This window comes from Adiantum capillus-veneris, chromosome 27, assembly GCF_014529385.1.
Source record: "Adiantum capillus-veneris isolate H3 chromosome 27, ASM1452938v2, whole genome shotgun sequence".
In the NCBI taxonomy this organism is placed as follows: domain Eukaryota; kingdom Viridiplantae; phylum Streptophyta; class Polypodiopsida; order Polypodiales; family Pteridaceae; genus Adiantum; species Adiantum capillus-veneris.
In genome coordinates, this window is record NC_140957.1 from 87,780,651 (window position 1) to 87,924,829 (window position 144,179).

The following is a 144,179-nucleotide window of genomic DNA, read 5'->3' on the forward strand; positions in this document are numbered from 1 at the left end:
TTGGGTGGGGAGAGAGGTTCTAGACTCCCTTTGAACTCATAGTACGGAGGATATCAGTGATAATGATTCTACCAAGGACTCAACGGAGTCAGCCGGTGTAGCACAAACTAACCGCCACATACTTTGCCTCTGTGGTGGAAGATGATATATAGTTGTGGAGACATGATCTCCGTGACACCAATGCTCCAACAAATAGAAAAACATATCCAGATGTGGATCTCCAACTATTTACACAAGCCACATAATCCTCATCCGTGTAACCCACAATGGATGCATCACTATTCTCAAAACATACGCACTTGTCTTTCGTAACTTTCAAACATCTCAAGATGTACTTCACTGCTTCCTAGTGCTATTTGCCATGAATTTGCTAACCACTCCCACTGCAAAAGCAATGTCCGATCTCGTGGCTACTATTGCGTACATTAGATACCAACTGCAAAGAATATGGCAACTTGGCCATTTCTACTTTCTTAGCGTCAAACTTGGGAGCATCATTCTTGCTAAATTTTGCATATACCTACATTGGGGTACTCAATGTAGCCTTCCCCCCTACATATGAATACCTTGCAAGACCTTGTGGATATACATGTCCTGAGATAAGTCCAGTATTCCACGTTTTCTATCCCTCTTGATACACGTACCAAGAAAACGACTTGCATTTCCCAAATCCTTCATAGCAAACTATATGCTAAGTTACTTCTTCAAGATGACAATCTCATCTTTAGACTTCCCAGCAACGAGCATATCATCAATATAAAGCATCAATATCATAAGTGGCATGAGCGTAATTGGTCTCTAATGAGAGAACTCTTCACATAGTGCTTGCTTGGTTAGCAACTTGAGGAGGCCTTCTTTCCAAGAGGAGGGTAATTGATGCTGCTTCCAGGCCGTATTCATCATCATCAACATTGGCAACTTTGAGTCATCCCAGAAAGACAAGAAGAACTCCAAAGTAAGACCATCCCAACCAGGATACCAGTAGTCTAGTCAAGCACGATATGTAGATCGAGCATTATGTTGAAATGTGAAGCCCGGATCATCCACATGCAAAAGAGGCCACAAATCCAATGCTTGACAATCGAGCATAAAGTGGTCCCGTGATTGACGTTCCACAGGAAGCATGTGAGAGTGACCAATAGTGTTATTCGCAGACTTGGCACATTATTAAAATCCCCACAAAGAAATGTATTGGAATGCCGACAATATGAGGAAAGAGCATTTCAGAGCCGTGCCCTATCAGCAGAAGCCGTGAAAGCATACATGCCGCCAAATTCAAAGACTTCCCCATTAACAATACATTGAACAACCATCCATCTTCCATCTAGGTCATTGAAAGCCAAAATCAGGAGTAGCTCATGTCTAACAAGCATAAACACTCCAGCGAAACCTGCAGACCTTGCGTAGGCAATCCAATAACCTTTTCATAAAAAAAGTTTTTGAATCCAAGTTTTCTAGCTCAAGTTATGAGTAAAAAAATGATATACTATCAACCTGTCCTAAACTGAGCAACTTGCCTCTCTGGCTTGTGGTGCTCAACCCCTTGCCACCTTGATACGTGAGCTCTATGTGCCAATCTCACAATGCCTCCATAGCCATGGAAGCTACGAGCTTCGATTCATTGCCGAGGTAGCCGATGTGAAGCTTGTTGGGAAGAAGAAAACTCTGGGAGAGAAGTAGCACCACAACTTTTGGCTCTGTTACCACTTGAAGAGTGCGTGGTGTATGCGGAGTGAGAGAGAGAATAACAAACATAGAATGTTGGGGGAGCTCTTAGTGAGGATTGGAATACCTCACTACTCCTTATTGTTCTATATGATCAAACGAATAGATAAGGTTAGTATGATCAGTATGATGAGTGTCCGACCACAGTTGCGGTGAACCCTAACATTTGTGAATTTAAACAAGGGTGCATAAGGGTTAGGACAACAAAGGGCCATACGCTACATGGGATGTTGATATAAATAGAGTCATGAAATGACTATAGGACATTGAAGATTTTATCTTAAGCAAGATTCCACCATATCTAGAGAAAAGTTTTCCACACATCAGACCACATTTCTAAAATAAAAAAACATTGTTGTAGGTTGCATGTTGGGACTTGAAATTTTTATTCGGACACCCTTTTCCCCTTAGTAACTTACATTGATATTATTTTGATATAGGTATTGTTATTATTTAATCACTTCAGGATTCCACTATGATGTAGATACCAAAAAATGGTCCCCTTGCCTATTGGAATGGAGAGTTCTTTGTGCTTCTGTCGTGCAAGGCACATATCAAAGATAGAGGGAGGAAGAAAGCTCTTTTCTTGAGAAATGATTCTCCTATTAGATGAAAGGATTGGTCAAACACTAGTCCCCTCTTGCAATAATGACTTACAAAGGGGTACTATGTGTGGAAGGCCTTGTTAAATTTTCACTTGTTCAAGGCTTCTAGGGTTTTTAAAGATTTTTGCACAAAAAGCTAGGTGTTAGCTCACTATGTTTTAGGCACACAAGCAAAAGATCATATAATTGATATGACGGCCACTACAATAGGATGTTTATAATAAGTCAAAAAACAGAAACTCAGAAAACAAATCTCTTAGGGATGGTGCTTGGTAAGCTTCCTCAAACATCCGACAACTCCTTTTCTTCCAAACAACCAAGTAAAATCAGCCCTAACCTTATTCCAAGCCTCAATGAGGACACCTATGTGGTCACCTAGCAAGAAGTATTTCCAGGAGAGAGGCTTGTTAACTACATGCAGGAGTGGGGCTAGGATGGGCTTTTAAGAGGACAATTTATAAACAGGTGGGGGAGAGTCACCACATCTCTATTGCATATGGAGGAAATTCCTGAAGAGAGATTGGCTTTGGTGAGTTTGTCTCATGTTTATACAGCTTTAGGTAAAATGAGCCACCACAACACAGATTTCTTTGGGGGGATCATAGGGCTCCGTACCTGTTTCAAATTTAAACATCCATTGCTTCTTACCACTTTTTGTTGAGCTTCACATGAAAAGGGGGGTGGTGGAGCTTGAGTCCACACTCAGAAATGAAGGCAAAACTGAATAGACCACTAGCACCTTCCTTGTTTTAATCAATTCATTTCAAGATTCCCTCGGTTCATTGCCAACCCTTGTATGGACGACATCCAAAAACCACCAAGTTGGATCTGAACTCGAATAGAGGCACTCAAAACTCATCCTGGTACATTGACCATCTCACCAATTGAGTTTGGCTACCCTAGAATCGCCCGCATATAATAAAAAAAGATAGTCTTTCCCAGCTCCCCCTTCTAGAGCAGCTATGTGCACGGCCCTTAATCCCTGCCCAAGTTATCTCCTCTGTCCACGATCCTTAACACTTGCTCGAGCCCCGACACCTTGCGTCCCTTCCTCACCTAATGCCTTTACCTTCATTCGCATCAAGTGAGATTCTCATTTTTTTCTGACTTTTTTGCAGCCGGTACCCCCTAGCCCCCTTTAATATTCTCTCTCCCCAAATGTCCATGTGTGCTCCCCTCTACTGGCGCAGCTCCCTCGCCTCGCGCCTCCTAGCCAGCCTCGCTGTGTGACTGCCTCCCCCCTTTCCAGGTCGACCTCTGAGCCCTCCCCAGTCCAGACAGAGACCTGCAAAGAAACCCTTACATGCCTCCCCCCTTCACCTGCAGCGCTAGCCACCTGCAACTCCAGCGCTGAGGCTGAGAGAGAGAGAGAGAGAGAGAGAGAGAGAGAGAGAGAGAGAGAGAGAGAGAGAGAGAGAGAGAGGTTCGCTTGAGCTGACCCTATTCGATACTCATCTGTCGACCACACATACACACACACACACACACACACACACACACACACACACACACACACACACACACACACACACACACACACACACACACACAACCCGCCTTGGCTTGTGCCCCTCAACTGCAGACCATCGCCCATTCGTGGCTTAAAAACCTTGGAGAGCTGCCGCCCACCGCCCTTCAGAGGTTTCGACAGGCTTCCACATAGAGAGAGAGAGAGAGAGAGAGAGAGAGAGAGAGAGAGAGAGAGAGAGAGAGAGAGAGAGAGAGAGAGAGAGAGAGAGAGAGAGAGAGAGAGAGAGAGAGAGAGAGAGAGAGAGAGAGAGAGAGAGAGAGAGAGAGCACCATCCAATGCCTTTCTAAAAGGCTTCTCGAAGAGCAGCTAGGCATCTCAAAAAGATTCTCCATTTGCAATTTTTCATAACGACCAGACATATCCCCTACTGGTTCCACTACTGAGATTGATGCACTAGTGCCTAATGGCAGCTTGGTACTTTTATTCATTTGTTCAACAGATGTCCCCGAATCTCATCCCGGGGTCACATCTCTGGAATTGAGTTCCTCCACCCTCTAAAGGCAATAGGAGAAATTGAACACAGACAAACACGACGACAATTGCCGTTGATCTTCCCTCGTAACCAAAACACCAAGCATGCGACCTTAAGTTAATAAGGAAAAAGTTTTTAAATCTCTACGTGCCATCTGCTCTTGTGTCCGTCGCCCTGTAAAAAGCAGCCGATGCATCTGCTTTTTCATACGTTGCTGCCACGTCAACATTTTGCAATTTGCATCGCTTTTCCCAAGCAGTCCGTACGACAGTGCCACGTCATCATTTCAACGCAAAACCCGGCGACTGCTGCCACATCAGCCTTTCATGGGACGGGAGTGTGTGTGTGTACATTGGACAACCAAGTGTGTACAGTGGGCCACGTCACCAATTTGTGACATCTGACACCAAAAGTTTGATGGAAATCAACGGTTTGATGGTCAATGTTTCGATCTTTGGTAAGAACACATACAAAGTATCCTTTTCTTAAAGGATTGTGAAAATGCATTGGAAGAGAATAAGCCGCAAGATTTGTTTGACTTGGAGTGGGCCAGGCTGAATAACAAGGCCATGGCCTACATCAAAATCGCTATCAATGATGACATTTTGATGGACATCAAGCATTTGGACACTGCTTATGCTATATGGCAAAAGCTAAAGTCCAATTATGAGAACACCACGCCTGTGAACCAGGTGCATTTGATATCAGTTGGTGAATATGCAACTTGATGACTCAAAGTCAGCTTCTGAGCATTTGAGTGCTTGTGCATGCGCCTGTTGCGTCGTCAACGCTTGCTTATTCTCTTTTGGGATCTCATTTGATTCTCCTTATTTTTTGATTTTTATACCTGGGTATCCCCTATAGTGGTTCTATTAAAGCCTACTGGGTACCCCCTATAGTGGTTCCTTCCTACTACTACTACTCGCTCTACTTTAAAAAAAATTCAAATTCTCATAAGATTCCCCTCCCACACCATTACGTGCCCCCTAACCTGCACAACGCTCTCCCGCCTTCCTTCTACGCTCTCCTCCTAATCTCCACCCTGACGACGGCCCTCTCCATCTTCTCCCCTACACTATGGCTATGGAGCATTTCACAGAGCGAAAGAGATTAGAGAGAACCTCCTCTTCTTGTGTGGTTCACTGCCTACACGTGACTCCTTCATCTTAATTGTCTACGGTTATGGGTGTTATGGTGCAGCTCGCACACACGTGCGCTCGGGCGTGCACGCGCGCACACACACAGAGAGAGAGAGAGAGAGAGAGAGAGAGAGAGAGAGGGGGAGAGTACCTCCTCTCCCCTGTGCATATGAGAAAGGCCTTCCCTTTCTATTCGTTGGCACGTGTGCTGTCGCCATGCATGTGAGAGAGAGAGAGACTCGAGTTCGACGCACCGTCGCCCTTCTCTTCCACTCTCTTAAGCATCTCATTTGATTCACCCCCCTTTTCAATTAAAAAGTGCTCTCCGGTTCAACTGTATTGAAGGTCCCAAAACCAAACAGACATTTTGGCATGAGCTTCCCGCGTTCTCGCATTGCTACGCGCGTCCTTCGAGCCCTGCTTTCAGACAAAGATTCTGCATGCTATCAGGTAACGCGTTCATTGCCCACCTATCAAATCACGAGACTTCATTGATGATTGATAGACACCTCAACTTTGATTTACATGGGTCACCATTGCAGATTATACGAGCAAGTTGTGCAGAGAGTCCTGCACGGAAGCGTCTTTTCTCGTATTGGCGACTTCTTCCATCCGCCCAGGTACTCCGTGCATTTATTATCTTCAAGAAGACAGCATATTTTTCACCTCCGTTTGTAGTCCATAGTTGGTCACAGGTTATTCCTCCCCTAATCCTGCACACAAACAAGTCACACGCTAAAACAAAATAAGGGATAGACCTCTTACGCACCTGGCCACGAGAGAACCTAACTTGCTCACCCTAGTGCACACAAGACATTTTACAAGCCAAATGTGCATATGAGGCAAGTAGATCCTGATACTCAAGGTCTAGATCTTTGTGTATTTGTAACAGGCTTGGACACTCCAGGTGAGAAATCAATAGCAACACAAACAAAAACATTAAAATCACTGAACTTTACACACACACACACCCAGAGAGAGAGAGAGAGAGAGAGAGAGAGAGAGAGAGAGAGAGGGACGCGGCTGAGTTCCGCTCCCAAAAGCACTGGCCCCAAAGATTGGCGTCCCTTTCGGTATTTCTTTATTCATTGATCACAACAAGGTGCAACTCTCGATGGTCCTCTGCTCTCAGACTCTGCGTCCAGATGCTCTGCACAGTGAGCCCCAAGGGCTCTTATAAACTTTACAAGGGATGCCCAAAAGCAGAGCCCCAACAGTATTAGGTTCAAAAACACTTTTACCCAAAAGCTGTGGTCTCTCATGCTAGCACCAAAAGCTGCCAACATAAATCGCGGGAATCCGTACACGCTTGCCACATCAACATGTCAATGTGATTTATGAAAATCTCTTCCAAAGGTTAAGCTTTTGTCTTTTAGGGTTTCAGACCCTTGGCCGGTGCTTTATAAGTTCTCTTAGTTGATCAATTTAGTTTCTCTTGTCTACTTGGCCATCCTCTTCCAGTTGGTCAGCCACATCATCACTTTATGACATTTCCCCCTCTTGAAAGAATTGTAATCGCCCTCGATTACACTTGCAAAAATAGCCAAAGGACATTTTTTTTTTTTCCTTTAGACACTGACTCTATATACTCATGCACCAAACTCGACCAATCTAGCATGTCTACAAAGACATCAACCATTGATCAATCTATTTTTGTCAAGGGTCTTAGATACTAATCTTGATCATTGTAACCATTTAGCAATCACATCTAGACCACATTGATCTTTTAATGGATGTCCTTCATCTACTAAATCGGGTTACTATCATATTCATATCTTTTCATTTCACATTTCAATCAAGCAAACTATGCCCATGACCATCCGGGATCCTCAAGACAGTACATCCATATAGAATGCAATTCACAAATCACACATTCAAATCATGTTCACTACTTCCATCGAGATATTGGATCACAATCAATCAACGTGTTTAGCAATCACATCTAGATCTATGTGAAATCTCCATAGATGTCTTGATTGACTAATTCTTATTACTATCATGTCCATCTCATCTCTGTGGAATCACAAGACTGAAATGCTGTAGCCATTTCATCTTTCAAACATGCACTCAAACACTACTTACATGAGAGAGCACAAGTATATCAAATTCATTTCGGGAATTCCTAGTTCGAAGTACTTATTTCATAAAATCATCCAACAGAATATTGTCAGCCCCATCAATATCCTTGAAATTAAAAGAAAGTCCGTGACTTTATTCCATCTAGGTAATCTGTGACAAAGGAGCGGAGTAACTCCTCTCTTGTCCAATCCAGTCTGCACCAGATTCAACCCGCTGATCTTTGGGAACTCTTGGAATAGTCGAAGCTAGACAAAAAGCTTCAAGGTAAAGTTCCAAATATGAGGAGTATCTGCTAGAATCTCCTCCTCACCCACTTCGCATCCAATGCCGGATAGTTCTTAACTAAGAACCACCGTTCACTTTACCTTTCTCTTTCCTTTCCATGTGAGCCACGTAGGCTCGGGGGACGGGAAGCTATTGGAACATTCTAGATTATGGAAGCGTAGACCTTAAAAGTTCCCTTCAAAAGTGTGTGGAGGCGAGGGGAGGTGGCCCATATCGCACCATCTTCCAAGGAGTGCCCATGTCGCCGCACCAGCATTGCAGCCTGCCCACTCACAACTCACTGTCAAAGCTTCCTCCTGGAATACCCGTCAGCCCTGAGTGGCACGTACTGAATGGCAATTACTACGCGCAAAACTATAGAATAGGAAGGCGAGTTTGTACCGTCATCATCTTGACGAGAGAGAGAGAGAGAGAGAGAGAGAGAGAGAGAGAGAGAGAGAGAGAGAGAGAGAGAGAGAGAGAGAGAGAGAGAGAGAGAGAGATTTGACGGCTTCCAAGGGGAGGTAGGGATGCTATTCACAGAAGATTTCACAAATTAAATGAAATTTGTGTTCCTGAAATCCCCAAGATATCATCTACTAGGTTTTGTCTCCTTTTAAAGGCTCCTTTAAAATTAGTGAAGAAGCACAAGCAATAGATCCGGAGATGGCAAGCAAGCAAGCAAACAATCAAGGATGCAGACCCTTTCTGCATGTTTCATGTATCCAGAAGAAGAAAGGGCAGCTATCATTGGGTTAATTTTAAGATAGGAGATGTTGTGTGGGCTAAATGTACTAGAGTGTCCAAAGATTTTTTTGGCCCACAAAGGTTGTGGATCCCACGAAGGATGTTCTAAAGTCACAACACAGAGTGGGCATGTTTTCCTTAAAGCTGAGCTAATCTTCTTGCTTGCTTGAGGACACAAAATGCATCCAAGGCAACGAGGTCCAGCAAGACTTGCAGAATCTTCATCAAAATCACCTCTTTTAAAGAAGGATCTATAACCTTGAACTCACAATTTGTGATTGCCTCGACCAAGCAATCTGCAGCATGTATAGTTTTAGCATCAAACACCTCAAAGCTCCTTTTTGGTTGTGGTTTTTGTTTACGAAAGGGAAGAGGAGCAGGTAGGGCATTCAGGATGCTTGCTAACGCTAGGTCCCCTGTTCTGTAGAGCATGCTTCTTATTGTTGGCATGGCGGAATTACAATGTATCCCTCCCTGACATTCATCCTCCCATCATGCGCATCTGCCTCAAGTGACACCATTCAACAGAGGAGTTGGCAGAACATCCTCATGGCACTACATGTCCTCAAGGCCTCCATGTTCTTGATCATCAAATGCCTGCAAATCTTGCCTTGGAGTACATGGAGCACACCTAGCGGTATGAGTGCAATAAAGATGTGACTTGGTGTGGAAGCCGAGTTAGCACTTACAATCTTGGTGCTGAGCTCATATGGAGTCACTCAATGAAACCATAGGACATCAATGATGTTTGTACCAATTTCTTTGCACTTTAACTTCTTTACACTATTGCCACTAGTGCAAATGTGCACCTTGCGTGTTGCAACAATGTGGAACTCTCCTCTGCATCTGACCACGTGGTCAACTTTTACATGAATCTCACATACTTTATAAAGAGAGTTTGTTTAGCCGAAGTACGACACTGCCTTCACTTATTACTTCTCTTTCCTCCATGTGGTGAGATGGCATGCCTATAGAGTTCTTATCAATGAGCCTACCTTGGATGAACATAAATTTGAGGATGTGCTAAGTAGGTGCTTTCTCGATCATGGCATACAATAATAAATATGATGTCATCATCTTTTGTCATCCCCTTTAATGATCTTGACATCTCTAAAGATTTAAGTTGGTCTTCTTCCAAATTGTCTCAAACAGGCTCCTCTCGACTTTGTGAAGATGCCTTCACAAGTATTGTGCAATTATTTGCTCGAAAATTGGCTTCGCTCGGTTTTCTTTGCTCATTGATTGGAAATCCTCCTGAGTGCCTGCCAGTTTTCTTTTATATTAACTTAGCAAATTTGCCCTACCCAGTTTCCCAACAAAGTCACTTAATAATAATAAGTGAAAAATGGATATATAGGGGAAATGGGTGTAAAATGCTCATGATGGTTACTGAATGTCATTCTGATGATCATGCTGTGTGTAACCAGAGGATATGCAACTACTCTGAGTGCCTGGACATGCACGGCTTGCGCACAGGCTCACAAAGGTGCCAGAACACTTCCTAAGCTGACCTGAACCCTGGACCTGAAGCAACTTGTCTACATGCACATAGGGTTATATGTGCACGTGACATCCTCTCTCCTGAAAGGTGTTATCTTTGTCAGATTCTCTGCGAGTATGTAATCTAGGGTTCTTTATGGCTTATGTCCTCCAAGATAGAGTGATAGAGACGGGAGCGCGCCTGTTGCGCGATGGATGAAGGGAGGGAGTGCCTAATAAGTCCGGGGTCGGGGCACAAAGATTCTTTCACAATAACCTGCGTGTGCTTCAAAAAGGATCGGATCCTCCGTAGAAGAAGAATCTTTTTGAGCTCTGATGCCACTGTAACAGGCTTGGACCCTCCAAGCGAGAAATCAATAGCAACACAAACAAGAGAGTCGACATGGCATGGCTGAGTTCCTTGCCCAGAAGCATTGGCCCAAAAGACTGGCGTCCCGTTGATATTTCTTTATTTATTGATCACAACAAGCCTACAAGGTACAACTCCAGATGGTCCTCTGCTCTCAAACTGTGTCTAGATGCTCTGCAGAGTGAGGCCCCAAGGGCTCTTATAAACTTTACAAGGGATGCTCAAAAGCAGAGCACCAAAATAATTAGGTTCAAAAGCACTTTCACCCAAAAGCTCTAGTCTCTCATGCTAGCGCCAAAAGTTGCCAGTGTAAATCGCAGAGATCCATATAGGCCTGCCACATCAGCATCCGTACGATCTGCCACGTCAGCATGTCAACCCGATTTACGAAAATCCCTTCCAAAGTTGAAGCTTCTATCTTTTAAGGTTTGGAGCCCTCGGCCGGTGCTTCACAAGTTCTCTTAGTTGATCGGTTCAGTTTCTCTTGTCCACTCGGCCATTCTCTTCCAGTTGGTCATGCCACGTCATCACTTTGTGACAGTATCCGACACAGATCTTCGTTCATCAAAATAGAGAGAAGAAATTCAGAGAGATTCAATGGGTTCTCGATTCTTCTCTTCCCTTGAGTTCGTGAAGCCCTGTCACGTGACACATCCAACCCTATGTGTTTGTGGACAAGCTACAACACGACCAGGGTTCAGTCAGTCCAGTCAGTCTAGATTAGAGGTGATCTGGCACTTTTGTGAGTCTATTCGTAGACCGTGCATGCCCAGTCACTTAGTATCGATGCATATCCTCTGGTTGCACACAGCATGATCATCAGTATTTCCATCAGAATCCATTAGAATTAGTTAGGAGATTTTTCTAGTGCGTTTAGCCTATTTTTCCTATTTTTGACATTTTTCACTTATTAATTTAAGTGACTTTCCATCAAAAGTGGGTAGGGCAATTTGGGTAAGAAAATATATAAGCAAACCAAAGTTAGCACTAAATGGCAGAAGAGGCAACAGGAGCCAAGCTCAGCAGGCAACTTTTCACAAGAACCTTGGTGGACTTTCCCCTCCAAGCAGCAGATTCCCTCACCTAGCGTTTTTGCACAGCATCCCCAGCCTGGTGTTTTTGCATCAGATCTGCATCGCCAACAGTACCCTGCACCTAGCATTTTTGCAAGGCAGCACCTAGCGTTTTTGCAAGGACCAACCACTGCTAGCGTTTTTGATCATCAGATCCCCTAGCGTTTTTGGATTTCAGCAGCAGATTAAGACCGGCAATATTCACCCAAAGTGTAGCAGATTCAGCCCGGTATAGACCTCAGTTTTTAGCCTTGAAGATCCTCAGTTTTCAGCCCTAAACCTGCAGATTTTCAGCGTCAAAGACCCACCGAAAACAGCCCCCAAATCAGTGTTTTTGGCTCAGTCGCAGATTTCAGCCCATAGCGTTTTTGGACAGCAGTAGAAAGATTGCAGATTTCAGCCCTTAGGTCGGTTTCGTCATCACCATCATCATCGTCGACATAGCCTACACTTGCATCAGTCTCATGCATTCCATTTGTACTAGATTGTGCAATCATAAGTAGACCACTCTCGCCGACGAGAGTGGGGCCTTCGAAGGAGGGTTTTACAACGTCTCTGGTGTCGTATTCTCTTGTCTATCTATCTCTCAGTCTCATACACTTGCACACACAGTGTCCATTCACTTTGTTTGTGATCATAGCATTCTCTCATTAAGAACGGAAGGCTCTACCTTCCATAAGAACAAAAGGGAACCTTGAGCACAGTTCGGAGCACTTATCTTGAGCAAAGCGCAAACATTCATTCCGTTGCACCTAACATTGGTATCAGAGCTTTGGTAGTGTTCTGTATCACTCAAGGAAAGAACCAAAAGAACGACATAAATTTTTTTGCTTGTTGAAATCACACAAACCCAAGTTCGCTTGGGCGTGTCGATTCCTAATCGTGTTTTTTGAAGAGTGACAGGAATCCCAAGAAAGAAGGGCTTGTCCAGCCTCCCCTTGTGTCTCTTTTCACTTATTGAGAGCGGACCGTGCACTTAGCGGCCGGCCAATCGATGTGAGGTGGGAAAAAGAAACCTTGGCGTGAGCGCAAGGCTGCCAAGGGGTGCGCCCGCAGAAAGGAGTAGAACTCGAATGAAGAGAAGATCCTTCTCAAACACGGTTTGCGAAAGAAAACCTCAAGAACCTCAAGAACCCAAGAACCACGACCCCCAAGAACCCAAGTTCCTTGTGAACTTAAGAACCCAAGACCCACACGAAACCACAAGAACCCACGACTTCAGTGGATGGTCATCTTGAGCAAAGCACAAACATTCATTCCGCTGCACACATCCAACCCTATGTGTCCGTGGACAAGCTACAACACGACCAGGGTTCAGTTAGTCCAGTCAGTCTAGATTAGAAGTGATCTAGCACTTTTGTGAGTCTATTCGTAGACCGTGCATGCCCAGTCACTTAGTATAGATGCATATCCTCTGGTTGCACATATCATGATCATCAGTATTTCCATCAGAATCCATTAGAATTAGTTAGTAGATTTTTCCAGTGCATTTAGCCTATTTTCCCTATTTTTGACATATTTCACTTATTAATTTAAGTGACTTTCCAACAAAAGTAGGTAGGGCAATTTGGGTAAGAAAATATATAAGCAAACCAAAGTTAGCACTAAATGGCAGAAGAGGCAACAGGACCCAAGCTTAGCAGGCAACTTTTCACAAGAACCTTGGTGGACTTTCCCCTCCAAGCAGCAGATTCCCTCACCTAGCGTTTTTGCACAGCATCCCTAGCCTGGCGTTTTTGCATCAGATCTGCATCGCCAACAGTATCCCGCACCTAGCGTTTTTGCAAGGATCAACAACTGCTAGCGTTTTTGATCATCAGATCCCCTGGCGTTTTTGGATTTCAGCAGCAGATTAAGACCGGCAATATTCACCTAAAGTGTAGCAGATTCAGCCCGGTAAAGACCTCAGTTTTCAGCCTTGAAGATCCTCAGTTTTTAGCCCTAAACCTGCAAATTTTCAGCGTCAAAGACCCACCGAAAACAGCCCCCAAATCATCGTTTTTGGCTCAGTCGCAGATTTCAGCCCATAGCGTTTTTGGACAGCAGTAGAAAGATTGCAGATTTCAGCCCTTAGGTCGGTTTTGTCATCACCGTCGTCATCGCCGACATAGCCTAGACTTGCATCAGTCCCATGCATTCCATTTGTACCAGATTGTGCAATCATAAGTAGACCACTCTTGCCGACGAGAGTGGGGCCTTCGGAGGAGAGTTTTACGTCTCTGGTGTCGTATTCTCTTCTCTATCTATCTCTCAGTCTCATACACTTACATGCACAGTGTCCATTCACTTTGTTTGTGATCATAGCATTCTCTCATTAAGAACGGAAGGCTCTACCTTCCATAATAACAAAAAGGAACCTTGAGCACAGTTCGGAGCACTCATCTTGAGCAAAGCGCAAACATTCATTCCGTTGCACCTAACAAGCCGAAGCATGTTGAGAGCTTTGCTACCAATGTTAGGTGCAGTGGAATTGTTTTAAGAACTCAAAATTAGTACTTTGCACAAACACATGGTTCCATTACTTCACTCAAGAGAAATTGAACACAATGTGAGAGAGAGAGAGAGAGAGAGAGAGAGAGAGAGAGAGAGAGAGAGAGAACACTAACTCTGGACGGGGGCCCAAATCCCCTTCCAATGGCCCCCCTCTCTATCTCTAGAGAGGTATTTGCTTTAGATTGCACAAATGCTGATACAATAGATCTAGATGCTGAAGGGATCTTGCTATTGATGCTTGGATCTGGGAGGCTACGGGGCTGAAAATGCAAAACGCTAGGAAATTGGTACGGGATCTGCTAAGTGACAAGGCTATGGGCTGATCTGCTATTGCTGATGTTGAGGGTGCTGATGATGGCAACAATGATGGTGCTGAAATCTGAATATGCTGGCTGATGTGCAAGATTCGGGCTGAATCTGAAAACGCTAGGCTGATCTGCTGACTATGCTGGAACTTGTTGTCGCTAGGGTTGATTTGGTAATGGGTGGCTGGGAATTGCAAAAACGCTAGGCTGATCTGGGGATCTGGAAATGCCAGAGGCTGAATGTGCAAAAACGCCATGGATGCTGATGGTAATGATGGGCTGGCTGCCCATAGGGTGTTGTGACTTCTGATGCTCCAAGGGTGACCCCTAGGGTCACTTATATATGTGACTAATGCTGGGTTGGACAAAGCTTCAGAAAAAGCCCACGAATTGGTAAATTAATGCTTCGCATGCAGTGAACTACCTAGGCCAAGTACTAATGCTACTGTATGGGAACACTCCTCGGACCCCAATGCCTACACCTAGCAGACATAGCTGTGCTCTTGTGCAATCAGAGGGTATGAAGCTATTGTGCCTGGGCATGCATGTCGGTCCTGCTTACAGGCTCACAAGGTGCAGGAGCACTTCCTAGGCTGCTCTAAACCCTATAAATAGGAGTCAGCTTGTCCACATGCACAAAGGGAATCTGCAAGGCAAGGGCTGAAAAAGTTGGTGGAGGCCAAAACACTAGAGATTGGTGCTGGCTGCCCATGCGAGGGGTACTAGGTTCTGATGATGCAAGGGAGAGCCCCAAGCTCAGATGTATGCTTCTAAAGTGAGGTCGAGCATTGCAACAGCTCCCATGATTTCACTTATTAAAGGATTCACTTATTCTTAAATGACCGAAGTGCTTGTTGACATGCCTAAGTGGCTTTATGAATGCTTCATCCAAGATGGTATGTGTCACAAGTTAGTTACGTGGCATACACAATAGACAAAAGGGGGTTAGGGTTTTTTTGTCACAACCAGTGACGTGGCATGCCCGGATACACCCACATTGGCTGGTAGCAAGCCCGTGAAACGCGGAAACAATGCTGACGTGGCAGTCCCGGATTTTCCGACGCAAAACGCAGAGACAGGGTGGCGTGGCATAGCGTACGGATTCCCTGTTTTTGCGCAGCTGATGACGTGGCAAAGCGTACGGAAAAGCTGATTTCACGTTGGCTGAGTTTACTGGCAGCTTTTGGCTTAGTTGCTTCATTTTCAAGAGCTTTTAAAAGAGATTGCTTTTGGGGCTTTGCTTTTGGGCATCCCTTGTAACTTATAAATAAGTGGACAGGGCCCTCACTTCTCAGAGCATTTGGACGCAGAGTCTGAGAGTGAGAACCCTCCCACTCGCTTGTACTTTGAACACAGATTAATGCAAAAAGAAATACCGAAAGGGGCGCCAGTCTTTGGGGCCAATATCTCTAGGCACGGAACTCCATCGGGCTGTGTCGAATCATGTGTGAATTGTGAACTATTTTGAAGTGAATCTCTGTTGTGTCGCGGTAGAATCTTGACTTGGAGTGTCCAAGTTTGTTATAGTGGTATTAGAGTGCGACCGATTTCTCTTCTATTGGGAAATCCGATCCTTTTCTCGCGACACTTATGGATTCCAACAAAGAACAATTGACTTCCTTTGCATCTGGGGATGCAGGAAGAGATCACGAAGAAGATTCGCATGAAGAGTACGACCCACCTCGGCCTACTCAGGCAGAGATTGAAGAGATGGAACGTCGACAATTGGTTGATGATGCGACATAGATGATGATCAACATTGCAAAGGATCCGAAATCTGCAAAATTTTTGACCCAGACATCCTTCGACGAGCTGCACACCCAGTGGCAGAAGGCCACAGAGCCACCCCTCAAACCGGCACTCAAGAAACCTCCTACTCCGAGGATGTTTATAGAGCAAGAGTTGGAAGAGGTGGTTGATACACGGATTACTCAGCTTTTTGACGCGAACAACAAAGCCAAAAAGCACGACAAAAAGCAGAAGAAAGGAACTGACTTCTCGGGTTATTTGGGTTTTCTATCTACTTTTGCCTCGGCAAGAAAGCAGAAGAAGCCTGTGCGATTTGAAGGAGTATCCAGTTCTTTTTCTTCTTCTTCTTCTTTTGACAGTTCTTCTAGCTCTTCTGACTCGAGCGAAGAAGACAGGAAAGGGAAAAAGCGAAGCAAAAAGCGAAGCTTCGAAAAGGGCAAGAAAAAGGCAAAGAAGCCTAAGTTTCGCCCAGTTTCTAACAGTTCTACAGAGGACTTGTCTTCAGATAGTTCGGACTTCGACGATCACAAATTTTACGCAAAGAACAAGCATTTCTATAAAGCCAACCAGTATGACTTCCTCGAAGATAAAAGCAAAGAAAGTTCGAGAATTTAAAGAAGGTGGACAGCGAATTAAGTTTGACACTTTTTCTGGATTCCGAGATGCTTCGAGGGCTTTGGCCTTCATACAACAGTTTGATATAGCTTTCTCTGGAGGGCATTACTCAGAGCACTCCAAGATTTGGAGGGCTACCTCTTTCTTCAAGGGAAATGCTCGAACATGGTGGTCCACCCTGCTATTGAACAAGGAAGCGCCAGTTAAATGGCTGAAATTTAAAAGGCTTTTTATTTCTTCTTGGTTGACTCGGGAGTACGAACGAGATATACGAATTGCTTGGAATCATCTTCGGATGACCAAGAGAGATTCGTTGGACGCATATTGCGAGAGATTTTGGAGCTCTTTTGTACGAGCTTCCTCATTAAGAACTCGTTTAAAGAACAGATTGAGCGGATTTGCTGTGGACTTCCTACAGAGATCTGAGATCACTGCTTAGAACAAAAGTCAGATTCTATTCAAGAATTGATGGGTCATGCGAAACGGGGTTTTGCCATACATTTAGGCAATCTGACTTACCCCATAGATGAGATCATGACTCAGAGAACGGAACAGATTTCTTATAATGAAAGTAGAAAGACGAAGAGCTCCCAAGAAAAGAAAGATAAGGATTCACGACCCCGGCTCACTCTTCGGGTGTCACGTGACACATCCCAACCCTATGTGTCCGTGGACAAGCTACACCACAGCAGGGTTCTCGTCAGTCAAGTCAATTTAGATTATCAGTGATCTGGCACTTTTGTGAGTCTATTCGTAGACCGTGCATGCCCAGTCACTTAGCATAGATGCATATCCTCCGGTTGCACACAATATCATCATCAGTATTCCCTTCAGGATCCATCAGATTCAGTCAGGGGAATTTTCCAATGCATTTAGCCTATTTTCATATTATTGGTTATTTTCACTTATTGTTTTTAAGTGACTTTCCAACAAAAGTAGGTAGGGCAATTTTGCTAAGTTAATATATAAGCAAACCCAAGTTAGCACTTTCTGGCAGAAGAGGCAGCAGGAGCTTCCCGCTCAATAGGCAACTTCTCAGCAGTACCCCCCCTCATGACCCCCTAGCGCCAACCTTCCCCCATCCCTGGCGTTTGTGCATCTTCACCTCAGCCCCTGGCATTCTCACTCACAGTAGATCCTCGCCATCAAGCACCCTTCCTTAGCGTTTTGCTCACCAACGATCTTCCCCAAATCAGCGTTTTTACTAACGCTAGGAATTGCAGCAGATCAGCGTTTTTTTGGAGCATATAGCCCAGCGTTTTTGGCAAGGAAAGGACAGCATCAGGGTTTTTGATATTCAGCCCAAACCAGCAGCAGAGACTCGCAGTTTTCAGCCTATGACACCGTAGTAGATCACCCCCAAGTTGGTTGCGCCATAAAAACGCAGCCAAAACAGTCATTTTCAGCCACCGTAACAGTCCCGAAAATCAGCAGTCAGAAGACCACAGATTTCAGCCATCAAGTCGTCGTCATCATCACCGTCGTCGTCATCGGCATAGCCCCATTGCATCAGTCCATTGCATTCGCACTGTACACCTTTGTGCAATCAAAGTAGATCACTCTCGCCGACGAGAGTGGGGCCTTCAGAGGAAGGTTTTACAACCTCTCGGGTGTCGTATCTCTTCTCTCTCCTTCTCTCAGTCTCATTCACTTGCACGCACAATATCCACTCACTTTGTTCGTGATCATAGCACTCTCCATAAGACGGAAAGCTCTCTTTCCCTAAGAACTAAAAGGAACCTTGAGAAATAAAGATCACTAATCTTGAGAAAATACAACATTCATTCCGCTGCACCTAACATTGGTATCAGAGCTTTGGAAGTGTTCTGCATTACTCAAGGAAAGAACCACAAGAACCACAATATTTTTTTTTGCTTGTTGCGATCGCACGAACCCAAGTTTACTTGGGCGTGGCGATTCCTAATCGTGTTTTGTTGAAGAGTGACAGGAATCCCAAGAAAGAAGGGCTTGTCCAGCCTCCCCTTGTGTCTCTTTTCACTCATTGAGAGCGGACCGTGCACTTAGCGGCCGGCCAATCGACGTGAGGTGGGAAAAAGCAACCTTGGTGTGAGCGCAAGGCCGCCAAGGGGTGTGCCCGCAGAAAAGGGTAGAACTCGGGTGAAGAGAAGATCCTTCTCAACGCGATTTGTAAGGGAAAGAAAACCTCAAGAACCCCACGAACCCAAGACCCTCAAGACTCAAGAACCTCAAGAACCCAAGATTCTCACGAATCAGGGACCTCAAGAACCTCAAGAACCCAAGTTCCTTGCGAGCTTAAGACCCCAAGATCATAGTGCATGGTCGTCACCCGAAGCGGAATGGATACTTGGCATACAGGTGATGAGCATGAGAGAGGCGTCGAAGACTCATCCCCACCCGGAGATGATTTCTTCAACCCTCCCCCTTCGCCATCTACGCCACTAAGTGCACCAGACCCTATGGAGGCAATGATGAAGCAGATGATGGCCATGATGGATAGACATGAAGACAAGCGCCTTGCTTTAGAACGCGAGCGCGATGCAAGAAAAGAAAGAAAAGAATTAAGGAAGGAGGAAGCGGCAGCAAGAAACGCGACATTGGAGGCCGATCGTGCCGCTCATAGATTGGCTTTGGAGACCGAGTGTGAAGCTCGACGAGAGCTACGCACTCAAGAATTGCTTGCCCAAGTCCTAGCCTCGAAGACTGAACCACCCAAAGATCGTGGGAGTTCGTCAAGTGGCGCAAGCCACGATGCGGATTCACACAATCCTGTCACAAAAAAGTTGAGTTTTAGTAAGTACGACGGTAAGATGGATACTACTGTTATGCATTCTTGCTTGCATCAATTTAATGCTTATTTTGCGACAACTAAGAAAACAGGCACTAGCAAAGTTTTGACGGCAGCTATGTACCTTGCCGGTGATGCCATTAATTGGTACCAGGCATGGCAAGAGGCACAGCTAGCTGCACACGTAGAGGCAGCCGACGATTTTACGCCCCTCTTTTAGTTGGGCTGATTTCCAAGACAAGCTCAAGGCGCGGTTTATGCCACCTGAGTACCTTGCACGATTGAAGGACGATTGGCGAGCTCTCAAGCGAAACGGTATGCCGGTTATGTATTTCTCTAATCGTGTTTTGCAGCTCGGCACTCAATTACGCAAATCGGATGCGAAGCGCAAGGAGGCATTTCTTTACGGATTGGACGAGTATATCAAGTATGATGTCGAGTTACTCGATCCAATCGATCTCAACAAAGCGGTAGCAATTGCTCTCGCCCACGAGATGAAGCACAACAAAGGAAAGCCTAAGGAGAACAAGACTTCCACAAGTACCTCACAGACTTCTCAGAACCCTTAGAACGGTAAGAACGGTAAGAATGATAACTCTTCTAACCAATCTTCCAACAGTATCTCATCAAAGAATTCTTCCAATGAATCTAAGGGTAAGGCTAACACAACTGTTAAACCTAAGCTTACTCCAGATGAAAAGGTGGCACAAGGAATTGTAGGAGGATACATCACGTCGGAAGAACAAAGCACTTATTCTAAGAAAGGTCGTTGTTTTCATTGTCACATTAAGGGTCACATAAAAAGAACATGTCCTAAGCTTGAATCGAATGAATCTAAAGAACCCACAGCACCCACTACATCTGTCAATGCAATGAATGATAACACGATTGTGCCCAAAGTTTTTCAAGACCCTCCCATTGATGATTCTCTCATTAAATGTTATGGTCGTACGTTGGGGCACCGTTTTGTCATATTGTTTGACCCAGGTAGTATGCATGATGTGATCAGTTCCTCTCTTGTTGAGAGAGCCCGCCTCGAGGTTAGTCCGAGATCTCCTATCGAGGTCTCTGGCTTTCGTCTCGGTATGGATGCTCTCATCACAGAGGAATGCCTTGATGTGTTGTTTGCAATTCAACAGACTGCTTTCACTAGAAGATTTGTTGTTTCTCCTCTATTAGGATGTGATATGATTTTAGGCATTCGATGGTTTCGTGATAATGATGCTCTCATGAAATTTTCGGCTAACACTATAACCCTCAATGCCGACAGTGATTCTCCTATTGTCATTCATGGAGAGGACATTGCTCTTTCTCCATCTCTCATTGCTACTATGCAGAACAAGGTTGAAAGGATTCGGAATAAGGAATCTCTTTTTCTCCACAGCATGACACACAGGATTTGCATGATCATGAGAAGCATGATGATTTGAAGGATAATGATTTGCATGATGATTTGGATGAAAATGACAAGCATGATGAATTGCATGAAGAAGACGTGATTGTTAACAAGGATGATGTGTTAGTTGATGCTTTTTCTAGCGAAGCTAACCTCGTTGTAGATTCGATCAATCACCAAGAATTGATCTTGGCTTTCGAGTCGAGGTCCACAGATCTCCCACAAGAAGATTCAATAGATCCCGAAGAAGTGATCTTGGCTCTCGAGCCTTGGTCCACAGAACCCTCACAGGAAGTATTATGTGTTCGTATGATTGATACGCACGCATTATTCGAGTGTTTCATTCGTGACGGTTTCCTGTATTTTAGTCAACATCGTTATGTGATCCCTTTTACTAGGCATGACATATTGTATGTTGAGCACGTTTCTATCATGGATGAGCACGAATGTATGTGGATTGTTCATGAAAAGCTGAAAAGTTTGTATGTAAGGAGGTCACATTCCATGTCTCTTTCTTGGCATGACACAGTTTCTGAAAGATCACATGATAGTATGAGCACCAAGCATGGGCATTTTCATTGTGATTTGCCACAGTTGATTGATTTTGATCATACAGAAAAGATTCGATCGCTTTGTTTGCATGTGTTTGATGAATGGGTTGTCACTCCGTCTCTATGTTCATCTACATTGCATACACAGTCTTTAGAGAAGACAAGATTTTTTTCCTTCACTTTCCATGGAATGGGTATGTTCATGGTTTTGTGTTGGAGATGGTTTCAGGAATTTTCAGCCATGGAGCAGGTCTCTAGACGAAGTTGAAGCAAGAAAGGAGCCACAGAAGATTTAGTGTTTGCTTTCGGCGCGGCCCAAAGAAGCAAGCTTTGCAGACCTTTATGAAGTTCAAGTACCGCACGACCCACACATCAGAGTGGGCCGACGAAGAGTCCCTTCCAGGATTCCGGATGCTGTTGGCGATCTCCCTCGACGCCATTTAGTTCGGTACTAGTACCTCACTTTGAAAAGGAGGGGATGTCACGTGACACATCCCAACCCTATGTGTCCGTGGACAAGCTACACCACAGCAGGGTTCCCGTCAGTCAAGTCAGTTTAGATTAGCAGTGATCTGGCACTTTTGTGAGTCTATTCGTAGACCGTGCATGCCCAGTCACTTAGCATAGATACATATCCTCCGGTTGCACATAGCATGATCATCAGTATTCCCTTCAGGATCCATCAAATTTAGTCAGGGGAATTTTCCAATGCATTTAGCCTATTTTCATATTTTTGGTTATTTTCACTTATTATTTTTAAGTGACTTTCCAACAAAAGTAGGTAGGGCAATTTTGCTAAGTTAATATATAAGCAAACCCAAGTTAGCACTTTCTGGCAGAAGAGGCAGCAGGAGCTTCCCGCTCAATAGGCAACTTCTCAGCAGTACCCCCCCTCATGACCCCCTAGCGCCAACCTTCCCCCATCCCTTGCGTTTGTGCATCTTCACCTTAGCCCCTGGCGTTCTCACTCACAACAGATCCTCGCCATCAAGCACCCTTCCTTAGCGTTTTGCTCACCAAAGATCTTCCCCAAATCAGCGTTTTTACTAACGCTAGGAATTGCAGCAGATCAGCGTTTTTTTGGAGCATATAGCCCAGCGTTTTTGGCAAGGAAAAGACAGCATCAGGGTTTTTGATATGCAGCCCAAACCAGCAGCAGAGACTCGCAGTTTTCAGCCTATTACACCGCAGTAGATCACCCCCAAGTTGGTTGCAGATGTTCCCCCATTTTTAGCCATAAAAACGCAGCCAAAACAGTCATTTTCAGCCACCGTAACAGTCCCGAAAATCAGCAGTCAGAAGACCACAGATTTCAGCCATCAAGTCGTCGTCGTCATCATCGTCGTCGTCATCGGCATAGCCCCATTGCATCAGTCCATTGCATTCGCACTGTACACCTTTGTGCAATCAAAGTAGACCACTCTCGCCGACGAGAGTGGGGCCTTCAGAGGAGGGTTTTACAACCTCTCGGGTGTCGTATCTCTTCTCTCTCCTTCTCTCAGTCTCATTCACTTGCACGCACAATATCCACTCACTTTGTTCGTGATCATAGCACTCTCCATAAGACGGAAAGCTCTCTCTTTCCCTAAGAACTAAAAGGAACCTTGAGAAATAAAGATCACTAATCTTGAGAAAATACAACATTCATTCCGCTGCACCTAACATTGGTATCAGAGCTTTTGAAGTGTTCTGCATTACTCAAGGAAAGAACCACAAGAACCACAAGATTTTTTTTTGCTTGTTGCGATCGCACGAACCCAAGTTTACTTGGGCGTGGCGATTCCTAATCGTGTTTTGTTGAAGAGTGACAGGAATCCCAAGAAAGAAGGGCTTGTCCAGCCTCCCCTTGTGTCTCTTTTCACTCATTGAGAGCGGACCGTGCACTTAGCGGCCGGCCAATCGACGTGAGGTGGGAAAAAGCAACCTTGGTGTGAGCGCAAGGCCGCCAAGGGGTGTGCTCGTAGAAAAGGGTAGAACTCGGGTGAAGAGAAGATCCTTCTCAACGCGATTTGTAAGGGAAAGAAAACCTCAAGAACCTCAAGAACCCTACGAACCCAAGACCCTCAAGACTCAAGAACCTCAAGAACCCAAGATTCTCACGAATCAGGGACCTCAAGAACCTCAAGACCCTCAAGAACCCAAGTTCCTCGCGAGCTTAAGACCCCAAGATCATAGTGCATGGTCGTCACCCGAAGAGGAATGGATACTTGGCATACAGGTGATGAGCATGAGAGAGGCGTCGAAGACTCGTCCCCACCCGGTGATGATTTCTTCAACCCTCCCCCTTCGCAATCTACGCCACCAAGTGCACCAGACCCTATGGAGGCAATGATGAAGCAGATGATGGCCATGATGGATAGACAGGAAGACAAGCACCTTGCTTTAGAACGCGAGCGCGACGCAAGAAAAGAAAGAAAAGAACTAAGGAAGGAGGAAGCGGCAGCAAGAAACGCGGCATTGGAGGCCGATCGTGCCGCTCATAGATTGGCTTTCTCCACACTCATGCCGATTGGTTTTCTGAGGGCCTGCTAGGCGAGCTGCCACCAGCTCGTCTTGAGGATCATACCATTGATCTGATACCTGGAAGCACTCCACTGAACCGGCCACCTTACCGTGTGAGCCAAGCCCCAAATGAAGAGATTATGAACCGAGTGAAAGACCTCTTGGAAAAGGGTCTTATTGTAAGGTGCAACGGAAGTGAATCTTGAACTTTGCTCAAGATGAGTGCTCCGAACTGTGCTCAAGGTTCCTTTTACTTACGGAAGGGAGAGCCTTCCATTCCTTTAGTGAGAGTGCAATGGACACAAACAAAGTGAATGGACACTGTGAATGGAAGTGTATGAGACTGAGAGATAGAGAGGAGAATACGACACCAGAGACGTAAAACCCTCCTCCGAAGTCCCCACTCTCTATGGCGAGAGTGGTCTACTTATGATTGCACAAATCTCTACAATGCTTGGACTTGCCGATGATGTCGACGACGAGACGGGCTGAAATCTGCAAATCTTTATCTGCTTAATTCTGACTTATGTCGCTGACGATGTCGACGACGACGACGCGCTGAAAACGCAGATGTTGCAATCTGCGTTTTCTGGGCTGGAACTGTAAACCTCGCGGAAACTGACCGTGCGGCGAGGAACTGCTGCGGTAAGGTGAGATCTGCGAGGTTCAGGACTTGATCTGCGGTGTCTAAGGGCTGAAAACTGAAAACGCTGATGGGTTTTGAGGTTCCGTCGCGGAGAATCTGCAAAACGTTGGGTATAATGCAGATGCAAAAACGCTAGGGCTGAAAATTTGCTGCTTGCCGGTTGTTCTGCAAATGCAAAACGCTAGGCTGATCTGCTGTGTCTTGACGACGCCGGGGCTGATCTGCTATGCACAAATCGGCAAGGCTGATCTGATGCAAAAACGCTAGGTCTTGTGTCTAGAAAACGCCAGAGTAGTCGCGGAGGTTGGTCTTGCTGAGAAGTTGCCTGATGAGCAAGGTGCTCTTGCTGCCTCTTCTGCCAATTAGTGCTAGCCTAGGTTTGCTTATATACAAACTTACTCAATTTGCCCTACCCACTTTCCAACAAAAGTCACTTAAAAATAATAAGTGAAAAATGTCAAAAATAGGCTAAATGCACTGGAAAAATGCTACTGATGGGATCTAAACCGAATCTGATGGTCATGCTGTGTGCAACCAGAGGATATGCATCTAATCTAAGTGTCTGGACATGCACGGTCTGCGAACACTCACAAAAGTGCTAGATCACTTCCTATTCTAGACTGACTAGACTGAACTGAACCCTGATCATGTTGTAGCTTGTCCACGGACACATAGGGTTGGATGTGTCACGTGACATCCCCTCCTTTTCAAAGTGAGGTACTAGTACCGAACTGTATGGTGTCGAGGGAGATCGCCAGTAGCATCCGGAATCTTGGAAGGGACTCTTCGCCGGCCCACTCTGATGTGTGGGTCGTGCGGTACTTGAACTTCATAAAGGTCTGCAATGCTTGCTTCTTTGGGCCGCGCCGAGAGCGACACAAAGTCTTCTGTGGCTCCTTCGATGCTTCAACTTTGTCTAGAGTCGTGCTTCTTCCTTCTTCAAGAATCTCAATGGCTGAAAATTCTTGAAACCATTTCCAACACAAAACCATGAACATACCTATTCCATGTAAAGTGAGTGAAAAATTTTTTGTCTTCCTAAAAGACTGTCCATGCAATGTAGATGAACCAATAGACGGAGTGCCAAACCGTTCACCACACACACGCAAACAATGAGATCGAATCTTTCTCTTATGATCTAGAGCAATCAACTATGGCAATTCACAACAGAAATGCCCATGCTTGGTGCTCATACTTTCATGTGCTCTTTCTCCAACTGTGTCGTGCCAAGGGAGAGACATGGAATGTGACTTCCTTGAATGCATACTTTTCAGCTTTTCATGAACAATCCGCATACATTCGTGCTCATTCATGAGTGAAACGTGCGCAATGTACAATATGTCATGCCTAGGAAAAGGGATCACATAAAGACGCTGACTAAAATATAGGAAACGACTACCAATGAAACACTCGAACAATGCGTGCGTATGAGTCATGCGAACACATAATACTTCCTGTGAGGGTTCTTTGGACCTAGGCTCGAGAGCCAAGATCGGTTCTTCTTGAAGAGGTTCTTGGGACCTAGGCTCGAGAGCCAAGATCGATCCTTGGTGATTGATTGAATGTGCAACGAGGTTAGCTTCGCTAGAAAAAGCATCCACTAACACATCATCTTTGTGAACAATCATGTCATCTTCATGCAAATCATCATGCTTGTGAGAAATAACATCTTGATCATGCGAATCATCATGCTCGTGAGAAATCACATCTTGATCATGCAAATCATCATTCTTATCATTGTCATCCAAATCATCATGCTTATCATTATCATTCAAATCATCATGCAAATCCTGTGTGTCTTGCTTGGGAGAAGAAGGAAGTGAGAGAGGCTCCTTTTTCTGATTCTGTGTAAAGTACGCCTGCACTTGAGAAAAAAGTTGCCACAACTCTTGCATGTGTCGCGCTTGCTCATGCTCACGCTCTATGGTTGCCTTTCTTTCCGCTTTTCTTTCTGCGTGTCTGCGATCAAATCCTGCCATTCTTTCTACTCTTCTTGCTTCGCGTTCTAACTTCCTGTCCATAAACATCTGCTCCAACTCCTCCATAGGAGTTAGTGCAATCCTTGGCGTAGATGGAGAAGAGGGAGGGTCGGAAAAACCTCCTGGTGGGGAAAATTCTTCTTCACCTCTCATGCTTATCACCTCCAAGCGAAGTATCCATTCCACTTCGAGTGATGACCATCCACTGAAGTCTTGGGTTCCTGTGGGTTCTTAAGTTCTTGAGGGTCTTGAGATTCTTGAGGGTTTTCTTTCGCTTGCAATCTGTGTTTGAGAAGGATCTTCTCTTCACCCGAGTTCTACTCTTTTCTGCGGGCGCACCCCTTGGCGGCCTTGCGCTCAGTTGCTTTTTCCCACCTCACGTCGATTGGCCGGCCGTTAAGTGCACGGTCCGCTCTCAATGAGTGAAGAGAGGCACAAGGGGAGGCTGGACAAGCCCTTCTTTCTTGGGATTCCTGCCACTCTTCCAAAACACGATTAGGAATCGACACGCCCAAGCGAACTTGGGTTCGTGCGACGGCAAAAATTAAAAAAAATTATTGTGATTCTTGTGGTTCTTTCCTTGAGTGATACAGAACACTGCCAAAGCTCTGATACCAATGTAAGGTGTAGCAGAAGTGAATGTTGAACTTTGCTCAAGATGAGTGCTCCGAACTGTGCTCAAGGTTTCTTTTACTTCCGGAAGGGAGAGCCTTCCGTTCCTTTAGTGAGAGAGTGCAATGGACACAAACAAAGTAATGGACACTGTGAATGGAAGTGCATGAGACTGAGAGATAGAGAAGAGAATACGACACCAAAGACGTTGTAAAACCCTCCTCCGAAGGCCCCACTCTCTATGGGGAGAGTGGTCTACTTATGATTGCACAAATCTCTACAATGCTTGGACTTGTCGACGATGTCGACGAGATGAGGACAACGACGAGACGGGTTGAAATCTGAAAACGACAAGGGCTGAAATCTGCAAATCTTTATTTGCTGAATTTTGACTCTATGTCGGTGACGATGTCGACGACGACGGTACGACGACGACGCGCTGAAAACGCAGATGCTGAAATCTGCGTTTTCCGGGCTGAAACTGTAAACCTTGCGGAAACTAACCGTGCGGCGAGGAACTGCTGCGAGAAGGTGAGATCTGCGAGGTTCGGGACTTGATCTGCGGTGTCTAGGTGTCACCAGCGTGTGACTACTATCTATCCTTTTTGTTGATTTCTTTCTTATTATTTATTTACTTTCACTTTTTGGAAACACCCCTCGGGAAATCTAACTGCCCTGCATTGCATAGCTAGTGTGGAACTGTTCAGAGGGAGTCCAGTCCTGAGGGCAAGAGAGCACTAAGGTTGGACAAGGACTATTGTAACAAACTTGGACACTCCAAGTCAAGAATCAACCGCGACAGCACCAAATAACCACTTCAAAACAATTCACAGATCACAATAGATTTGCACTGGCCCGGCGGAGTTCCGTGCCTAGAGATATTGGCCCCAAAGACTGGCGCCCCTTTCGGTATTTCTTTTTGTATTAATCAATCATCAAAGTACAAGAGAGCGGTTAGGGTTTCACTCTCAGACTCTGCGTCCAGATGCTCTGAGAAGTGAGGCCCTCACCACTAATTTAAAGGTTACAAGGGATGCCCAAAAGCAGAGCCCCAAAAGCTTTTAAAATCAAAAGCATCAGTTCTCTCTCTCTCTTAGAGAGTCTTTTCTCTTTTTTTTTTTATAAAAAAAAGCAAAAGCAAAATTCGCGTCGCTCATCATTTTTCAAAAAATAATCCGCCTCCGCGATTTCCGGAATTTAGGGTTTTTGGCAAAAATTAGGGTTTGCAGGAATTTTAGGGTTTCTGCTGTCCGCCACGTCATCACTTTGTGACATACCCCCCTCTTGAAAGCATTGTAATCGACCGCGATTACGCCTGCAAAACCGACAAAAGCCATAAACCGTCTTAGCAGACACTGACTGTTAGTACCTACGTACTAGGAACACACATCTAGCACATGTACAAAATCGACAGTCACATCACACGACATCACAGGACATCACCAGACATCACAGGACATCACATGACATTCAACATTCATTCGGATCTTAGACCATGATTTATCGGCAATGTAGCTAGCAATCACATCTAGGTCCAATCGGGACCTCATCGATGTCCGATTGACTAACCCCTATTGCAACCATGTCTATTCGAGATCAATCAGACCAAAATGCTGCAGTCATTTCGGCTATCAGTTCCTGCACTCACAAGAAGTCAAGAACAAATCAGTATCATAATCAGGAATTCCATTTCATAAAGTCATCCAGTAGAATACTGTCAGCTCTCAGTATCCCTGAAGCTCAAAGAGACATCAGTGACTTTAGTATCAAAATCGAGGCATCTGTTGACAAAGGAGTGGAACGACTCCCCTCTTGTGCATCCCACTGCACCAGATCTTCGGCCAAGCTGAATTCTGGGTTCCATTTGGAGTAGACTATGCTAAACCAAAAGCATCGAGGTAAAGTTTCACAATCTGAGGAGTATCTGCTAGGTCCTCCTCCTCCATCCACTTCGCATCAAGTGCAGGATAATTCTTGAACTTAACCAAGAACCGCCTTCGGACTTTACCCTTATTCTTCGTATCGTTATGTGCCAAAATCTGTTCAGGAACAAGGATCTCCTCGTTTTCTTCCACTTCGGGTTGCTCATCAGGCTCCCCATCATCAGGCACATCACCCTTAACAGGGTTCAAGAGACTCACATGCAATGCATTATGAATCCTCCAAGTATCTGGCAGTTCCAATCGGAAGGAGACATCATTTATCTTGTCAGTAATCTGGAAAGGTCCGTAGTATCACATACTAAGCTTTGGAAAAAGCCTCTCCTTTCCCTTTTTCTTTCTTAGGCGTGCCTTCTCAAAAGTAAGAGCACCCAATCATCCTCCTTCAGTTTCCAGTCGCGACGATGGCGATCCGCTGCCTTTTTCTGTCGTTCTTGAGACTTCTGTAAAGTCTCGCGAACCTGGGCAAAAGCCGTATCCAAATCTCGCGAATATTCATCCGCTTCAAATTTCTAATCTTTCGTGCTCAGGAAGGATGGAACCTTCACAGCAGTTTTAACAATCTCTCATGGCGTCTTCCCCGTCGAAGAGTGTATCGTGTTATTGTAGGCAAATTCCACCAAAGGTAAGTTCTTTTCCCATTGAGTCTTCTGATGCGAGATACAAGACTTCAATAAATCTAAAATCACTGAATTGGCAATCTCAAATTGCCCGTCAGTCTGCAAGTGGAACGATGATGAGAACTGCAACTACGTGCCAATGTTCTCCCAAATTGCCTTCCAAAACCAACTCATAAATCTGGGGTCTATGTCGGAGAGAATCGTCTCAGACGTGCCATGTAATCAGAAAATCATCGTGATCATTCTGTATTCTCGGGAGATAAAAAAAAATGAAATCCATTTCAATATTTTGCCAGGGGCGGGTGGGTATGGGTAAAGGCTGTAACAATCCCTGTGCCTTATGCCTGTCAAACTTGACCTTCTAGCATACCAAGCAACTGCGCACAAACTCTTCCACATCCTTCTTCAGTCTCCGCCAAAAGAAATCTCTCTCTACCCCTTTCATGGTGGTAGCAATGCTGCGGTGACCCGTAAAAGGTGGACAGTGGCAATCAGTCATAACCTTTTCCCTCAACGGCTGTGTAACGCACAACATAGTCTTTTTCATCAAGTAGCCTTCCCGAAGGGAGTATCCAGCTACTGTCTCCCCATCCCGTATCGGTGTGAAAATATCTGCAAAATCTGTATCTGTGGCACACTGATCGACCATATCCTCGAAGCTCCTATGATGTATCGCGGAAATAGCCAGAACCAACGGTTTCCGAGACAAAGCATCTGCCACCACATTCTTCTGACCCTGCACATGGACAATCTGGAAGTGAAACTGTGACAAGATGTTCGCCCACCGCATCTGCTTTTCCGAAAGCTGCTTCTGTGACAAGAAGTAGCGCAAATTCTGATGGTCTGTAAAGACAATGAAATCCGCTCCGAGTAGGTAATGCCGCCACTGAGTAAGAGCGTGGATAACCGCCAAAAGCTCTTTCCCATAGATCTGTGCTCTCATCTCCGGCCTAGAGAACAAACGGCTCTCGTAAGCTATGACATGGCCTTCTTGCATCAAGACCGCACCCAGACTACGACCACAAGCATCACAATATACTTCGAATGACTTCTCTGTGGGTCCCCACGAAAAAGGTACTCCTTTCTGTGTCAAGATATGCAAAGGGGAAGCAACCTCTGCAAACTTTCGTATGAACCGCCTGTAGTATGAACATAGTCCCAAGAAGCTTCTAACTTCATGGACATTCCTCAAATCGGGCCAATCACGGATAGTCTCTATCTTGGCCGGGTCCATTTGCACTCCTGTTGTGTTGCTGACACAATGTGTCCCAAAAAGTGTATCCATGGTAGGAAAAAATTCACTTTTCTTTGCATTAATCACTAGCGTGTGATCTCGTAATGCCTAAAAGACTTGAAGCAGATGATCTCTGTGTTCTGCCTCATTCTTCGAGAAAACAATGATGTCGTCAAAGAAAGTGCCAACAAATAGCCTGTACTCTTGAAAAATCTTGTCCATCATCCGGTTAAATGTCGCAGGAGCATTGGTTAAGCCAAAAGGCATCACCAAAAACTCAAATAACCCAAAAGTCGTCCGAAAAGCTGTCTTGTAGACATCTCCTGGCGCTATCCTGATCTGATGATATCCACTCTTCAAGTCAATCCTGCTAAAGCACGAGGATCCCTGTAACCTGTCGAGTATATCATCGATCCTAGGAATCGGAAATCTGTTCTTGATGGTGATTTCGTTGAGAGTGCTATAATCGATGCACATTCTCCAAGATCTGTCTTTCTTCAAAATCAACAACACTGGAGAGCAATACGGTGAAGTACTAAGCTGGACAAGACCCTTTTCCAAGAGGTCTTTCACTGAGTTCATAATCTTTTCATTCTGTACTCGGCTCACACAATAAGGTGGCCGATTCGGTGGTGTGCTTCCAGATATCAGATCAATGGTATGATCTTCAGGCCCTCTCAAAAGCAATCGGCATGAGCGTGGAGAAAAAAATCTTGGCGTTCTTTTCTTCAGGTCAAAACATATTCAACTTTTATCCATGGTTCAGTTCTCCCAAAAGAATGAGTAAGAAAACTGAAGTTCATCAAGTACAATCTCTAAGCCCTTCATTTATCAAAGTCGCTTTCTCGGCCCGGTAGTCAACCACGGCGTAGTTCTTGTGGTACCAAGGGATCCCGAGTAGAACGTCACTCACGTGCCCTGAACACCCCTGTCATTGCAAACGAAGTTTGCCAATGCTCGGTGTAATGGCAACATCCCATCCGGGTGCCAGTCGAACTACCTCCGCCAGTGGCGTCAGTCTGTTGGGCGCAGTTCCAAATCGAGCCGCCAATTCCAAGTGAAAAGAAGTTGGCCTTGGCTCCTTCAAAAGAGCTTCTTGATCCTTCACTTTGCCCCAAAAAGAAACGGCAAAGTTTGTACTTTCATTCATTTGATTCGGTGCAAGTCCCACGCCATGTGGTACCAGTTCTGCTTTTCTATCTGCCTTTTCTGCCACATTCCTCAGCTGCTCTCGAACTCTCAGACCTGTCGTCGTCTTTATCATTCTGTTCTTTCTATGCTCGTTGTGTCATGGCCTCATCTGTGGGGTAGGTCAGACTGCCAGAGTGAATGGCAAAGCCCCGCTTCGCATGACTCATCAACTCCTGAATAGAAGCTGACTTCTGTTCCAAGCAGTGATCTCGGATCTCTGTAGGTAGACCTAAGGTAAACCGCTCAATCTGTTCTCTGAACGAGATCTTCTTGAATGAAGAGGCGGGTAGAAAAGAGCTCCAGAATCTTTCACAATAAGAATTCACTATATCGCTCTTGGTCATCCGGAGATGGTTCCAAGCAGCTCGTATATCTCGCTCAAACTCTTGAGTCAACCAAGAAGAAATAAAAAGCCTCTTGAATTTCAGCCATGTAACTGGCACAGTCTTGCTTAATAGAAGCGTGGACCACCAAGTACGAGCATTCCCCTTAAAGTAAGAGGCAGCTCTCCGAATCTTGGAGTGCTCTGAATAGCGTCCTCCCGCGAAAGCGATGTCAAACTGCTGTATAAGAGACAAAGCCTTCGAAGCATCTGAGTATCTTGAAAAGTATCAAACTTGATCGAGTGGCCACCTTCCTTAAACTCTCGGACTTTCTTGCTGTTATCTTCGAGAAAGTCATACTGGTTGGCTTTGTAAAAATTCTTCTTGTTCGCATAAAACTTTCCGTCATCGGAATCTGAGCTGTCTGTAGACGACTCCTCAGTAGAACTGTCAGTCTCTGGGCGAGATGTAGCCTTCTTTGCCTTTTTCTTGCCCGTTCCGAAGCTTTGTGTCTTGCTTCGCTTTTTGCTTTTTTTCTGTCTTCTTCGCTCTAATCCGAGGAGCTAGAAGAACTGTCAGAAGAAGAAGAAGAAGAACTGGGTACTCCTTCAAATCGAACACGCTTCTTCCGTTTCTTTGCTTTGTTGAATGTCGACTGACGACCCAAATATCCCGGGAAGTCAGTACCTTTGTTCTGCTTTTTGCCGTGCTTTTTGCCGTGCTTTTTGCCTTTCTTTTGCACGTCGAAAAGCTGAGCAATCCGTGCATCAACCACGTTCTCCAATTCCTTCTCCGTATATTTCTTGGAGGTAGAAGGTTTCTTGAGAGCGGGTTTCGGGAGTGGTGTTGTGGTTCTCTGCCACTCCATCTGTACCTCTTTCAAAGAGGTCTCGTTCATATATTTTACCATCTTCGGGTCCTTGGCAAAATTGAGCATCATCTTTGTTGCATCGCCAATCAATTGACGACGCTCCATCTCTGTTTGCTCCGCCTGAGTAGGCCGAGGCGGGCCATACTCTCTGTCTGAATCTTCGTTGTGATCCCAGCCCGCATCTCCAGATGCAGAGGGAGTCGATTGATCATTGCCTGAAGCCATAGGTGTCGCGGGAAAAAAAATTCGGGGATCGGATTTCCCGTAGAAGAGAAATCGGCCGTGCTCTGATACCACTGTAACAAACTTGGACACTCCAAGTCAAGAATCAACCGCGACAGCACCAAATAACCACTTCAAAACAATTCACAGATCACAATAGATTTGCACTGGCCCGGCGGAGTTCCGTGCCTAGAGATATTGGCCCCAAAGACTGGCGCCCCTTTCGGTATTTCTTTTTGTATTAATCAATCATCAAAGTACAAGAGAGCGGTTAGGGTTTCACTCTCAGACTTTGCGTCCAGATGCTCTGAGAAGTGAGGCCCTCACCACTAATTTAAAGGTTACAAGGGATGCCCAAAAGCAGAGCTCCAAAAGCTTTTAAAATCAAAAGCATCAGTTCTCTCTCTCTCTTAGAGAGTCTTTTCTCTTTTTTTTTAAATAAAAAAAAGCAAAAGCAAAATTCGCGTCGCTCATCATTTTCCAAAAAAAATAAAAAAAAATATATATTTTTTAATAATAATCCGCCTCCGCGATTTCCGGAATTTAGGGTTTTTGGCAAAAATTAGGGTTTGCAGGAATTTTAGGGTTTCTGGCAGAAATTAGGGTTTCTGCTGTCCGCCACGTCATCACTTTGTGACAACTATGGTTAGCCAAGTGGGGTCATTGACTAGCCAAACTGGAATCCTTTGTTACAGAGGCTACATTTCAGTTCTGGGTGCGGCTGCAGTGTACAAAGAGGGTCGGATGACCTAGAAAGATACAATGGCAGCATCTCCTAAAATTTAGGGAATTGCTATTTTGGGACCTGAAAATGTCTTTGCGTCATTACCTCCGGAATGACAAGGGGAACATTTTCTTACTCTGCCGTGAAGTCAACTGGGCAACCGGTTGGGAGATTTTTAGGCGGCAACCCTGAAACGGGAAAATGCTTATAAATGTGCCAAGTGGCACCTTCTGGTGCACTTTCCTCATGCAAGAGAAGGGGGCGCTGGTTTTAGAGAGGAGAAGGGCTCATTTTCAGTCTGTCAACAGTTTAAGAGCTATGGAGTGCTTGCTTTCCCTCCTATGTACAGTGCGGTGCCAGGAGTGATGCCCTGCACGCTACGCACTGCCCTCTCTCTCCCCTATGGCAGTATGTTATGCCCCACTAGTGGGCTTTTCATTTGACCAATGTACAGTTGTGTGGGTTCATGCGCGATTGCCGAGGCAAGAGCCTCTTGCACAGGTACTGGATTAGCTAGCGGCTAATCCCCCGCAGGTACAGGTGAATTCGGAGAGGTTTCACGCCACAAATCTCATCCGATTCAAAGGGCAAGTAGCCCTACAGGTGCGGGAGCTCGAGGACTTGCTACGGATGCGACCGGCACGCGAAACGGAGCCCGAAACAGTAAATTACAGCCTGCTGTGTATTTTTGCAGGTTTAGGGTTTTGGCCCTAAACGGTCCCTAATACCTCAAGGAGGTTCGGGGACGCGAGGGGACCGCTGTACAGGTGATCTGGCGCATTTTCGGGGCTGAAAACAGAGAATTCAGCGTGCTGCAGATTCTCGCCAGGTTTCGCAAAGTGCCCGTATGCGTCGGGAAGGTCATTCAATGCGTGGGAATATTGACTGTGAAGGGTCCTAGTACAACTATGTTGCCGAAATCGGGCCGGAACAGTTGAAATTCAGCCAAGTTTGTGCGGGGCAGCTTGTAGGGAACCACAACGTTTATTCCCTCTTTTAAACAAATAAAGAAATACCGAAAGGGGCGCCTAAGTTAGGGGCCAATCTGGTGTCGGTCTTCTCATACACGTGCAATCTAGCAGCTTGTATCCCTTTCCCCTTTGTTGTGTCTTGTAAGTACAGGTAGAATAGACGACTAATAATGGGTGAAAGCTAAATCAAGGTTTGAAGTAAAGTCTACCGCCCTTTTTGGATTAAACAGGCCGGTTTCATGGTTCCATCGACAGGATTAAATCACTTTTTCCCATAGAAGTGAGCCTTGGTCAGTTTGGGCTTGAAGACACAGGGGATCATAGCCCAAACACAGGGAATTGCAATTATGGCTGACAGACCATATGATTTGACTGAAGAGCTTTCCTCTTCGCAGGGTCAACAGACACATGAAGTGGGTGAGTCTTCAAGACCACCACAGACGGATAATGATATATTCAGGACCAAGTTGGCTACTGCTGTGGCTATGTTCACACAACTAATGCAGAATCCGAGGTTTTTAGCCTTTCTGCAACCTCCTGTTCCGTCTCAGCAAGTTGGGTCACTAGATCATATTCAAAAGCCTGTTAAGGCTCGAGCACAGGTGATTCATACCGCACAGTCAATGGAAACACCTGTACACTTGACGGAGAACATGCAGTCTCCACAACTTATGCCTAAGGTGCAAGAACAGGTGGCTGAGATGCCAGTCTTTCAAGCTGTACCAGTTTAGCCCGCCACCTTTCAGCAGCCTATAGCTGGTTCTAATGGGCAGGGAAGCAACTTACAGGCTATGCAACAGGTCTTCCCACCACCTTCAGTACACCCTGGCTATTTTGGAGGTGGATCGGTATTCCAGAGCATGGCTGGTCATGCACCTGGAAATCAGTTTTACACGCCAGGAACAGTGTTTGGGGGTGCTCAAACGATGATGCCTAACCCCATGTACAGTGTCATGGGTATGCAACCAGGGTTTCAGAGCACTCAGGGCCAATTTGGGATGCCACAGGCAAATTTTGGTATGGCTGGAATTACAAATCAGCAGCCAAATATGGCATTTCCAGGTCAAGTTAATAGCGGCCAAGGAACACAGATGAACCCTAATAGTGTTCCCATGTTTCAGTCACTTCCATATGACAATTTCACGCCGCTGGAGAGGCCAACTCCGTACAAAGAAGGTGGCAAAGGTGTGTCATTGACGACCTTTATAGGGTTTGATGACAAGAAGAAGGCTCTCTCATTCCTCCAGCAGTTTGACAAGGCCTATGTAGGGGGAAACTTTACAGAGGCTTCAAAGGTCCGCAAGGCAGCCACTTTCTTGACAGGGAATGCGGGACAATGGTGGACAACTTTATTGCTTCAAGGGCAAGCTCCGTCCACATGGATTTACTTTAAGCAGATTTTTGCAGCAGCATGGTTATCTGATGATTTCGAAGCAGATGTCATGACAGAATGGCACCAGCTAAATGCTGCCACTTGCAGAAATCTGGATGATTACAATCGAAAGTTTTGGAAAGCTCTACTTCCAGTAACTTCCTATAGGTTTGTGCCATTGACAGAACAGATTGAAAAATACTGTTGTGGCCTACCCAAAGGATTGAGAAAGTACTGCACGAAGACAAAAGTCACTACTTTGACGCAGCTCATCGAGGTAGCAAACACTGGCAATGGTTTGCTCAAGGGAGAAGATTGTGAATTTAATACTGTCGTCAAGGCAGGATCGGGCAAGAAAAATTCAGCCAAGAAGCACGTTCCCAATGAGGCTCCTAAAGGGACTCAGGAGTCAGCCAACGCAGGGAAAGATAAAACTACGGCTGAATCAGAAAAAGGACCAGCAAAGAAATGGAAAAGACGTTTTCCTCGCAAGTCGGAAGAGCAAAAGAAGGTCCTGAGGACAGAGAACAAATGCTTTATCTGTGAGGAGCCTGGCCACATTGCTTACAACTGTCCTACAAAGAAAAGGCCAGCTGATTCTGAAGACAAGGAGGACAGGAAAGGAAAGAAGCCCATGGCTGGTCTGCTGCCAAATATGGTGGGCGATAAGCCAAATTCAGATGCAAGTGAGCTTTGCAGAGCATGGGGAAAGGTCAGGGATCAAACAGTGCTTATCTTCTTTGATCCAGGTGCCAAACCCAACTTCATTTCCCCAGAATTGGCTTCAAAGTTGGGAATCAGACCTGAAGAGATGGGGTATACAGCAGAGGCAGGTTTGGCATGTCCTGGCCATACAGAGGCTGTGACACCCATCATTGGAAAGTTGCGTCTACATATCCAGTCCTATGTAGATGCTGAAGAATTTTACATCATGCCACTGGACGGATGGGATGTGTTGTTAGGTATTCCTTGGTTGTTTTGTGTACACGGAATCATGGATGCCTACAACAAAAAGATCACTGTACAGAGCAGGGGAAAGACTCACATTCTGGATGTAAAGCTTAAAGGGGAGTCTATTCCCATTGTATCAACATCTGCTATTACTTATGTAATGAAAAAGCATCTTTCTGCGTACTTGGTTTTTGCACGTGAAGTGTCAGATGTGATGAATCAAATTTATCTGTGCTAGATAAAGAAAGGTCAATGTTTTTACAACAGTATAGTGATTGTTTTTCCGTTTCATTGCCGTCTCAATTACCGCCAGAGAGACCCGAAGACCATGCGATAGATTTGGTGCCAGGCAATAGCCCACCAAATAAGCCTCTGTACAGGGTTAGTGCGGCTCAGCAAAAAGAGATAATGGGCCAAGTACAGGAGCTGTTGGAAAAGGGGTTGATTCAGCCCAGTTCATCTCCATTCTGTTCTCCAGTGTTGTTGGTGCAGAAAAAGGATGGCTCATGGCGTATGTGCATAGACTACCGTGCACTGAACAAGAATACCATCAAGAATAGGTTCCCTATACCTAGAATTGATGATATTATGGACAAATTAGAAGGAGCAGCTATGTTTAGCAGGATAGATCTAAAGAGTGGGTACCATCAGATCCGCATTAGGTTAGAGGATGTGCACAAGTCTGCTTTTAGAACAACGTTTGGCGTTTACGAATTTTTAGTGATGCCCTTTGGTCTCACAACTGCTCCTCCTACGTTCAATAGGATGATGGACAGAAGTCGTCGAGCTCTCGCACCTGTAGGGCTACTTGCCCTTTGAATCGGACGAGAATTCTGGCGTGAAACCTCTCCGAATTCACCTGTAGCTGCGGGGGGATTAGCCGCTAGCTAATCGAGTACCTGTGCAAGAGGCTCTTGCCTCGGCAATCGCGCATGAACCCACACAACTGTACATTGGTCAAATGAAGAGCCCACTAGAGGGGCATAACATACTGCCAAAGGGGAGAGAGAGGGCAGTGCGTAGCGTGCAGGGCATGACTCCTGGCACCGCACTATGCATAAGAGGGAAAGCAAGCACTCCATAGCTCTTAACCTGTGACAAAAGCTGCAAATGAGGCTCTCCCAGCTTAAAATTCAGCGCCACTTCTTGTTGCATGAGGCAAGTGCACCAGAAGGTGCCACTTGGCACATTTACAAGCATTTTCCCGTTTCGGGGTTGCCGCCTAAAAATCTCCCAACCGGCTGCCCAGTTGACTTCACGGCAGAGTAAGAAAATGTTCCCCTTGTCATTCCGGAGGTAATGACGCAAACACATTTTCAGGTCTCAAAATAGCAGTTCCCTAAATTTTAGGAGATGCTGCCATTGTATCTTTCTAGGTCATCCGACCCTCTTTGTACACTGCGGCCACATCCAGAACTGAAATGTAGCCTCTGTAGCAAAGGATTCCACTTTGGCTAGTCAATGACCCCACTTGGCTAACCATAGTCCTTGTCCAACCTTAGTGCTCTCTTGCCCTCGGGCCTGGACTCCCTCTGGACAGTTCCACACTAGCTATGCAATGCAGGGCAGTTAGATTTCTCGAGGGGTGTTTCCAAAAAGTGAAAGTAAATAGATAATAAGAAAGAAATCAACAAAAAGGATAAATAGTAGTCACACGCTGGTGACATACCCCCCCTCTTGAAATCTCAAACGTCCTCGTTTGCATCTATGTCGTACATGCTTACTGTCAACACTGATGTATTCAACACCTGTCGACACATATACGACACATACATGCTCATTGTCAACCCTGGTGTATTCAACACCTTGTTGACTCATGTATTGCCTGCGTGTGAACCCTGTCCCAATGACATAGTGGTAGCTGCGCACTGTGCCATTGCTTTGAGTCACTAACTTTCCAATGACAAAATGGTAGCTGCACATTTTGCCACTGTCTTATAGTACACGTTGGATCTCGTAACACTTTCGAGCATACCCAAACCGACAGTTTAAGAATACAGTTACACATGTACTCTTCAATAGAAGCAATCACTGTATCCTTGACAAATTGACAAGAAATACTCACTTCTATAGCACTAACCAAACTTTTGGACATTCCATAAGAGCAATTGCCAAACTGACAATCTGTACAGCTCTAACATTCATGTAACAGGTATTTCATTTGAGCTCACTTTAAATACCATGTACATCATTTGTTTCAGAAGCCATTGTCACACTGACAATCCATTTATCTTTGAAACTCAAGGGGTCAAGGTAGGTTGCAAATCGAAGGCTTCAAGGTAAAGTGATAACACAGTTGGTGACTTTGCAAGTTCACTTTCTTCCATCCACTTAGCATCCATTGGTGGATAGTTTCTGAACTTTACCAAGTAACGCCTAGCAACCTTGCCTTTCACTTTCCTTTCTTTGTGTGCCAAAATCTGTTCAGGGACCAAGATCTCGTCAAGTTCCTCGACTTCCGGCTGATCTTCAGCTGGCATATCTTCTGGCACATCACCCACATAGGGTCTGAGAAGACTCACATGAAAGGCATTGTGAATCTTCCAACTGTCAGGCAATTTCAGCCTATATGCAACATCACTGATTATGTCGCACACTTGAAAAGGCCCATAGTAACGCATGCTGAGCTTTGGAAACAGTCTTTCCTTGCCCTTCATCTTCTTTAACCTTGCCTTTTCAAAGCGTAAAAGCACCCAATCACCAAGTGAATATACCACTGCACGACGGTGACGATCAGCTGCTTTCTTTTGCTTTGCCTGAGTCCTTTCTAAGGCCACTTTGACCTTCTTGTACATTTCATCCATGTCCTGAACATACTTATCTGCTTCAAATATCTTGTGCTTTGTATGCAGTATGGGAGGAACTTTCTTGCCACCTTCAACTATCGCAAAGGGTGCCTTGCCAGTTGATGAATGCACTGTATTATTGTATGCATACTCCACCAATGGCAAATACTACTCCCACTTTCCTTTATGCTCTGACACATAGCATTTCAGCAGATCTAGGACAATAGAATTTGCCTCTTCTGACTGCCCATCTGTTTGAGGATGAAATGACGAAGAGAATTTGAGCGTGGTGCCCATATTCTCAAACAAGCCTCTCCAGAACAAACTTGTCATGCGTGGATCACGGCCGCTAACAATCGACTGTGGCATTCCATGATACTTGAAAATATTGCTCATAAATAAGCGTGCCATCTGATCTGGCTTTATCTTCTTCCTGACAGGAATGAAATGAGCCTGTTTGCTGAATCTGCAAATAATGGTCCAAATACCATCGTTTCCTGTCTGCGTTCTCGGAAGATCAAAGATAAAATCCATAGCAATACTTTCCCATGGTTTATCTGGAATAGGTAGTGGTTGCAATAACCCTGGTGCCTTTTGCCTGTCAAACTTGACCTTTTGGCATATTAGGCATTCTCGCACAAAGGCATCCACATCTCTTCTCAATGTAGGCCAATAGAAGAATGTCTCAACCGCTTTAACTGTAGCATCGATACCACGATGCCCTGCATACGGTGGGACATGACTCTCTTCCATAACTTTGCGTCGCAATGGCTTTGTGACACACAATCTGCCATGCATCATCATGAACCCGTCTTTAAGAAGATAGTGTTCATGACGTTGTCCATCCATTAGTTGCTCGAAGACCCTTGCAAAATCTTCATCATTTGCATACTGTTCTCTCATATCATCAAGTTCATGATGATAAGGAATTGACACAGCTGAAATTTGTGGCTTCCTTGACAAGGCATCAGCCACAACATTCTTCTTGCCTTCCACATGCACAATCTGAAAATGGAACATGGACAAGATATTTGCCCATCGCATATGCTTTTCAGATAACTTTGTTTGTGTCAAGAAGTATCGCAAGGTCTGATGGTCCGTTTGGACAACAAAGTCTGCACCTAGCAGGTAGTGTTTCCAACTTAAGAGCGCATGAATCACAGCCAGTAACTCTTTCTCATAGACCTGCATGGTCATCTCTGGCCCTTGCAAAATTCTGCTCTCATAGGCTACTACCCTGCCATCTTGCATTAGCACTGCACCAATGCTACTACCGCAGGCATCACACTGGACAACAAATGACTTCCTAAGATCTGGCAACACAATGACTGGATCTGAAGTCATCTTTTCCTTTAAGAGATTAAAAGCTGAAATCTCTTTCTGTGTCCATCTAAAGGTGACTGTCTTCTTTTGAAGAGCATGTAAAGGTGAAGCAATCTCAGCGAAATTTCGGATAAACCTTCTGTAATAGGAGCATAGTCCCAAAAAAGCTTCGGACATCATGCACCGTCTTCAAATTTGGCCATGACTAGATCGCTTCAACTTTTGCAGGATCCATTCTGACACCATCCTTTGAGACAATGTGTCCCAGAAAGTGAATCTCTTCCAGAAAAAACTCACTTTTCTTTGCATTGATGAACAACCTATGACTGCATAGCTCTTTGAACACAATGGCCAAGTGATGCCTATGCTCCTCTTCATTCTTTGAGTAGACTATCATGTCATCAAAGAATGTACCAACAAACTGCTGGTGTGGACGGAAAATTCTGTCCATCATCCTATTGAACGTAGCAGGAGCATTTGTGAGACCAAAGGGCATCACTAAATATTCGTAAAGACCAAACGTCGTTCTAAAAGCAGTCTTGTGCACATCCTCTTATCTAATGCGGATCTGATGGTACCCACTCTTTAGATCTATCCTGCTAAACATAGCTGCTCCTTCTAATTTGTCCATAATATCATCAATTCTAGGTATAGGGAACCTATTCTTGATGGTATTCTTGTTCAGTGCACGGTAGTCTATGCACATACGCCATGAGGCATCCTTTTTCTGGACCAACAACACTGGAGAACAGAATGGAGATGAACTGGGCTGAATCAGCCCCTTTTCTAACAACTCCTGTACTTGGCTCATTATCTCTTTCTGCTGAGCCGCACTAACCCTGTACGGAGGCTTATTTGGTGGGCTACTGCCTGGCACCAAATCTATCGCATGGTCCTCGGGTCTCTCTGGCGGTAATTGAGACGGTAATGAATCGGAAAAGCAGTCACTATACTGTTGTAAAAACATTGACCTTTCTTTATCTAGCACAGATAAATTTGATTCATCACATCTGACACTTCACGTGCAAAAACCAAGTACGCAGAAAGATGCTTTTTCATTACATAAGTAATAGCAGATGTTGATACAATGGGAATAGACTCCCCTTTAAGCTTTACATCCAGAATGTGAGTCTTTCCCCTGCTCTGTACAGTGATCTTTTTGTTGTAGGCATCCATGATTCCGTGTACACAAAACAACCAAGGAATACCTAACAACACATCACATCCGTCCAGTGGCATGATGTAAAATTCTTCAGCATCTACATAGGACTGGATATGTAGACGCAACTTTCCAATGATGGGTGTCACAGCCTCTGTATGGCCAGGACATGCCAAACCTGCCTCTGCTGTATACCCCATCTCTTCAGGTTTAATTCCCAACTTTGAAGCCAATTCTGGGGAAATGAAGTTGGCTTTGGCACCTGGATCAAAGAAGATAAGCACTGTTTGATCCCTGACCTTTCCCCATGCTCTGCAAAGCTCACTTGTATCTGAATTTGGCTTATCGCCCACCATATGTGGCACCAGACCAGCCATGGGCTTCTTTCCTTTCCTGTCTTCCTTGTCATCAGAATCAGCTGGCCTTTTCTTTGTAGGACAATTGTAAGCAATGTGGCCAGGCTGCTCACATATAAAGCATTTGTTCTCTGTCCTCGGGACCTTTTGCTCTTCCGACTTGCGAGGAAAACGTCTTTTCCATTTCTTTGCTGGTCCTTTTTCTGATTCAGCCATAGCTTTATCTTTCCCTGCGTTGGTTGACTCCTGAGTCCCTTTAGGAGCCTCATTGGGAACGTGCTTCTTGGCTGAATTTTTCTTGTCCGATCCTGCCTTGACGCCAGTATTAAATTCACAATCTTCTCCCTTGAGCAAACCATTGCCAGTGTTTGCTACCTCGATGAGCTGCGTCAAAGTAGTGACTTTTGTCTTCGTGCAGTACTTTCTCAATCCTTTGGGTAGGCCACAACAGTATTTTTCAATCTGTTCTGTCAATGGCACAAACCTATAGGAAGTTACTGGAAGTAGAGCTTTCCAAAACTTCCGATTGTAATCATCCAGATTTCTGCAAGTGGCAGCATTTAGCTGGTGCCATTCTGTCATGACATCTGCTTCGAAATCATCAGATAACCATGCTGCTGCAAAAATCTGCTTAAAGTAAATCCATGTGGACGGAGCTTGCCCTTGAAGCAATAAAGTTGTCCACCATTGTCCCGCATTCCCTGTCAAGAAAGTGGCTGCCTTGCGGACCTTTGAAGCCTTTGTAAAGTTTCCCCCTGCATAGGCCTTGTCAAACTGCTGGAGGAATGAGAGAGCCTTCTTCTTGTCATCAAACCCTGTAAAGGTCGTCAATGACACACCTTTGCCACCTTCTTTGTACGGAGTTGGCCTCTCCAGCGGCGTGAAATTGTCATATGGAAGTGACTGAAACATGGGAACACTATTACGGTTCATCTGTGTTCCTTGGCCGTTATTAACTTGACCTGGAAATGCCATATTTGGCTGCTGATTTGTAATTCCAGCCATACCAAAATTTGCCTGTGGCATCCCAAATTGGCCCTGAGTGCTCTGAAACCCTGGTTGCATACCCATGACACTGTACATGGGGTTAGGCATCATCGTTTGAGCACCCCCAAACACTGTTCCTGGCGTGTAAAACTGATTTCCAGGTGCATGACCAGCCATGCTCTGGAATACCGATCCACCTCCAAAATAGCCAGGGTGTACTGAAGGTGGTGGGAAGACCTGTTGCATAGCCTGTAAGTTGCTTCCCTGCCCATTAGAACCAGCTATAGGCTGCTGAAAGGTGGCGGGCTGAACTGGTACAGCTTGAAAGACTGGCATCTCAGCCACCTGTTCTTGCACCTTAGGCATAGGTTGTGGAGACTGCATGTTCTCCGTCAAGTGTACAGGTGTTTCCATTGACTGTGCGGTATGAATCACCTGTGCTCGAGCCTTAACAGGCTTTTGAATATGATCCAGTGACCCAACTTGCTGAGACGGAACAGGAGGTTGCAGAAAGGCTAAAAACCTCGGATTCTGCATTACTTGTGTGAACATAGCCACAGTAGTAGCCAATTGGGTCCTGAATATATCGTCATCTGTTTGTGGTGGTCTTGAGGACTCACCCACTTCATGTGTCTGTTGACCCTGTGAAGAGGAAACCTCTTCAGTCACATCATCTGGTCTGTCAGCCATAATTGCAAGTCCCTGTGTCTGGTCTATGATCCCCTGTGTCTTCAAGCCCAAAACTGACCAAGGCTCACTTCTATGGGAAAAAGTGATTTAATCCCGTCGATGGAACCATGAAACCGGCCTGTTTAATCCAAAAAGGGCGGTAGACTTTACTTCAAACCTTGATTTAGCTTTCACCCATTATTAGTCGTCTATTTTACCTGCACTATAGTGACACAAGAGAGGGGAATGGGATACGGATGCTAGAATGCACCTGTATGAGAAGACCGACACCAGATTGGGCCCTAACTTAGGCGCCCCTTTCGGTATTTCTTTATTCTTTAAAAGAGGGAATAAATGCTGTGGATCCCTACAAGCTGCCCCGCACAAACTTGGCTGAATTTCAACTGTTCCGGCCTGATTTCGGCAGCATAACTCCACTAGGACCCTTCACAGTCAATATTCCCACGCATTGACTGACTTTCCCGACGCATACGGGCACTTTGCAAAACCTGGCGAGAATCTGCAGCACGCTGAATTCTCTGTTTTCAGCCCTGAAAATGTGCCAGATCGCCTGTACAGTGGTCCCCTTGCGTCCCCAAACCTCCTAGGGGGTATTAGGGTCCGTTTAGGGCCAAAACCCTAAACCTGCAAAAATACACAGCAGGCTGTAATTTACTGTTTCGGGCTCCGTTTCGCGTGCCGGTCGCATCCGTAGCAAGTCCTCGAGCTCCCGCACCTGTAGGGCTACTTGCCCTTTGAATTGGACGAGATTTGTGGCGTGAAACCTCTCCGAATTCACCTGTACCTGCGGGGGGACTAGCCGCTAGCTAATCCAGTACCTGTGCAAGAGGCTCTTGCCTCGGCAATCGCGCATGAACCCACACAACTGTACATTGGTCAAATGAAGAGCCCACTAGAGGGGCATAACATACTGCCAAAGGGGAGAGAGAGGGCAGTGCGTAGCGTGCAGGGCATGACTCCTGGCACCGCACTGTGCATAAGAGGGAAAGCAAGCACTCCATAGCTCTTAACCTGTGACAAAAGCTGCAAATGAGGCTCTCCCAGCTTAAAATTCAGCGCCACTTCTTGTTGCATGAGGCAAGTGCACCAGAAGGTGCCACTTGGCACATTTACAAGCATTTTCCCGTTTCGGGGTTGCCGCCTAAAAATCTCCCAACCGGCTGCCCAGTTGACTTCACGGCAGAGTAAGAAAATGTTCCCCTTGTCATTCCGGAGGTAATGACGCGAACACATTTTCAGGTCTCAAAATAGCAGTTCCCTAAATTTTAGGAGATGCTGCCATTGTATCTTTCTAGGTCATCCGACCCTCTTTGTACACTGCGGCCACATCCAGAACTGAAATGTAGCCTCTGTAGCAAAGGATTCCACTTTGGCTAGTCAATGACCCCACTTGGCTAACCATAGTCCTTGTCCAACCTTAGTGCTCTCTTGCCCTCAGGCCTGGACTCCCTCTGGACAGTTCCACACTAGCTATGCAATGCAGGGCAGTTAGATTTCCCGAGGGGTGTTTCCAAATGTGAAAGTAAATAGATAATAAGAAAGAAATCAACAAAAAGGATAAATAGTAGTCACACGCTGGTGACAGATCCTCTTGTTTCCATAGGATCGATTTGAAGAGCGGATATATCATATCCGAATCGCGCCGAGAGATGTCTACAAGACAGCTTTTCGGACGATCTTCAATTCATTTTGAATTTTTGGCGATGCCTTTTGGCCTTACCAATGCTCCAGCGACCTTTAACCGAATGATGGACAAGATTTTCAGAGAGTACAGATTTTTTGATTTTTTGTTGGCACTTTCTTCGATGACATTATTGTCTTCTCCAAGGATGAGGCAGAACATAGAGAACATCTGCTACAGGTCTTTCAGGCATTGCGAGATCACAAGTTGGTGATTAATGTAGAGAAGAGTGAATTTTTCCTACTAGAGGTACACTTTTTGGGACATATCGTCTCAACAGTAGGAGCGCAAATGGACCCGGCCAAGATTGAGAGTATACGTGATTGGCCCGATTTGAAGAATGTCCATGAAGTTAGAAGCTTCTTGGGCTTATGTTCTTACTACCGGCGGTTCATTAGAAAGTTTGCAGAGGTTGCTTTCCCTTTGCATATGTTGACATAGAAAGGAGTCCCTTTCTGGTGGGGACCCACAGAGGTGACTGCCTTTAAGACTTTGAAAGAGAAGTTGACGATAAGACCAGTTTTGACGTCATTCGTAGTTGTGATGCTTGCGGTCGTAGTCTATGTGTTCTTAATGCAAGATGGCCATGTCATTGCCTATGAGAGCCGATTGTTTTCAAGGCTGGAATTGACAACACAGATATATGAGAAAGAGCTTTTGGCGGTTATCGATGCTCTTACTCAGTGGCGACATTACCTACTCGGAGTCGAATTTACGGTCTTTACAGATCACCAGAGTTTACGCTACTTCTCGTCACAGAAGCAGCTATTGGAAAAGCAGATGCGGTGGGCGAATATCTTGTCACAGTTTCACTTCCAGATTGTCCATGTGCAGGGATAGAAGAACTTGGTGGTAGATGCTTTGTCCCGGAAGCCATTGGTCTTGGCTATTTCCGCAATACATCATAGAAGCTTCGAGGATATGGTCGATCAGTACGCCATAGATCTAGATTTTGCAGATGTATTCGGTCGAATACAGAATGGGATATTCCATTCGGGATGGCTACTTGATGAACTGTAACAAACTGTTGACGTGTCAAAGCCCTGAAGAATGGAGCCAACTTACAGATGCCGGCCGAGGGGCCTAACCCCTAAGAAGAACAAGTAACAAAAGAAGAAGTTCTACCAACTTATGGGGACCCCCTCCGATGGGGCCCCAAGTGACATAAAGGGATTAAAATAAAGCAAGACTCACACACTGAAAATTGCGTAGCAGTTGATGACGTGGCAGCTGTACGGAAATTCCGGAAATTACGCCGACATGATGACGTGGCAGGTTGTACGGATTTTCGCGTTTTGCGTTGACTGTTGTACGGAATTCCGTGATTTACGTTGGCAGCTTTTTGACATTGCTTTTGGACCAGAAGCTTTTGAGTTTGAAGGCTTTTCATGTAAAACTGCTTTTGGGGCCTAGGGCCTTTAAATATGAGGCTAGGGCTCATTCTCTGGCATGCTTCGTGGAGAAGGTGCAGAGTTTGGAGTACCGGCTTGTACTGTGTTGATGCAATATCAAGAAATACTGAAAGGGGCGCCAAGGTTTGGAGCCAATACTCTCTGGGGTGGAATTCCGCCACTCCGTGTCGCGTGTCGTCTCTCTCTTTGAGTTCAATTGTTATTGAAGTGTTAAAAGGTCTGTTCAGTCTGTTGTTTTCTATTGGCACGTGGTGCCCGTCTTGTGACAGTGATATCAGAGTATCAGGCGTGTGCTTTTTTGAAAGCATATGGGTCCTACAAAAGAGCAGACAGAGCTATTGGAATTTTATTTGAGGGATCTTGGCCCTCCAACCCGAACCTATTAGCCACTCCCGCCCTTACTTCATCGCGCATCGGGCGCGCTCCCGTCTTCATCGCTGTGCCTTACAGGGCATAAGTCATAAAGAACCCAAGACTTGGAATTCATGGATTCAACAGAATATTTGCAGTTTCTGCTCAACGAGCTTCACGACATTCTTTTGCGGCATCCTCAGCAGAATCTTCTGATCCTGCAAAATTTTCAACAATTTTTGAGCTACATGTTACCCCCTCTCTGATGTCCCAGGTGGTACCTCCTCCGACAACAGAAAGTACGAGAGCTTCCAACCGGCAACCTTCTCAGCCATCTGTTCCGATCGGCGGAGTCTTCAGGAATATGGTGCAGCCATCTGACCCTGATCCAGTGCAACCGTCTTTGCCACCGCCATTGCCCCCACCTCCACCACCACCGCCACCGGGCTACAATGTTTGGAGCCCATATGGATACCCTTATTATCCATACCCGGGACATGCGCCTAACCAAACCCAAAGATTTCAAAGATGGTGGCACGACAATCAAATTTTTCACTTTTTTCGGGGTGAAAGATTGCAAGAAAGCATTGCAGTTCCTACAGCAATTCGACAACATCTATGCTTTGGGGAACTATACAGAAGAATCCAAGATTTCTCGAGTAGCGGGATTTCTTAAAGATAATGCTATGCAATGGTGGAGTTCAATCGCGACACAACCGCATGCTCCAAGGACTTGGCAAGCTTTCAAGACAGTTTTTGCATGTAGTTACGTGACCTCGATGTTTGAAGTCCGGATTTTGGCAGAGTGGGGCAACTTGAAAATGTTTGCCACCGAAACCATGGACGACTATAACCAAAGGTTTCTCGGCGTGCACCTTTCAGTGTCCTTTAAGTTCATTCCCTTGGAGGACTAGTGCGAGCGCTACACCATTGGACTGCCATCACCATTGCAGGAATATTCTCTCTCCAAGCAAGTCTCTACCATGCAAGAGCTTATGGACCATGCCGCGGTCGGCTACAAGCTCATGAAAGGAAAGTTAGAGTTTACCACAGAAGAACCTCTGGCCACTAACCAGAACTCCCGGCAACAACGAACAAATTCTCGAGAATCCCGTGAAAACCAACCCTCTGACACAACGTGAACGAGACGCCTTGTTACAAGAAGGCCAATGCTTCGAATGTTTCCAAACAGGGCATACGTTCAATACATGTCCTGAGCGAGCCTCGACGTCCTCAGTGCAACCTTCTGTTGTTAGGTGCAGCGGAATGAATGTTTGTGCTTTGCTCAAGATGAGTGCTCCGAATTGTGCTCAAGGATCCTTTTGTTCTTATGGAAGGTAGAGCCTTCCGTTCTTAATGAGAGAATGCTATGATCACAAACAAAGTGAATGGACACTGTGCGTGCAAGTGTATGAGACTGAGAGATAGAGAGAGAAGAGAGATACGACACCAGAGACGTTGTAAAACCCTCCTCTGAAGGCCCCACTCTCGTCGGCGAGAGTGGTCTACTTATGATTGCACAATCTGGTACAAATGGTATGCATGAGACTGATGCATGTTTAGACTATGTCGACGATGATGACGGTGATGACGAAGTTGACCTAAAGGCTGAAAACTGCAATCTTTCTACTGTTGTCCAAAAACGCTGATTTGGGGGCTGTTTTCTGTGGGTCTTTGTCGCTGAAAATCTGCAGGTTTAGGGCTGAAAACTGAGGTTTCTTTAGACTGAAAACTGATGGTCTTTCCGGGCTGAATCTGCTACTCTTTGAGGGCTGAATCTGCAACTACTTCGTTGCTGAAAATCGCTGCATTGCTGCGGGTGGTATCTGCTGAAAACGCTAGTCATGGGCTCCCAAAAACGCTGAGCATGCTGATGACAAAAACGCCAGGTGTTGTGGGATTTTGATGATGAAGATGCAGATGCAAAAACGTTATACAATGGGACTTGCCGGCGATGGTGTGATGATGCAAAACGCCAAGCGCTGGGTCTTCCGTCGCGGTGATCTGCTGATGAGAAAACACTAGGGTGGTTGATTCTTCTTGCTTGGTGGGGGAAATCGCCAAGGTCTTGTTGAGAAGTTGCTTGCTGAGCTTGGCTCCTGTTGCCTCTTCTGCCATTTAGTGCTAGTTTAGGTTTACTTATATACAAACTTACTCAATTTGCCCTACCTACTTTCCAACAAAAGTCACTTAAAAATAATAAGTGAAAAATGTCAAAAATAGGCTAAATGCACTGGAAATTTCCCCTGAAGGATTCTGATGGGAATGCTTATGATCATGCTGTGTGTAACCAGAGGATATGCATCTATACTAAGTGACTGGGCATGCACGGTTTACGAATAGACTCACAAAAAGTGCCAGATCACTTCTAATCTAGACTGACTGGACTGACTGAACCCTGATCATGCTGTAGCTTGTCCACGGACACATAGGATTGGATGTGTCACGTGACATCCCCTCCTTTTCAAAGTGAGGTACTGGTACCGAACTGTATGGCATCGAGGGAGATCGCCAATAACATCCGGAATCCTGGAAGGGACTCTTCGTCAGCCCACTTTGATGTGTGGGTCGTGCGGTACTTGAACTTCATAAAGGTCTGCAACGCTTGCTTCTTTGGGCCGTGCCGAAAGCGACACAAAGTCTGTTGTGGCTCCTTCGATGCTTCAACTTCGTCTAGAGTCCTGCTTCTTTCTTCTTCAAGAATCTCCATGGCTGAAAATTCCTGAAACCACTTCCAACACAAAACCATGAACATACCCATTCCATGTAAAGTGACTGGAAAAAATATTGTCTTCCTCAAAGACTGTGCATGCAATGTAGATGAACAAAGAGACAGAGTTCCAAACCTCTCACCACACACACCCAAACCATGAGATCGAATCTTTCTCTTTGGATCTAGAGCAATCAACTGTGGCAATTCACAACAGAAATACCCATGCTTGGTGCTCATACTTTCATGTGCTCTTTCTACAAATGTGTCATGCCAAGGAAGAGACATGGAATGTGACTTCCTTGAATGCATACTTTTCAGCTTTTCATGAACAATCCGCATACATTCGTGCTCATTCATGAGGGAAACGTGCTCAACGTACAATATGTCATGCATAGTAAAAGGGATCACATAAAGACGCTGACTAAAATACAGGAAACGACCACGAATGAAACACTCGAACAATGCGTGCGTATCAATCATGCGAACACATAATACTTCCTGTGAGGGTTCTTTGGACCTAGGCTCGAGAGCCAAGATCGGTTCTTCCTGAGGGGGTTCTTTGGACCTAGGCTCGAGAGCCAAGATCGATCCTTCTTGATTGATTGAATGTGCAACGAGGTTAGCTTCGCTAGAAAAAGCATCCACTAACACATCATCTTTGTGAACAATCACATCATCTTCATGAAAATCATCATGCTTGTGAGCAATCACATCTTGATCATGCAAATCATCATGCTCATCATTATCAACCAAATCATCATGCTCATCAGTATCATTCAAATCATCATGCAAATCCTGTGTATCATGCTTTGGAGAAGAAGAGACTGAGAGAGTCTCCTTTCCCCAAATCTCTTGCATCTGTGCGTGAACTTGAGAATAGAGTTGCCAGAACTCCTTGTTTTGTCGGTCGCTCTGTTCTTGTATTGCTTTGGCTTCCTTCCTTGTCGCTTCTCGTTCTGCTTCTCTTTCTACTTTTCTTTTTGCGTGTTTGCGTTCCATTTCTGCCATTCTTTCTGCATTTCTGCGATCCATTTCTGCTTTTCTTTCTGCATTTCTTGCTTCGCGTTCTAACTTCCTTTCTAGAAACTTCTGGTCTAAAGCCTCCATAGGAGTTAGTGCAATTCTTGACGTAGATGGGGAAGGGGGAGGGTCGGAAAAACCTCCTAGTGGGGAAAATGCTTCTTCGCCTCTCTCATGCTCATCACCTCCAAGCGAAGTATCCATTCCGCTTCGAGTGATGACCATTCTGAAGTCGTGGGTTCTTCTGGGTTCTTGTGGTCTTGGATTCTTAAGTTCACGAGGAACTTGGGTTCTTGCGGGTCTTGGGTTCTTGGGTTCTTGAGGGTCTTGAGGTTTTCTTTCTCTTGCAAACCGTGTTTGAGAAGGATCTTCTCCACCCGAGTTCTACTCCTTTCTGCGGGCGCACCCCTTGGCGGCCTTGCGCTCAAACCAAGGTTGCTTTTTCCCACCTCACGTCGATTGGCCGGCCGCTAAGTGCACGGTCCGCTCTCAATGAGTGAAAAGAGACACAAGGGGAGGCTGGACAAGCCCTTCTTTCTTGGGATTCCTGTCACTCTTCAAAAACACGATCAGGAATCGACATGCCCAAGCGAACTTGGGTTCGTGCAACCGCAACAAGCAAAAAAAAATTCTTGTGATTCTTGTGGTTCTTTCCTTGAGTGATACAGAACACTTCCAAAGCTCTGATACCAACGTTAGGTGCAGCGGAATGAATGTTTGTGCTTTGCTCAAGATGAGTGCTCCGAATTGTGCTCAAGGTTCCTTTTGTTCTTATGGAAGGTAGAGCCTTCCGTTCTTAATGAGAGAATGCTATGATCACAAACAAAGTGAATGGACACTGTGCGTGCAAGTGTATGAGATTGAGAGATAGAGAGAGAAGAGAGATACGACACCAGAGACGTTGTAAAACCCTCCTCCGAAGGTTCCACCCTCGTCGGCAAGAGTGGTCTACTTATGATTGCACAATCTGGTACAAATGGTATGCATGAGACTGATGCATGTCTAGACTATGTCGACGATGACGACGGTGATGACGAAGTCGACCTAAAGGCTGAAATCTGCAATCTTTCTACGGTTGTCCAAAAACGCTATGGGCTAAATCTACGACTAGTCCAAAAACGCTGATTTGGGGGCTGTTTTCTGTGGGTCTTTGTCGCTGAAAAGCTGCAGGTTTAGGGTTGAAAACTGAGGTTTCTTTAGGCTGAAAACTGATGGTCTTTCCGGGCTGAATCTGCTACTCTTCGAGGGCTGAATCCGCAACTACTTCATTGCTGAAAATCGCTGCATTGTTGTGGGTGGTATTTGCTGAAAACCCTAGTCATGGGCTCCGAAAAACGCTAAGCATGCTGATGACAAAAATGCCAGGTGCTGTGGGATTTTGCTGGCGAAGATGGTGATGCAAAAACGCTATGCAATTGGACTTGCTGGCGATGGTGTGATGATGCAAAACGCCAAGTGCTAGGGTCTTCCGTCGCGGTGATCTGTTGATGAGAAAACGCTAGGGCCGATTCTTCTTGCTTGGTGGGGGAAATTGCCAAGGTCTTGTTGAGAAGTTGCCTATTGAGCTTGGCTCCTGTTGCCTCTTTTGCCATTTAGTGCTAGTCTAGGTTTGCTTATATACAAACTTACTCAATTTGCCCTACCTACTTTCCAACAAAAGTCACTTAAAAATAATAAGTCAAAAATGTAAAAAATAGGTAAAATAGGCTAAATGCACTGGAAAATTCCCCTGAAGGATTCTAATGGGAATGCTTATGATCATGTTGTGTACAACCAGAGGATATGCATCTATACTAAGTGACTGGGCATGCACGGTCTACGAATAGACTCACAAAAAGTGCCAGATTACTTCTAATCTAGACTGACTGGACTAACTGAACCCTGATCATGTTGTAGCTTGTCCACGGACACATAGGGTTGGATGTGTCACGTGACATCTGATCCTACAACAGACAGATTCCCAGGGCCACTCTCGGCCAAGAAGGCTAGACTTGCTATTGGACTAGTACCGGATATTTATGGTATACACCTCGAGAGTTTTAATGAATTATGCAGAGCTTATGGAAAAGTCAACCGCTTGAAAGCCCCTTATTTTCTTTGACCCCGGAGCTATGGAGAACTTCATCCATCCAAAATTCTTGAAGCAGATGCACTTTGATTATGATGCAGAGGGTGGAGAAATTGAAGCTGAGCTAGCCACGGGGCAAAATCAGAAAGTGGTACCGCTCATTGGTGCACTTCCAATGACTATACAAGATTATCATGGAAAAGCCGATTTCCACATTATGAAGTTGGGCAATTGCGACGTTCTCTTGGGCATGTCCTGGCACGACAAGAATGATGCAACTCTCCAGGTCGAGAACCGAACCATCACCGTGATGCAGAAGGGCAAGCCCGTTTCCTCAAAGTTCGGTTGTCCGAACAAAACCCTGAATGACCTCTCTAGTTGTTTTCTAGTTAGATACTTTTGAACATTGTTTTAGAAAGTATTGTTTGGAATTTGTTTGAAATGGATGCCATCTGTTTTAAACCTGTCTTGGTGCTGATTTGAATTGTTTGACTCTGGTTTTAAATACTGGTTTCAATGATTGGTGATTTTACTCCCGGTGGAGAAGTGAGAAATATTGTTTTGGTATTGTTTGAACCTCGGAACGACGCAGGCCGATGCTTGGGGAGCGTTCCTTTGTATGCTAGAAAACCTCCGAACGACGCAGGCCGATGCCTGGGGAGCGTTTGGTTGTACAGTCCTCTGAGCTCATGGCCTGGACCTATTTAGGTTATTTGCGGGGGAATGATGAGGTAGTTGTTGAGTAGCTTCATACCGCAGACCGTTTGTCTCGGGGGAGTGCTCAGCGGTGCTGTTTGTTGTGTTTTGTAACATGCATGTGTGAGCATTTGTGTTGCATTGTGATGTGCCAATCACTGAATCTTCCTAATTGGATGAGATTGCCTGGGTATGTAATTTTAGTGCATCAAGACACTCGTGGAAGATCAGTATGGTCTAGGTGTGATGGCTAATTTTGCTACGCCGGAATATCAAGAGTTCCGATCTCGACGAAAGGAGAAGCTAACTCCTTGATCAAAAGAGCCGAAAGGAGAAGCTAACTCCTTAACAAAAAGAGCAAACTGATTGTCCCTCGGAATGTCCCTCGCAGGGTGGTCTCATACGGTCTTGTACGTTTTGTACACGTACGACAATGTGCGGTACTAAACGAACTAAAAAAAATTATGATGTACGATGACGTTATGTACGTTCAAAATTAAAAAAAACAAATAATTCTTAAGCCTAAGGCTTAGGCCTTAAAGAAACTTGACATTTAGACAGATTACAATTATGAGAGCTTGAGAGGGAGAGACCCAAGGGAGAGACGATGGAGAGCTTGTCACTTGAGACTCGAGAGCTTCAATGGGAGCTTGAGGGGGAGAAACCCAAGGGAGAGAAGGAGAGCTTGAGCCTTGTCACTTGAGAGCTTCAATGGGACCACATGGATGATGAGAGCATTGAGAGGCTAGAGCTTGTAGCTTGTAAGTTGTGTTGAGAACAAGGTGGAGGAGTTGCTTAAATAGATTATAGGAAGAGGAAGAGCATGGGAGAGGGAGAGCATGGGGCATTATGGATGTGAGAGGGAGAGCATGGCAATAGGCATTGGTACATGCCACATGATTGCAAACATGCTCCAAAACGGCTCCCTAAACGCCCACTAACGCGTGCAAAAACTGCCGCCAACGGTCATAAACGGCTACATTTTTCGATCTTACAGAACGTACTAAACGTACGGAACGGAACGGGTCCGACCGAACGGTACTAGACGTCCCGTACGTCGAGCGAAAACTACCCTGGTCCCTCGGAATGACCCTCGGAAATTTTTGAGCTAACTTGAGTTGTTTTGCAGATATGCTGTAGTCGCGGACGATTACTCTCTTTCAAGAAGGGGAGATGTAACAAACTGCTGACATGTCAAAGCCCTGAAGAATGGAGCCAACTTACAGATGCCGGCCGAGGGGCCTAAACCCTTAGAAGAACAAGTAACAGAAGAAGAAGTTCTACCAACTTATGGGGATCCCGTCCGATGGGGCCCTAGGTGACATTAAGGGATTAAAATAAAGCAGGACTCACACACACATTGAGAATTGCGTAGCAGCTGATGACGAGGCAGTTGTACGGAAATTCTGGAAATTACGCTAACATGATGACGTGGAAGGTTGTACGGATTTCTGCGTTTTGTGCTGACTGTTGTACGGAATTCCGTGATTTAAGCTGACAGCTTTTTGGCATTGCTTTTGGACCAGAAGCTTTTGAGTTTGAAGGCTTTTCATGTAAAACTGCTTTTGGGGCCTAGGGCCTTTAAATATGAGGCTAGGGCTCATTTTTTGGCATGCTTCCTGGAGAAGGTGCAGAGTTTGGAGTACCGGCTTGTACTGTGTTGATGCAATATAAAGAAATATCGAAAGGGGCGCCAAGGTTTGGGGCCAATACTGTCTGGGGTGGAATTCCGCCACTCCGTGTCGAGTGTTGTCTCTCTCTTTCAGTTTAGTTGTTATTGAAGTGTTAAAAAGTTTGTTCAGTCTGTTCTTTTCTATTGGCACGCGGTGCCCATCTTGTGACATGAAGAAAACCATGTTGTGCGTTAGACAACCGTTGAGGAAAAAGGTTCTAACCGAATGCCACTGCCTATCATTTACGGGTCACACGGCATTGATACCACCTTGAAAGGTGTGGAGAGATACTTCTTTTGGTCGAGACTCAAGAAGGACGTGGACGATTTTGTACGCAGATGCTTGGTATGCCAGAAGGTCAAGTTTGACATGCATAAAGCACAGGGATTGTTACAGCCTTTACCCATTTCCACCCACCCCTGGGAAAGTATTGCTATGGATTTCATTTTTGATCTCCCGAAGACACAGAGTGGGCACGATGGTATCTGGACTGTTATTGACAGATTTAGCAAGCAAGCTCATTTCATTCCAGTGAAGAAAACAGTCAAGCTGGATCACTTAACGAGACTCTTCATTGCCCAGGTATTCAGATTACATGCATGCTTGAGACAATTGTCTCTGACAGAGATCTCCGATTCACGAGTTTGTTTTGGAAGGCTATTTGGAAGAACATTGGCATGCGGTTGCAGTTCTCGTCATCTTTCGACCCCAGCGTAACCGCGAAACGAGTGAAATGGCCGAAACGTTTCACCTGCAAGGTGAAAAGCCTGGAGTGAAACGCCTACAAAATTAAATTCCTATTAGAGAATTTGGCCATTGAAAAGTTATTTATTTATTATGTATATGCTATTTCAAGGTTAACATAGCATGTGTCTCTACTCACTGCATTATGAACACCTATGGTCTATACATAACATTATATATAAACAAAATTGGAGTTTCGGTTAGACGTTTCAGCGAGGCCTTAGCCTAGGGTGAAACGTTTCGGGTTTGAAACGTTTCGCGGTTACGCTGTTCACCCGCAGACAGATTGGCAATTTGAGATTGCAAATTTAGTCGTACTGGATTTATTGAAGTCTTACATTTCGGATCAGAAGACTCAATGGGCAAAGTTTTTGCCTTTGGTGGAATTTGCCTACAATAACACGTTTCACTCTTCGACTGGGAAGGTGCGATTTGAGATTATTGAAGGTGCTCCGAAGGTTCCACCCTTCTTAAGCATGAAAGATAACATTTTTGAAGTTGACCAGTACACGAGGGACTTGGACATTGCTTTTGCCAAGGTCAGGGAGGCTTTAGAGAAATCTCAGGAAAGACACAAAAAGACAGCAGATTGACACCGTCGTGATTTGAAATCAAAGGAGAACGATTGGGTGCTCTTATGTTTTGAGAAGGCACGCGCGAGAAAGAAAAAGGGAAAGGAGCGGCTTTTTCCAAAGCTTAGCGTGAGATACTATGGACCTTTCCGTATAAAAGAAAAGATAAATGATGTCTCCTTTAGACTGAAGCTTCCCGATACTTGGAGAATTCACAATGCTTTTCATGTGAGTCTCTTGAAGCTTTTTAAAGGCGATGTGCCCGATGATGGGGAGCCAGATGAGCAACCCAAACCCTCAAAAACCCAAGAACCACAAGAACCTCAAGAACTTCAAGAACCCAAGAACCACAAGAAACCAAGTTCCTCGTGAACTTAAGAACCCAAGACTTCAGTGTATGGTCATCAACCGAAGCGGAATGGATACTTCGCTTGGAGGTGGTGAGCATGGAAGTGGCGAAGAAGAATTTTCCCCACCAGGAGGTTTTTCCGACCCTCCCCCTTTCCCATCTACGCCAAGGATTGTACCAAATCCTATGGAGGCTTCGGTCAAGACGATGATGGATATGAAGTTACGACAAGAAGCGCAACGCTCTGCCTTGGAGCGCGAGCGTGAAGAACGAAAGGCCGAATTTGATCGTGAACACGAAGAAAGAAAAGCAGAAAGAAAGGCAGAATTAGATCGTGAACACAAAGAAAGAATGATGATTTGCATGATAATGATGTGATTTTTCACAATCATGATCAAGATGTGCTTATTCACGAGCATGATGATTTGCAGGATAAAGATGCGATTGTTCACCAGGATGATGGTTTAGTTGATGCTTGTTCTAGTGAAACTAATCTCATTGCAGATACGATCAATCATCAAGAACCGATCTTGGCTCTCGAGTCGAGGTCCAACGAACCTCCACAAGAAGTATTCCGTGTTCGAATGATTAGTCAGCACGCATTGTTCGAGTGTTTCATTCGTGATGCTTTCCTGTATTTTAGTCGCCGTCCTTATGTGATCCCTTTTCATAGACATGACATATGGTACAATGAACACGATTCACTCATGAATGAGCACGGATGTATGCGGATTACTCATTAAAAGATGAAATGTTTGCACCCAAGGAATCCACATTCTATGTCTCTTCCTTGGCATGACACAGTATCCGAAAGAGCACAAGAAGGAATGAGCATCAAGCATCGGCAATTCCATTGTGATTTGCCACAGTTGATTGATTTAGATCAAAAAGTCAAGATTGTTTGATGAACGGTTTGGCACTCCGTCACTTTGTTCATCTGCATTGCATGCACAGTTTTTTAGGAAGACTAGTATTTTTCCAATCACTTTACATGGAATGGATATGTTCATGTTTTTGTGTTGGGAGTGGTTTCAGGAATTTTCCTCCTTGGAGCTTCTTGATGAAGGTGGACCTACGTCCATAGATACAGTTGGACCATTGAAGCAGCCACAAATGACTTTGTGTCGCTTTCGGCGCGGCCCAAAGAAGCAAGCATTGCAGACCTTTATGAAGTTCAAGTATTGCACGACCCACACATCAGAGTGGATCGGTGAAGAGTCCTTCCTTCGCAGGATTCTAGTTGCTGTTGGCGATCTCCCTCGACGCCATACATTTCGGTACCAATACCTCACTTTGAAAAGAAGGGGATGTCACGTGCACATCTAACCCTATGTGTACGTGGACAAGCTACTTCATGAAAAGGGTTCAGTTCAACTAGCTTAGGAAGTGTTCTGGCACTTTTGTGAGTCTGTTCGCAGACCGTGCATGTCGAGACACTTAAGAGTAGATGCATATCCTCTGGTTGCACACAACATGATCATCAGCATTACCATCAGAATCCATCAGGAGCATTTTACAGTGCACAAAACCCATTTTTCCTATTTTAGTCATTTTTCACTTATTATTAATAAGTGACTTTGTTGGGAAACTTGGTTGGGCAATTTGGCTAAGACAATACATAAAGCTAGCGCTAGCACTTTCTGGTAGAAGAGGCACCAAGGACAAGGCGTCCGACAGTGCACCTTCTCAGCAAGACTCCTCCCCGAAAGGAAACCTAGCATTTTCAGCCAACAAGGACCAATGTTTTTCAGTATTGCAGATCAACTTGGCGACAACAGGACACAGCAGGATCCATAGCGTTTTTACATCAGACCTCAAATCAGCGGAAAGTGAGAGCTTTGCCTTATCCTGGAAGCCGCTGAAAGTGCTATACTTTACACTGCACCACCTTCTTTGTAAGCTTTCTGCTTTTCCAGTGCCCCCAAATTGTCATAAGGAATTGTTTGCAACATGGGCATTGTAGTAGGCATCATCAGCACATCTTGGCCATTAACATTTTGCGTCAGAGGTGCCCCAAAAATGAGCCCGTGTCCAGAAAAACCAGCCATGCCAAAATGAGCTTGTGGCACCCCAAACTGGCCCTGGTTGCTGTGAAAACCTTGCTGCAAGCCGATGCTACCATACATGGGGTTTGGCATCATGCCTTGCATACCCCCAAACACTGTTCCTGGCATGTACGGCTGGTTTCCAGCCGCATAACCAGCCATACTCTGGAACACAGATCCACCCCTGAAATACCCAGGATGTACCGTGGGTGGTGGAAAAACTTGGTGCATTGCCTGGTAACCAATTCCTTGTCCATTCAAGCAGCATGCAGGCTGTGAAAGGTGGTGGGCTGAACTGGCATAGCTTGTGGAATAGGCGTCCTCACCACCTATTCAAGGACGGGAGGAACCTGTTTTGGAGCCCCTGACTCCGCAACATGCGAGTGTTCCCTATCTTGCTGAGACGCATGAAGTACTTGGGCTTGAGCCTCAACAAGCTCTGTTTGCGGTGTAGGTTGCCTATTTTGTTGTGGCACTGGTGGCACTTGCAAGAACTCCAGAAACCTTGGGTTTTGCACCAGTTTCGAAAACACATTCACCGCGGAAACTAACTGAGTCTTGAACGCATCATCCTCAAGTTGCCCTGTCATAAAGCCCTGTACTGGAGGGACATTCACATCAACAGGAGGTACAGATTGGCGTGGTCGTGAGCTCTCGCCAATCTCGAACACCATAGGAATTTCCTATCTGTCCTTCGAAAAGGATCCCTCTTCCATAATGCCCTTCCCTTTGTCGGACATAGTGTAATCCCGTGTTTTTGTACTCTGTGTCTTTACCCAAAACAATCGAGGCTGACTTCTTGAGGAAAAAGCGATTTATGTCCCGGCAACGGAACCATGAAGCCGGCCCGTGGGGCGGTAGGCTTTGGCGTTCACCCGAAATCACTTTAGACACACACAGAGAGCCCTTTGGAAAGGTAACCTGCGACGGGAATTAACACTTAAGCACACACACGGCTCGGAAGCTAGAATGCTCTCAGCTGACGCCGACAACTTGTAGGCCCCAAAATTGGTGCCCCTTTCGGTATTTCTTTATACTTTAAAGAGGGTGGATTACAAAGAAGAGTTCTAGGAATTCTTTACCTGTATCCAGCTAGATACCACTTGTTCAGGCAAAATTTTGGCAGCATAACAGCCCCAAAACTTGCCCGAAACCAATTTCCACACTGGAACTCACTTCCACTGACATAAACCCTCTAATTTCTGCTCCAAAACAGTAAATTCAGCACACTGTATTTACTGGTTTTTGCCTTGTTTTCAGCCCTAAACAGTCCTTGAACTGTCCTCTAACAATGGGGCAGTGTTCCCAATGGTTCTGGCATCGGTATCGGCTGAAAAACAATCCAAATTCAGGGCATAACCAGCGCTGAAAATGCACTTGTACGGTGAGGTTATCACCCTCACTGGTGCCTGCAGCAGTTAGCTTCTCCTGTTCCTGCTCAGAGAGACTCTTGCCTCAACAAAAACACATAAGACCTTACAGCTGTATATGAGTCAAATGAAGAGCCCTCTTGTGGGGCATCACATTACTGCACGTAGGGAAGAGAGAGAGCAATGTAAGGTGTGCAGGACATGACTTCTTGCACCACATTGTACATGAGAGGGAAAGCTTGCAGTCAATAGCTCTTAACCTGTGATGACAGGTTGCAAATGAGCTCTCTCTCAGCTAGAAATCTAGCGCCCAGCTTTTTGCATGAGGAAAGTGCACCAGGCAGTGCCACTTGGCACATTTACAAACATTTTTCCGTTTTGGGCTTCTCTGTTAAAAATCTCCCGACTGGTTACCCAGTTGACTCTGCAGTAGAGTTCTAAAATGTTCCCCTTGTCATTCCGGAGGTAATGACGTGAACAAATTACGTGGCCCAAAATAGCAGTTCCCTACATTTTAGGGAATGACTCTCACTGGTCATTTGACCATCTATCCCCACTAGGACCACATCCAAAAATGCATTGTGGCCCAGCTGTAGGGTACTTTCCCTCGGTGACCCCACCTTTGCACTATACCTTTATTGAGGTGAAGCGGGGGCCGCCATTCTGTGTTTGCTACTTCGGTCCCAGTATTGTATCGATCTTCTTAAGACTTATTCTCTTTCTTTCTTTTCTCTCAGTCTAGTTTGTATGTCTTAGTATATTGATATTGTCGTGCACTCCTGTTTGTCACATACATGGCATGTAGGACCTAGAATAAGAGGAGCTACCTCACATATGCCGGGCATAGCCACAAAACAGCCCTTACTCCCTGACATCTACCCCTTGGAGAAACCGGGATACTAGCATCTCCGTCCACAGAAAGCCCAACTCTTGGATGAAGGATGTAACGGTGCTTGTAAAAGCGATGTCCTTTATTAAAATATTTATCAAATTGATCGAATGTTTCCTCATGAAATATGACATCATTGTTTCGAAATTTGGGAGAATTAGATTGCAATCGTCGCTTAGATAATTGAAAATTAGATCATGTTTAAAATGTAATCAAATATAAACACGGAGACAATCTGAGAATCACAAGTAGGAACTTAGAGAGAGGGAAAGAGAGATGACAGAGTATCGAGGGTCAGTGTGATTGACCTCTCCCTGTGGGGCGTTTTGTATTATGGAAGCTTACAATCATGATACTTTCATCTTGCCAAGAAGGTGGCTTTTTCATGGTGCCAACATAACGGCCTTCTCTAATCTAGCCAACAGTTTCAATCTTCTTAGATTAGAAACATAGACTCATAGAGTCATCTCATTGAAGAAGGCATCCTGGACTATGAGTTACTTCTTGAATACTCCAAAGTTTCATGATCCCAAACTTTGGCATGACCATTCTTGTTAATTCTGTAGATTGAAATATAACTTCCACGGATATTGTCTTTCTAAATTAAAGAATGAAAATCAAGTTTGATATGCTTTAAATCACATAGATATATTTTTGAATGTTCTAAAAACATGTAGCTCATCTAGAGTTTGGGATGACCATTCCGGTTACATTTGTATCTCGGATTTAGGCATTATAGAGTATTTTCTCCCTCTAACCTAGAAAGAGAAAGTCATGGTTTAAGCCTCAAACCTTATTCTAACTTCCTTGAAACATTGTAGAACGTGAATTTGATGTGACTCTTACCATATTACGATTTTGGTGACAATCATTGCCCAAACTAGCGCACCATATTTGGTTGTTAGCATACCCTCCCTCACTTAGTGTAGTGACCAATTAGTTATTATCAAAACAAATGTCATTGGAGTACAGCCTCAAATCACACATCAGATCTTGAGAATAAGTCATTTGGCTAATTGTATCAATAGTCCCACTGGCATTAGGGACAAAAGAGTTGCACTTGAAGAAATATGGCAGTTGTGTAGCTTTGTTATCATTCTTAGTAGAGTTGCTTTAGTTTTGCTTACAGACTGGGTCCTCTTTCTTTGTTTTGTAGTGTCTTTTGCAGAAGACCTGGGAAAGTTTAAGGATGAGTCTAACAGCACATCAGTCTTCAAGACATGGTGCAACTCAAATAGAAGAGGTAATGGTTTGCTTCATCTATCAATTCAATCTTCACTAAAGCAGGCTAATCATTGTTTAGAATGGGATAAGCTGCTGTCTGTGTCTTAGTAGAGATCCAAAGAAAGTTGTCATAATGCAATCAAAGCGGCAAGAGTCATTTTTGTACTTGGTGAGTAATGGATACCAGCAATATGTTTAAACAAAGTTTGTAAGTACAAATTACAGTTTTCGTATTTGGACAGGTGGTCCAGGTAGCGGCAAGGGTACCCAGTGTGCTTTGATAGTTGAACACTTCGGATTTACCCATTTAAGCGCAGGGGATCTTCTGCGGGCTGAGATTGCAATGGGTAGTGAGAATGGGTAACAGCTTTCTCTCTGAATGTTTAGACCATGTCTGCTTTCATGCTCATATTTCTTTACAAAGCTCTTTGGAAGCTAACTATGTTTGTTGGCATTAATTGCAGAATTATGATACAGAGTATGATCAAAGAAGGAAAAATTGTGCCTTCAGAAGTTACCGTGAAGCTTCTTCAGAAAGCTATGCTTAACAGTGGCAATGACAAATTCTTGATTGATGGCTTTCCCAGAAATGATGAGAATCGCTCTACATTTGAGCTCGTTGTAATACGTCTAACTTGTTGGAATGTATACAAAGCTTCTCTTTGCATGAAGAATGGCTTCATTGATACATTGGTCTTATGACAGACTGGAATAAGGCCCGAATTTATTCTTTTCTTTGACTGTACAGAAAAAGTAATGGAGAAACGCTTGTTAGGGAGAAATCAGGTAAATATTATGTTTGTTGCTTATTATTTTAACCGTTCTTGAGTAACTGTATCCATTTTTACATTTGCAGGGCCGTGTTGATGATAACATAGAAACAATCAGAAAACGATTCAAAGTTTTTGTAGAATCCAGTCTGCCAGTCGTAAGACACTATGAGTCTTTTGACAAAGTGCAGAAGGTAAGCATATGCTGTTGTCACGGCTGTTGGTCAACTTGGCTAGTATAGCTTTACAGGTTTGAAAGCAAGCTTAGTTCAGAAGAATTGCTCAGTAGCTCAAATGATTTGCTTCTCTTAGGTGAAGCCAGTATGTTAGAATGTACTTAAACCAGTTAATTGTGAAAATGCAGTAATGCTTAAACTGAAGGTAATAAAACAGCTAGTCATGGGTTACAGCCCCTCTGACTTGCGCAAGGAGAGATACCATTTTCACAGGCTGTGTTCGTTTTGCCAGGGCTTTTAAGGGTTTTGGAAAGTATAGGTGTTTCACAAGGCATGCCAATGAAGCCATCTGCTGTTGTCCGGGCAGGATTGCCACGTCATCATTTTGTGACCCCACTCCCCTTACCCGTCTTGCTCAGTCCCTCCAATTGACAACACCACGAGAATGTGGGAGCTTTGCAGCTGTTTATCATCGATTCACTACTCAAACTCAACAGATGACTTGATTTGGCTCACAAATGGCACCCCATTCTTTCATTCAAACAAAATTTTGAGTTCAAAAGTCCACTTGAAACTCATGCATAAAGAAGAAAAATCTTCGTATTTTTCTCAGAAAAGAATCAACCAGGATCATCTCTAACTTGAACTTCTTCCACTCCACTCTATCAGCCGACCATGTCAGGTGTCACCAGCCCGTTCGGTTGCCAGAGACCACCTTCCTCCTCCCCTCTCTTGCAGTCATATTGACCACACAACCCCTCTTTGTTGCGGATCACCTCTCAAGACCTCTCTCTCTCTCTCTCTCCTCGTGCTGCCCTTCATGGGGAGCTCCACTCAGTTGGCTCGCTTCTCACCTCGTGCAGTCCACGTTGCTGGCACACTCCCTTCTCAATCAAGGGGCCCCCAGTTTACCACACACCTCTTTCATCTCCCCCTGGTGCATCCCACAAGCATTCCTCGCTTTCTGCAGGTCATTTTCCAAACTCGGCTACCTTATAGAAAAGCCACGACCTGCAAAAGTGTCTAATATTGAATAAAAACCCTATAATAGCTTCCACTCCTGTGCAGTAATCGGCAACTACCTTAGTTGGCTTCTCTCTCACAACGCCATGGATTGAGCATGCCATGAAAATGATAATAAGTCTTCTCCTAGTGTCTGAGCATCCATCACATACAATGGTGTTGCATCCATATCTTTTCCATTTCTCTTGTGCATCAAGAAAGTCACCATCTATGAATATGACCTCATCTACTCAGTCCTGTTTTTGTTTTTAATTTTTTTAAGCAGATGGCAAAAAGAAACTTGCTACCACCCGTGGCAGAGTTGTTGACGTGGACAGACAGTACGGCAGTCTGATGATGTGGCAATGGCATTGGCAGAACTATACGGAAATCCGCTTTTTGCGCTGGTGCTTTTTCTTGCAGTTTTTGGAGCCAGTTGCTTTTGGAAATAAGATGCTTTTGGGATCATTGCTTTAGAAATCAATTGCTTTTGAGTTTGATTGCTTTTGGCATCCCTTGTAAGAATAAATAGACCCTTAGGGGCCTCACTCTTCAGAGCATCTGGACGCAGAGTCTGAGAGTAGAGGACGCCTTTGGGATTTGTGCTTTGCTCAAGAATTAATATAAAAGAAATACCGAAAAGGGCGCTAGTCTTTGGGGCCAATCTCTCTGGGCACGGAACTATGTCGGGCTGTGGCGACCAAATTGAACTGTGATTTTAAAGGTGTGAAATATTTTAAGTGATTCTCTCGTGTGTCGTGTCGGATTCTCGACTTGGGTTGCCCAAGCCTGTGACAGTGGTATCAGAGCACGACCGATTTCTCTTCTACCAGGAAATCCGATCCTCTTACCCGACGCACATGGGTTCAAACGACGAATTTCGCAAGAATTAGACGAACCCTCGTGATACTTCTGAAACGGGAGGCGGTACAGAAAATTCGAATGGATTAATAGATCATGAATACAGGCCACCTCGGCCTACGTAGCATTAGCTAATGTAGATGCAACGACAACAGCAGGTTGACGAGTGCGCAAAGCAGATGCTCAAGTTTGCAAAGGATCCACAATATGCAAATTTTTTGATCCGGCACCAGATTGACGAGGTGCACACCCATTGGTAGAAAGCCATTGATACCCCAATCAAGTCAGCCCTCAAGCAACCTTTTGTTCCACAGATGTTTACTGAAGATTAACTCGAGGACGTTGTTGAAAAACGAGTCAACCAACTATTGGGGTCAAAAGAAAAGCAATTGAAGAAACGTAACAAGATTTCTCGGGTTACTTGGGCCAAAAATCCTCTTTTGAAAACGCCAGAAAACAGAAGAATATGTGCGCTCCGAAGGATTGCTCTGTTCGTCCTCATCTTCATCTGACAGCTTGGACACCTCATCTTCTTCTGACTCGAATGATGAGGACAAAAATGGCAAGAAATGACGGAAAGATCATATGTTTTATGCAAAAAGGAAGCACTTTTACAGAGCTCATCAACATGATTTTCTCGACGACAAGGGCAAAAAGGCCAAAGAATTCAAAGAGGGAGGACAAGCAATAAAGTTTGAGTACTTTTCAAGGTTTGGAGATGCTCCCAAGGCTTTAGCCTTTATCCAACAGTTTGATATAGCATTTTGTGGAGGCCGCTATACAGAGCACTCCAAGATCAGACGGGCAACATCCTTTCTGAAAGGCAATGTACGAACATGGTGGTCCACTCTTTTGTTAAGGAAATAAGCATCGACAAAGTGGTTGAAATTCAAGAAACTCTTTATTTCTTCTTGGTTGACTCAAGAGTACGAACGAGATGTGAGAACCGATTGGGATGACCCGGGGTGACACTTTGGATGCTTATTGTGAAATATTTTGGGATGTTTTCTTCGTACCTCTTCTTTCAAGAGGATCAGTTTTAAGGAGCAGAATGAGAGGTTTTGTTGTCGACTTCCCAAAAAAATTCGAGACAACTGTCTTGAGAAGAAGTAAGAGTCCATTCAACAATTGATTGGACGTGCTAAGAGTGCATTCGCTATGCATTCGGGTAACTTGACTCACCCACCAGATGAACCTTCGATACGTCAGAACAGAAACAAACGACAAAGAGATACATAATCTCGATTGACAGAACAGAGACTGACAGAAGAACAACGAGAGGAATATTTCAAGGAATGGTTGACAAATCAGAAATAGAATGGGACGAGGAGATACTTGTTCCAGAACAGATATTAGAAAATTATGGATAGCATTATTTTGCTTTATAAATAAAATAGAATTTTTTTTTGAAACTAATGTGGTGTGAAAGAACCTGCTATTTGTGAACATATAATAGGAATGAGATGATAATGATGACTTTGGAGCAGTGACAACTCTCGAATGAACCTTAAGTAGAAGAGAACGAGGAGATACTCGTTTTGGAACAGATACTCGAAAAGAAAGAGAAACGTAAAGTGAACGGTGCTTCTTAGATAAGAACCATCCGGCATTGAATGCGAATGGATGGAGGAGGAGGACCTAGCAGATACTCCTCAGATTTGGAACTTCACCTTGACGCTTTTGGTCTAGCATTGACTATTCCAAGAGTTCCCGGAGATCAACGGGTTGAATCTGGTGCATGTGGGACTGCACATTCAGGGATACTAATGTGCTGATAGTATTCTGCTGGATGACTTTATGAAAGAAGTACTTCGACATGGGATCCCAAAAATGATCACTTGCACACGATAGTGCTGGAGTGCAGAAATCTATGGACATGATTGCAATATGGGATTAGTCAATCTGACATCAGTGAGGTCTGGGATAGATCTAGATTCGGTTGCTAAATACATTGCTGGCAGTCATGGTCCTAGATTAGAACAGAATCCATGGACGTGATCGCAATATGGGATTACTTAAATCGACATCAGTGAGGTCCGATGCGGATCTGGATGCAATTGCTAAATACGTCGCCAAGAATCACAATCCTGGATTCTATGTGATGTGATTTGAATGTGATCTGACTGCGATCTGAATGTGATGTGATGTGATTGTCGTCTTTGTACAAGTGCCGGATTTGTGTCGTCTAGTGCGTTGATACTTAGAGTCAGTGTCTATTGAACTGGTTTATGGCTTATGTCTGATTTTGCAGGCATAATCGAGGGTGATTACAATTCTTTCAAGAGGTGATTATAAGCCTGTAGGTTGCTTCCCTGCCCATTAGAACCAGCTATAGGTTGCTGAAAAGTGGCTGGCTGAACTGGTACAGCTTGAAAGACTGGCATCTCAGCCACCTGTTCTTGCACCTTAGGCACAGGTTGTAGAGACTGCATGTTCTTCGTCAAGTGTACAGGTGTTTCCATTGACTCTGCAGTATGAATCACCTGTGCTTGAGCCTTAACAGGCTTTTGAATATGATCCAGTGACCCAACTTGCTGAGACGGAAGAGAAGGTTGCAGAAAGGCTAAAAACCTCGGGTTCTCCATTACTTGTGTGAACATAGCCACAGCAGTAGCTAACTGGGTCCTTAATATATCATCATCCGTCTGTGGTGGTCTTGAAGACTCACCCACTTCATGTGTCTGTTGACCCTATGAAGAGGAAACCTCTTCAGTCACATCATCTGGTTTGTCAACCATAATTGCAATTCCCTGCATTTGGTGGATGATCCCCTGTGTCTTCAAGCCCAACCTGACCAAGGCTCACTTCTATGGGAAAAAGTGATTTAATCTCGGCGATGGAACCATGAAACCGGCCTGTTAACTTCAAAAAGGGCGGTAGACTTTAGACTTAAACCTTATTTGCTTTCACCCATTTAATTTGTCGCCCACTTTACCTGTACTTTCAAGACACAACAAAGGGGAAAGGGATACATGCTGCTAGATTGCACCTGTATGAGAAGACCGACACCAGATTGGCCCCTAACTTAGGCGCCCCTTTCGGTATTTCTTTATTGTTTAAAAGAGGGAATAAACGCTGTGGTTCCCTACAAGCTGCCCCGCACAAGCTTGGCTGAATTTCAACTGTTCCGGCCCGATTTCGGCAGCATAACTGTACTAGGACCCTTCACAGTTAGTATTCCCACACATTGACTGACTCTCCCGACGCATACGGGCACTTTGCAAAACCTGGCGAGAATCTGCAGCACGCTGAATTCTCTGTTTTCAGCCCCGAAAATGCTCCAGATCACCTATACAGCGGTCCCCTCGCGTCCCCGAACCTCCTGGGGGTATTAGGGTCTGTTTAGGGCCAAAACCCTAAACCTGCAAAAATACACAGCAGGCTGTAATTTACTGTTTCGGGCTCCGTTTCGCGTGCCGGTCGCATCCATAGCAAGTCCTCGAGCTTCCGCACCTATAGGGCTACTTGCCCTATGAATCGGACAAGATTTCGGGCGTGAAACCTCTCCGAATCACCTGTACCTGCGGGAGATTAGCCGTTAGCTAATCCAGTACCTGTGCAAGAGGCTCTTGCCTCGGCAGTCGCGCATGAACCCACACAACTGTACATTGGTCAATTGAAAAGCCCACTAGAGGGGCATAACATACTGCCATAGGGGAGAGAGAGGGCAGTGCGTAGCGTGCATGGCATCACTCCTGGCACCGCACTGTACATAAGAGGGAAAGGAAGCACTCCATAGCTCTTAACCTGTGACAGAAGCTGCAAATGAGCCCTCCTCCCTTCAAATTCAGCGCCACTTCTTCCTTGAGGAGGCAAGTGCACAAAAATGTGCCACTTGGCGCATTTTCCCGTTTCGGGTTCGCCGCTTAAAAATATCTTGACCGGTTGCCCAGTTGACTTCGCGGCAGAGTAATAAAATGTTCCCCTTGTCATTCCGGAGGTAATGACGCGAATACATTTTCAGGTCCCAAAATAGCAGTTCCCTAAATTTTAGGAGATGCTGCCATTGTATCTTTCTAGGTCATCCGACCCTCTTTGTACACTGCAGCCACATCAAAAACTGAAATGTAGCCTATGTAGCAAAGGATTCCACTTTGGCTAGTCAATGACCCTACTTTGGCTAACCATAGTCCTTGTCCAACCTTAGTGCTCTCTTGCCCTCAGGCCTGGACTCCCTCTAGACAGTTCCACACTAGCTATACAATGCAGGGCAGTTAGATTTCCCGAGGGGTGTTTCCAAAAAGTGAAAGTAAATAAATAATAAGAAAGAAATCAACAAAAAGGATAGATAGTAGTCACACGCTAGTGACATGGACAGACAGTATGGCAGTCTGATGACGTGGTAGCAATTCGGACGTCCGCAAATGGTGTTGACATGCTGATGACATGGCAGCCCAAAAAACGCGTAGACAGTATGCTGACGTGGTAGAACTGTACGGAAATCCACTTTTTGGACTTGTGCTTTTTTTGGCAGTTTTTGGAGCCAGTTACTTTTGGAAATAAGATGCTTTTGGGATCATTGCTTTAGGAACCAATTGCTTTTGGCATCCCTTGTAAGAATAAATAGACCCTTAGGGGACCCACTTTTCAGAGCATCTGGACGAAGAGTTTGAGAGCAGAGGACTCCTTCGGGAGTTGTACTTTGCTCAAGAATTAATATAAAAGAAATACCGAAAGGGGCGCTAGTCTTTGGGGCCAATCTCTCTAGGCACAGAACTACGCCGGGCTGTGTTGACCAAATTGAAGTGTGATTTTAAAGTTGTGAAATATTTCAAGTGATTCTCTCGTGTGTCGTGTCAGATTCTCGACTCGGGGTGCCCAAACTTGTGACAAGTGGAGAGGTTAGATTGATCAAAATGTGAACTTGTGTGGTCTCAGGTTACAATGTGTCAGCCATTCAACCTTGTTGAAGATAGTAACACTGAAGTCTCTCTGAGTGAGATTGCATGGAGTATCTTGGCACTTTATGAGACGGTGACAGGTAGAGTGCATGCGTGAGAGGGGCTTGGAGGTAGTTCACTCCACGGTTGGAGTGAAGCAGGCATTTCCGCTCTCTCCCACACTTTTTGGTTTGTATGTTGGTGAAATATCAGCCTATATTGATAGAAAGAGAGAGCGTATATTAACGTCTTTAAAAGGCTAACGTAGCCTATGAGACCAAGGCAGGACATACAATGAAAGAAATCTCTCATGATAGATAAACAAAACAGTAAGCCTTCTGGTAAAGGCTGAAATGAGCTACCTATCTAAAAATTACTTCCATAGTCCAAACAAACAAGGTATCACTGAAATATCCTCTCTCTATGAAGTATCTTCCTCAGCGGAAGATGTAGGTCTGTGTGACTCAGATGTTGTGGCAACAAACCACACCCCCTCCCCCCCCCAAAAAAAGATAAAATATTTCAAATCCCCCCCTTCCTGATGGTGCTCAATGATCGCTCTGATTTGTTTGTGATGTTGGCGTGTGAATCTCGTCCTGGATGGGCATGGTTGTCTTGCTCGTGTTAGTGCTATTGTTCTATCCAAGGTTACACCTTTTGAAGATGAAGGCCCCGAATGGTGTTGTCTGTCGGAGTCGATGAAGTGGGAGTGATGTTAGCACAACTACCTGTACTTGGCCATTTTTTCAAAAAAGAAGTTGTAACTGTGTTCTGCCTTGATGGGCTAATGAGGACTCTTTTCTTGCAAGATGCCTGTGCTGGAGTCCCTGGAACTCTGAGAGAGAGCTCCAAACATCTTTGGTCCTAAAAATGTATCAGTCTCTGTAGGGACCCAATCCCCAAAGCCTTCATGAAACAAGCAATGGGATCTCCCCCGATTAGCATAATACATTGTACAACTGCAAATGTAATACTCTACCACCTCCGGCTCCCTCTCACAGAGCTGGTAAATCTGATCCTTTGCCTCTGCATCTGCCCACCTACCTATCTCTATCTTCAACTGGTGTGATGAGGTGCGAACGTAACCGATAGCTGTATGTAATCCATGTGATAGCTAGCTATCCATATAGCTAGGCCAGATGATGAAGCCATCTGTGGAGAGCTGAATAAAGAGAGCTTAGTAATTTGCCATTCTCGTGTCATGGGGGTCTAAGGCAAGTCCTCTCTGTATCCCATCACAATATGTCTACTCTAACCACCCGAGTTTTCTCTCTTCAATCAAGTCCGTGTATCGGGCAATCCAAACTGTACTCATACGGGGGTAATCTAATAATATAGATATTATGCAAGCTCACCCAAGTGCTCATTTGGGCATATCATCAATGTCTATCACCCTCTGCCACTAGCGGCATGGAGGATGCTAGCGCTAGTCGTGAATACCTATCTCAAGGAAGTTTCATAAGTCTGTGGAGGAGAGTCGTCTCAAGGAAGTTTCCATATCTATCTCGGTCCCCAAATAGCTGCTCCGTGAAGGAGTGTGGGTGTAACTAGTGTATAAAAAGCCGCACTTTGGTGCACGACTCATTGAAGTAAAAATCTGCACAGTGCCTCTCCAACACCCGAAGTCCTATGTATGCTTGTGCAAGTCGAGCCTCTGATGTCTTTCGCCAGAGACCTCATCTATATAAAGCCCAAATAAAGTAGGGAAAAGGGGACAACCTTGCTTCACTCCTTTGGTGCTGCTGATTGGATTGGACATACCACGAGAGGCCCGCACTCTTCCTGTAAGGTGCAACGGAATGAATGTTTGAACTTTGCTCAAGATGAGTGCTCAGAACTGTGCTCAAGGTTCCTTTTTCTTATGGAAGGGAGAGCCTTCCGTTCTTAATGAGAGAGTGCAATGATCATAAACAAAGTGAATGGACATTGTGCGTGCAAGTGTATGAGACTGAGAGATAGAGAGAGAAGAGAGATACGACACCAGGGACGTTGTAAAACCCTCCTCCGAAGGTCCCACTCTCTATGGCGAGAGCGGTCTACTTATGATTGCACAAATCTCTGCAATGCTTGGACTCGACGACGAGACGGGCTGAAATCTGAAAACGTTAAGGGCTAAAATTTGCAAATCTTTTTCTACTGAATTCTGACTCTATGTCGGTGACGATGTCGATGGTGACGATGCGACGACAACGCACTGAAAACGCAGATGCTGAAATCTGCGTTTTCCGGGCTGAATCTGCAAACTTTGCAGGATCTGACCGTGCGGCGAGGATCTGTTGCGGGAAGGTGAGATCTGCGAGGTTCGGGAGTGGTTGTGCTGTGTCTAAAGGCTGAAAACTGAAAACGCTGGTCCTATGGTTGATTCTGTCGCGATGATCTGCAAAAACGCTAGGGTTGTTCTGCAAACCAAAAACGCTAGGGCTGAAATTTTGCTACTCTTTAGGGGCTGAACTTGATGGTCTTTCTACTGCTGAAAATCACCTGCTGAAAGGGTTCAAGGCTGCAAATCTGCAACGCTGTGATCTGCAAAAAACGCTAGTGTTGTAGCTCTTCAAAGACGCTAGGCATGGGGAAAAACACCAGGCATGAGAGCTGCAAAAAATGCTAGGTCTGAGTGTGTGGATAGTGATGATGCTGATGCAAAACGCTAGGTGAGGGATGGTCTTTGCTTGGAGGAAATCCACCGAGTTCTTGCTTGAGAAGTTACCTGCTGAGCTTGGCTCCTGTTGCCTCTTTTGCCATTTAGTGCTAGTCTAGGTTTGCTTATATACAAACTTACTCAATTTGCCATACCTACTTTCCAACAAAAGTCACTTAAAAATAATAAGTGAAAAATGTCAAAAATAGGTAAAATAGGCTAAAATCACTGGAAAATTCCCCTAAAGGATTCTGATGGATTTTGATGGGAATGCTTATGATCATGTTGTGTGCAACCAGATGATATGCATCTACACTAAGTGACTTAGCATGCACGGTCTACGAATAAACTCACAAAAGTGCCAGATCACTTCTAATCTATACTGACTGGAATTGACTGAACCCTGATCCTGCTGTAGCTTGTCCACGGACACATAGGGTTGGATGTGTCACGTGACATCCCCTCCTTTTCAAAGTGAGGTACTGGTACCAAACTGTATGGCGTCGAGAGAGATCGCCAATAGCATCCGGAATCCTGGAAGGGACTCTTTGCCGGCCCACTCTGATGTGTGGGTCGTGCGATACTTGAACTTCGTAAAGGTCTACAATGCTTGCTTCTTTGGGCCGCGCTGAAAGCGACACAAAGTCTTGTGTGGCTCCTTCGATGCTTCAACTATTTCGAGAGTCATGCTTCTTTCTTCTTCAAGAATCTCCACGGCTGAAAATTCTTAAAACCACTTCCAACACAAAACCATGAACATACCTATTCCATGTAAAGTGAGTGGAAAAAATCTTGACTTCCTCAAAGACTGTGCATGCAATGTAGATGAACAAAGAGACGGAGTGCCAAACCGTTCAGCACACACACGCAAACAATGAGATCGAATCTTTCTCTTATGATCTAGAGCAATCAACTGTGGCAATTAACAACGGAAATGCCCATGCTTGGTGCTCATTCTTTCTTGTGCTTTTTCTACAACTGTGTCGTGCCAAGGAAGAGACATGGAATGTTACTTCCTTGAATGGACACTTTTCAGCTTTTCATGAAAAATCCGCATACATCCATGCTCATTCACGAGTGAAACGTGCTCAACGTACGATATGTCATGCCTAGGAAAAGGGATCGCATAAAGACGCTGACTAAAATACAGGAAACGATCACGAATGAAACACTCGAACAATGCGTGCGTATGAATCATGCAACACATAATACTTCCTGTGAGGGTTCTTTGGATCGAGGCTTGAGAGCCAAGATCGGTTCTTCTTGATTGATCTTTTCTTCTTGTGGGGGTTCTGTGGACCTCGACTCGAGAGCCAAGATCGATTGTTCATGATTGATCGAATCTACAACGAGGTTAGCTTCGCTAGAAAAAGCATCAACTAGCACATCATCCATGTGAACAATCACATCATCTTCATGCAAAGCATCATGCTTGTGAGAAATCATATCTGGATCATCATGCAAATCATCACGCTTGTCATTGTCATCCAAATCATCATGCTTATCAATACGCAAATCTTGTGTATCATGCCTGGGAGAAGAAGAGACTAAGAGAGTCTCCTTTTCCTAAATCTCTTCAATCTTCGCTTGCACATTAGAAATGAGAGAGGAAGAATGAACAACATTCTTGCGATCCAATTTTGTGTTTCTTTTTGCGTACTTGCGATCAAATTCTTTGGCCTCCAAGTGTAATTGCTCGCGCTCACACTCCATGGCTGCCATTCTTGCTTCGTGCCACGTTGTCATCATGTCCATCATCGTCTTGCACCAAGCCTTCATAGGATCTGGTGCAATCCTTGGCGTAGATGGGGAAGGGGGAGGGTCGGAAAAACCTCCTGGTGGGGAAAATTCTTCTTCGGCTCTCTCATGCTCATCACCTCCAAGGGAAGTATTCATTCCGCTTCGAGTGATGACCATCCACTGAAGTCTTGGGTTCTTGTGGTCTTGGGTTCTTAAGTTCACAAGGAACTTGGGTTCTTGGGGGTCTTGGTTCTTGGGGTTCTGGAGTTCTTGAGGTTCTTTTTTCTTATGCAATCTGTGTTAGAGAAGGATCTTCTCTTCACCCGAGATCTGCTCTTTTCCGCGGGCGCACCCCATGGCGGCCTTGTGCTCACACCAAGGTTGCTTTTTCCCACCTCACGTCGATTGGCCGGCCACTAAGTGCACGGTCCGCTCTCAATGAGTGAAAAGAGGCACAAGGGGAGGCTGGACAAGCCCTTCTTTCTTGGGTTTCCTTTCACTCTTCAAAAACACGATTAGGAATCGACACGCCCAAGTGGACTTGGGTTACGTGCGACCTCAACAAGCAAAAAAAAATTCTTGTGATTCTTGTGGTTCTTTCCTTGAGTGATACAAAACACTGCCAAAGCTCTGATACCAATGTTAGGTGCAGCGGAATGAATGTTTGAACTTTGCTCAAGATGAGTGCTCCGAACTGTGCTCAAGGTTCTTTTTCTTATGGAAGGGAGAGCCTTCCGTTCTTAATGAGAGAGTGCAATGATCATAAACAAAGTGAATGGACACTGTGCGTGCAAGTGTATGAGACTGAGAGATAGAGAGAGAAGAGAGATACGACACCAGGGACGTTGTAAAACCCTCCTCCGAAGGTCCCACTCTCTATGGCGAGAGCGGTCTACTTATGATTGCACAAATCTCTACAATGCTTGGACTCGACGACGATGAGGACGACAACGAGACGGGCTGAAATCTGAAAACTCTAAGGGCTAAAATTTGCAAATCTTTATCTGCTGAATTCTGACTCTATGTCGGTGACGATGTCGATGGCGACGATGCGACGACGACGCGCTGAAAACGCAGATGCTGAAATCTGCGTTTTCCCGGCTGAATCTGCAAACTTTGCGGGATATGACCGTGTGGCGAGGATCTGCTGCGGGAAGGTGAGATCTGCGAGGTTCGGGGGTGGTTCTGCTGTGTCTAAAGGCTGAAAACTGAAAACGCTGGTCCTATGGCTGATTCTGTCGGGATGATCTACAAAAACGCTAGGGTTGTTCATCAAACCAAAAACGCTAGGGCTGAAATTCTGCTACTCTTTAGGGGCTGAACTTGATGGTCTTTCTACTGCTGAAAATCACCTGTTGAAAGGGTTCAAGGCTGCAAATCTGCAACGCTGTGATCTGCAAAAAACGCTAGTGTTGTAGCTCTTCAAAAACGCTAGGCATGGGGAAAAACGCCAGGCATGAGAGTTGCAGAAAACGCTAGGTTTGAGTGTGTGGATGGCGATGATGCTGATGCAAAATGCTGGGCTTTGGGCTTGCTTCTGGCGATGATGCTGATGCAAAACGCTAGGTGAGGGATGGTCTTTGCTTGGAGGAAATCCACCAAGTTCTTGCTTGAGAAGTTGCCTGCTGAGCTTGGCTCCTGTTGCCTCTTCGGCCATTTAGTGCTAGTCTAGGTTTGCTTATATACAAACTTACTCAATTTGCCCTACCTACTTTCCAACAAAAGTCACTTAAAAATAATAAGTGAAAAATGTCAAAAATAGGTAAAATAGACTAAAATCACTGGAAAATTCCCCTGAAGGATTTTGATGGATTCTGATGGGAATGCTTATGATCTTGCTTTGTGCAACCAGAGGCTATGCATCTACACTAAGTGACTTGGCATGCACGGTCTACGAATAGACTCACAAAAGTGCCAGATCACTTCTAATCAGTATCACTTCTAATCAGTATCACTTCTAATCTATACTGATTGGAACTGACTGAACCCTGATCATGCTGTAGCTTGTCCATGGACACATAGGGTTGGATGTGTCACGTGACACTTCCTGTCACTCTCGTACAAGGCATTAAAAGACTCCGTTGTATCTCCACAGGACTCCAATATTGTGTAGCCTCCTCACAAACCTCGCAACCTCGCACGTGGCACTGTATCAAATGCTTTGTGGAGATCTACAAAGCAGCAATATACTCTCTTCTTCGGTGCTCGACTCTCCTCAATGATTGCCCTCAATGTAAAGATATGGTCTAGCTACTCAAAGCCTCCTCCTCAATAGAGCCATATATCTTGGTGAAAAAATGGCTAAACATGATAGTCCTGTTGTTGCTGGGAACCATAGGATCTCCGTGCTGAGGTACAATCGTATGGTCTGACCAGCTGATCGGAATTACCTCACAAACTGCTCTATTGAATATGCGAGCCAGACTTGGGCCCAGATCATAGGCATGTACAAAATGCTTCGCCATCTAACCGTCAGGATCATGTGCTCTAACATTTTTTAGCCTCCATTTAGCTTGCCTCATCTTCTTTTCTGTAAATAATTTACAATGTTTTGGCCTAGAGACTGATGGAGAGGATACTATCTCCTCGTTTTGGACATCATAATTGACATGCCAAACATCAAGAGAAGTAATTTGTATTGGCGGTTGGCTCTCATGAAACCTCCACGCCCTCTTACTATCATGTCCCAGGAACAACTCATACAATCTCTGCCTCTAATTTAGCCGAATACTCTCACTTCTTGTTTCATTATTACAGGTCGACAAAAAAGTGTTTGAGCATGTCTGTGTATGAATATAAAGTTTCGTGTTGTAAGCGTTCTCACGTCTCTCTGGAGTCTGCTTTCATAGTAACAAGAAAAGTTTTGTTGTTTTGACACGTTTCATTTCATTTCATTTTGAAGATGCCAAGAAGAAACAAATTAGTTTTCTAGGGCTGTAGGATACTTAATACCTAGAGTTGAGCCTTTCGATAATAGCTACATGGATATGCATTATACCTAATGCTCAAATTTGCACCATAAAGGTCAATAGCAAGCCCTAGGTAACATGCGTTGTATAGGCAATGAAAGAAGTGATAACATGTCATGGATCCTTGTTAGTCTTATGTCACAAGACGGGCACCACGTGCCAATAGAAAAGAACAGACTGAACAGAAAGAGAGAGATGACACGCGACACAGAGTGGCGGAATTCCACCTGTAACCGGCCTGTTTGATCCAAAAAGGGCGGTAGACTTTACTTTAAACCTTGATTTAGCTTTCACCCATTATTAGTCGTCTATTTTACCTGTATTATCAAGACACAACAAAGGGGAGAGGGACACAGGCTGCTAGATTGCACCTGTATGAGTGGACAGACACCAGATTGGCCCCTAACTTAGGCGCCCCTTTCGGTATTTCTTTATTATTCAAAAGAGGGAATAAACGCTGTGGTTCCTACAAGCTGCCCCGCACAAACTCGGCTGAATTTCCACTGTTCCAGCCCGATTTCGGCAGCATAACTGTACTAGAACCCTTCACGGTCAGTATTCCCACGCATTGACTGACTTTCCCGACGCATACGGGCACTTTGCAAAACCTGGCGAGAATCTGCAGCACGCTGAATTCTCTGTTTTCAGCCCTGAAAATGCGCCAGATCGCCTGTACAGCGGTCCCCTTGCGTCCCCGAACCTCCTGGGGGTATTAGGGTCCGTTTAGGGCCAAAACCCTAAACCTGCAAAAATACACAGCAGGCTGTAATTCACTGTTTCGGGCTCCGTTCCGCGTGCCGGTCGCATCCCTAGCAAGTCCTCGAGCTCCCGCACCTGTAGGGCTACTTGCCCTTTGAATCGGACGAGATTTCTGGCGTGAAACCTCTCCGAATTCACCTGTACCTGTGGGGGGATTAGCCGCTAGCTAATCTAGTACGTGTGCAAGAGGCTCTTGCCTCGGCAATCGCGCATGAACCCACACAACTGTACATTGGTCAAATGAAGAGCCCACTAGAGGGGCATAACATACTGCCAAAGGGGAGAGAGAGGGCAGTGCGTAGCGTGCAGGGCATCACTCCTGGCACCGCACTATGCATAAGAGAGAAAGCAAGCACTCCATAGCTCTTAACCTGTGACAAAATCTGAAAATGAGGCTCTCTCCTCTTCAAATTCAGCGCCACTTCTTGTTGCATAAGGCAAGTGCACCAGAAGGTGCCACTTGGCACTTTTACAAGCATTTTCCCGTTTCGGGGTTGCCGCCTAAAAATATCCCAACCGGTTGCCCAGTTGACTTCACGGCAGAGTAAGAAAATGTTCCCTTTGTCATTCCGGAGGTAATGACGCCAACACATTTTCAGGTCCCAAAATAGCAGTTCCCTAAATTTTAGGAGATGCTGCCATTGTATCTTTCTAGGTCATCCGACCCTCTTTGTACACTGCGGCCACATCCAGAACTGAAATGTAGCCTCTGTAGCAAAGGATTCCACTTTGGCTAGTCAATGACCCCACTTGGCTAACCATAGTCCTTGTCCAACCTTAGTGCTCTCTTGCCCTCAGGCCTGGACTCCCTTTGGACAGTTCCACACTAGCTATGCAATGCAGGGCAGTTAGATTTCCCGAGGGGTGTTTCCAAAAAGTGAAAGTAAATAGATAATAAGAAAGAAATCAACAAAAAGGATAGATAGTAGTCACACGTTGGTGACATACCCCCCTCCTGAAATCTCAAACGTCCTCGTTTGCATCTATGTCGTACATGCTTACTGTCAACACTGATGTATTCAACACCTGTCGACACATATACGACACATACATGCTCATTGTCAACCCTGGTGTATTCAACACCTCGTCGACTCATGTATTGCCTGCGTGTGAACCCTGTCCCAATGACATAGTGGTAGCTTCGCACTCTGCCATTGCTTTGAGTCACTAACTTTCCAATGACAAAATGGTAGCTGCACATTTTGCCACTGTCTTATAGTACACGTTGGATCCCGTAACACTTTCGAGCATACCCAAACCGACAGTTTAAGAATGCAGTTACACATGTACTCTTCAATAGAAGCAATCACTGTATCCTTGACAAACTGACAAGAAATACTCACTTCTATAGCACTAACCAAACTTTTGGACATTCCATAAGAGCAATTGCCAAACTGACAATCTGTACAGCTCTAACATTCATGTAACAGGTATTTGATTTGAGCTCACTTTAAATACCATGTACATCATTTGTTTCAAAAGCCATTGTCACACTGACAATCCATGTAGCTTTGAAACTCAAGGGGTCAAGGTAGGTTGCAAATCGAAGGCTTCCAGGTAGATAACACAGTTGGTGACTCTGCAAGTTCACCTTCTTCCATCCACTTAGCATCCATTGGTGGATAGTTTCTGAACTTTACCAAGTAACGCCTAGCAACCTTGCCTTTCACTTTCCTTTCTTTGTGTGCCAAAATCTGTTCAGGGAGCAAGATCTCGTCAAGTTCCTCGACTTCCGGCTGATCTTCAGCTGGCATATCTTCTGGCACATCACCCACATAGGGTCTGAGAAGACTCACATGAAACGCATTGTGAATCTTCCAACTGTCAGGCAATTTCAGCCTATATGCAACATCACTGATTATGTCGCATACTTGAAAAGGCCCATAGTAACGCATGCTGAGCTTTGGAAAGAGTCTTTCCTTGCCCTTCATCTTCTTTAACCTTGCCTTTTCAAACCGTAGAAGCACCCAATCACCAAGTGAATATACCACTTCACGACGGTGACGATCAGCTGCTTTCTTTTGCTTTGCCTGAGTCCTTTCTAAGGCCACTTTGACCTTCTTGTACATTTCATCCATGTCTTGAACATACTTATCTGCTTCAAATATCTTGTCCTTTGTATGCAGTATGGGAGGAACTTTCTTGCCACCTTCAACTATCTCAAAAGGTGCCTTGCCAGTTGATGAATGCACTGTATTATTGTATGCATACTCCACCAATGGCAAATACTGCTCCCACTTTCCTTTATGCTCTGACACATAGCACTTCAGCAGATCTAGGACAGTAGAATTTGCCTCTTCTGACTGCCCATCTGTTTGAGGATGAAATGACGAAGAGAATTTGAGCGTGGTACCCATATTCTCAAACAAGCCTTTCCAGAACAAACTAGTCATGCGTGGATCACGGTCGCTAATAATCGACTGTGGCATGCCATGATACTTGAAAATATTGCTCATAAACAAGCGTGCCATCTGATCTGGCTTTATCTTCTTCCTGACAGGAATAAAATGAGCCTGTTTGCTGAATCTGCAAATAATGGTCCAAATACCATCATTTCCTGTCTGGGTTCTTGGAAGATCAAAGATAAAATCCATAGCAATACTTTCCCATGGTTTATCTGGAATAGGTAGTGGTTGCAATAACCCTGGTGCCTTTTGCCTGTCAAACTTGACCTTTTGGCATATTAGGCATTCTCGCACAAAGGCATCCACATCCCTTCTCAATGTAGGCCAATAGAAGAATGTCTCAACCGCTTTAACTGTAGCATCGATACCACGATGCCCTGCATACGGTGGGACATGACTCTCTTCCATAACTTTGCGTCGCAATGGCTTTGTGACACACAATCTGCCATGCATCATCATGAACCCGTCTTTAAGAAGATAGTGTTCATGACGTTGTCCATCCATTAGTTGCTCGAAGACCCTTGCAAAATCTTCATCATTTGCATACTGTTCTCTCATATCATCAAGTTCATGATGATAAGGAATCGACACAGCTGAAATTTGTGGCTTCCTTGACAAGGCATCAGCCACAACGTTCTTCTTGCCTTCCACATGCACAATCTGAAAATGGAACATGGACAAGATATTTGCCCATCGCATATGCTTCTCAGATAACTTTGTCTGTGTCAAGAAGTATCGCAAGGTCTGATGGTCCGTTTGGACAACAAAGTCTGCACCTAGCAGGTAGTGTTTCCAACTTAAGAGCGCATGAATCACAGCCAGTAACTCTTTCTCATAGACCTGCATGGTCATCTCTGGCCCTTGCAAAATTCTGCTCTCATAGGCTACTACCCTGCCATCTTGCATTAGCACAGCACCAATGCTACTACCGCAGGCATCACACTGGACCACAAATGACTTCCTAAGATCTGGCAACACAATGACTGGATCCGAAGTCATCTTTTCCTTTAAGAGATTAAAAGCTGAAATCTCTTTTTGTGTCCATCTAAAGGTGACTGCCTTCTTTTGAAGAGCATGTAAAGGTGAAGCAATCTCAGGGAAATTTCGGATAAACCTTCTGTAATAGGAGCATAGTCCCAAGAAGCTTCGGACATCATGCACCGTCTTCAAATTTGGCCATGACTTGATCGCTTCAACTTTTGCAGGATCCATTCTGACACCATCCTTTGAGACAATGTGTCCCAGAAAGTGAATCTCTTCCAGAAAAAACTCACTTTTCTTTGCATTGATGAGCAACCTATGACTGCGTAGCTCTTTGAACACAATGGCCAAGTGATGCCTATGCTCCTCTTCATTCTTTGAGTAGACTATCATGTCATCAAAGAATGTACCAACAGACTGCTGGTGTGGACGGAAAATTCTGTCCATCATCCTATTGAACGTAGCAGGAGCATTTGTGAGACCAAAGGGCATCACTAAAAATTCGTAAAGGCCAAACGTTGTTCTAAAAGCAGTCTTGTGCACATCCTCTGATCTAATGCGGATCTGATGATACCCACTCTCTAGATCTATCCTGCTAAACATAGCTGCTCCTTCTAATTTGTCCATAATATCATCAATTCTAGGTATAGGGAACCTATTCTTGATGGTATTCTTGTTCAGTGCACGGTAGTCGATGCACATACGCCATGAGCCATCCTTTTTCTGCACCAACAACACTGGAGAACAGAATGGAGATGAACTGGGCTGAATCAGCCCCTTTTCTAACAGCTCCTGTACTTGGCCCATTATCTCTTTCTGCTGAGCCGCACTAACCCTGTAGGGAGGCTTGTTTGGTGGGCTAGAGCCTGGCACCAAATCTATCGCATGGTCCTCGGGTCTCTCTGGCGGTAATTGAGACGGTAATGAATCGGAAAAACAGTCACTATACTGTTGTAAAAACATTGACCTTTCTTTATCTAGCACAGATAAATTTGATTCATCACAATCTGACACTTCACGTGCAAAAACCAAGTACGCAGAAAGATGCTTTTTCATTACAGAAGTAATAGCAGAAGCTGATACAGTAGGAATAGACTCCCCTTTAAGCTTTACATCCAGAATGTGAGTCTTTCCCCTGCTCTGTACAGTGATCTTTTTGTTGTAGGCATCCATGATTCCTTGTACACGAAATAACCAAGGAATACCTAACAACACATCACATCCGTCCAGTGGCATGATGTAAAATTCTTCAGCATCTACATAGGACTGGATATGTAGACGCAACCTTCCAATGATGGGTGTCACAGCCTCTGTATGGCCAGGACATGCCAAACCTGCCTCTGCTGTATACCCCATCTCTTCAGGTCTGATTCCCAACTTTGAAGCCAATTCTGGGGAAATAAAGTTGGCTTTGGCACCTGGATCAAAGAAGATAAGCATTGTTTGATCCCTAACCTTTCCCCATGCTCTGCAAAGCTCACTTGCGTCTGAATTTGGCTTGTCGCCCACCATATCTGGCACTAGACCAGCCATGGGCTTCTTTCCTTTCTTGTCTTCCTTGTCTTCAGAATCAGCTGGCCTTTTCTTTGTAGGACAATTGTAAGCAATGTGGCCAGGCTGCTCACATATAAAGCATTTGTTCTCTGTCCTCAGGACCTTCTTTTGCTCTTCTGACTTGCGAGGAAAACGTCTTTTCCATTTCTTTGGTGGTCCTTTTTCTGATTCAGCCGTAGCTTTGTCTTTCCCTGTGTTGGCCGACTCCTGAGTCCCTTTAGGAGCCTCATTGGGAACGTGCTTCTTGGCTGAATTTTTCTTGCCTGATCCTGCCTTGACGCCAGTGTTAAATTCACAATCTTCTCCCTTGAGCAAACCATTGCCAGTGTTTGCTACCTCGATGAGCTGCGTCAAAGTAGTGACTTTTGTCTTCGTACAGTACTTTCTCAATCCTTTGGGTAGGCCACAACAGTATTTTTCAATCTGTTCTGTCAATGGCACAAACCTATAGGAAGTTACTGGAAGTAGAGCTTTCCAAAACTTCCGATTGTAATCATCCAGATTTCTGCAAGTGGCAGCATTAAGCTGGTGCCATTCTGTCATGACATCTGCTTCGAAATCATCAGATAACCATGCTGCTGCAAAAATCTGCTTGAAGTAAATCCATGTGGATGGAGCTTGCCCTTGAAGCAATAAAGTTGTCCACCATTGTCCCGCATTCCCTGTCAAGAAAGTGGCTGCCTTGCGGACCTTTGAAGCCTCTGTAAAGTTTCCCCCTGCATAGGCCTTGTCAAACTGCTGGAGGAATGAAAGAGCCTTCTTCCTGTCATCAAACCCTGTAAAGGTCGTGAATGACACTCCTTTGCCACCTTCTTTGTACGGAGTTGGCCTCTCCAGCGGCGTTAAATTGTCATATGGAAGTGACTGAAACATGGGAACACTATTAGGGTTCATCTGTGTTCCTTGGCCGCTATTAACTTGACCTGGAAATGCCATATTTGGCTGCTGATTTGTAATTCCAGCCATACCAAAATTTGCTTGTGGCATCCCAAATTGTCCCTGAGTGCTTTGAAACCCTGGTTGCATACCCATGACATTGTACATGGGGTTAGGCATCATCGTTTGAGCACCCGCAAACACTGTTCCTGGCGTATAAAACTGATTTCCAGGTGCATGACCAGCCATGCTCTGAAATACCGATCCACCTCCAAAATAGCCAGGGTGTACTGAAGGTGGTGGGAAGACCTGTTGCATAGCCTGTAGGTTGCTTCCCTGCCCATTAGAACCAGCTATAGGCTGCTGAAAGGTGGCGGGCTGAACTGGTACAGCTTGAAAAACTGGCATCTCAGCCACCTGTTCTTGCACCTTAGGCATACGTTGTGGAGACTGCATGTTCTCCGTCAAGTGTACAGGTGTTTCCATTGACTGTGCGGTATGAATCACCTGTGTTCGAGCCTTAACAGGCTTTTGAATATGATCCAGTGACCCAACTTGCTGAGACGGAACCGGAGGTTGCAGAAAGGCTAAAAACCTCGGATTCTGCATTACTTGTGTGAACATAGCCACAGCAGTAGCCAACTGGGTCCTGAATATATCATCATCAGTCTGTGGTGGTCTTGAGGACTCACCCACTTCATGTGTCTGTTGACCCTGTGAAAAGGAAACCTCTTCAGTCACATCATCTGGTCTGTCAGCCATAATTGCAATTCCCTGTGTCTGGTCTATGATCCCCTGTGTCTTCAAGCCCAAAACTGACCAAGGCTCACTTCTATGGAAAAAAGTGATTTAATCCCGTCGATGGAACCATGTAACCGGCCTGTTTGATCCAAAAAGGGCGGTAGACTTTACTTTAAACCTTGATTTAGCTTTCACCCATTATTAGTCGTCTATTTTACCTGTATTATCAAGACACAACAAAGGGGAGAGGGACACAGGCTGCTAGGTTGCACCTGTATGAGTGGACAGACACCAGATTGGCCCCTAACTTAGGCGCCCCTTTCGGTATTTCTTTATTATTCAAAAGAGGGAATAAACGCTGTGGTTCCTACAAGCTGCCCCGCACAAACTCGGCTGAATTTCCACTGTTCCAGCCCGATTTCGGCAGCATAACTGTACTAGAACCCTTCACGGTCAGTATTCCCACGCATGGACTGACTTTCCCGACGCATACGGGCACTTTGCAAAACCTGGCGAGAATCTGCAGCACGCTGAATTCTCTGTTTTCAGCCCTGAAAATGCGCCAGATCGCCTGTACAGCGGTCCCCTTGCGTCCCCGAACCTCCTGGGGGTATTAGGGTCCGTTTAGGGCCAAAACCCTAAACCTGCAAAAATACACAGCAGGCTGTAATTCACTGTTTCGGGCTCCGTTCCGCGTGCCGGTCGCATCCCTAGCAAGTCCTCGAGCTCCCGCACCTGTAGGGCTACTTGCCCTTTGAATCGGACGAGATTTCTGGCGTGAAACCTCTCCGAATTCACCTGTACCTGCGGGGGGATTAGCCGCTAGCTAATCCAGTACCTGTGCAAGAGGCTCTTGCCTCGGCAATCGCGCATGAACCCACACAACTGTACATTGGTCAAATGAAGAGCCCACTAGAGGGGCATAACATACTGCCAAAGGGGAGAGAGAGGGCAGTGCGTAGCGTGCAGGGCATCACTCCTGGCACCGCACTGTGCATAAGAGGGAAAGCAAGCACTCCATAGCTCTTAACCTGTGACAAAATCTGAAAATGAGGCTCTCTCCTCTTCAAATTCAGCGCCACTTCTTGTTGCATAAGGCAAGTGCACCAGAAGGTGCCACTTGGCACTTTTACAAGCATTTTCCCGTTTCGGGGTTGCCGCCTAAAAATATCCCAACCGGTTGCCCAGTTGACTTCACGGCAGAGTAAGAAAATGTTCCCTTTGTCATTCCGGAGGTAATGACGCCAACACATTTTCAGGTCCCAAAATAGCAGTTCCCTAAATTTTAGGAGATGCTGCCATTGTATCTTTCTAGGTCATCCGACCCTCTTTGTACACTGCGGCCACATCCAGAACTGAAATGTAGCCTCTGTAGCAAAGGATTCCACTTTGGCTAGTCAATGACCCCACTTGGCTAACCATAGTCCTTGTCCAACCTTAGTGCTCTCTTGCCCTCAGGCCTGGACTCCCTTTGGACAGTTCCACACTAGCTATGCAATGCAGGGCAGTTAGATTTCCCGAGGGGTGTTTCCAAAAAGTGAAAGTAAATAGATAATAAGAAAGAAATCAACAAAAAGGATAGATAGTAGTCACACGTTGGTGACACCACCCCAAAGAGTATCGGTCCCAAACCTTGGCGCCCCTTTCAGTATTTCTTTATATTGCATCAACACAGTACAAGCCGGTACTCGAAACTCTGCACCTTCTCCAGGAAGCATGCCAGAGAATGAGCCCTAACCTCATATTTAAAGGCCCTTGGCCTAAAAAGCAGTTATAGTGAAAAGCCTTCAAAACTCAAAAGCTTCTGGTCCCAAAAGCAATGCCAAAAGCTGCCAGCGTAATTTACGGAAATCCATACAGCTTCCACTTCATCAGCCAGCGCAAAACGTGGAAATCCGTACAGCATGCCACGTCATAATGCCAGCACAATTTTCGAAAATCTACCACGTCATCAGTTTTTGCGTGTGGATCTTGCTTTATTTTAGTTTCTTTATGCCACTGGGGCCCCATCGGACGGGGTCTCCATAAGTTGGTAGGACTTCTTTTTTTGTTACTTGTTCTTCTTAGGGTTTAGGTCCCTCGGCCGGCATCTGCAAGTTGGCTCCATTCTTCAGGGCTTTGACACGTCAGCAGTTTGTTACATCTCCCCTTCTTGAAAGAGAGTAATCGTCCGCGATTACAACATATCTGCAAAACAACTCCAGTTAGTTAAAAAATTTCCGAGGGTCATTCCAAGGGACATTTCCGAGGGACAATCAATTTGCTCTTTTTGTTAAGGAGTTAGCTTCTCCTTTTGTCCAGATCGGTACTCTTGATATTCCGGCGTAGTAAAATTAGCCATCACACCTAGACCGTATTGATCTTTCACGGGTGTCTTGATGCACTAAAATTACATACCCAAGCAATCTCATCCAATTAGGAATATTCAGTAGTTGGCACATCACAATGCAACACAAATGCTTACATATGCATGTTACAAGACACAACAAACAGTGCCGTTGAGCACTCCCCCGAAACAAACGGTCTGCGGTATGAAGCTACTCAACGACTACCTTGTCACTCCCCCCGCAAATAACCTAAAAAGGTCCAGGTCATGAGCTTAGAGGACTGTACAACCAAACGCTCCCCAGTCATCGGCCTGCGTCGTTCGTAGGTTCTAGCCCCCAGGCATCGGCATGCATCGTTCGGAGGTTTTCTAGCATACAACGAAACGCTCCCCAGGCATCAACCTGCGTTGTTCCGAGGTTCAAACAATACCAAAACAGTATTTCTCACTTCTCCACCCGGGAGTAAAATCACCAATCAATGAAACCAATATTAAAACGAGAGTCAAACATTTCAAATCGGCACCAAGACAGGTTCAAAACAGATACCATCCATTTCAAACACATTCCAAACAGGATCACCAAACAAGTTCAAATAAAACTCTAACTTAAAAAGCAATCTTGACATCAATCGAGCTCGAAAAGTCGATTGACTTTCCATTCTAAAACGTGCACCAAAATATTAGGGTTAGGTTCATTCCATAGGGTTGTAGCCGAGCACAGCAGGGTCCATCAGCTCTTGGATAAACCGTGTTTCTTTGGCGGCGATGGTAGTCCCAAGATAGCAATCGCACTAAACCTCCAAGGTCATGTGCCTGTGAAGAGACATCTACTGAGAGATGTCGAGAAATTTCAAGATATAATCTGCTAGGGTTTCCATGGCAAACATTTCAGGATACCCCACTCTGCCAGAAGTTGCACTCCAAAGGAAGATGTCAAAAACCATACAACTTCGGGCAAAATTTTTCTTGAAAGCTTGCCAAGTACTTGGAGTATGCTGCTTGGTAGCTATCAATATCTGCATGGTACTGTCTTTGAGAAAAACAACAGCTCGAAACAAATCTTGGATCCTTCTCTTGCAAGTGATCTTAATGGCTTATGCCCTATAAAACATGAGCGGTGAAGATGGGAACGTGCCTGATGCGCGATGAAGTAAGGGTGGGAGTGCCTAATAAGTCCGGGGTCGAAGCACGAACCTAAAATTTCCAATGAATTTTTGAAAGTGCAATCTTGCTCTGTCTGCTCCTTGGTAGGGCCGGTATGCTTTCAAAAAATCACCACACCTACCATTGTCACAAGACAGGCACCACGTGCCAATAGAAAAGAACAGACTGAACAAACTTTTAGCACTTCAATAACAACTGAACTGAAAGAGAGAGACGACACGCGACACGGAGTGGCGGAATTCCACCCCAAAGAGTATTGGCCCCAAACCTTGGCTCCCCTTTCAGTATTTCTTTATATTGCATCAACACAGTACAAGCCGATACTCGAGACTCTGCACCTTCTCCAGGAAGCATGCCAGAGAATGAGCCCTAACCTCATATTTAAAGGCCCTTGGCCTGAAAAGCAGTTTAGTGAAAAGCCTTCAAAACTCAAAAGTTTTTGGTCCCAAAAGCAATGCCAAAAGCTGCCAGTGTAATTTACGAAAATCCGTACAGCATGTCACGTCATCATGCCAGCGCAAATTTTGGAAATCTGCCACGTCATCAGTTTTTGTGTGTGAATCCTGCTTTATTTTAGTTTCTTTATGTCACTGGGGCCCCATCGGACGGGGTCCCCATAAGTTGGTAGGACTTCTTCTTTTGTTACTTGTTCTTCTTGGGGTTTAGGCCCCTCGGCCGGCATCTGCAAGTTGGCTCCATTCTTCAAGGCTTTGACACGTCAGTAGTTTGTTACACTTAAATGAGTATGTATAAGTATGTTAGAAAGTTTAGAGAGAGAGAGAGAAATGAAATGAAATGAAATGATATATTAACGTCTTCAAAAGGCCAAAATGACCTATGAGACCAGGCTGTTACAACATAGTGAATCTGATACCATGCCCGGAATCAAAAGAACTGAAACAAAAAATACAACTACTACAAGTTGGGACTGTATGGATGTGCCAACTAATACAAAAGGTGCCCGGTACAATGTGGAGTACAATGAGAGAGGGGCGGGGGGGGGGGGGGTGTGAAAGATATGGTAGAGATCCATCCTCATCTGCATTCTGGACGTAGAGAAAGTATGGCTCGAATCCTTTGCTGTAGTCTCCGTCAATATTGTGTAGCTCCCCTCCTCAATCGCGGTCGTCTAGATCTCCCTCTCCCTAGCTCCAATGCTTGGTTTATGAGAATGCCAGTAGTGGTAGTATGAGTGCGGGCAGAGCTCTGCAATGGTGGTTGCTCCTTTGGGTGTCCAATATCTAGTGTAAAGAAATCTGTAATTTGTCTCTGGGATTGTCTTTCTCCAGCCCTCCTCAGTAAAGTGTCTCTATGCCTGTGTAACTCATGTAGATACAGTCCAAGACATCTCTGATCCTCATAACTCATGACCCTAGATAGAGGCCCAAAACCCTCTTTGAACAGACAATGAAAACGGCCTTGTATCTCATAGTACACTGTGCAATGACATGTAATGTAACTCTATCTCTGGCTCTAGATGACATAAGCGGCATATCCTGCTATCTGCTGGTATCCCTCTGAATATGCCAGTCTCAATCTCGAGCTGATGTGAGGATGTGCGTATCTGGCCAATGGCACAACACAAACCATGAGAAAGATGTGTGTCCATATAGCTAGGTCGAATCACAACCCATCCCTTGTGAGGTGGAGAAGATGCTCTCTATAGAAATTCATCTTCATGCCCAACTCTTGTACCGGCTCTATCCATGTCCTCCTCGTGTCCAGCTGGATCAGATCCTGACGAATGAGTAGTAATCTCCACCCTTGTCAGAGACATCAAGGGTGCCTGTAAAGAGTATTGAAACGGAGGCTGCCTGTCCATGGTGAAACTATGTGTTTGAAACCATGATGTCATCTGTGCATACCAGCGTGATGTATCCCCCTGTAGAGCTAACTGTCTGGAGGACTCTAGGGCCAACGTGGCATATCTATCTTTGATAGTATCCCATAGGCTGTGTACAAAGGAGACTAATCTGGTCAGCGCCTCAATCTCCATGGGGAGGCAGCTAACACCGCTGGAATGATATCATGCGGTACGGAGGCCTTGGCTCTAATCAGCCCCGAGAGATCATAGATACCAAGGGCCTCTCCATACGTCTCCAACCATCCTCTGAGAGAGAGAGAGAGAGAGAGAGAGAGAGAGAGAGAGAGAGAGAGAGAGAGAGAGAGAGAGAGAGAGAGAGAGAGAGAGAGAGAGAGAGAGAGAGAGAGAGAGATGAAATGAAATGAAATGTTATATTAACGTCTTCAAAAGGCCAAAGTGACCTATGAGACCAAAGAGTTTCAATGTGGTGGATCTGATACAAAGTCTGAGTAACAAAATAAAAATACTATAGAATCCTAAGCTGCTAGATGTGAGCTAAGCAGCTAGCTGGGCTTGTGTAGGATATGAGAAGGGCAGAGAGGGAAGGATTGCGTGCAGCTAGACAGGCAGGGTTCAGGAGAGGCTTCTCTACTCTTGACCATATCTTGACACTCATGGCCATCATCGAGGAGGGTAGATCTCATGGGAGACGGATCTATTGTAGCTTTGTGGACTTCCGCAAAGCCTTTGACACAGTACCTAGAGCTAGATTGATGCGCAGATTACAGGAGATGGGAGTACCCACAAAGCTCATTTGGGGGATCATGGCATTGTACAGATCAGTAGTAGGGCATGTACGCACCCCTGAGGGACTATCTACACCGGTTCACTCCACTATTGGGTGAAGCAGGGCTGCCCGCTCTCTCCTACTCTATTCAGTATGTATGTGGATGAGGTTTTTGACTACATTGAGAGCGGTGGTGATAGAGGTGCACAGCTGGCAGGGACATGGATTCCACTTTTGTTATATGCTGATGATATTGTGTTGATCTCCGAATCTCCGGAGGGGATGCAATGTCACTTGGATTCTTTGCATAGGTTTGCCCACGAAAGTGGTTTCTCTGTCAACCTTGGTAAAACCAAGGTTATGGTGTTTAATACCACCCCACAGTGGATCAGGAGGTCAGCATTCACATACAGCCAGGAGATTGTGGAGTACACAGATGCTTACACTTACCTTCGAGTGGTTTTTAGCAGACTCGCATTCTCACTCAGGAGAGCAGCAGAGACCAGACTGACTAGAGCCCATGCAACATCGGGTAGATTGGAGAGGATGTGTTTGCAGGTTCGGTTTCAGGAGCCTTGGACGAAACTCTGGCTCTTTGACACTTTGGTGGCTTTTGCATTGCTCTATGGAGCTGAGATATGGGGACCTTCATTGGATCACCAAGGAGGTCGGGTCGCACTGATGGATGGGGGAACATGGAGAAACCTCTCGTCTCTATGATCTCGCAGCTCATTAGAGCCAAGGCATCAGTACCACGTGCCATTATCCGAGGAGAGCTAGCGCCCCCCCCACTAGTGGTTGAGGCGCTCACCAGATCAGTCTCCTTCATACACCGCACATGGGAACTTCCTAGAGACAGATATGTTCACATTGCACTTGAGTCCTCTCGACAATTAGCCATACAGGGAGATACTACATGCTGGTATGGGGAGATGACATCATGGTTTCAGGCGCACGGGTTCAGCATAGACAAGTTGCCACCCTTCAAGTAATCATTGGATGCACCATCTCTCACTCTTACACAGTCTGAGATCACCTGGCTCATCCGCCAAGACCTGACCCAGCTAGACACCAGGAGGACATGGATACAGCTAGCACAGGAGCTGGGCACGAAGATGGCTTTCTACAGAGACCATCTTCTCTAGCTTACGGAGGATGGTTTTGTGACGAGACCCAGATACATGGACACCCACTTGTCTGATGGGATACGATGTGCTATTGGCTAGTTACGCACATCTTCTCACCAGCTGCGGATTGAGACTGGGAGATACAGCCGAGTACCAACAGAGGCCAGGACATGCCCCTTGTGTGACATGGAGCCTGAGACAGAGTTGCACTACACATGCCACTGCCCCGTCTACTACGAGATACGAGGCCGCTTCCATTGCTTGGTCAGAGAGGTTTTTGGACCACTCTCTAGAGTCATGGGATACGAGGATCAAAGATGCCTGGGTTTGTTCTTGCTCGAGCTGCGCAGACAAAGAGATAGCCTGATGAGTGGAGAGGCTAGCCGGTCTCAGAGACGGATCACAGATTTCTTTAGAGCAGACACGGGACAGCCCGCAGGAGCCACTCCCACAGCAGAGCTCCCTTTCGTCTCACACCAGAGGCACACTGATCGACCGAGCGATTGAGCTGGGGAAATCCAAGCGCCCACGACTGCGGAGGACTAAACAGCATCGACAAAGGCTACATCAAAAGATTCGGAGCACTCTGGTCAGGCATGCACGACGCCTAGTCAGACTACTACTATGGAGGAGATTGATGAGATCTGCCAACGACCGATGCTAGATCTCCTCTGATTTAGCTATCCCAGCAAGCCGGCCATTTTGCTTAGTTCACATCGACCACTCTAGGATCCCATAGTATATTCTATGTTTTGTTATGTTGTTATTTTGTTACTCTGACTTTGTTTCAGATCCACCACATTGTAACTTTCTAGTCTCATAGGTCACTTTGGCCTTTTGAAGACGTTAATATAACATTTCATTTCATTTCATCTCTCTCTCTCTCTCTCTCTCTCTCTCTCTCTCTCTCTCTCTCTCTCTCTCTCTAGCTAGATTGATGCATTTGCATGGTTGTACTACCCTCAACATATATACATGCACATATCCCTAGTACTAGAGCTCCACCCATCCCCATAGATCTCATCACCCACCAGACGACCTTCTCTCTCTTATTTTGTACCAATCTGAACTATTTTGTCTTTTCCGATAGACAGAGGACATACACGCATATGTAGTTGATATGTCTCATAGGCCGACTTCGGCCTCACATAGATGTTAAAAAACTCTCTCTCTCTCTCTCTCTCTCTCTCTCTCTCTCTCTCTCTCTCTCTCTCTCAGGATACACCCATAGACACACACAGACACAGAGAGAGAGAGAGAGAGAGAGAGAGAGAGAGAGAGAGAGAGAGAGAGAGAGAGAGAGAGATGAAATGAAATGATATATTAACATCTTCAAAAGGCTAAAATGACCTATGAGACCAATCTGTTACAAAGTGGTGAATCTAATACCATGTCTGACTACAAAAAAAGAGATACTAAATTGAATCTAGAAGTGCTACTAGCCGGAACTGTGTGGGGTATGTGTGATGATTGATACAATGGGTGCCCAAATACAAGAGAAAGATACAATGGGTGATGAATCCATCTTGATCCCTGACTGGTTCGGCTCGCTACTGCTGCGCACGCGTGCTCGCCATCGCCTTCAGCGCCCCCTCTCGCTGCCCTGTCCCGCCTCAGCCCCTCGCTGCCTGAGTTGCCAGCCCTTCACGCGCGCTACCTGAGTTAACCGCCCGCTTCTCACTCCCTCCTCCTCGCGCTGCCCGTAGCATGCCCATATTCCCCCACCTCGTCTCTCTGTCGGAGCTGGTTCACAGCAGTACCGACTCACTTCGTTCGTTTCGACGCCTTCGACTCCCCTTCGTTCGTTCGTCCTTGCAGCAGTAGACACAAATGGAGGATTTTGCTCCACCAAAGAAGGACTCCATTGCAGCCCCCTCGCCCGACCCTGCAGAACCCACCATCCGACTTGCTCTCTCGCCGACAGAGCAAGCGAGCTTAGATGCAGAGGTGGCGCGCCTTCAGGCCACCTCTGTTATCTGCAAGATTCTCAGAACCAGACCTTGCAGAGGGGAGGTGCACGGTCTCCTTCAGGCCCGCCTTCTTGCAGAGGTGGGCAAGATCCTCGATTTTCAGCTTTTCGGACGTGGCTACAACCAGATAGAGTTTAAGACTCCCGAGATGGCATCCAAGATCATCACGATGAGCCCCCTGGCCATCCAAGCAATTCGAGAGCACTTTCAACAGTGGCGCCACGGTTTCGACCCAGCTACCAACGTTCTTGTTGAGGAGGCAGACCTACCCATCTCAGTTTGCTTCCTCGGCCTACGGAGGGAGTACCTTCCGCTCCTTTCCAGGATAGGCTCAGCGATTGGGACTGTCCTGGAGACACCTCACACGTCAGCCTCTGTTGCTGCCAAGGCAGCCGGCATCCCCACAATACGTGTTCTGGTTCGGGACACCCACACTCTCCCGAAGGTCATCTACTACCTCGGGTGAGAGAGAGAGAGAGAGAGAGAGAGAGAGAGAGAGAGAGAGAGAGAGAGAGAGAGAGAGAGAGAGAGAGAGAGAGAGAGAGAGAGAGATGAAATGATATATTAACGTCTTCAAAAGGCCAAAATGACCTATGAGACCAATCCGTTACAAAGTAGTGAATATGATACCATGTCTGGGTACAAAAAAAGAGATACTAAAATGAATTTAGAAGTGCTACTAGTAGCTGGAACCATGTGGGTATGTGTGACCACTAGGAGGTGCCCAATAATGGAGGGTCATGTAATGGGTGATGAATCCATCCTCATCTATACTCTAGATGTCGAGATAGTATGGCTCAAATCCTTTGTTGTAGTCTTTGTCGATGCTGTGAAGCTCTTCTCTTGAGTCCTGGGCTTTTCGATCTCCCTAGCTCCAATGCTCGGTCAATGAGAGTACCACGGGTGTGAGTATGAGCTGAGCTTTGCAATGGTGGTTGCTCCTCTATCTTTCTAGTGTCTAGCGTGAAGAAAACACTAATCTGTCTTTGGGATTGTCTCTCTCCAGATCTCCTCAGTAAACTATCTATGTGTCTGTGTAACTCAAGTAGATACAATCCAAGACATCTTTGGTCCTAATAGCTCATGACTCTGGAGAAGGGTCGGAAGTCCTCTCTGGATAGACTTAAAGACTTTGTGTTGTAGCTCTCACATGCAACCGAAGAAGAAACACCTGCCTTCTGCTAGAAACATGGCCAACTATGAAATTATGAAAGGAGACATAAGATTCTTTATAAAACCTCAAATAGTTGTTTCGTCACCTTGTTTTTTGTTTGTTTAGAAACATCTCAGGTGTTTCGAGTTTGCAAAGCGGGTTTTTATGTTACTATGCTCTGCACTCATCATCATGCCAACCATTTTGTGGGCCAGTACATCATGGTCGTGTAGTAGTTGGCACTCTGTGTGGGAAAGCGTAAGCGGCTGAACTATGCAATATATATGCACACTTATCAGGCACTTGGATACCCTTGTCTATGCGGACGATATTGTTCTCATTGCTGACTCACAAGAGAGGCTATAAAGACAGTTGGATGCACAACGGTTCTATGCACAGAATATAGCTTTGTTTGCAAATTTTGGCAAGACCAAGGTGATGACATTCAACACCGCAGCACAGTTGATGAGGGCATCAACACGAATGTTTACTTATGGCCAAGAGGTGATGTAAAGTCCTACACAGTTGGGAGTTGTATTTACAAGGACCCTCTTTCTCTATGACAAAGGCAGCAACTTCGAGAGCGGCACAAGCATTAGGAAGAGGATGGGGTGTAGGAGGGCCTCTTTATTTGCCATGAGATTATGGAGGTGATTAACATTTTGACGAATAGGTATACGCCATGTGTGCAAGAATGGTGGGTGTGTAAGAGATGTGTAAGAGTGGTCAAAGGATGCACTTTCCACCCCCAAAAAGAGGGGGACAATTTTATGATTTTTGGCCTTCCATAACTCCCACATATGATCTCCGATTTGAGCGGAGATCATAGATCTACAATCTACGCGTCGAGCTCTTTCCATAGATATGCTACATGATATGGTTTTACCCGTTAGATTTTAAATTCGAATTTGGGGGGAAAATTTGAATTCGAATAAACTAACTGTTTTGCCTGTTTGAATTCAAAAGCTGTCCTTTGATTACTTTCTTAGTACAAAAGGTTTGACTTAAACTGCCAAATAAAGAGGCCCTCCTAGACCCCATTCTCTTCCTAATGGATATGCAGCAATTGCTTAGATGGAGTGGATGTGCTCACTGATACAGTTTCAAGAGCCCCGCACTAAGCTTTGGCTGTTTGATGTGTTGGTGACATCCACATTATTGTATGAGCTATAGATTTGGGGACCTAGTCTAGACCGTCGTGGTACGTTTGGTTGGATGTATGATGGATGGAGAGATATAAAGAGACCACTAGTGATCTCTAGGATGATCTGATCCAAGGCCGCAATGCCACATTAGATCTAGTGGAATTGGTCGGTTTCGTTGGATGTATGATGGATGGAGAGACCACTAGCCACTGTGATCGCTAGGATGATCTGATCTAAGGCTGCAATGCCACATGAGATTCAGTGGAATTGGGAGCTACATTGATTGTGGTTGAGCCATTTACTAGATCAATATCTTGCATACATGGCTTGTGGGAGTTTCTAGGTCATCATTATACTGGATTGATTCTCCAGTCATCTTGACAGCTATAGTGGGGGGAGACTCTAGATGTTACTATGCATAGATGTCAACCTGGTTTGAGTTGCATGGCTTCACTAAGGATGGATTGCCACCCTTTCATTACTCCTTGAACGCACCATCACTTGCATCCACAGGTTTGGAGGTGAACAGAATCAACAAACGATGTGGCACCTAGATTGATACAAAGAGGACATGGATGACTGCTCCTAGGGGGTTTCCGAAGAAAATAGCTCTTTACAAAAATCATTTTCTTCACATTACTGAGGTGGACCTTCTCTCATGAGCTACAGATAGAGACATGTAGATACACTTTAGTACCCCCAGATCAGTGGATATGCCAGCTATGTGACAAAGAGCAAGAGACATAAGAGCATTTCTATGTTGATGCCCTGTATATTATGAGATATGCGGACAGCTTCATTGTTTCTTCAAAGAGGGATTATGGCCTCTGTCCAGGTGATGGATTACATTGAGAGATGCCTTCGGCTATTCTTGCTGGAGCTATGTTGGCACTAACAGCCTTTATTACAAAGTTCCTGCATGCCTTAGACTAGAGCCCATTTAGAGGCACGTGATATATTTCTTCCAGACCAGCAGCTTTCAGCATGACCCCAGGACACGTCGGTTTCCAGCTCATGGGACTTTCCTAGATAGAGCTACAGAGATTAGTAGATCTCAACGCCCTCGTACCGCTCACAGATCAAGTCCCCAACATATATCTTATTGCCCCATCTAGGCCATTATTGAGAGGTATCGAGCAACTCCTACAAGGTTCTTTGCAGAGGAGGAGATTGACGCCATGATGCGGTGGCCCATGGGAGCTCATGTGAGGATATTTACAGCAGCACCCACTGAGGAGATCAGGCTTTAGTGGATAGACACCAGCTGGCTGACAAAGATGTAATTTTATGCTCTCATAGGTCTTTTAGGCCTTTTGAAGATGTAACTAAACATTTCATTCATTTTGAATACTCTCGTATAATAGATGCAATCACTTGGAGAGAACTAGTGTGGGTGGAGGTGGGAAGGATGTGACATCTTCTTGGTAAGGAGTTGAAAGAGCGTGGAAAATCTCATGGACTAGAAGATGCAAAAGCAAATAGATCTAGCCTGGCGAGGTGAAGATCCAAAAGCTTTGCATATATAGCCATAGACTTATCTCTCAAGGAAGGAAAGATTTTGATCAAAACGCTAAAAGAGTATAGAGATGTATTCGCATGGTCCTACAAGGACTTGAAAGGGGTAGACTTGGAGATATGTCAGCATCAATTCCTATGAGGGAAGATGCAAAATTGTCAAGACAAAGGCCATAATACTTATAAGGGGCATATGGGTGTGTTTGCTCCAAATTCTGTAAGTGTGTACTTTTATTCTTTCGAATTTGTTGTCACTTTCACCAAAATGCATTCATGAAAATATTTGATCGATTGTGTGAAAACCAATTGGCAGCTTTTTTATAATAGCTATATGACCTGACTCATCTTGTTTGTGAAAGTTCACTGATTTTGTATTATATGCTGGATTAACAGATTGATGCTGATCGGACAAAAGAGGAGGTGTTTGAATCAGTCAGGCCTCTCTTTGTATCATTTGCAAAGAAACCTATGAACCGATCATAAACATTGAGACAATCCCAGCATTGAGCTGATCAGCAGGATTTTTTGGTCAATTAAATATGCTCTACATCTCAGCATTATTCACAATGTGGTAGCTTATGTTTCCCAACATCCTGCTCTGGAAGTCACGACATGTTCTACGACTTGTATACTAGTCTTCAGGGATAAAGATTTTTTGGTTAGGCTCTGATTGTCCATACAATTTTGGCTCTGAGATAGATTTCTATATGATAGTTTAACTTCGATGTAAAGGCTTAGTTTTGAAGAAGTGCTAATCAAGGAATGCTCTAGACTCTAAGCTTAGAGAGCATGGATTAAGGTGCATAGCCTAGTGGTTAAGGTGAATATGTGGGTGCATAAAGACCCTGGTTCGACATCCACAGCTTCTTTCAAATTTCAGTTGTACCTCAAAAAAGAAAAGAGGTCTCACATTAATGGCTATTTAAAGCTGCAAAACCATTAAAAACAGTATGCTAGGGAGGTTTTTGTGTGCTAGACACTACGGTAAGGACTCTTGGAATTTGGGTCCCCTTCGGCTTCAATATAGAGAGATCATGCAAAGCTTGAATTTCTCTATTATCAACATCGGTCAAGGGAACCATTGGTGGCAACCAGGTGTTTGGATCAATTTGTTTATCATTAGTTACTGAACCATCATTGCCCTAAAATTGATCATCCTAAAGGCCTACAGTAGGCTATAATAACTCTGCAAAGCCTCTTTGTCCAATGATACATATGCAGCTTATAGGCACCTTTGATAGCTAATGTATTAACTTTTGACCTTCCAATTCTTTCTCTCTTTTATCTTCCACCTAAAGTTCTTTCACCCTTTAATTCAAACTTATTTGATTTCAATTTAGATTTTCCATTTTAGATGAATTGGGGGGCATTGCTTCTAGGTGTTCCTTTTCAACTTATCTCTATTGTTTTAAGGCTTCTGATGTCGTTAAACCTTTTACATCTTTTGAGAGACAATTAAGGGATAGGGATCTCATTAAAGAAAACTCGTTTTAAGTTCTTAAGCTCATGCATAAACCTGAAACCAGCATTTGGAGGAGTTTTTGCTCCAAATAAGATGTGGCAATCCCCTAAACTCATCTTCATGCCAATGAAAGTGATGTTTAGAGAAGTCTTCCCATAAAGGTACATCAAATCTTATGGCTACTCGATGACTCGAAGTCGAAGTTACTATGAAAATAGGCAAGCCATATGCTACATGTTTAGGGGTTGGGGGTCACATATCAATCCTTAAGGTGTTCTTTGATTTGGAAAGACATTTTTGCTACGTACGGAACATCAAGCAAAAAAACCCTCACATTTTGAAACCCTCCGAACAATTGGCATAATTATTGCTTTGATGAGATTGTAAAGTGGACTTGATTGCACAAGCAGTGAGGGTGAAGCTTGTTTGTTAGGAATAGCTAGTTTGCTTCATGCTCTTTGTATTTTCTATATTGGAGATTTGGATCATATAACGATGATGTAATTTTCCAGTTTTGTAGGTGTTGTAGTCCTTTTATATACGTAAATAAACATTTCATGTCATTTCACCTATGTGCGTGCATGCGCGTGTGTAAATTTTAAAGGCATTGCTCTGTTAAATTCTTGGACTTTGTCTTAGTTCTTGTTTAGAACCGTCTCAAGTGTTAAGACACTTGCTCTTTATCTCTCTATATTTAACCCAATCCTAACTAATTACACTAGAGGGATACCATCTCTTATGTTTAAAGTGATAATATGCATACCACATTACATTTTCTTGGCTTTTCTTACCCTTTGACCTAATGTAAATTATCCCTATCTTGGCCTAGTAGTTGATCCTCGAGTAAGGGGATGTGCGAGGACTACTTTTTTTTTCCACCATCAATGCGGGGAAGGAAGTAGGGAGAAACTATACACATATCATGTATTTACATATGTACATTGATGTACATTACACCCTCGAGGGGCAACCGTGGGAACCACCCCCCCCAATAGGGAAGGAGAATACACCCAAGAGAAGGCAACTTGTGAGCCTCGAACCCTCAACCTTGGGGTTCCATGGATGCATGTGCCCTCTTGCTCTAAATTTTGTTGATGTGGCCAACCATTCTGGAGTTCTCCTCTCCTTGCCATCTGCTTGGGATAAGATCATCTCTGGGCATGGCTCTAGCTCACTTGTTGACCATGGTTTTTACCTCTTACCTGGTAAACATCAAACCCTAACTTTGAATTTGTCTTTCTCTTTCCTCCTCAGACTGATGCACGTAAACCCTATGGGGTTTTATGTGGCCATGGCACTATGGTGCTATTGTGATTTCTTGTCATATAGACTGGCTACTGGATTCCTGGAATTGAAAAGTACTGCATTTTATTGTCTTGCTGATGACTATATAGTAAGAGGATGGTGTTGCCCATTTCTTCTTGCTGTGCTATGGCCACTACCTAAAACTCTCCCTTGTTGCTGGTTTCTCTGGTATTTTTCTCCTATTGGGTTTACACTACCTATATGTGGCATTATCTGGGTCATATTGCTATGAAAGATGCTCCATTTTGTACGTGCGTGCTCACATGGGCGGATGAGACATCTGGAGGCATGTTGAGACGTGGCATGAGAGGTGAAGCTTTTCTGTGAATATGATATTAGATGACCTTACAAAATTTTGATACTCTGATATGTGGATTCATATGATGTTTTGATTGGGGATTGCAGGTATTTCATCTTGATCAGAATTATTGGATCCTTCCTTGGGAACCTAGCATTTTTTTGTTGTCCTGCTACTTTGATTTATCGCGGTTGAAACTCAGAATGAGAAGAGTATGGGCTTTTGGTCTTTAAACTTGTTTTTGAATGATGGCTTTAGCAATTGCCTAATTCCTTGATAGATGTGTGTGTGAGAGAGAGAGAGAGAGAGAGAGAGATCGATCAACATTTCCATCACCCAAGTGTGGTATATTGGTTATCCCATTTCCCTCTTGAGTAATAGTATTGAGTTCAAGACTCATCAATAAAAACATTCACTTTCTACCATTCACCATTTTAAGTGCAAAAGTATGGCTATTAGGAAAAGTACACACACACACACACACACACACACACACACACACACACACACACACACACACACTCTCCTGTCAAGGGGAGTTGGCCTAGCAATAAAGTTGAGGGGCTTTAAGGGCGCCTGCTATCACAAGAAGATTTAGAAATTTTCTCACGTAGGAAAAGTCTTTTTCAGTGTTTTTCATACAATGCATAACATCATGAGCTTCTGCTCGAGAGGCACCTCATACCTAGCTAGGTACAATTGGGGGCAGGGGACCATCGCCCCCCCCACCGGGCCGGCGGTCCCCTATCCCCAATCGTACCTAACAAGGTATACGGTGCCTCCCTCACAGAAGCTCATGATGTTGAGGTAAGTCACGCTGTGGGATTATTGTGAGAATTTATCCAAAACTTCTTGTGTATGGTTCAACCCATGGGACACATGGGTGTGGGTGTGTAGGAGCAATCCCATAAAACTAGTTGATGTAAAGCATTAGATTGCACCAAAAAAAAAAGCGCACACACCTTTCTTGATGTGTAACCATGCAACGGCAATGTCTTGAAAACTTTTGTTGGCTTGGAAAATCTTGTTAGTGGACCCAAGAGTAGTTCACACTAAGGCTAAGGCTATTTCAAAAAGGGTGCATGCATCCACACCAATAGAGCAGTAGTGAAGGTTAGGTCGCCACGAGGTGGTCGGGCCAGCCGGCATTGAAATACTCAGTGTCATTTTCCCAAGCAAAGGCTGTATAAATTATAGGCTATCACTCATTGGCTAGTGTTAGAAGTTTCAACATCAAGGCTCATCTTTCCTCCATTTGTTAAGAACAAGGGTACTAGTAGCAGTCAAGTGGAAATGTGCAAGCTTAGAGGTGGGATCGATGGTAGGCATGAAACATTCTTGCAAGGAGGAGGAGACTCAACCATGGAAAATGTTAAAAAAAAGATGGCAACTTTCTTATGCTCCGAGAGAGCTATCATATCAAACTTCACCATTCTTGCAAGGAGGAGGAGAATCACTAATGGTAGACGCTAACAAAAAGCTGGCAACTTTCTTATGCCTCAACACTAGTTTGGTGATTGAACACTTTAGTGACATGTTTTCCCACCAAGTTATTGCATTTATTGGACTACATATGGAGTCCTTAGTGAAGGGTGGATTTTTGGGTGCAAATCTGGACCATTGGAAAAAGCTAGTCGACTAACGCCACATGACAAGCTAATGATAATTTTAACTTATTTTTTTAGGCCCTTGTGAGAGGGTGTTGACATTTGTGTGCCACTGTCTTGAAAGAGGGGCATTGAGTTTTGTGTCAAACATGATTTTTTATGCTTTTGGAATATATTGTAATGTAAATAGTTCGTTGTTACACTTTTTTTTCAAAAAAAGATAATATTGTATTGTGACACTACATGTTTAAGAATAATAGTCACTTTCTATTTTTCTCAAAAATGCTTTTTATTAGGAAATTCTTGTCAATAGCCTTATGTAGGCCATAGTGAATTTTCACCTTGTTTCATAAGGCTAGAAACACATTTTGCATGTGTTCTGTATAGTCGAATAGGAGAAAACGTTGGAACATTCACTCTATGAAAAGTTTTAAGTTGAAAATTTGATCAAAAATTAAGTTGCTATGAATTCTGTAAAAAATTACATTCTTCATGTTTTTAAAGTCTATTAAATAGATATAAGCCATAAAAACATAAAATTAATCCTCAAGTCCTAGTTCCGATGGCGATGTGCTTATGAATAGAAACTCGTAATATTTAAAACGTTGAGAAAGGGGTTATGAAGCTCTTTTGAAGAAAAGTAACATGTATTAATCGAATTTTTTAATCTTGAGTGGCACTCTTTTGGTAAAAATCAACAAAGTACATATTTGTGGGGGTTCTAATCTCTCATAAACATCAAGAATATATGCTTCTCATGAAATCTTTCTTGTGCAAAATTCTTGAAAATAAACAATTCTCCTTTGCTATCATGAAATTAAAGTCATATATGTCCCAATAATGTCATTATCACGTGATTTGAAATGATTTATTGGTATTATGAAAGCTTTTGAATTTAAGCTTAGTTCTATATTTAGTTTTTCATGAAGTAAAAAATGAAATTTAGCTCACTTAAACATCAAATATTTTCTATCTCATGCACAAGATATATAGAGTGAGTGCACATATTACATTATGCAATCTTTAATCACATAAAAAAAGAAGGTTTTACTGTGTATAGATGAATTCAAAAAAATGGCTTATTAGACTTGCACATTTTCCACTATTTAATCTACTCACAAACAATTTTTTTAGTACGTAAAACTTGAGCAAATGGGTAGTTCAACTCTAAACAGTATTCTTAAAATTCTCAATGATGCACGTCCACTAATGTTCTTCAAAGCTTGTGCCACCAATTTTTATACGTGGTTGACTATAGTTTTGTGGAAGTACTAGTAGCTTCTAACTCACAAACGAGAGAGAGAGAGAGAGAGAGAGAGAGAGAGAGAGTTTCATGCTTGTCAAAAATAGTTTTTATAACCATATAAAAATTTAAAGCAATTTCATACTTACATAAGTTTTTCTAAGCTCTACAAAAGACTTTGCTATCATTAGTTTTGCTATGTGGCACTAATCAACAAATTGAATCCAACGTGCTATTGGAATTAGGGTTGCAGAGAAGCGCACACAGCTTGGAGAAGACGAAGGAAGCTCAAGGCACACAATGGGAGTGTATTACTTAGTGCGCAATGGAAAGATAGATAGCCCTAGAGCGATGGGCATATATACAATGCAAGCTCAACGCACACAATGGAGAGTGTATTACTTAGTCTCTGCAATGGAAAGATAGATAGCCCTAGAGTGGTGGGAGTATATACAATGCACGGGAAAAAAACCTCCTAAAGAGGAACAAAATGCCCCGTCGGTCCTAATGTGTTCACACACATCACTACCACATGTATATGGTAACAAATCCCCCCTAGAGTGATGCGGTGAACGAGAGCTGGCACATGAGTAAAGGGAAGTGCCATGCCCTGAGGACATGATCAGTCCACAAAGGGGAGTAAGCCCAAAGCTTTGCGGAAAGCTTCGAGCTTCTCACGAGACAATGCCTTTGTGAAAAGATAGGAAAGGTTGTCCTGTGTTGGCACATAAGCCAAGCTGGTCTCTCCTACTGAGAGCCTCTCCCTGACATAGTGGTAATGCACCTCAATGTGCTTTGTGCAAGCATGAAAAACTGGGTTCCTTGCAACTGCCAATGCACTCTGACTGTCACTATAGATAGTGTTGGCAGTGTCCTGTTCAACACCCAAATCAGCCATAAGGCGTCTGAGCCATATACACTCAACCGTAGCTGTGAAGATTGCCCTGTACTTAGCCTCACAACTTGAAGTGGCCACAATAGGTTGCTTCTTGCTCAACCATGATATACATGAATTTCCAAGCATGTGAAACAAAAACCACTCGTGGACACTCGCGTGTCAAAACAACCAGCCCAATCTAAGTCCGAAAAAGCATGTCAATCTGGCGGAAATGATCCCCCCTTAGGATAAAACAAGCCAAGATGTAAAGTGCCACTAAGGTAGCGAAAAATCCTCTTGACAGCCTGTCAATGCTTAGACCCTGGGCTATGGATAAATATGTTGACTTGTGAGACTGCAAACTGAATATCCAGCCTCGTGTTGCATACATAAATGAGGCATCCAACAGGAGTTTGGTAAAGAGTGACATCAGCAGGATCACCAACGTCATGAAGACTCAATTTCAAACCTGTTTTCATGGACGTGGCAATAGGTTTGCAATCCTCAAGTCCAAATTTACATAGCAATGTCTCTATGTAACTTTTCTGACACAAGGCAATACCACCATCACACTGCTTAAATTGTATACCCAAGTAATGATGCAACATTTTTCAAATATTTCATCTTGAAAGTAGCATTCAAATCAGCCTTAAATTCATCAATATGTCTCTCATTTGGTCCAATGATCAACAAATCATCTACATAAAGAACCACAATGAGAAGTACATTATTCTCACGCTTTACATACAATGTGCTTTCTGTTGGACTGTTATAAAAGCCTTGTTTGACCAAATGAGTGTCAGATTTCTATACCAAGCACGAGGAGATTGCTTCAACCCATACAAAGCCTTCTTACATCTGCACATTTTTCCTCTTGTCCTTTCTTGACAAAACCGCGAGGCTGCGTTACATAAAATTCCTCAAATATGTCACCATTCAAGAAAGCAGTAACAATGTCTGATTGATGTACATCCCAACCAAAATGAGCTGCAAATGCACATAGAAAACGCACAGTAGTCATACGACAAGTGGGAGCAAAAGTCTCTTCATAATCTATGCCTTTTTGCTATGCATAACCCTATGCAACAAGTCGAGCCTTATGTCGATCGATCTCACCATCCAGCTCGCGTTTCAACTTGTAAACCCACTTTGTACTAATGGCCTTTTTGCCAGGAGGCAAATCACATAGAGTCCATGTGTCATTTTCTATAAGTGCGTCATATTCTGATTGCATGGCAGCCATCCAATTTTTTGAATTTTGTGCTTCATCAAAAGGCAGAGGTTCCTCAACATCATGTAAGTAAGCTAGACACAACCAAAGCATAACAATCCGATGCATAAGATGCATGGCCAGAGCCTGAACAAGTACGACTAGACAAATGTGCATCCAATTTACAATCACGTAATGTATGCACCAGCCATTTTGGCATACCTCTACCCTGCTCATTTTCAGCCCTTTCCTCATCAAGTACATCATGTACATCTGCATCAGTAGTAGGCTGATCTGTAACATTTTTGAAAACCCCATACGCTGTACATTTTCCTCATTGGAATTTACATTCAAAATTCCACCACTAAAAAGAGGCAACAAAGTGTCATAAATGTCCTGTGAGCTTACTCTAGCACATGACAGCAAGGGCTGAATAGAATCTTCCACAAACACTACATCCGATGAAACCAAGATATGCTTTGTTTGCGGATGATACGGCCTGTAACCTTTGCTTTCAGCACTATAACCAACAAAAATACATTTGACAACCTTATCATCCAATTTTCTGCCTTGTGCTTGTGGCACCAAAGCATATGCCAAACAGCCAAAAATACACATGTGCTCAATAGAAGGCTTTCTATCATGCCATGCTTCATATGGAGTAATAGACTACAAAGCTTTCGTAGGACACCTGTTAAGTACATAAGTGGCACACATGATGGCCTCAAGCCAAAAAGAACGTGGCAAAGCTTGACTTTTGACCATACATCGTGCCATTTTCGTAAGTGACCTATTTTTCCTCGCAGCAACGCCATTTTGCTGAGGTGTATAAGGCACTGTACATTGGTGTTTTATCCCACGACTAGCCAGAAATGCATTAAATTCATGAAACATATACTCCCCCCCTCGGTCGGCGGAACAGAGGGTGCCCATAGTACATTTCAATACATTTTTCAGTCATAGCCAGAAATTGTTTGAAGCACATAAAAACTTTGGACTTTGCTTTAAGCGGAAATACCCATGCATGCCTGCAGTAATCATCAATGAAAGTCACGAAATACAGGTAATTGCCCAAGAACGGAGTTTGCATGGTCCCACAAACATCACTATGCACAAGCTGCAACTTGCGTGTGGCCCTAACTGAACCATCCTTTGGAAACTTAGAATGCTGCATTTTACTCAAAATACAGCCTTCACAAACATGTTTGACAGGTGCTTCAAGAGACGGCAAAGAAGCAACCATATCAGATTTCTGCAAACGCAACAAACTGGCAAAATTCAGATGCCCAAAACGTGCATGCCACAATTTTTCATCTGAAACAACCCTTGAATTTGCAATTGCATTTGCAAAATATTTTCCACACTTGTCATACAAAGTGAGCTTATACAACCCACGGCACAAAAGGCCAGATGCAACAATTTCATCACCAAAACTGAGATCATGAATTGTACATTGTCATCCACAAATTTGACTACATGTCATAATAACTAATATCTAATTCTCCTAAATGATTTTCTCATGTTAAACTGGTCATTTAATATGGGAAAGTACCAAGGGAGAAAAAGCTAGAATATTGGTTAAGCTGGCAGACTGGCCACAGTCGGGATCCAAAGAAGGAAAATAGGGATCCAAAGGGGGGGCCATCTGCAAAAGAGCAATGTGCAACAATGGGCTTCAAAGACCCTAAGGTTCAGCCCATTAAGACTTCCAAAATGCTAAGGTTCCATAATTCAAAGGTCATGTGCAAATGGTCAAGCCTAACGAAATTGGATGCTTTGTGAGTGTACACAAAAGTCTTCAAGACTCCTATATAGGAGGGGGCGAGCCCTGTAAGTAGGGGATGAGAGAGAAACACACACACACACACACACACTCACAGGCTCCCTTTACACAAAGGGAATAGGGGACACATGTTAGCTCCCTAGCCCAGTTGCCCACAAGTGCACTCAAATCCTATTGGATGGCCATAGAGGTGGACCAATGAGAATTAGGCTAGAGTAAATCTAGTTTAATTCATTCAAAAACACTTGATAAAAGAACCAATAAGAATTAAGCTCTCTAGAAGACTATTGAACAGTCTCCCAAGGGGTCCAATGAGCATTCAGCAGCCCAATGGTTTGCCTGATTCCTATTGGCCAGAAGACAAAGGGGTCCAATGAGAGTTTACTTGCATTATTTAATTACCTAAAGATCTCACAAAAGGGGAAAGGGAGACTCATGTCACAAGGCTATCACTTATGCTTCTCAATTGTGATTGGCTAAGCTTTGCAGGGTCCAATGGGGTGCCAGCAAGAGTAAATTGCAAGCGGGGTCGACCAAGAGAGAGAGGGGGGGCTGATTTTGGCAAGGCATTATCACACACACACACACACACACACACACACACACACACACACACACACACACACACACACACACACACACTCACACCATGTATGAAGCAAGAAGAATCCCTCTCTCTCTCCTTCTCAAGCTATAATGGAAAGCTCATCATCTACTCCAAGCTTGTGAAAAGGGAGGCCTACACACTCACATCTCATGTATGCTCATCTCCTCTACCATGCTGATTACTAAGCTATGCTAAGCTTTATGAGTGATTATGTGAGGATATATACTTCTTTCTCGTAAGACTACTCCTTCTTCTCAATCTACTCTCATACCCCGCTAGCTCTCACCATCTTTGAAGGTGTGTGAGGTTTTGGGTCTGAGACCGTGAGGGAATTGATGTTGTGTTTTATAAGTGTTTGCTTAGTGCTTGAAGTTTACATCTTCATTGCACTAGCTAGTTATTGAAGGAACACAAAGAATTGTATTGTAAAATGTCTCCGTTGATGGGGAAAACCTGTAATACAAAGCCTTTTGGAGGGGGGACCGGCTCCATGTAAATCCGGTCCTCAACTGTTGTCAATAGCTTAATTTGTCTCTCTTTTGAAGTATTGTTCATGCCTATCTAACTAGGTGTTATGCTTTTTGTTGCTCTCTCTCCATCCAAGCACTCTTGCTATGCTCATTAGGAATATATTCTAATGAAATGCTCACTATATCTATGCTATTTTTTGCTACACCCAAGTTACTAGGCCATTAAATCTTACACTACAAGTCCAAGTTTAGCAAGTGCAGAGTGCAGATACAGACAAAAGATACTTCTTGATCCCAGGTACATAAAGTGCATCAACAAGTGTGAAAGAACTGCCATTTGTAGCTGTAAGCACAATCTTTCCAACCCTCTGAACCGGATAAGAGGCATTGTTGGCACAAGTGGCTGAATTCCCATGAGGGACAGACTCGAGAGAGGTGAACAATTCACGATGTGAGGTAATGTGCTTTGTAGCAGCACTTTCGAAATACCACACATGTGAATCTGCAGCAACTTACTTGCATGCATCATGGACATCAGGATTGTAAGTGCACTCTGCACTAAAAGCCCATTCTGCATCAACATCAGCATCACGATCTCCTTTAACAGAAGACTCAACAATGGCTGCATTTGTAGTGGAACCAGCATTTACAGTGGAACCACCCTCTTTCTTCTTAGCCTCTTTGGCCTTCAACTTAGGACACTGCTTGATCAAGTGATCATTAGCTTTACAATAATGGAAACGCATCTTCTTTTTGCCCTTATCACCAGAATTTCCAGACGAAGTGCTACCAACAAAAGCATTGGGAACATAATTTTTGCCACTCGCAATAGAACCATAAGAAGTGGTTGCATTGTTGTTACCACCCTTTCTTTGAGAAGCAATAAAAGCTTGTTCAACTGCATGCTGCCTAGTCCTTTTTTTTTTTGGAAAGTGACTCTTGCAGCAATGTGCATAATGCATCAAACTTGACAACTTCAGGATTTCCTTAGGTCATAAGTCTCCAAGTACTAGCAAAAGTCTGGTAAGAATGTGGTAAGGCATCAAGAACACTCTGCACAAAGGAACTATCTGAAATGACTTCACCTGCACAAATAAGTTGCTCATTGATATCCTTGACACCAGCAAGGAAAGTGTCCATATCATCTTCCTCATGCATAATCTTCGATTCCATCTCTTTACGCAACAAAGCAATTTTAGCCTCATTGCGGCTTGCATAAAGACCTGCTAGAATATCCCAAGCCTATTTTGCAGATTTCGTTGAACGAATGTGAGGAGTAATGGTGCGCTTCACTGACAATGCAATCAACACATGAGCGTGCGCATCCTTTACATCCCAACGAGCTTGTTCTGCCGTAGGCAAAACAACTCAATAGCAGCAATCCTTGCAACAAGACCTGCAACATCCTCAACATCGCCTACATCCTCAGAACCAGGACGTGCTTCAATGCCCTGCACAATATTCCAGACTCGCTTTGACACAAGAACATGTTGCATCATGTAAGCCCACATGGGGTAATTGTCCCCATCCATTATGTCCTCAGCAACAAACATCTTGAACACATCTATGTTGTTGTCATCCATGGAAAATGCTTGCACTTGATGTGAAAACTGGCCGAAACGAGGAGAAACTGAGTGAGACCAGCACGTGCTATATAGCACAACCTGCAGCAGACTGTATAGGACCTCTTATGCAGTAATTGGTGCTAACAAAAATTCTGCACAAAATGACAAAATTGCCTGTGCATACCTGGTTGTAGTGAAAACGGAGGTCAAAATGAGCCCGAATGCTCGCCAAAGCTCACAAAAATCGGAGAAAGTGAACAAGCGTGTGCTGTAGCTGTTGGCGACTAAGCCCGCGAGGACACAACCTGCTCTGATACCAATTGTGGGAATTAGGGTTTCAGAGAAGTGCACACAGCTTGGAGAAGACAAAGGAAGCTCAAGGCACACAATGGAGAGTGTATTACTTAGTGTGCAATGGAAAGATAGATAGCCCTAGAGTGATGGGCGTATATACAATGCACGGGGGGAAAAAACTCCTAAAGAGCGAAAAAATACCCCGGCGGTCCTAGTGTGTTCACACACATCACTACCACATGTATATGGTAACATGTTCCACAATTTCTCCAAGAGAAGAAAACTTTACCAAGGTGTCATGTAGTGCAAACAACTTTTTTTGGTGAACTCTAGATTGGAATAGCATTTTTCGCCTATTCCCTTATCCTCTAAGGCTTGTTTTAGAGGCCAAGAAAGGAACATCTAAACAAGGCTTCATATTTTCATACAACTCTTTAGTCAGGTTAAACACTAGCTATCTTCTCTTAGGCAAGAAATTTTATCGCATAAACATTTGTTACTTGTGATGCAGCAAAATTTCACCTCATCAAAGTGCCGAGATTAAAACATTGCATACCATTTGTTACTCAAAATGTGGCACAAATTTGCTGGTAGTGCTACCCATATGTTGCCGGTTTATTTTTTATGATACAAAACTTTTGTTATTAATTTAAACAAAAGCTTAGGAGAATTTTCAATAAGAGAAGTAGAAATTGAGATAGGTGGAAAAGAAGTAGCTAGAACCCTCTTTGTGAGAGATACAAAGCCACCGTGTTGGTAGAAATAGCCACAAGAAAATTGTATTAAGCAATGCAATTGATCCAAAGGATACTGTATTAACACCATATGCAAGCCAAAAAAGATCACACTGACAATTACATGTAGTTTGCTATTGCACATCGGGTAAAAATTCTGGAATGGTATCTAAATAGCTAGTGTCCATGGACACCTACTATGAAAACATGATGTTGCATTTTATATATGAGGCTATAATCATTTCTTATCATAGTAGATATTGTCAAATAGCTGTTTGAGAGTATTATCTAAAAGTATTATCTTTGACAACTTTGACTAAGATTTCTAAATATTTTGTATGCTATGATATTTGATAGCACAAACAAATTTCCATTATTACATGCTTTCACCTTGGAGTTTGATGAGCTAGTTTTGGTACTAAAATAAGACACTTCACAATTTTCAATTAAAAAATGCTTTTGAGAAATATGAATATGTTAGTCATAGTAATCCAGGTTTTCTTCATCGTGTTTTTGTGCATGGAGCTCATGCATCCTATTTGTAGTTGATGGAAGGAGTTTACAAGTATACAAGATTTTTGAGGGCAACAAAGTATCAGTGTCTAAATTCTCTTTGTAAAATTATAATTGGAGACATTGTCGGAGGCACAGGCATTATTACCCACAAAGCTTTGATCATACAAAGTAAACTTATTTGAACACAAAGTTATGCGTCAATCCCCTATATCCCCAATGATTGTTACACGGACAGTTGAACCTCAATGCAACAATTTGCACCAAATCTCTAAGGCAACACCAAGCCGACAGAAGAAAAAGCTAACTCTGCATTGACATTTAGGGTTGAGCAAAGAAGTAGGTATGTATCAGGTACAACCATCCATGATAAAAATCAATGGGGCTATGCGAGACCGATCCATGAAGTTGTTGGCAAATATGCTTGCAATTAAAGCTGTGAAATAGCTTGGGTGGGTCGCTATGAAAAAATTGTATATATCATGTGCATTCAATGACTAGTTTTAAAACTCCTTATTTGTGAATTTTTGACAAATAAAATACACCCTTTTCCTATTCAATCTGTAAATATTTTTTCCAATTTCATTTTATGGTACCCTTCTATATGTGAAAATGTGCGTTTTTTTTTTTAATAACCCCTTTTATTACACTCACGTGATAGTCACATAATTTATTAAGTGACTGCCTTGAGTGAAATAGTAAGACTTAGACAGAAGAATACGTGAAAGGGAGCAAGGGTTAAATGTGATCATAACACACTCCTTAGATCATGCATTTGGTTAAATGTTTACAAACAAAAGTTACACCGTTGCTCTGTTAGCCTCAAATGCCTTGTATAGTGGTACATTCCTTCCATCAAATACAAATAGAATGCATGAGCTTCACATACAAAAACCCACCCTAGCAAACAGAGACACAAAGTAGCTTCTAAGACACAAACTAGGTCTCAATGCTTTGTGTGTATATGTGTGTGTATGTCTATGTGTGTGTGTGAGTATTAATCTATATACTTTATTCACAACTTGCACCAGATGATTCAAAAAGAGAATTGACAAAGGCAAGAAAAAATGGATACATATATTTTTTATATGTAGATATAGAAATGAATTTTGATGTTTTAGCTACATCTAAAAAATAAAACAGGTAAGTAGCTGCTGTAGACATCCTTTTCTTTGATAAATTGAACATCGTTTGAATCTAAAGATAACAGAAGTCGGATTCCTTACCTACAACCATCATGCAAAAAAAAAAATCATTAGCATTTTTGTTTAAACATGGAATGCAAGTGTAGGGCCGACCCAATGGTTTGCATCCATGTCCCTTTTATCCTTGCATTCAATCATGTTCAAAACTTCATGAAATTCAGGTGATCATGACAAAAAAGATGGAATGCAAGTATAGGGCAGACCCGATAGTTGTCATCCATGTCCCTTTTATCCTTGCATTCAATCATGTCCCTTTTATCCTTGCATTCAATCATGTTCAAAACTTCATGAAATTCAGCTTTGAACCATTTATGATCATGAAACTTCTTGAACCATGTATGATCATGACAAAACAGAACTTTTTTCATAAGTTCTCTTGTCTTGTTGACGATGTTCTTAATCATCTCAAAAAGACGCTATTCTTAACACTAGTTTGGTACCAAGAAGGACACTTTGGTCGATGTTTCACTAAAACTCATAATCTAACCTAAGAAAAAAAAGAGTAGGGTGCATGCACTAGTCCATGGTAACTACTTATGTATGTGTTTGGCATTTTTGTAATTGTCATGTGGCAAAAATAAATGACTATAATTAAATATAGAAAGTCGTGTGGGTCAAATACACAACATTTACAAATTCAATAACAACCACATAAAAATTTTGTTCATCTAAATTTGCAATGTTTTATGATGCATATAAACTAGATCTACAACTCCATTACTTAAGGTGATACTATTTGATGGTTATGCAAGGCACATTCGGTGATTTATGTCATATACCAAAAACTACGTATGTTGTAATTCTTATTTTTATATATCAAAGATAAGCCTGAAAATAAAGTCCACTTTTGGATTTTTCTAATCATCTCACTTTTTTGTATACAAATACCTCATATGGACACAATTGGGGGATTCATATGCACACTTTCATTAGTTTTTCAAAGCAATGTTTTTTTTTCAAGAAATTATATTTTTTTAATGAGCTTAAATTACAAGATACCTATGAGTTTGAAACCTTAAAAAATGCTTAGTTGATGGGTGCCTATAGATACATTATAGACCTTAAGTTTTGCCCCATAACCTCATCATGCTAATGAAAGAGGCTTTGAAAGACCAAAATTTTTCTCTTTGTCAATGTTTTCAAGATTTGGGTTTTTTTCTTTTAACAAAATTCTTATCTCATAACTAAGTTATGAAGCTCAATTTCTTACTATAATATGTTTTTTCCTATCCATACACCTTGAAATCTATGCAAAAACTTATTTTGATAAGAAATTTATACTCAATTTATGGAAATTTTTTGAAAACTGCACTAATTTTCTATGATTTTTCCATCTTAAAACTTATCACCATAATCTTAAGTTGGTATTACTTATAGAAAAATCAATTTTTGGCTATGTTCACCTCATAATTGACCTAAGGGATATGAACATGACGTATAAATCTTCTTTCTTGACTCACCAAAAATTTTAACAAGTTGCTATAAAAATAGGACACTTTAATGTTGCACGACACTTGAGTGTACGATTACAATCATCGTAAGAATTAGATTAAGACATTATCTATTATGACTATGGCAAAATAAGTTAAGATTGAGTAACCTGCTTCGTAGAAATTTTCTTGTTTGCTATGTATAAAGGAATATGTAATGTCCTTTGTACATTAGTCTCTCTTTAAAAAATAAAAAAAGCACCTTATACATATAGGAGAAATGAAACAAATTTTAGGATATTGAACCTTATAGGTGAAAAACCTTTTATAAACTTATAGTTATTCACATATATGTGAGTTAAAAAAAAACTTTATTGAAGCGTGGGTGCTCATTATTTGAAGAGCTATTCAGGTTTTAATAAAAACCAATGTTATACAAATCATGAGTGTAAGTGCAAAAAATTGATCTGGGTGGTGATATCCACAATTTTCCATGTACATAAATAAAGGGCTATAATCTATAGTTAAAGAAACACCGCTGCTTAGATCTAAGTATGAAATGTTAGCTTGAATTTAAACTAACTTCATATGTAGCTAATTTGACAGAGTCAAGCCTAATACTATGGCTTAGGATGAGTCAAAAGTTATATGCATATGTTGAAATTAAGCAACAAAGGTTAAATAAAGCCTAGTTGTAAGTAGGTCCTTCAGCAACTTTTCCAGTCATGTTGTTTTCCATGCTAGTAGTAAAGCTTCAAAAATGGCGTGTTTTCTTGCTCCTTTACGGATGGATTACAGTGGTTTTTGAAAATGCCATCAAGGTAATGTTCTTTTAGTGTATATAAAAGACTAATACCATTGAACAATTTTAGCGTAAGGATTGCATTAAGGTTGAGCTCTATAGGAATAGAATTATGAAGTTTGCAGTTTGAGACATGAGCGAAACAAAGTGCATGCTATTGCAACACAAAAGATTGCATCATTTTGTTATTGCGCGTGTGTGTGTGTGTGTGTGTGTGTGTGTGTGTGTGTGTGAGAGAGAGAGAGAGAGAGAGAGAGTGAATTAGAAGGATGCATCAAATTTTGTTTTGTCACAACAGTCTGTCAACGTTTGTCTTTTTTGTTTTTGTCATGCAACAGCTTGGCAACGCTATAGACTATTAAGCAGAGCCAACAAAAAGGCTATGAATTATTATTATTTTTTGTATGTGTGTATTTTTAACCCAAGTTGATCTCTTAATGAGTGAAATAGCAAAGTAGTATTTTTTTTCTCTATTTAAAGGTCGTAGCTCTTCTAAAATAGAGAGTAATCCTATAGGCCCAAAAATAGGAATATTCTCATAGCATTGTGTTATATCTGTCGTACAGATATGCATAATTTGTTTTGGGAGGTTTAAGAATAGCTTTGTACTATTCTTGAAGATCCCAAATGGATCATAATAGAGTCTAAGAAACTCACGGGTTTTTTTTTTTGTTTAGTAGCACGTTGGTATTCTAATTCTATGAGAATTAAATTAAGACACTTAGTCATACACTCTGTAATTTTTATATAAATTCCATTTGACGCATCTAAGATCCATCTAAATTTATATTTGTGTGCTTTGCAAGTAGGAAAAAGCACAGGTACTTTTTTGTTATCAGGATTGTAACCAAGTTCTTGAAGTTGTGTTGTGAGTAGGGACCCAATTTCATTTGGTTTAAGGAGAGTAATTCGTCTCCATTTATCTTTCTAGTGGAGCCAAGTGTGCAAGTTGGTTATAGATAAATGTGGCCGTATTTCCAGCCTTGCCAAGTCCGACATTCAAGAATTTCGTTGAGAGATCTCTAATTTTTGTAAGTGTATGTGTATACCATACAATATGCATAGTGGTTTTAAGTTTAGCACTTTGTTAGACAAGGAGTGGAAAAGAAGTTGAGAGAGGGTATGGTACACCTGTCTCCAGTTGGAGTTTATTAACCAAGTTTGTTAAGCAGCTAAGTAGGGTAGCAAATGGTAAGTGAGGGATGAGTGGAGGAATTGGAATATGATTAAGTCCTTTGCTAACCAATGCTCGAATTTCATGATCCTCAAAAATGTCTAACTTTGAAGTACAAACGTGATATCCAAAATTTTCAAATTGAGAGAAAAAGTTAGTGAAATTAGGGCAGTTATAAGTAGGAGCGGTGTGTTGTATTAAAAAATTGATATTGTAAAACTAACTTTTTAGTGATTTTGTATACTTCCAATTAATCATGACGGAATTAAGCAGATAAGTATTATCAATACTTCTCTAAAAATCGATACTGTAAAACACTTATTAGTGATTCTGTGTACTTCCAACCAACCATGACGGAATTAAGCAGAGAAGTATTACCGAAATGTTGACTAAAATTTTCAAAATAATAAATTTGGGTGGGTACAATTCCAAAATTTTATTCACAAAAAGCCAATGTACAAAAGTCCGGTTCCCATCCTCTTTCGTATTACACGTGATCTTTCCTCCAGCTAGGTAGGTAACTACGTGAAAATATTACGATTACATATCAAGAAGATGTTTTACATGTAGATTTTTTACTCTCCCCACTAGAATATCTTTTTCCCTCTACCAAAGTTAGAGCTTGAAGTAATAGAGGGCGTTAAGAAAGACCTAAGAGAGTTAGGAGTGTTAATCAAAGAAATAGGTTGTTTGAGGGACGGGGTAGATTCTTCCTCCATGTTGGGTTTTAGAAAACTAAGTAGAGTTTTGACTCCTTTAGAATGTCAAAAATTATTTGATTCATCTTCTTGAAGCTCCTTGAGGACCTCTAACATCATGTTGCAGAAGTGAATGAAAGCAATATGTCTTGAGACCAAGTTATCTGCTTGTCTTCCAAGCCATGAACCTATCAATGATTAGGTGGAACTATGCAGCTTTGTTAGGCAATGATAATTCCAAGTGAGTTAATATGTACCAAACAACATGATCAAATCGGATAATGCTTGACTCACAAGTTGCTTTGTTATTGAGGAATTTACAACCGCATTTTATATATAGCCTATAGATATTCCAGATAGAGTTGAAGTAATAATCTACATTTAAATTAGAGAAGGCCATAATACCTTTTGTGCATCCATAGATCCTAGTATTGGTGGAGTATTTGGATGGATCTAAGAAGTTCATGACAAAGGGAGCATTGATTAACTCTTCTTTATCCAAAAATTATGTGCCTTTAAGAATATGAACGCAACATTCATCCATGCAGGTAGCAAGTAAGTTGAAAAGTGAGATGGGTGCTAGAAATCCTTTATTGGGGAGAGTCCAAAGTTGATTGTTGACATTGGCTCCTTTGATCTCAATTTGTTTTGGAGGAAGAAAGCAAAAGCACTTGAAGACTTTGGGTACCATTTCCAGAAGTTTGGACTTGCTAAGAGAGCATAAATCCTATTGAAAGTCGTTATGCTTTTAGTACAATAGGATTGCGGCTAAAATTACTACTTGATACATTGACAGAGGAAGTTGTAGGTGTAGTTGAAGGCCGGATTAATTCCACATTACTTCTTTAGGAAATTTGTTATTTCTACACGTCGAGGAGGAGAAAGTAGCTGCGTGATTGGGTGTGAAGTTTTTGGAGAAGAGGGAGTTGCTTCAGCTCCTCATCTAAAAGCTTGAGTCCTTCTTTCTTGTTCTTTACAAGGGCTTCTAAGAGCTTGATCCAGTCTTTAAATAAGTCAAGTTGGAGAGTGAACCTTGAGAAACTTTCTACATACGTAGTAAGATTAGAGGCAGTTGCATCTGCAATGTAAGACATAAATGCTTGGTCTAGAAGAAGTAAATTCAACAAGAAAATACATCCCGAGGGCTAAGGAGTCATTCTGAAAGTAAAGATCAACTTATATTAGAGAAAAAAGTTTACAACATTCGGTTCAATTTTCTTAGCTGCCCTAGTGAGAAAGGGCATGTTTCTATTTATAGGCTAAGGAAGAAGTCTTTTGATTTTTTTGTTTGTGAGAGTTGACACGAGCCATTTTTTTTTTTTAATTATTTTTTTTGGGTCATTAGGGGTCCGAATTCGGGCAGTGTACTTGCCATTGCAAGCTACTTGAGAAACAAGAAAAAGGGTAAGAAGGTGATACTTACTACCTTTAAACTAGTCAATCCGAGGATAGTATGACTATGAGTTGGTATCACTATTAGATATCTAAGTCAAAAAACATAAATTTCTAATAATGAAGTACCTTTGTCAACCTCTCTGTGCTAAATTGCCAAGTCAGTCTAGAACCTTGTGCCTGTGTGTGTGTGTGTGTGTGTGTGTGTGTGTGTGTGTGTGTGTGTGTGTGTGTGTGTGTGTGTGTGTGTGTTTTGGGGTATTAATCTATATACTTTATTCACAACTTGAACTAAACGATTCAAAATGAGAATTGACAAGGGTGCTTAAAAATGGGTACATATGTTTTTATATGTACATATAGCAATATATTTTGATATTTTAGCTACATCTAAAAATTACAACAGGCAAGTAACTGCAGTAGACTCCTCTGCTTTGATAAATCGAACAGCTTTTGAATCCAAACATAGCAGAAGTCGGAATCCTTACTTGCAACCATCATGCAAACAAAAAAATCATCAGTATTTTTGTTTAAACATAGAATGTAGGTATATGGCGAACCCGACAATTGTCATCCATGTCCCTCTTATCTTTGTATTCAATCGTGCTCGGAACTTCATGAAATTTAGTTTTGAACCATGTATGATCATAACAAAAAAGAGTATGTTTTGGACTATATAAGGAGTCCTTAGTAAAGCGTTGGATTTTTGGTGCAATTATAGACCATTGGATAAAGTTTGCGGATTAGTGTCACATGGCAAAAAAACTTTTAATAATATTTATTTTAGGTCTTTGTGAGAGGTGTTAACATTTGTGTACCTCTCTCTTTAAAGAAAGCCATTGAATATTGGTTTAGTCATTAATATTTATGTTTTTTAAATATATCATAATCTAAATAATTCATTGTTTCTTCGTTAGCATAAGGTCCCATTTAAAAATCTAGTGAATCCTTCATCCATGTGGAATCGACCATCCAACGGCAAGTGCTTGTTCTCTTTTTTTATGGCCTTCATCAATCGACTTGTCAAGACATTCAGATATTCCTGCTCTAAACTACAATTTCGGCCCTCTGACATCTTTCTCATCGCAAACTGAGAAATCGTCAGAATTGCAGCCTTTCAATGAAAGCAGGAGATTGTCTTCCTTAGTTCTTTCTTGGTATCTTCACAAAAAAACCACAAGATGGGTAGTCACTTTGAATGCGTCAATTGCAGGATGTTGGCAAGAAAGCTCGTCAAGGTTGTTCTAAGCATATGCAAGCAGAATTCCTTTCTTCAATGTAATCATCTATGGAAGCAAGCACCTATGCTAACATCTTGCAAGCCTTCGGAATATGCTGACATGAGTGAGAGAATTTATGATGAGAGTACTAGTCAGTCTCACAAGCTATTCAGAAACGGGTTGTTCTTGGCAAGGGTTTTCTTTATATGTATGCCAAATGTGGTGCCCTTACAATGTCCACAAAAAGGCAATAAATCCACCAACAACTCCAGGGAAGAAGCAATACTCGTGACACACATCAAGCAAACTCACAAAAGCATGAGAAGTTCTCATGTTCGAACTATCATCACTATTACAGATAAGCCCAACGTGGTTGTTTCAAGGAAGTACTTTGTTGTTCTCATGGGATAGCGAAGATCTCTTTCCAATTGTCCCAATGCAATCACTTATGCTTGCACATTACAGGTGTGTGGTCTTATGAAAGACGTACATAGGTGAGAGAATTCATGATGAGATTACTAGTCACGGACTGTTGCAAAAAATTGTCGTGCTTTGCTCGATGTTCTCAAGAAAGCATGAAAATCTCTTGATGGGCATTCTGTCCCAAAATGTTGGAGCGCGTTGACTGCACAATATGCCCATCAAGAACCTTTTGTAACAGACCAAAGCTTCCGTGCCCCGATGTCCTGCTTGATTATTTTGTTAGTGAGAGGCTATTGAAAAAAGATGTTGTGCTCCGCATTGTCTTGGTTGATATGTATGTCAAATGTTGTGTGCTTGAGAAAGCACAAAAAGTGTTGGAGGAGATTCCTATCCGGAATGTCACCTCGAAGGAATGCTCTAATTGTGGGATTGTGCAACAAGAGCAGGGCCAAAACTCTCCAATTCCAATCACCGACACAAGCATCTTGAAGGCATGTGGCTCTATGCAAGATGCTAATATAGGCACAAAAAAAAGATGTTGTGCTTGGCACTGTCTTGGTCGATATGTATGCCAAATGTGGTGCGCTTGAGAAAGCATAAAAATTGCTTTGAAGGAGCTTCCTGTCTGGAATGTCGACATTGATTGTGGGAAGTGCGCATGAGAGTTGGGCTAGAAAGCTCTAGGCCGTTTTCAGCAAGCGAGTGCCTCTCTCTAGATGCAATCACCTACGCATGCATCTTGAAGGGGTGTGCCTCTACGCAAGATGCTCGTATGGACACGAAACTTCACAATTGGTCAAAGACTGTTTAAAAGAGCTGTCGAGCTTGGCATTGTCTTGCTTGATATATATGCCAAATGTGGTGTGCTCAAGAAAGCATAAAAAGTGCTTGAGGAGCTTCATGTCTGGCATGTCACCTCTTGGAATGCACTGATTGCGGGATTATATTGTTAGTCAGAGGCTGTTGAAAAAAGATGTCGTGCTTGGCACTGTCTTGGTCGATATGTATGCCAAATGTGATGCGCTTGAGAAAGCACAAAAAGAAGCTCTAGAATGTCAACAGATGCGAAGCGAGGGCCTCTCTTCAAATGAAATCACCTATGTCGCAAGCTTTTCTAATCACTGGCAAATCGCATTGTGTAACCACCTGTGCTAAACTCGCTACGTTGGAGAAGTGCTTACAAGCACCTGGGATTCAACAATACCAGCATGGATCGTGTTACATGTGAAGAGGTCCTTATGTTGGGCATAAAACTTGAATTGGGCCTCTAGACTATTTTCTATAGATGCAAAGCAAGGGCCTCTCTCCAGATGCAGTCACCTTCGCATACATCTTGAAGGCATGTGGCTCTAGGCAAGATGATGATGTGGGCACAAAACTTCATAATTAGTCATAGGCTGTTCAAAAAAGATGTCCTGCTTGGCATTGTCTTGGCCGATATGTACACGAAATGTGGTGCGCTTGAGAAAGCAAAAAGTGCTTGAGGAGCTTCTTGTCCGGACTATCACCTCTTAGAATGCATTGATTGCGCGATTATATTGTTAGTCAGAGGATTATATTGTTAGTCAAAGGCTATTGCAAAAAGATGTCGTGCTTGGCAGTGTCTTGGTTGATATGTATACTTATGAAAGACTTTCACATGGGTATCAGAATTCACGATGTGATTGCTAGTCAAGGGTGGTTCGATCATTATGTATACCAAATGTGGTGTTCTCACAATAGCACAAAAACTTCTTGAAGGGCATCCTCTCTGGGATGTCGTCTCTTGTAGCGGGTTAAATTCAGAAGATTCCCAACGTTGTTGATGCAACGAAGTGCATCGGCGATCGACACTCAATCGCGTGGTGAGTAAGCATATCATATTTTTTATTTTTGACAGAGAAAATGCAGTTAATGAATGCACTGAAAATTGCACGTTGTTGTGGGAATGGCACGTTCCCTCATATAATAAAAATTGGGGAGACTTGCATGTTTTTTTTATAAAGAAAACATAAATGGAACACCAAAAAATCAATAACATTGACATCTTGTATGATTACAAACATTGAGCTTGGTAAAACTGTAACCTTCCTTGTGTCTTTTTGCGAGGTACCCCTCTAAAGCACTATGATCGGTATCTCATTTTTGCGAGGTACACCTTTGAAACACGATGATTGAATATCCAAAACACACTCTCAGGTAAAAAAAAGTTAACACGCTTTTATGAAATCTCTCTCTCTCTCTCTCCCCTTCATTATTTTAATGTCTCCCCTTCCAATTAATAAATATCTTAGACATAATTAATAGCATCAAATAGTCGAATTTTTTTAAATTTGAGATTGTTGAAATGGCATGTATAATTTTTAATATTTTGCTCGATCTTAATTCGATGCGATTGCAGCTAACAAAGCACTCTAGTTAGACTTGTTTTCAAAAAGTGTAATAATGTATTGTGACCAGAAAAAAGTAATGAGTGTCATTTTCTCATTTTTCCTCTCACAAAGAACCATCTTATTATTAAATTCCTCTCAATAGCCAACTAGCCACCTAACCACCGGCACTCGCTATTGTGAGTTGGTGGGGGGCCGGGGGGGGGGGGGGGGGGGGGAAATATCCTCTCAATAGCATTATGTAGGCCACATTGAACCTTCACCTTGTTTCGTAAGTTCTCATCTTGTTGATGTTGGTTCTTAATCATCTTTAAAAGACGTTCTTAATCATGTTAACAATTAGATTAAGAAATTAGCCATTTTGGCTATGGCAAGACCAAGTAGGTTGCGTTGTAGAAATTTTCTTGTTTGCTATGTATAAAGGAATTCGTATGTCCTTTATAGATTAGTCTCTTTTTTTCCTTTTAAATGTACCTTATACATATAGGAGTTAACTTATGAACTTATGGGTAGTGAAGTTATGGGTACAAAACCTTCTATAAAGTTATAGTTATCCACATAAACTTTATTGAAGCCTAGGTGCTCGTTATTTGAAGAGCTATTCATGTCAAAAGAAACTAATGTTCCACAAATTATGAGTGTAAGTGAAGAAAATTGAATTGGGTGGTGATATCCACAATTTTGCATGTGCATAAAGAAATCGTTAAAATCTACAGTTAAATAAACACCTTTGTTTATATGTAAGTATGAAATGTTAGCTTGAATTTAACCAGCTTCTTATGTAGCTAATTTTACAATGCCAAGCCCAACACTATGGCTAAGGATAAGTAAGAAATAATCCGAATATGTTGAAATTAAGCAACAGAGGTTAAATAAAACCTAGTTGGAAGTGGATCCTTCAGCAACAATTCCAATCATGTTGTTTTCCATGCCAACAGTAAAGCTTCAAAAGTGGTGAGGTTTCTTGCTCCTTAACGGATTGCATCAAGTTCAAGCAATCCGTTAAGGATTTGCAACAGATCTTAACATATTATATATCTATAATTTAACAAAACATCTATAGTTTATATCCAAAGGAAGTAAGCATGAAGACTAGATCTGTTGGCAATTTGAGATTACTTAAATTGAAAATCCGTTAACGGATTTGCAACACTATGGCTTAGGATAAGTAAGCAACGGATAACTTAAATCTGTTGCAAATTACTTAAATCCGTTAATTTCAAATTGCCAACAGATCTAGTCTTCATGCTTACTTCCTTTGGATATAAACTATAGATGATTGCAATTTAATCATCTATAGTTTATATCCAAAGGAAGTAAGCATGAAGACTAGATCTGTTGGCAAGCTTGGAAATAAGTGTGTGACCCTAGAAAAAGGTGTGCGCCTTTTATTTGACCCGATAGACCATCCATAAATGACTACAAATGAGAGCATCCACAAGTGTGACCCTAGAAAAAGGTGTGCGCCTTTTATTTGACCTGACAGACCATCCACAAATGAGTAGAAAACTCTCAATTTTGCTTCACAAGTCCAATCCAAAAGCTATCCACAAATGACTACAAATGGACGAAAAAACTACTCAAATCAACCGCAAGTCATGTGCTTGCGATAAGAGCACTCCTTTCGCTACCTTTCTCATTACCCAACCATGTGCAAAGATAGAAAGCACCATTACCGAGAGGGGGGGGGGGGGGGGGGGGGGGGGGGGGGGGAGAAGCTTTTAACATCGTAGGAACAATCCCAAGAGAGCCTCTACCTTTGGATAGAGCCTTTCTATGTACTAGGAAACGGCACCGGTTCGAGTCCAGTCATGGGCTAGCAGGAAAGAAAAACGGGAACGTTGCTTTCACTTGTCTGAGGATGAAGAATATTATCTCAACCAAACCAAAAGAGCCGTGATTCGTTTGGTGTTGCTTGTTTCCTTTCCGATCCTGAAAATGCGAGCGGAAAAGTGAGGCTATAGCACCGGGGCTGCTATAGGTTCAAGTCCTCTTTGCCTTCACACAACATGGATTTTCACGCTTGTCGAATCCAGTTTTTATATAACCAAATAAAAGTTTGAAGCAATTGCCAATATTCACACTCAGACTGTGCCATTCAAAAGAACATGTTTCCACAGCCAAATGTCCCTAAACTTCTTTGAAGAATGAAATCCAAGCGAGAATCATATTTGGTTACATTTTATGGGTTTTCTAGGCTATACAAAAGACTTCACTATCATTTTATCTTTGCTTTGTTGCACTAATCAACAAGCAAAGTTACCCCCTCAAAGACTAGAACATACAACACAAAAAACTCAACCAAGCATATTTAACAATTGCGGTTCCATGTCATTTTTGTATGAGTTGAGTTTGATAGTTGTATATCACAAGTTTCCCAGCTTTCATGGGTAGTAATAAGTATGTGACTTCCAATCTTCAAGCTTTCTGCGAGAGTGCAAGCTCATCTGACATTTTGAAGAGTGACTAAATTTCAGGCAATACACCATTCCCCACAATGTTTTAAATGTGATGGCTTGATACCGAAAGCTGCTTTAAGAAAGGATCATAAACAATAGTCAACTCATCGTGCAAAAAGACGCATTGAATGCGACTAGCATGAGAGGTAATGATGATATCTACCCATGAACTTACATCAAAAGTAAATGCCTCATTCCAAATAGGTCATTATGTATTGATCTTGGTAGGCTCATCCACATGCAGCCTCTCTAAACCATGGCATAAAGATCCAGAAAACATTGGCAGCAACCAGCAAAGTGGTGATAACGTCCAGGTAGGCCCTTCCACATCATTGAAACTCACATTACTGAGCAGCTATTGTGGTAGACAGAAAAAGACGGCTCAACATGCATATCGTGCTCAAACTTCCAGCTTAAAGCCTCACTTGACTTGATGAAGAAAACTGCAGGATGCTAAAACCCGAGTCGAGCTTGCTTAATTAGGTTGCATTGAGTCATCCAAGGAGTTGATGGGTTCTGGTAGATGGGATTCTGGTGCTGAACTAATGCTCTCTTCGATGTCATCGTTCACCTCCTTGCTATCTTGTTTGGTATTCGGCATCCCCTCAGGTTCCTTTTCAAAAAATGGCTGATAAGTAAAGCAAAGGTGAACCTTCCCTTTCAACTTCTGTTTATCCTTCTTTAGGTCGTCTACAAGGTCAACCCAAACATCTTTCTCTACTCTGGGGTCTAACTGACTAAGAGCAAACTGGGCTATCCCAATGAAATCATCCCCTTTGAAACGGTCATAATCAAATAGTTGGATGGTAAGCTTTTGCGACTCCAGATCTTCTACCTGCACTCAAAAAGTACGTCAAAATCCTAGACTCGCTACATGAGTAACATTTAATGCAGGACTTGGTTCAAATGACACACAACAGTGCTACCTTCTTTCATTCTCCAGTCAAAGAGCTTTTTCTCTCATGCAAAATACGACCTGTATGCGGATAAGGAAATCTACCCATGAACTTACATCAAAAGTATATGATTCATTCCAAACAGGGCATTTTGTATTCATCTTGGTAGAGCTTGTCCACATGCAACCTTGCTTTCGCCTGATGTATACAACGGCGTAAGGATCGGACTCTCCCCAGATATCAGCCTTTGCAACATTCTCAGCCTCTACTAGTTCAACTTTCAACTCCCCGACTGGCTTCAACATCAAAAAGCTGCACTAAAAGAGATTTTTTCAATAAAGGCAAGAAGGCACACCAGGGCGTTTGAGAAATCCTCATACCACCTGTAGTCTCCTTGTAAGATGGGAATAACCAAACGATTCGGCCAAACCAGCAAATCTGTCAAAGCAGTCAATATTATATTCTGCAACCAGAGTACACAAAAAACATAAGTAATGTCCATTGTTTCTCATCCAGAGAAGCTAAATAAAGAAAACACTACTTACATCCACTATATTGTCCACTCCAGGGATTGCCAATATATCTCCCCCAAGAAACTTTGTTTGAAAGTCAACAGTGGGCTACAAAAGCCACCGAAAATGAGCCATCTCTCTCTCTCTCTCTCTCTCTCTCTCTCTCATGTGATCTCCTAAGGAAGTAAGGGGGCCATTTGAAGCAAGGGCTAGCTTAAGGAGATGATGGACCAACCAGACAATACCGGAGATCCAAATGCATTTCAAACCCCGCCCAAAGCAAAGGTTACATTTTGGTGGAGTCGGGACAGCACATTGTCGCCCGGTTCTCTTAGAGCAGGGAAACTATCCAGGGTAAAGGATGACCTACTATTTGAGACGGTGCAGGTGATGATTAAGACGGAGTTGAACCTTATGAGGGGAGACATTGAGAAAGAAATGTAGAGTTGGTCGGCCACCACAATTTCCTCCTGGTGCGATTCATCAACTGAATCCATGTGTGCTGCAAGTAAAGGATCGGATCCTTCGTAGAAGAAGAATCGGCTGAGCTCAGATACCACAACACACGTGAGAAAACTGAAAGAACTGGACAAAACTGAGAGAGACGACATGGCACGGTGTAGTTCTGTTAGAGTGTTGGCCTCTCAAGTGAACTCCCCAATGTGATCCCATTATTTAGTTGGCTTTTATGCATTTATTTTACTTAATTGTCAAAGTCTGGGTAGGGCAATTTAGTGAGGTTGCTATATAAGCAGCCCTCAGCCCCCATTTTATCACATCAGTTATTCATTGGTTGGCTCAGGAGACTCTCTCTCTCTCTCTCTCTCTCTCTCTCTCTCTCTCTCTCTCTCTCTCTCTCTCTCTCTCTCTCTCTCTCTCTCGTGCTTTCTCCCCTTGGTCTCTCCGCTTCCGCATCGTCGACTTTGACATGGTATCAGAGCGGCTTGATCCGTGACCTTGGGCAAGCAAGGCGTCCCGTGGAGAAGAGCAACCTTGAAGAGAACCGTGGAGAATCTCCCTGTAGCCGGCGGTGGTACTATTTCCCATCTGCAGTGACGTTGTGAAATGCTGCCTAGTTGGAGCCGCCCTCACCAATCCCCACTGCGGGCTGCGTTTTAAAACACTGCCCACTGGCAGCCCAAGGCGGCGATCTTTCCACCCTCCAAGCGTTTTGAAACGCCGACGGCGGCAGGGAAAGACAGTGACGCTGGAGTGCGTTTTGAGATGCCCCAAGCGTCCAAGACCTTGGCAACGGCAAGCTCCTGCCTGTGTTCTAAAACGCTGCAGCAAGTAGGCACTGGCGAAGGCAGTCCCTTGACGACGGCGGCAAGAGGAAACAAAGCCCATCTGCGTTTTAAAACGCTGTTCCCCAGCTTGCCTTGACGACGACAAAACAGATCTCATTCACGCCTATTGTAACTCCCACCTTGTGACCAGCGTTTTAAAACGCTGTGAGTCAGCAAGGGGTGGGAGATGTGTTGCTAGTGGAGAGTACAAAAGTCAGTTGCTTGGTGACTTGGAGACAAGGGATTTAGGTGCGGCTTTGCTAAGGCAGCGAAGTTTGCCAGAATTCAAGTTTCGAGAGCAGCTTGGTGCCAATCTGCACCAATCTCGCAGCTTTAAGAGAGGCTTGGAACGATGGAACGTGGAGCCCATTTCGTGTGGAGATCTCTGTGCAGAGGGTGTGAAGCGGCTTGGAAGAGGCGAGGAGATTGGAGATTATTTTGCGGTCTGGTGGAATTTTGCGGCCCCTTTGCAGTGCGAGAAGGATTTGTCACAAACTGCTGACGTGTCAAGTAACTGAAGAAGGAAGCCAGCTTGCAGATCCCGGCCAAGGGGCCTAAACCCTAAGTGAAGAAGCACAAGCAGCAGATTGTACGGAACTCCGGTTTTCGTGCTGGCTCGCGACATGGCAAACTATACAGAATCCCGCGTTTCACGCTGACTGCTGATGTGGCAGACTATACGGAACCCGCGTTTCACGCTGCATGCTGACGTGGCAGACTATACGGAATTCCGTGATTTGCGCTAACAGGTGTTGACGTGGCACTATACGGATTTCCGTAATTTGCGATGTCAGCTTTTAGACAAGATGCTTTTGTACCAGATGCTTTTGAGTTTAAGGCTTTTTATGTAAACTACTTTTGGGCCTAGGGCCTTTAAATATGAGGCCATGGGCTCATTCTCGAGCATGCTTCTAGACGAAGGTGCAGAGGATGTTGTATTGGCTTGTACTTTGATGATGCAATATAAAAAATTACCAAAAGGGGCGCCAAGGTTTGGGGCCAATACTCTCTGGGGTGGAATTCCGCCACTCCGTGTCGTGTGTCGTCTCTCTCTCTTTCAGTTCAGTTGTTATTGAAGTGCTAAAAGTATGTTCAATTAGCTCTTTTGCGTTGGCACGTCGTGACCGTCTTGTGATAGATGACCAATTCTCCAGATTTTGCAACTGCAACATGGCCCTCCCCTTGCTTGAGCGCCCCCGATGACAACCACCAAAACCAACAAATGGCTATGGACACCGGATCGACCATCCAAATACAGCCCTACGCATTGACACAATTCTCAAGGAGACCGGCAATTGTTTGGCTCGAGATTGTGAAGCCAAAAGCAAATGCACGAGTTCGCTAGAGGACAGAGGCAAAGGCAAGCTTGACAAGGATGGTAGTACTAATACTCAGTTAGCTGCTTCGGTACCCATGAGGTCTGACAACCAATGTTATCAATGTGACACGACGCTTTGTTTCGCTCCGGAGTTTGAAGCCAAATACAAAAGAAGGAACTCACAAAGAGACAAAGACAAAGGCAAGCTGGACAGAGATTACAGTAATAAAAATTTGATAGAGGAGATCGGCATGGCACACGTGGTGTCGACCACAATGGCCACGACACCAAATTGCTAGTCAAAGACTAGTTGCCGTGTCACGTGCACATCTAACCCTATGTACATGTAGACAAGCTATCTCACGTCTAGGATTCAGGCCACCTTAGGAAGTGTTCTGGCACCTTTGTGAGCCTGTGAGTAGGCAGTTGCATATCCTCTGGTTGCACACAGCATGATCATCAACATGACATTCAATACCCATCATGAGCATTTTATAGTGCATAGAACCTACTACAAATCAGCCTAGCATTTTCCCAATTTACTCATTTTTCACTTATTAATTAATAAGTGATTGTTGGAAAAGTGAGTAGGGCAAATTTGCTAAGTCTTTACAAAAGAAACCTAGCGCTAGCACTTTCTGGCAAAAGAGACAAAAGAAGTTCCAGCAACTTGCAGTGTTCTCTCCTCAGCAAGACCGGCAGAGGACACCCTAGCGTTTTCAGCCAACAGAAGCAGATAGCGTTTTTGGATGCAGACCCTTTAGCGTTTTTTGCTACAAATCAGCCTAGCATTTTTAATTTGCAGACCTAGCCTAGCGTTTGCAGATTCTAGCGCCAGATCAGCCCAGCAGCGTTTTCAGTTTTCAGCACTTAGCCATAGCAAATCCAGCCCCTAGCCTAGCAGATCTCATCTACCCGCAACAGATCCTCGCCGTACCGTCGAGTCAGCCAGCATTTTCAGTTTCAGCCCGCTGTTTCAGATTTCAGCATCATCGTTGAGTCGCTGTTTCAGATTTCAGCGCCAATTCAGCCCAGCACATCAGCGTCTTCAGTTTTCAGCACTTAGCCACAGCAGATACAGCCCCTAGCCTCGCAGATCTCATCTACCCGCAACAGATCCTCGCCGTACCGTCGAGTCAGCCAGCATTTTCAGTTTCAGCCCGCTGTTTCAGATTTCAGCATCGTCGTCGAGTCGTCGGTATCGCCATCCTCGTAGACAACATTGTCAAAGATCAGCAGAAAGTCAGCGTTTATACAGATTTCAGCATTTCAGCTATAGCATTTTCAGTTTTCAGCCCGTCCTCGTCACCGTCATCATTGTCATCGACATCGTCGGCAAGTCCATTGCATCTAGACCATTGTACCAGATTTGTGCAATCAATAGCATAGACCTCTCTCGCCATAGAGAGGGGGGCCCTTTGAGGAGGGTTTGAGAACCGCTTAGTGTCGTATTCTTCTCGCTCTTTCTCAGTCTCAGCGCTTTCATTCACAGTAGCATTCACTTTGTTTGTGATCATTGCATTCTCTCACTAAAGGAACGGAAGGCTCTCCCTTCCGTAAGTAAAAGGAACCCTTGAGCACAGTTCGGAGCACTCATCTTAAGCAAGATCAACATTCACTTCCGCTGCACCTTACATTGGTATTAGAGCTTTGGCAGTGTTCTGTATCACTCAAGAAAAGAACCACAAGAATTTTTTTTGCTTGTGCGAGGTTTAGACACTCGGGAGTCTTCCCATACAGTTGCATTGATACCTAGCCTTGGTATTTCCCTGCATGTGAAGCACCTCTTAGAAATGAGTTTATTGACTCATTAATAAGGGACATTTCAACAAATCGTGGGCTTTTTTATGAGATTGCCCAACCCAGCTTTAATTCCATTTATAAGTGACCCTACGGGTCACTTCCCAAGCATAAGTCAGTACCCTCAGTACAAGCACAGAGTACCCGCAGTACCTCAACATTCAAAGCGTTTTTGCACCATCAGCTCGCACTACCTGATCAGCCCTAGCGTTAGCAGTTTTCAGCCATATCGTCACCATATTGCCGTAGATCCAACAATCACACCAGCGTTTTCAGATTTCAGCCATAGCCACGTCGGCGCTTGCAGATCCTATCAGTTCCTCCAACCTTTTTGCATTTCAGCCGTTAAGCAGAACCAAGCATTTACAGCAAGATCCCATCAGTATCTCAGCATCTAGGACCATTATATCAAAATTTGTGCAATCTAAAGCAAATACCTCTCTAGCAATAGAGAGGGGGGGCCTTGGGACTGTTAAAGTCGACAATGCCGAAGCATAGAACAACGGGGAGAATACATGAATGAGAGAGAGAGAGAGAGAGAGAGAGAGAGAGAGAGACACTGCTTGTTGCTAAATTGGCTTTATCTTACAAAAAAATAATTCTAAATGAATTATTGGATTTATAAGTGAGAGGGTTTTTTCGCTTGGAACACCAAGGAAAAATAATTCTAAATGAATTATTGGAATTTTAAGTGAGAGGACTTTTCTCACAGGAGACATCCGAGTACAGAGTATTCCTAGTGCGTCATTTAAAGTAATGACGGGAACACTGAGAACGGGAATATCTATAAAGCCACCAGGAACGGGTACTTCTGATGCGTCACATCGGATGGGTGACAGGGAGCATCGGACAGAAGTATCCGACCATCCGGGAACGGACATCTCTGATGCGTCATAGGATGGGTGACATAGAGCATCGTGAAGGAGATTGTACCGTAAGTTCGGTAGGAAAGGACTAGGTGATGGGTATTCATGATGCGTCACAAGGTGGGTGACGGGTGCATCGGAAAGGGAATATCCATAGTCGGGAGGAAATTCCGAACTGTGTTAGAATTGTGCACAAGGAAAAAGCAAGCACTTGAATGAAGATGGGTTCAGAGGAAACTTTGAGGAAAAACATATGCTTTTTGAGAAAGCGGGATTGCCTTTCGGGAAAGCAGATGCTTTCTCGCGAGGAAGTCTATGTCTGCATTGCAACTGTGCATGTGATTGCATCCAGGGACGCCTGGGAAGTGCTGTGAAAGCATTGTTTTTAACTTATAAGGTTTTATTGAGTTTTTAGACAGATTCATACCATTTTTAAAGGTGACCGACCACCCACTTAATAAGTGGGCAACCATTTGATAAATAAGGCAACAGATCAGCCAGCGTTTTCTCTCTCTCCTTTTCTGGCAGAGAAGCGAAAAAAAAATGAAAATTTTGAAAAAAAAAAAAAAGGCCGCGACCTCTACGCGAGCAGCTATTCGTGCCCGTGGCTAGGAGCTATAAAAGCATCACATGCCCTTACTCAGGGGGAGGACCAATCTTTGCAAGGAGGAGATGCTGCTGCAGATTTCAACCGTAAAGAAGACGTTGCCGGTGATGCCCATGGCTGCCCCAAGTGTACCAGATGTCGCCAAGACCCAGTGCGTGAGTTCCCTCGCGAAGAAGTGCCTACGAAGCGTGTTTCCATAGCGACAAGTTGCTGTTTTTCTCTGTTTTCACCCCATAAACGTCGTAGACGGGGATGATTTACAAGAAGGAACCTGAGAACACACCTCTTTTGTGTGTAGGATTGGAAGAGAGGATTTTCTATGGAGAGATCTCTTCCGGGGAATTGCTTTTCGAGAACGGAGTTGCGTTTCGAGCGTCGAGACTTTGAAGGTAACGATTTTCATGTTATGAACTCTGAGTATTTGTTTGCAGGTGTACTTCCTCTTAGTGAGGAAGTAGGAGCAAAGGAAGCTATGAGCCTCTGCAGGAGAAAAGCGCTCTGAGGAACTAGAGCCAGATCAGCCTAGGGGTTTCGTACCCGAGTTTGGGAAGTAGATCCACGGATCGGAGAGAGGTAGTCTCTCAAGTTGTGATCCAGAAGTTGAGATTCCCAAGGACTTCGTGTCCGGGAAAGCAGAGTTGTTCTGCAGGAAGAGGACTCTGGAAAGAGAGTTGGAAAAGAGTTGCAAGGATGCCATGCCCTGAGTCTGGAAGGTGAGATCCAGAGGCGAGAACCTTGATTCTCGAGGAATTGGAATAAGGAACGGAAGTTCCTTGGAATAGGGTTTTGCCTTGGGAATCGGAAGTTGAGGCTTCCGGGAACCATCAAGTCTTATTCTAGAACGAACGTGGTAATACGTTCGGTTCAAGTGCTTGTATAGACTTCTCCTCAGTAATAAAGATACTATTACGGGGGGGGACCAGCCCATCTTTTGGTCCTCAGTACTGTGTCAATCTTCTCACTCTCTATCTCTCTCTCTATTTATTTCTCTATATCCTCTGGCTTCAGTAATAAGTGATAAATCCTATTTATACGAATGTATTTTATATTGTTATGCGCTCCCGTTTGTGACACTGCTGAACCAAACCAACCTTGGCAATGAAATGATGATTATACAATGGAGGCAAGGTGTACTTATATAGTCACCTTAGCAAATTGCACTACCCAAACTTTGAGAAATAAGTAAAATAAATACCTAAAGCCAAAATAAATATTGGGATCACATTGGGCAGTTCACTTGAGATGCCATAGCTTTAACACCCTCTCTGTAGCTCATAGTGGACATAAATAGTGAGACCAAATCGATGAAGAAGCTACCATGGACACCCCAGCATCGACCAGGATACTGGATACACGTCAATTATACTACCCTCAACTTTTTACCTTGGAAGAATGCCATCTTGAGCATCAGTTGCCTTTAGAAAATTGAACCGTGAACACATCACGTACAAACTTTCCAAACAATGAACTTTGAAACACATCCTGTCCATAATCTGACCAAAAACAATGGATTGGTGCACTCATCCATAGTGTTTTAAATATGTATGATTGGTTCCTTGCCAGATGCATGTGCCTTGAACTCCAAAGATTCAAACACCGATAACTAGAACTCCAGCACAAGGGTCCAAATTATTTATAGGGAGCATTGCTTGCCCCTCTCTGCCACTCACAAACCTCTCTCCGGCTGAAGCTAGTGGCAGCAACTGCCTCTTAACTAGAAATCTAATGTCGTGGTGACTGTGTCACCACCACGTGTGCCATGTCAATCTTCTCTGTCAAATCTTTATCACCGTTATCTCTATGCAGCTTGCCTTTGCCTTCGCCTCTTTGTGAGTTCTTGCTTTTGTCTTTGGCTTCAAACTCTCGAGCCAAAAAAAAGCGTCGTGTCACATTCATAACATTGGTTGTCGAACCTCGTGGTTATCGAGACAGCTAACTGAGTATTGATATTGTCGTCCTTGTCAAGCTTGCCTTTGCCGTTGTCCTCTAGCGAGCTCGTGCATTTGCTTTTGACTTCACAATCTCGAGCCAAACAAATCAATGGTTCCCTTGAGAATTTTGCTCGTGCATAGGCCGCTAACTAGACGTTGCTCGATCCATTTTCCATAGCCGATCGTTGGTCTTGGTTATGGTTCTCCATTGGTGAGGTAGCGTGGGAATGGCCCTCAGAATTTAGCACTAGATAGGCCTTCAAAATTGTCTGAGGCTAAATGCCACAATTGCATATCAAGATGCTCATGTCAAAGGTATCGTAAACGTGCAGCATTTCAAAAAGCTTGTCCTCCAACCCACCAAAAATGCTAGTGGAAGACCTCTTGCCCTACAGACTTTCAAAACGTAGATATCAAACAACTGGCCAAACCATTGGGCATTCGGCCATGCCTCTCAAAACGTCGTGGAAATTGCCCACATCCGCTGCACTTTGGTGTCATTGCAATAGCTTGCCCATAGCATTTCAAAACGCTCTACGAAATTGCCTATCCAAACAAGAGCGTTTCAACATGCCACTGCTCGTTGCCACAAATTTGTTGCGGGGACTCTCCTCCACCTCTCAAAATGCTTGCAGAACTGCCTTCGAGTAGCTTCCAATGCCGCAGCGTTTCAAAACGCTCGTCGGGGGAAGGGGCATGCCGTTTTGTGCTATGTCATAATGGTGCAAGTTGTTGTGTGGCTGTCATCGGCATTTCAAGATGCTCAATAGTAGCTCTTTCTCATGTTGCAAGTGCTAGCCCAAGAAACGCTAGCGTTTCACAATGCTACGCCTACTCTTGTGTGTCCGACAGGTTCTCCTGTTCCTCTCCAAGCTAGCACCGTCACCTCTTCTCTGTGCGGATGCTCCTCCCACAATCAACGAGCCGTAAGCTCTGATACAATGTCAAAGTGAACGATGTGGAAGCATAGAACAACGGGGAGAATATGAGAGAGAGAGAGAGAGAGAGAGAGAGAGAGAGAGAGAGAGAGAGAGAGACTGCTGAACCAACCAACCTTGGCAGTGAATTGATAATTATACAATGGGGGCAAGGTGTACTTATATAGTCACCTTAGCAAATTTCCCTACCCAGACTTTGACAAATAAGTAAAATAAATACCTAAAGCCAAAATAAATATTGGGACCACGTTGGGCAGTTCACTTGAGATGCCATAACTTTAATAGGAACCCCATCCGGTGTTAGTCTTCTCTCTCTCTATCACTCACAGAACCTTTACTCGCAGTATCATTCTCTCTTCTTTCTCTAGTCTATTGCACAATTCTCTCATGAAGTAAAAGGAACTCTCTCATGAAGCAAAAGGAACCTTGAGTTCGCAATGTGCACTTATCCTGAGCATTCATGATCCATCACTTCAGTTGCACACTACACTATTGGAGACAATATAACCAGCAGCTCCATCCCCACTAACGTTGTCAGTGACCAACAGTGGGTGTAGAACTAAGTAGTAGCATATGCTCCCAACACGACACACGCCACATGCACACACACACACACACATGAGCAAACTTCAACGCAAAGTTCAGCGTGTGCCTTTTTGTTCATGTGACTTTTTGAGCTCAAGTTGTACAAACTCTCTTATTAGGTTTAAAAAATATTGAACGAGTTAGACCTCCAAACAAGTACCTGCAAAAACACACAAGGTTTGCAAATGCTTGCACACGTCATGCTCCATGATTCCCACCAGCACACAATAAAAAACACCTATTCAACAATCCTAGGCTACTTGTCAATGCTGTCGGATGCAGGTAGAACTGCTCAGTCGATTCACTGCACCTCAGAACTGATTGGGATGCAGTTCCCGTGGACAGCAAAGAGATTCACATAGAGAATCTAGCTAAATTAATGGAAATGACCAGACATGCAATTCCTGTGGGCAGGTTCACAAAGGCACGGGTACACGCTTCCCTATGCTTACCTGGTTTGGGGGTTGACTGTAGGTTGTAATAGCATGTCTGCGAGACACATCGAGCCCATGTACACGTGACCCCCTAAAAAGTTTCTACAACTGAGAGAGCACATAAGTGTGCAACACCAACAAGATCTAAACCAGGCATTAGCCGAAAGAACTTAGCTCATTACTAGGGCTTCGCCTTCGAAAGTCAAGTGCATTGACTACCAGTGTGAGAGCTTCCGCCTTCTAAAAGTGAGATTTGAATACGAGAGCAAACTACAAAGCAGAGAAAATACATGTACCTACTTGCAACCAATGAGCCCCTCCATAAATCCCAGTCCATGGAATTGTATGCCTTCTCAAGGTCCAGAAGACTCCCAAGTGGCTGTTTTGAAGCCTTGGCCCATTCCATTGAGGTAATACCTTTTCCATTGCCTCTTAAAAGATAAAAGTGTAATCCAAAATGCAGCTATCCTAGAGAAACCAATTTGCAAACCTGGAATGAAAGTGGGTACACAGGTTTAAGTGCACATTAATCACTTTATTAAGAGTCTGTAAGTGGGAGAGAGCGTGATGTTCAGGTTTCCACTGACAAGGGGCATCAATAGACCCACCCAAAATATTCTCAAATCTTGTATGAGCAAAGTAAACAATATCATAACGCAAAGAAATCGAACCACGAGTGTGGGCACAAACAGGCAGGTGCTAAGATTTGTAAAGAAGAACTGCACATGGCTGGATACTCACAGGTTCTTTAAGGGAGATGGTTACTGCACCAAAGCCTGGAAACTGCTCCTTGAGCGGCCTGAATATCAACTTCAAAACTCCAAAGACGACAAAATCCCTAATCTGTTCCACCCAACAAAAAAACTCGAGATCACAATAAGCTTTCACTATTTTGTGAAAAATGTTTGCAAATCGGCCCATGCAATGTCAAATACAAAACGAGCATAGCAAATGTGACAGTTACACAAGCAAACTCCACTGAAGATATCTTATGCAACTTTAACAAAAGCGCCCAAACTCGACTCAATACAATGTGGAATATGGTTACAATACAGCATATACGATTCAATAAAAACTAAAAGGCTTATCAAGAAATGCTAACAAGACCTGCACAGTAAGAAGGGGACCCGTTGTTTGCAGCTGGATGACAACTTTGGCATCTTGTCCATGACGCCAATCAAGCTCAACTTCTAAAATTGCTTCATCTTCGCCCCCACCTGAAAACTTTACACCTGATGCCATTTCATCAGGAAATTGGATCTCAGCAGATTAGTGTCTGATTTGAGCTTGACCAACATGCAAGGCTGAGTTGCTAACCGCCAAGCCGTGGACTGATTGTTCCTAGCGTGATTGATTTGATGGTGATTTTCTGTATAATGCTAAACTTGTATGGATCAAGAACTGACTGAAGGATCACTCTGAGTAGCCCCGAGGCAGCCTGCAGGAAAAACTTAAAAGTTGTTTCAAGGATTGCATAAAAGGGGAGGGGGTGAATGATACAACACATACATAGGCACACACAGACATGGGGTGCAAGAAGCGAGCCTGCACATGCACAAATGCTCCATCGCCTACGTTTATTTGGTACCTCATTCAAAGAGGGCCACACTTCTTCGAGCTCCATGTTAAGCCAATCTACCTGTTAAGATTTCCAATCGAAATGAATGTCACTCACGAAGGGGGTTCATGAGAGAAAACAACAGCTATTCAAAACAAGCTGTGCACGTACATGCCTTCTCGTAATCTGAATGTGGAGGAAGCCAAGAGGGTGCAGTCTTCCGAGCGAATGAGAGAGCACCAACGTGACAAAGCTGAGCTATGCACTGGGCCTGGCAAAATCGAAAAGAAGCAGGAAACAGTTATTGGTAAAGACCAAACAGAAGAGTGGAGAAGAGAAGAGGATGACCTTGGCAAGGCGCAGTTGAGAGCGGTGTTGGTTGGCGAGGTGGAAGAGGGTAGAGATGAGGAGGCCCACCAAGACGCCCACTGCAAAGCGCGTGAGGGAGGCAAGCCAGGAAAACCAGGCAAGCGTGCCCATGATCAAGGGCGACACCACCAGCACCGCATTCACCATCGCTAGCTTCTTCGTAGCTGATAAGCCCATGATCGCTTTCACAGTAAAATGGTCAGCGATCACATTGGATGATCTATGCTGCATTGCAATCTGATGCCATATGCCTCTTTCCTTGCCCCCATTGCAACATTAAACTTGTTGCCGTCAAGAGGAATCTGCAGAGATTCCACTAAATAAAATCGTGGTCATGTACTAGTCTAACATACATACTGGTGACTTCTGTATTTTATTATGGAGAATCTTCTCGGATTCCCACATCGATCACCTCAAAAGTTGAATGGGGGAACACGTTTCGAACCCTGGCAGTCAACGCACGAATACAGTAACGCCAAGCTAACCATCAAACCAGGTTGTCGTCATTGATGTTGTGTCCCCAATTTCAACGAAAAAAAATAAAGCAGCCCCAACCTTCGGCCAATTTTCCCTCAGGTCGCCGCTTTCCCTCGTCGTGACTTGTTGCAGCTCGCTCCGCCTATGCAGGTGCAGTGGCTTCCCTACGCGCCCCAAGCCCCACTCGTTCTACTCCCTCTGCCTTGCTGGTGAGGACGACTCCGCCGCCAATGCATCCAATTGTTGCCGGAGTGTCCGCAGAAGCCTTCCTCTAGCTGTTGCCGTTTTGATTGCTTTTGAGAGGGCATCGCCCCAGATTCGTGCTATTAACGATTTTTTTTAAATCGTTGGCACATACTGGCATCTCCAATTTTTGTGCATAGATGTGAACTACAACAATAGCCTTTGCTCATCAAGCTTTTTTAAATCTTTGAGCCTCTCTGACAATTCCAAGAGGAACTCTAAAGCCCAAGATGCACCCTAAAAAACCCACATCCGGTGTTCGAGCAGCATCTGTAAATGCCTCTAATCCATCTCACATAGTCACTCAAGCGTGCTTCGAAGTTGTTGCCAATGGTGAATTTTCCAGCGAAAAAAAACGTGCTCGTGCTCCTAATCCGATCTCGACCTAGCTTCGCGTGCTCCTTTCTCATGCTGTCGTCACCGTTCTCATGTTGTCGTCATCATTCTCATGCTTCTGATATGATGGTGCGACACCTGCACCTCAGGCTTTCCCTTAGAGTTACCTTTCCACATGCGGGATCTCGCAAGATTTTGATTAATGAGAATTTTGTGAAATCGTAGGGACATACTATTAAAATCAAAAGGTATTTCTTTTAATTTTAATAGTATGTCCCTACGATTTCACGAAATTCTCGACATGGCTTCGCCTACTCCTTGCTCCTATTGTAGTCACCATTCTCATGTTGTTGTCGTCGTTCTCATGCTTATGATATGATGGTATGACACCTGCACCTCATGCTAATGAGAATTTTGTGAGATCGTAGGGACATACTATTAAATTAAAAGGTATTAGGGGGGGGGGGGGGGGGAGAGAGAGAGAGAGAGAGAGAGGACACTTTAAAGAGAGGAAAACACTAAAGGAAAAATAAAGGAGAAGAGAAACACAAATATAACAATGTGAAGTTGACTACCTCTTTATATGGACACAAAAGTTCTTTTGACTTTCCACCTTCATTTGTCTTTCATTTCCTAAAATCACCCTTCACTTAGGCACTTAATATGTTTTAAAAGAATTTTTATTTTTCAGAGATTGGGGAAACCTAATTGCCTTTTGATTTGCAAAAGTAAGTGTGGATCTCAACCTCAAGAATACGTGTCATAAAGACTTATACAATAACTCATTATCAGCTAGAAAACCAATTACTTGTTGGCAACCCAGTATCAACTAAATGGCGTTGAGATATTGTTAGTCAACAAAGTGATAAAAGAGATGGACAAGGTTGTAATGCCCATCTGTGAATCCGAGGGATGGGTACGGAGAGAGCTTTTGAAGGAAGCTTTTGAGGGAGCTTTTTTTTGTTCCTCTACTTGGGCAATCTTTTCTAACAAAAAACTCTCCACATTGTGGCTGGAGAGAACTTGTTGGAGGGATTTTTTTTCGTTATTTATCAATCCCTTAGAATATTCAAACTACCATTGTCTTTGATAAAAAATATGTTTGAAACGTATTTGAAGGACAGTAAGATACAATCCACAATTTTAACTCAGCACATAGCATCCACTAACAAAGAAATATGTTATGTACAAAGCAGACGAACTGCAAAACAACTTCAACCAAGTATATAGCATCTACAAAAAAAAGAAATATGATATGCTCAAAGTAGACAAACTGCAAAACAATTTTTACTCAGCATATAACATCCATTAACAAAGAAATATGTTATGTACAAAGTCGACGATTTTCAAAACAAAAGACATTACAACATCCCGAAGCATGAATTCTCATTAAAAGAGTTTCAATACCAAATCAGTTGCAATTACATACAAAGTCGCAAGTGCTCAAGCACAATTATGTTGCACTTCGACAATTGAACACACGTAGTTGATCTTCATTTGTTAGCTTTCTCTGATGGACGAACATATTGTGGTTCAAATTCAAGCCAAAATACAGAGGAATATGTAGTATATATGCTTGCAGGGCATATATGGTTTACTTTGCACCACTCGTTCTGCAAAGTCTCCACATATACATATCGGACTACTGGCAACATGAAATTCATACCTCTTCGAACTCGAGAAGAAGATGTCTCCACCATGAATTTTTCATGCATGTTTGCCTTCACAATAGTGTGTTGAACAACATGTGTCTCCATGGTCACAGTCAATTCAATTCTCTTAGAGGCCTGGATCGATACTCCTAGCCAAAAATGCACATTGTTGGTTTTCCTTGCTACAATTTTATTTACGCTGAAGCTCCCTGTCTTCAAATCCAATAGCTCCAAGGCATTTATGTTTGTTCCCTTCTCCACATGCCAAGTTCTGGGCACTCTTGCAGGACATTGAGTGATTGTGTTACAAATTTTCCATGTGTGATCCACACTATTATTGCAGAACCACATGAAATGTGCCTTTGAAGCACTACCTTGCCCAATGTTATCCCCTCTTTCCCATGTACGAATTCCCCAGAAGGATGGTGCAACCGCACATGCACGCGTGTTCCTTATGTTTTTCTTGCATTTACCAAATATAGATCCCAACCACCCTTGGCATTGAACCCTACTACCCTTTGGTATACGACGGATTGCCCACATTGTCTTATGAATTCCAGTCTCTTCTACCATCATACCACCCTCGTGTTCTTTGACCTCATGACCTGCCCTTGTAAATGTTGTTTGTGATCCTCAACGATTGCGAGGAACGTTCTGTGTAATATATTCTGGTCGGTGCAACGCGTTCTTTTCCACAATCTACTGTCTCAGCATTTTTGCGCCTTCTGGCTACTGTAATATTATCTCCCTCCATTGTCGGTCTTTGATAGAGGGGTGTACCTCCCAACCCATCTTCAATCTCTTTAGTAATAGGTGTTGGACCCGATGCTCTTCCTTGTGCACGATGACCAAGTTTTTCGGCCAAAGGGCTTGCTGCATGATATCTACCCTCGACAAAAGCATGCATCTTCACACTTTGCAACAATGCGTTTGATAGATCGGAAATGCATGCATCGTACAAGCTCAACATTTCTTTGTTTCCCTCATCAGCAAGCCAACTTGCGTGCTTTGTTTCTGCAAGGTTTGTAGTTGGAATGTATGACAAATTATCTACTTCCTGCAACATAAAGAAATTTTGTAAATGCATGAAGCAAATAATTATACATGCCACTAAGATAGCATCCCACATAGTTTTACCCCAACAAAGTGCTTTCTCCAGCGAGGGTAACGCACATGCCACCAAGTGAGCCAACAAATCCATCTGCGACAAGATACTATCGGATACTTTTCTAGTTGCCCACCAAGCTTGAATAGTCCTGTACAAGCTTGTTACCTCCTCCTCGCTCCTTGCACATCGCTAAAGTTCACATGGACGCTTGTGCTCATCCTGGAAATTTTTATGCATGTATTGCATGGTGTGAATGTGCAAACTCTGCTCCCAATGAAACAAGCAAGAACATTCTCTTCCCTCCATAATATTGTTAGGCCCTCCGTTAAATACAATTCGAATAGCTCTCCAATTTTCCCCAGCCTCATCTGCCATGAATCCTCTAAAATCTGTTGGAAGGTGCCCACTCTCCAAAAGTACACAATTCATCATTTTCCAAAACATGGTTTTTGCATGTGTGTCTTCTTCTTTCATCTCACAGATGGCTATTGTGTGCATTTCTTAGATCTTGCAAAGTGCATTGATTAACCATTGCTACGAACAAAAGCAAAAGAAAAAGTTAGCACATCTTATGTAGAATTGTAGACATGGGTTGCCATTGTTGTCCACCCTGCTACTCTACGTACGTGATCAAAGCAAACCCAGCTTTTCTGAGGTCTCCACTACTGTCTTGTTGCATTCTATTTACAAGCTCGACACCATATCCTGGGCCATTGACTGACATATTGAACACATGACATCTTTTGTTGTGATCTGTGGATTGTCCTGGAAAAAGAAAACCGTGGAAATACTTGTAGCCGCAAACGTTTTTTAGCCGAATCAAATTGGGACTCTGCACCAACACCAATCCGTGCAATTGTAGCTTCTCACACCCAATGTTTGAATCTGAGTTACAGGCAAGAACTCGCATAGAGGGAGAAAAATTGATACATATATTAGACAACCATTTAATACCTCTGTGTATGAATCAATGGCTACATCTCCTCTAGTACAGAGAGGAGCCCATTGTTACTAAGCCGCTCCCCATTTTCACGTACCACCCCTTTCGGTAACCATCTTCTTTGCAAGATTTAATTGCAAATGCCTAGGGCCAGCATTGGGCTTTCAGACAACACACGTGATACTAGCTCTCTAGTTTATCTTATCGTTGATCA

The 144,179-nt window shown here is 43.7% G+C and overlaps 2 protein-coding genes across 6 annotated transcripts; one reads left to right on the forward strand and one right to left on the reverse strand.

The window, feature by feature from the left end:
* Nucleotides 1-5,704: 5,704 nt before the first annotated feature.
* On the forward strand, nucleotides 5,705-100,258 carry LOC147422345 (UMP-CMP kinase 3-like). Of its 4 annotated transcripts, none has more exons than XM_086502544.1 (9): nucleotides 5,705-5,922; nucleotides 6,015-6,092; nucleotides 63,559-63,645; nucleotides 63,738-63,795; nucleotides 63,869-63,986; nucleotides 64,091-64,247; nucleotides 64,332-64,412; nucleotides 64,483-64,590; nucleotides 99,363-100,258. In XM_086502544.1, the coding sequence occupies exons 1-9, from the start codon at nucleotides 5,845-5,847 to the stop codon at nucleotides 99,450-99,452; spliced, it is 855 nt and encodes a 284-aa protein (XP_086358670.1). In that variant the 5' UTR covers nucleotides 5,705-5,844; the 3' UTR covers nucleotides 99,453-100,258. The 4 variants fall into 4 exon arrangements, with proteins under 4 accessions (XP_086358670.1, XP_086358671.1, XP_086358672.1 ...); XM_086502545.1 differs by having other exon boundaries at nucleotides 5,715-5,922; nucleotides 63,878-63,986; XM_086502546.1 differs by lacking the exon at nucleotides 63,738-63,795 and having other exon boundaries at nucleotides 5,766-5,922.
* A 25,509-nt stretch (nucleotides 100,259-125,767) lies between these two features.
* Nucleotides 125,768-139,442, reverse strand: LOC147422346 (synaptotagmin-5-like). 2 transcript variants are annotated; one of them, XM_086502429.1, is made up of 10 exons: nucleotides 139,189-139,438; nucleotides 139,016-139,111; nucleotides 138,871-138,921; nucleotides 138,600-138,720; nucleotides 138,390-138,514; nucleotides 138,024-138,125; nucleotides 127,551-127,625; nucleotides 127,389-127,468; nucleotides 127,122-127,317; nucleotides 125,768-126,944 (listed from the first exon to the last, which is right to left on the reverse strand). In XM_086502429.1, exons 1-10 carry the CDS (start codon nucleotides 139,384-139,386, stop codon nucleotides 126,585-126,587), a joined length of 1,404 nt encoding a protein of 467 aa, XP_086358555.1. In that variant the 5' UTR covers nucleotides 139,387-139,438; the 3' UTR covers nucleotides 125,768-126,584. The 2 variants fall into 2 exon arrangements, with proteins under 2 accessions (XP_086358555.1, XP_086358556.1); XM_086502430.1 differs by having other exon boundaries at nucleotides 126,807-126,944; nucleotides 127,036-127,317; nucleotides 139,189-139,442.
* Between the last annotated feature and the right edge of the window lie 4,737 nt (nucleotides 139,443-144,179).

Bases quoted from the DNA above. Each gene is read 5' to 3' on its own strand.
- LOC147422345 (XM_086502544.1), top strand. From the start codon at position 5,845: ATGAGCTTCCCGCGTTCTCGCATTGCTACGCGCGTCCTTCGAGCCCTG. The intron at 64,248-64,331 runs GTAATACGTCTA...GTCTTATGACAG, and splicing joins GCTCTACATTTGAGCTCGTT to ACTGGAATAAGGCCCGAATT. The intron at 64,413-64,482 runs GTAAATATTATG...TTACATTTGCAG, and splicing joins GCTTGTTAGGGAGAAATCAG to GGCCGTGTTGATGATAACAT.
- LOC147422346 (XM_086502429.1), bottom strand. From the start codon at position 139,386: ATGGGCTTATCAGCTACGAAGAAGCTAGCGATGGTGAATGCGGTGCTG. The intron at 139,112-139,188 runs GTCATCCTCTTC...CGATTTTGCCAG, and splicing joins CTCAACTGCGCCTTGCCAAG to GCCCAGTGCATAGCTCAGCT. The intron at 127,318-127,388 runs GTGGTATGAGGA...CTTTTAGTGCAG, and splicing joins ATCTTACAAGGAGACTACAG to CTTTTTGATGTTGAAGCCAG.